The sequence below is a fragment of the Hirundo rustica genome, chromosome 7 (assembly GCF_015227805.2).
Source record: "Hirundo rustica isolate bHirRus1 chromosome 7, bHirRus1.pri.v3, whole genome shotgun sequence".
NCBI classification, from domain to species: domain Eukaryota; kingdom Metazoa; phylum Chordata; class Aves; order Passeriformes; family Hirundinidae; genus Hirundo; species Hirundo rustica.
The window spans coordinates 9,278,267-9,379,650 of NC_053456.1; the positions used below are offsets into that span (position 1 = coordinate 9,278,267).

General features: G+C 43.5%; 2 protein-coding genes across 7 annotated transcripts; both read left to right on the forward strand.

Annotated features, from left to right (window-relative positions):
* Positions 1-1,090: 1,090 nt before the first annotated feature.
* ZNF148 (zinc finger protein 148) lies at positions 1,091-38,798 on the forward strand. Of its 4 annotated transcripts, none has more exons than XM_040069782.2 (7): positions 1,091-1,138; positions 21,743-22,088; positions 23,291-23,416; positions 26,480-26,603; positions 27,276-27,359; positions 33,297-33,415; positions 33,756-38,798. In XM_040069782.2, the coding sequence occupies exons 2-7, from the start codon at positions 21,759-21,761 to the stop codon at positions 35,340-35,342; spliced, it is 2,370 nt and encodes a 789-aa protein (XP_039925716.1). In that variant the 5' UTR covers positions 1,091-1,138; positions 21,743-21,758; the 3' UTR covers positions 35,343-38,798. The 4 variants fall into 4 exon arrangements, with proteins under 4 accessions (XP_039925716.1, XP_039925715.1, XP_039925717.1 ...); XM_040069781.2 differs by lacking the exon at positions 1,091-1,138 and adding an exon at positions 1,761-1,844; XM_040069783.2 differs by lacking the exons at positions 1,091-1,138; positions 27,276-27,359 and adding an exon at positions 1,761-1,844.
* Positions 38,799-48,891: 10,093 nt separating this feature from the next.
* Positions 48,892-99,493, forward strand: SLC12A8 (solute carrier family 12 member 8). Of its 3 annotated transcripts, none has more exons than XM_040070187.2 (14): positions 48,892-48,952; positions 52,460-52,676; positions 53,439-53,585; positions 56,416-56,607; positions 58,996-59,227; positions 75,005-75,118; positions 82,083-82,170; positions 83,690-83,777; positions 86,852-86,998; positions 89,756-90,428; positions 91,291-91,388; positions 92,916-93,033; positions 95,283-95,343; positions 98,382-99,493. In XM_040070187.2, the coding sequence occupies exons 2-14, from the start codon at positions 52,608-52,610 to the stop codon at positions 98,545-98,547; spliced, it is 2,193 nt and encodes a 730-aa protein (XP_039926121.1). In that variant the 5' UTR covers positions 48,892-48,952; positions 52,460-52,607; the 3' UTR covers positions 98,548-99,493. The 3 variants fall into 3 exon arrangements, with proteins under 3 accessions (XP_039926121.1, XP_058277380.1, XP_039926123.1); XM_040070189.2 differs by lacking the exon at positions 48,892-48,952 and adding an exon at positions 49,405-49,425 and having other exon boundaries at positions 98,382-99,480; XM_058421397.1 differs by lacking the exon at positions 95,283-95,343 and having other exon boundaries at positions 98,382-98,557.
* Positions 99,494-101,384: the final 1,891 nt, after the last annotated feature.

Consider the following 101,384-nt stretch of genomic DNA (forward strand, 5'->3'; position numbering starts at 1 on the left):
CCTGAAAGAGGTGAAGTTGAGAGGTGCAAGCGACACCGTGTCACAGCCCTGCAGCGGTGCAGCCAGTTTGGGTGGAGAGCTAGTCCAAGGAAGGCGTTGGGTTTTAAGATTTGGCCTCTAGCGATTCTCCAAATAGTTTACTCTGCAGGGTCATGGCAAACATCGTGACCATGGAGCTTACAGCGCAGAAAAACTCACGCTGGGACTTTCAGATGGATTTGGAGGCCCTGAGAATCCCAGTGACACCAGCTCTGTAATGGGACTGGCAGTCTGCAGTGGGGCCTCACCCCAGAGATGCGTCGGGAGCGGGGAACCAGATCAGGCTTTACTTCTTTACATTGAGGGTGGCAGAGCCCATGGACAGGCTGCCCAGGGAGGTGATGGAATCTCCCTCTTTGGAGACATTCCAAACCCACCTGGACGCGTTCCTGTGTCACTTGCTCCAGCTGACCCTGCCTGGGCAGGAGGGTTGGACGGGATGATCTCCCGAGGTCCCTTCCAGCCACAACTGCGATAGCTACGCCTTCTCCCTGACACCGACCGCGGCCGCTCCGGCCTTCTCTCCTCCGGCAGGCCCTGCTGGGCATTAAGCCGCTGGCACGACACCGAGGGGCGCGGGGCCCCGGCCCCGGCCGAGGCCGATGCCCGAAGGGTCTCTCCCGCTCCGCCTCCGCTCGGGGCCGGCGCGGGCAGCGCTCCCACGGCCGCGGCGGCCTCCTGACCCGCGCGTAACCCGGCACCGCCCGCCCCGGCAGCAGCCGCAGCCCCGGCGGGGCTCCCGGCTCCCGTTCTCGCTTCCCCATCGCCGTCATCGCCATCCTCCTCCTCCTCCTCCCGTCCCGCCGGTCCTCCGGGCGCGTTTCCCGTGGTGCAGCGCGCGCGCGGCGCTCTGGCCGGGTGTCGCTGTCACCGCCCGCGGACGCTCGGCGGAGCAGCAGGAAGGAGCCGCCGCCGCCGCCGCCGCCGCTCCCCCCGGGCTCCCCCCGCCGCCGCCGCCGCCCCGCCGGCCCCTACTGCCCGCGCCCCGCCGCCCCCGCCATGCCCGGGGCCGCGGCACGGCCGCTCTGAGCCGCCGCCGCCGCCGCCGCGCCCCGGCCCGGCCCGGCCCGGCCGCCTTCTCCTCGCAGCTCTGCGGCCGGTAAGTGCCGGCGGGAGCGAGCCGGGGCCGGTCGGGGCCGTTCGGTGCGCGGAGGGAGGGAGGGAGGGAGGAGGAGGACGGGGAGGGGAAGGAAGGGAAGGGGGGGCCGCGGCGCGGCGCGTCCCGCATGGGCCGCGCTTGGCCCCGGCGCGGAGAGGCCGGCGCGGAGCGGGGGATGAAGAGGCGGCGGGCGCCCTCCGCCCGCTGCTCCCGCGCCTCTCGCTGCTCCCGCTGCTCCCGCTGCTCCCGCTCCCCCGGCCGGAGCCGCGGGGCCTCGCAGGCCGCGCCGGGGCGGCGGGGATGGGGCCAGCGGGGCCGCCTGACAGACGGACAAAGAGCTGACGGACGGACGGACGGACGGACAGCGCGTCCCCCCGGCCCCGTCCTCCCGGACCGTATCCTCCCGCTGCCCGCCTCTCCATTGTTCCCGGTGTAAGATAGGTGAAGCGTGCCGACCTGCGAACAGTCATTTCGTTTGGTTTTATTTCTGCATAACCTTCTCAGAGTCTCCTCTCAGCTGCTCGGAGGAAGCTTTTGCAAGGCACCTCTTTTCCCCAGCGTCGGGAGCTGCTAACAAGTGCCAGGCTGGAAGTGGCTTGGGAGAGCAGGGGGGACCAGTAGGAGTTGAAGAGAAATTAGTTGGGCTTCAAACACTTTCACTCATCAACATCATTCCTCCCCCGATTCCTGCCAAACCTCAGCTGGGGTGAGTGCAGCAACGTCTGCATTAAGCTGGCTCATGGAAAGGGAAGACATTTATGTTGCAAACATAAACCATCTCTCTGATCACTTTGTTTTTGTAAACTGTTCAGGGCAGCTGTGAGAAATTTTGCAGAATGATTTAAGAAAAAGTAGACAATGTGGAATCCAGTGATCACAACTTTAGTCTTGCTTTGAAAGTCTGCTTGGAGCAGACCTGTCTCTGTCTGCATGCACGTGACATTCTGGTCCAAGAAGTTGTAGATGGGAGGGATGGCTTAGTCTTGATAAGCAGCATCTTTGCCACTGGACAGGACAAATGACAGAGGACTGTGGTTGGTGGTTTTTTTTTTTTTTTTTTTTTTTTTTTTTTTGTTTGTTTTGTTTTGTTTTAAATAAGATGTCAGTTTCATTGTTTATTTCTGTACTTATTTGCAAATGTCAGTAGTACTTTACAAGCTTGCTAGGAACCTGGGCCCTACCCATCATGCTTCAACATTTTGGAGTGCCCATTTCCAATTTCGTTGTTGTAAGTGGTATAAATTTTGTAACCATTCTCCATGAGTTTGGTGAATTTGCCTTGTGAAGGGAAGAAGTAGAAAAACAGTACTACCCTGCATCAGTTTTTGCAGATGTTCTTATCCTGTTCTCAAAATCAGTCCAGATAAACCAGTGGTCCGATTGAGACTTAAAATCTGTCCTGCTGTGTGAAAAGTTTGCATACCTTCAGGCAATGTTAGTTTTCCAGTGTTCATTTCCAGTGTTTGGATTTGTGCATTGTCCAGTGACAGCTGTCATCTGCAGGAGTTTTGGCTGCACCGGAAGCTCTGGAGCATGTGAGGCCTGCTTTCCTGTGGATCTCGTGGGATTTGCAGGCTCTTGGTACAGGGTACAGACACATTCAGAGGAGAGACAAGCAAAGCCTGCTCCTGTTGCTGTGATTTAGGAAAACAGGATTCATTTTCAGTTGCAGTTTCCTGAAAACTGTTGTCATGGCCTTTCATCATGAATGCACAACAGAATGTATGTGTGTGTTCGGTTTCCAAAAGCGTTTTCTTTGTACTTTTTTCTGGATGTCTGCATGCCCCTCTTCCCCAAGAATACTTGTACTCAGTCAGTGAGATGATATAAACGAAGAAAGCTGAAAAATATGAGGATGATCTCTTGTATTTAGACTGCTGTGTGCACGTGTACTTCTGTCTTCGCTCCTCAGGCTGAGACCTGGGAGATCAGATGTGTATGTAATCTATGCTTCTGCTATTGTCTGTCTTGTCCATGTGTGTTTTATGTCTACTGCATTGCAAACATATTCTGTTTTTGGAAAAATCCCTAATATAATGGATCATGAAATCAAACTATTAAGTGGGTAAGTAGCTACTTGAAGAACCACAGAGATTAAAAAAAAAAAAAAAAAAAAAAAGGGAGAAGAATTATTCAGAAAAGTTATATTGCAGGCTGAATTGTTCACATGAAGGAACTTGGGGAGTATTGTTATGTAGATTTTCAAAAGGTGGTTTTCCTTCTGAGTTCAGTGTGTACAAGTTTATTTGTATGAGGATTTAGGGCACTGTGGAGAATGGGGTTGTTCTAAAGACAGTTGATGTAAAACCGTTGAGGTTGGAAGTTTGTACTTTCTGTGTACCAGTAATGTTAGAGTTGAACTGTGAGAATGCTAATAATAGATTACTCTAGTGAAATATGGTGATGGTTCATCTTAAGGAGTTTAGCTCACTCCTAGATGCGTTCTTTGCACTGCAGGTTCAGTAATACAGATTTGCAAATAGTGGAGCTCAGGCTGTCTGTTGTTAGCATATGGATTTAGGTTAAGCATTTAAAAATTACTAATGGGGAGGAAGTGTAATCTGGGGAGAAGCATGGTGGGTTTGGTTTTTGTGTCTGCTGCAAGACATTTGTGATTTTTTTGTGACTGGAATGTATGTAGTGTCTTCCTCTGGTGAGAATTGCTGTGTGGGCTCTTACAAATGGAGACCTGTCTGTATGGAGCAGCTTGATGGAGTGGGTCTTAATCTATCAAAACCCCTTTAAGTGTTTAGCATAATTTGGGATTAAGTTTGATTTAATTCTGGCTCTAATATAAAACACATTTTTCTCTGTGAAATAACAGAAGTTAAATAAGAAATAGTAACACTGGGGTAGTGTCTTTCGTAAATGAAGATACTGCTGTTACCCTAAATATGGAATGAAGCATCCAGCTTTTTTTGTCCAAACTTAGCATGTCTCATATATTAAATGAATGGCACAAGCACTGAAAAGTAAATACCGGTGGAAATACATTTTACTTTGAAACCTCTTAAATGGATCTAACAGAGAAACATAGGTTTTATTTAAAATAAGTACTCCTCTACTTTGCCTGACATTTTAATGATAGCTGCCTTTCAAACCAGCATCATTTATGATGAAATAGATTCAAGCCTTCAGCCTGCAGTTGGATCTGCATATCTGAGTGTTTAAAGACAAAAGTGGTCCCACAAAGGCTCCGTGGTTGTAACCAGACATGGGTGTCTGCCTCTATCAGGTTGCAGGGCTTACGTAAAGGATCAGTACTGTGATTAAGTTCCACTTTAATTTGTTTAGGGTTTTTTGAAAGAAATACTTCTGGGAAAAATCTATTTCTTGGATTACTGAGATTCGTGTTGTTTTTTTTCTTTTCTTTTTTCAGTTCTGTAAATTGGTATCTTGCAGGAACCCTTGTACTAGTATTGAGTTAAATGTACAAACTTACTGGTTTTTAACAGCTGAGACATAGCTATTGACAGGACATGTCAGCAAAGCACAGCCATTGGCTATAATATGTAGTTGTATGCCAAGCACAAATTTCTGTCTAAGGAAGGAAAATCTATTCAGATTTTTATGAGATTTATTTTCATTTACACAAATGCTGTTAGTTACCTTATTTCAGTACTTTCCAGTGAAGTTAAATGCTCAGCCCCATCTGTTTTACTCATTAGCTGGTACTCTGTATAAATTTTAAATATACATTTTTTAATCTACAAAGAACAGAATGTTTTATACATCAGCAGTAATTCCATAAACTACACAAGCGATAAAATTTTAAACTATTTAACTTACAAATTATTGTACAAATTAAAATACAATAACATATGTGAGTATTCAGATATTATGTGTGATTAAATTATCTTCCCCTGACTCCATATAGAGATATTTTTTGTATATCATTCAGCATGTTGGATAAAATACTTGGAAAAAATCTATAATATGTTCTCACAAAACTTGATTGTAAGTTTGTCCCAAGGGGAAAATTCACTGTCTTTTAGAAAGACTGTGGAATCCACAACATGCAGAAGGGTTAGAATCTCCTGATAACTTCTTTCACACTGTCAGAATGTTATTTTGGGAGATAATGTAGAAGCTGGTACTGCTTTTGCTCCAAAATAATTTTTAATATACTGTTAGGATATTATCAGTGTGTTAGTTTATTCCAGGCTATGATATCAAGAGGTAGCAGTGCAAGAACTGTAATGTAGTTAATGTATTACTAACTTATATGATTTTATTATTTCATTGCACTTTTGAAAACAGCAAACCACAGCTCAATAACAGCGTGTGTATTGGCCTAATCCTGGAGCTGATATACTCTACTGGCATATTAGTATCACAGTATCTGCATCTTGTCACGGTATGTGCAGAAAATCTTAAGACAGTGCTGTCTAATTCTTCCCTTATGACTAGGATGACATTTTTATAAGCGCAGAATTAAACAGTCTGATGATAAAATGAAATCTGTGTGGGAAGAAGTTCCAACCTGCAAACAGCAGTAGGGTATAATTTATGAATAGCCTATCAAATATAAACTGTCTAGATCTCTTGCACTGGAAAAAAAACAAGAAATCCAACATAAGAACCAAAACCAAAAATCAAGGTGCCTGTAAAATGTCCATAAAATAGTTTCTTGATATAACATGTGATATTACTCATGTGTAAAGCTGTTGTGTTATCTGTGTGAGCTCAGCTATGTGACTGCTAAAGCCTTCTGCTCTAAAATACTTTCAAATGGCAGCTACATCTGCAAGGTTAAAAAATGCCCATTCATAAAAACTTGTACAACTGTCTTAAATGTTTTTATAATAATTTCCCATAAAGTCTCTATTAACTATTGCTACTTATGCACCCCACCATGGATATAAAAGACTTCATTAGAGAGGTTTGCAATGCCAGCAACATCGTGACGGGGTCATGTTACCTTAGTGCAAGAGGTGAAGTGAGAAATACTGATGCTGTGCAGGTATGTCATAGTCATGTGATCACTAGTAGTACTCAAGAAAAGGGAAAAAACAACTTTTTACGTTCTCTGAATATTAACTGCTATGTGATTGCCCTGAAAATTTGCAAGATTTTTCTTTCTTTGTTGTTAGGATTGCATTTGAATCAAGGAAGTTGCGATAATGCCCCTAAAAAGTGTGTGTGCATGTAGATGTATATGTATACTTGTATTTATGATTCTGTCTGGCATAAAGCTCTAGTCCTGGAGAATGAGAAATGTTCATCATAAAGTGAAGTTTATCTTGCCAAACAATAAGCAGCATATTTTAGTGCCTGGGATGTCACTGAGAATGGCGAAGCAAGGAAGCAGTTTCTAAATGCACTGGGTTTCTGCAGGCTTCTGTGGGTACTGAAAGCTCTTCAGGCTTGCTTTCAACAAGTGATCTTTAGTATTGCACTGCAGACATTCTTCAGTTTTGTAAAGGCAGGGAGGAGGGAGCAAAGTGAATATGTAGGCCAAGAAATAAATACATTTCACAGGATCCATGGATGATATTTTTTAGTTTATAGCCATTATAATTGTCAGAATTTCCAGATTCAGTGGATGATTTCAGATTGTCTCTAATAGGAGTACTCTGAAGCAAATTACCATCTCCTGAGGCATGATTCTCCTCTGGTTTTGACCACATACACGCAGTGGTTTCTAACATAGGTCACTGTTACGTGTCAGTCTCTATCAAACAAAATACATGTGGGATGGATGACAATTGTCAGGCTTTTAAGTTGGGTCATTTATAGTGCTGAGCAGTTCTTGATACTACAGTAACTATATACAGAAATTGAAGATGTTCTCTTTTGTATCTATAAAGTTTCTTTTAATGAAAAAGTCCTTCGTGGTAGATGGTAAACTCAACCAACTCACTTTTTGCTAGAGTGATCTTGCACTGCTTACTTTGAAGAAAGTTTTTGTATTGACCACTGTAGATCAACTGCAGAGGGAGGTGGTCAATCCTCAGGGTACCAACATGTGATACAGTTACTTTACCAAGATCACTTGCAGATTTGCCAGACATGTCCATGAAATTTTGGTTTTCAACTTATGTTTTGACCTTATAACTGGTTTTCTTGAAAATAAAGTCTAATGTGAAGGTACCCTGAGTGAATATTGCTTTAACAATATCAAATAAAAATGAATCTTTCATATGGGAAAGACTGCTGTCATGCTTCAAGGAGGAAAGCTTTATTGGGCTGTGGTTCTCAGGAGCTTCCTCTGTCACTGGTGAACCTGACAGTTATGTTTTGTGATTAATTTTTGTCTGAGTCAGCAAAAAGATTTCAAAGTTACATGATTGTGTTCTGAAGAGCAGGAAAGATGGTATTATCGTGGTGTATAAAGAAGACAGGAAAAGCTGTTTGGCTTTAGTGTTGGGTTTTTTTCCTGGTAGAGATTATGAAGTTGGCTTTTTAAATCGCTCATAGAAAAGAATTTTTCTGTGTTTGAAATATGGTTTTTTATCATCACCAATGATGAAATTAAGTTACTGAGAGGGGGATTAAAATAGAGTTTATAGAAGAGGAGCACCCAGAGGATGATCATCCAGTTGTCACAGTGTTTTGCTGGAAGATGTGGAGTAGGTGGCAATTTGTAGACAAAACCAGTGGGCTTGTTGTCTGAATCTGACAGTTAAAAGTAGATCATGCAAACCAGGCGTGTTCAGCTGGTGCCTGTTAGGAATCTGTACTCAGTGTTACGTACACTATATTGGATCCAGTGTAGTGCAGCTTGAAGTGTGAGTTTACTGTCACTTTCCAAGGAACGGCGATGTAAAAGGACAAACTGACAGAAAACCTCATCTGTCAGTTCTTTGCGTGATCTTGCATTTTACTGTCTAGTGTGACTTGGTGTCACCCCTGGATTACATTCCTTGTAGGTCACAGGACAGGCAGGGGGCTTCCTGCTGGTGGGGCGGTGATGAATGTGGCTGCACATGCAGAAAGAGTGGAATCTGATGTAGTTACATCTTATGTGTCTAAAATTTGCTGTAACATTGGACAACTCTTCATTTCCCACGTTTGGTTGGACACAAATTCAGGAGAGAAGTCTTGGCTCTCGTGCTTCTATCTTGGGTACTTGGACAGGTAGTGATAGGGCAAGGCGTAATGAACTGAAACAGGGTAGATTTAGAGTAGATGTTAGGAAGAAATTCATGACTCTGCAGGTGGTGAGACACTGGAAGGGGTTGTCCACAGAAGCTGTGGGTGCCTCATCCCTGTCAGTATTCAAGGCCAGGCTGGATAGGGCCCTGAGCAGCCTGGTCTAGTGGAAGGTGCCCCTGCCCATGGCAGGGGATTGGAACTAGGAGATCTTTAAGGGCTCCAGCAATCCAAACCATTCTAGGATTCTGTTACAAATTTTTGCCCTATTACCTCTGGGACACATCTTTGCATTGAGGGAACCTGGGTGAGTGGAACTGCATCATTGTGTTCAGGGCTTCAGGAGCTGAGACTGTGAACATGGTTAGATAAGGAACCAGTATCTGAAAATCAATTCATAAAGGCAGAATATGCTGGATTTTTCTTTCATCCAAATCCTATCAGGATATTTTCTGACTTTGCAGATTGGTTTCCTGCTTGCTTAGTAATATGGATTATATTGAATGTATTTTACTAAGACTTGGCTTCATTGTGCAGTTTTTTGACTACGGGTTCTCAAAAATTTCAGACCTGTTTGGAATGGTAGCCCTTAATTATTGGTCTGTCAGTTAATGGCATCAAAAACCTTCAAGATTTTTATTCCTAATAATTACAGGAGCTGTTATAAACGCATATCATATCTTTTGATCATTCTGAATTCCTGTTTTAGTGTATTCTAGGACTTAATTAGTGAGAATTAGCTGCAGGGCACCAAAGTCATTGAGGTAGAATCCAATTTCCACAACCTTTTTAGTCAAGAGGGCACAATCCTGAGAAGTCTGTGTTTTAGTTTTTGGATTATTTTCAGTGTTAGTTAATGGGCCAGGATATGTGTGTTATTATTGCTCTTATAAAATACTTTCTAGACATCTCATGTTTTGGCTTGCCTCAATCTGAAAATGGGCTTAAGTGCCTGAAAATTGTTTGAGAAATTTAAAACAGTAATGAGGAAAAATCACCCTGGGGTATGTGGTAGAAGTCAGCGGGATTCCTTGTTCATACCATTTGTGAAGTATCAAGGGCAAGAGTTACCTGGAAGTTCTTGCTGAGGTTGTGGATAGTCTTTTGAAGAGGATACACTGCAGAAACACACTAGATTTAGTACTTGATTTGCCTTTTTCCTTTTGAAGTGAGGGTCATTCAGATTAAAACTGAATTTTTAAAAGGCTGATTTACAATTCTGGAATTTTATGTAAGTGGGATAGGAATAGTTCTTAGTTGATTTAATCTGACCACAAGTGTTGGCTAGCAATAGGGAGGTGGTGGATTTGTTGCAACAGTGTGGAAAAAAAAAATCCTAGCTGAAGACGAGTATGCTCTTAAAAAAAGCCCCTTCTTTGTTGTCTCGGCAAATGTACATGGGCTGTAACATGCTTGTGTTCCAAGAGGTGTTTTGAGAAAGTGACCTGGTTGCTCACTTCCATGATTTTAGTTTATATCTACTCCTTCCCGCTCTGGCTGATTTCATACTGTCTTTAAATACTAACACATGTCAGTTTATGTGCTGACTCTTCTGTTTATTCTTGATGAAGGTGCTTGATACTGTTCTGATGCTGTTTAGGCCACAGCTATTCCTGATTCCACTGATGAAAATTGCTCCTTGGTGCCCAGTTTGTATCTGCTTGAATATTTGAAGAAAAGTGATAGATTTTCTTATTCTGGTTCGCTGTTGGTTAGTGCTCTCCCTGATGTAGTGACACAACATCCTCTGCTCCTTGATTTTTATCATGCTTTAAAGGAAAGAAAGGGCCACCACCAGGGTATACAGGATAGATGCTGCTTCTAGTGACACCTAAATCATTGTCATTGCATTGGTTTTATATTCCTATAAAGCTGCCATCTCTGAAGGGTCCAAATGCTTTTTGGAAATGTCATGAGCATTTTGACAAGTAACTGCACCTGTGATTCTTTTTCTTACCTGATGAGATTATTATATGGGCTTTTTATTTTTTTTTTTTCTATTGACTATATTACATGTGTGTTGTCTTGTGTTTATGTTAGCAAATGTGAGGCAGATATTTAATTTTTAGTCGCCAACGGTATTAGTCTTATGGAATAGGTAGGTTGCTAAAAGGCCTTTTTTTAATATATGTAGGGTCGACCTATAGGGTTTGAAGAGTGGAGCAGTGAGTAGAGATCCATGTCTTTGAGCTTTAGGCTCTTTCAGGTTTCCTGGCCCAGATTTTTGGCCCCATCTTTTCAAGTGGGCCACTGAAGGTAACACTGTAGTATTTGAAAAACAGAGCAGAAAGCATAGGCTTTGCTTGGTCTGTCTGGGGCGAATCTTTTGCTAAAGAGGTATTCATTCCATCATGTTTTGGAATAACTGGATTATTTGAGTTTCTGTTCCATGTGTAGATAGATGAAGGGTGTGTTTGAAACACAGCTGAAATGAAATAAATACCCATTAAAAATGAAGTTACACTGAGGTGTGACAATGCTTCCTCTGCAGAAGAATGAGATGAGAAAATGTTCTTTGCCTGGTAGAAAGTTAATCTAGAGAGAGCCAAGCATATTTTGTAGAATTTGTTTGGAGATGTTATGCAGAATGTAATCTTACCCGGAATAGGTTTGCTAAAATGAAGTTAGGGAAAAAAAATGCCTACTCTGTGCATGATGATGTGCTAAAGTTGTAATTGGAACTTAGGAGAATGGTTCCTGTATTCTAAAATACTTGAGTTGCTTTCACAACCTGGGATCCCATGTTGAAATAACGTCTTCGATTGCTGAAGTAAGATCTAGAAATATCACCTATGCTCTGTAAGATCTATTGTTATTCGTGGCCTTCTCACCTTAGGTTTAGAACAGTGTTTTTTTCCTGTAAGTTTTCCTTGTGCTGTCATGTATGTAAATGAGGAGTGTCTTCCAGAATCTCTAAGATGGCTTTTGCAGCTGACTTCCAGGTTTTTCAATCAAAAAATATTTCATATTTATTTATTGGTTATACTTCCGTTAGTTTATTATCCGGTGTTATTTAATCTATGTGGATGTATTAAGTAATAGTCTTGAACTTTTCCGTAATTACTGTTTTTCTTTAGTACACGTAGATGGCCTTTTAGAAAACAATGAAGCTGAAGTAAAGATATTACAAGAAAAGCATGCTTTTAAAAGAGCAATTTTAGGTGTAAGCCAAGTATGCAAGCCTTAAAATTGCAGCATTGAGCTTTACCTGTGCCACTTAATTTTATCATCTTCCTTATATTACTAATATATTGCACCTTAATATTATACCATAATATTTCATGATACATGAACCCCAAAGCCCCCCTACCTTGTTGAATGACCATAAATTGAATAAGCAGCTGCTCTGTACTTCGCTTTTTTCTTGTTGCATAACATGTATTCTCTTACTGTGCTCTGCGTAATCCTGCTCTGAAGGCAAAATGAATATATTTCTTTGTGGAGTTTCTGTAATAGTTGTCAGTAGGTTTGTGAGGCCCTCCAGAGATAGTGTGTACTGCTTGTTTCACACCTAAATCCTAGGTGGATCATTGCGCCTGATTTAGAGACAAGAAGCGGAGAGATGGAAGGGGGAATGATTTGCCAAGATAACAGATATGCCCCAAAAGCAGTGGCAGAGTCATAAAAAGAAGCCAAATCTCCCATAATTCTGTTACATCACGGTGGTAAACAATGTTTTTCTTTCCAAAGTCTAACTGTCATGCTTACCTTTTCTTGTTGGCAGTCCCACATTGGTATGCTCCGTTCCTCTAGTGATTCTCCAGCAAAGTGGCTGCTCCGTGTACGCTGGAAACCTTCTGCTGGTTGGGATTTCTGCTCGGTGGTTAGGGAGAGGCCAGACCTCTCTTGCCCACCTTCTCACAGCATTTTTCTCAGTCACTGGTGCAGGCTTACCTTTCCATCTGAGGTGTGCTGCTTCTCCCCTCAGGGGCTGTACTGGCTGCAGGAACAAGAGCACCACAAACTGATTAGTTCACCCTTGTGACCTATATTGAACATTGCTTGTTATTACAAGTATTTTACTATGCCTCAGGGAGAGGAAATGGATATTTCTTATTTTATGGCTGGAGAATTGGTGCCTGTGAGCAAGACGAATATTTGTATTTGGTGTGGATGTCCATTGAGCTCTTTAAGAGCTTTTTTTAAAATTAAAATAGCAGCAGTGCGTTCATTTTTATATTTTTGAAGTATTGCTGTAAGTGACGTAATTGCAGCCCTGTGTACTCAGCATTTTGGGTAAATCTGACCCAAATGTGTCAGAATAAGCAGCCAGAAAATGTGCCAAATATAATTATTGATCACCTATTTTTAAAAGAACAGGTAGAAAGGGCTTGATCCTATTTTGCAAGGTAATGTTCAAATGGTCATGTTTTTTTCATGCACTCTGTGACTCATGCATGTTTTGGCAATTGTAACAAACAGAGCAAGGATATTATCATCTGTCTCACTAGTTTCACATGTTTTTATGCAGCATTCCATCCACTGTGCTGTAGAAAACCACATATGTATGTATATGTATATATATATACACACACACACACACACATGCACATATATTTATGATATTTGTATTTTTAAAAAGTACAGTACCACTATTTGTGCTTGGGATTGCCGTGTCTCACTTGCAGGATCTTACACTCAACCTTGTTGAAGTTCATGAAGTTCACACAGGCCCATCTCTCCAGCCTGTCGGCGTCCCTCTGGATGGCATCCCTTCCCTCCAGGGCATCCATCACTTGGTGTCTTTGGGAACTTGCTGAGGGTGCCCTCATTCCCACTGTCCACGTCCTCTCTCAGTGCAACCATCCAGCCAATCCTTTATTCACCCAGGAGAAGGAACATGTGCACATACATATACAGATCTTTGGTGTTTGGGCCAATTTGAGAGCAACAGCGGGTTGTCATCTTCTGTAAAGCAGCACTAGCACAGTGCTTGTGATGAGTAGAGATGCTTCACAGATACTTGCAGATGGTAACAAAGTTGTAAGACCCAAGGAGTTTAAGGGCTTGTAGAAAAAAATAATTAAAAAAAAAAATCACACTTTTAAAAATCTGAGCATTAGAATAGGCACCAATGATAAGGTGGACTCTCAGAGTTAGGAGGAGGGATTGTCCCTTTCAGTGATGGGCTCAGCTTTGTGATAGAACCGCACTGTTGTCAAAATCAAATGTAAAACCATTTGACACATTATCTGAATTATTTTTATAAAATTTCAGCTTGGGACGTGCATGAGATAGATGAAGTTTTACCAAATTTTCACCAGTTGGACTGAAGTTATAAAATGCTACTTAGAAGATGCTGGGTAGCTTTAGGAGTGTGCGCTGCTAGTTTTCCTCAATATAAATGTCATCAGAGGTCTCCAGAGTGAGCACTTTTGAGTGTCCAAGTTTCATGGTGCAAAGACAGAAATCCTGCATTGTTCTTCTGAGGATAACTACCCAGTGGGAGAAATTTCCAGATAAATTCCAAAAATAACTGTTTTCTAGTAGCTTATAACTTAGTGCCACAAAATCAGTAGCTTTTTTTTTTTTTTTTTTTCCCAAGATAAAAAGTAGCATTGCCTTTGAATTTTGGACTATTTAAAGTATGTTTGTGACACTGATGACCCCCCCCGTGGATTTTTAAATACAGCGTCACAAGCATTTCCATATGCACATTCGATATTAAATTATGGTTATGCTGGTGATGATGGAATACAGATTTCAGGATAAGAAAGGTGACAAAGATTTTCACACATGGATAATTTTATGCACGATAAGGAGATTTTCCGTGAGTAATCCTGTTGATTGTAATAGGACTATTCACAGCTCAGTATGAGTGTAAATCTTGGTGAGTTCAGGCCCTGCACTGGCATGTGTTCAGCAACATGGAGCACTCAGAAATAACTGTGCAACAAGTCATAAGAGTGTATCATATGTTACCTTTTAGAATGTGTTGATTTTATGATCTGTTAACCTTTTCATGATGATTTATGTTTGATTGCTTTCTTTTTGCAAGTCAGCACATTCTGATTGATTCTTAAAAGTACTTGCGTGTTAATTTAAAAATCGTTCTTTTAGCTCAGTCTTATTTTTCTGAGTAGGGAGAAGTGAGAATTTTATTTAATATTCTTTATTTAAAACCATCAAGTAGGGTATTATTCTTTACTGTCTAGGCTTCTGCGGTATTGTAAAACTCGAACTTTGATTGTGAAAGCTAGCTGTTTTTCCTTTTATATTGGACTATATCCATATTTTAATAATGCAACTAAATATTTTTTCTGATGTGATGAGAACAGTCAGCGTTTTTCATGGTTTGATAGGGATTTAAAGTGGATGTTAGGGTCCTGCTAAGTTCTAATTTTTCTCTTTCTTTTGGAAGGGCTTGCATTGGTGGTGGCTTCATTCATGGGAGTGCTTAAACATTAGTAGTTTTAAATATGCTATTAGGGCCTGTTGCTGTCTCTTTCGTCATTAGCATTAGGAATAGCAGAATTACTGGTGACTTTTATACTTCATTTTAGGAGGGAAGCATTTGAGAACGTGGATAGCCATGTTTCCCGTGGTCTGAATTTGGCATAGCCGTTGGGTATGTCTGGGCGGCAGCTCTGAGGTGTTCTTCTGTGTGTGCACATTGCCTTTGGGGAGCAGTTTCACAATGCACTTTAATCTGATCCAACCACTGACCACTCCTGGAAGGAGCAGTCCTGTTCCCTGCTCCTGCTTCCTCCCTGCCCAGCTCTCGTATCCTCCACCTGCTCTGTCCCACTGATCCAAACCAAACCTCATGGCTTTTCTGTGGGAATGTTCTTGTCCAACGCTTTTCTCAGTTGCAGAATGCTGTGTTCAACCCAGAGTAGGCAACAAGGAGGTCTGAGGGGAGAGAGGTGCAGGATGCTCCCCTTTGGGCAGGTACCCCCTGTACTGCATTGTTTCTTGCAGTATCATTGAGAGTTGAGTAAATAACAAAACACACCAAATATCCCACTGGAATGGCCTACTGGTTGTAGTTGATTTTGTAGAAGTTTGTCTATTTAGAAAGTTTTACTTATCATGCCAGTAAACTGCTCTGATTATTAAGTGGATGACTTTTTAATTCAGAATAAACCTTTCCAAAGTGAATTCCACCATTCCATTAAATAAGGAAGGAAAAAATTTTGTACTAGAATGAGAATGTTCATTTTGGCAGTTTTTTAGATTTATGTACACTATATTAATGTAAGCTTACAGTTTAGCATGAATAATTTTAACGTGACCATGGGGATGAACCCTAAGAAGCTGAAAGGTTCCCCCAGATTGCCTTTTGAAAAGTTTATTCTGTGTGCTTTTTGCACAAGTAACCTTTATATGTTTTGTGATTTGGGCTCTGCATGTACTCCTTCTTCCAAAAGCTCTTGAAGCAAGGATGTGGGAGTACTGCTCAGGTATGCGTTCTGTAGCTTCAGATATTTGCTCATTAGGAATTTTGCCTTGTCTTACTTTAATGAAAACACACTTCCCAAAATGTGGAGCCAAAATAATGTCATCAGGCTACTCCCAGTGTAAGGTTACCCTGAAACCATTTAATACCTTGGGCTGAGCACAGTGTCAGCTTTTGTGAGGGGAATCTTGGAGGTAGTTTTCATCAGAACACTATCAGGTTGCTACAGGCAAGTTAGAATTGCTGTTGTGCAACCTGGCTTTTGTGTTTGAGTTGTTGTATCTTAGAAAACATGGTCAAAGAGAGCTTATTGCTGTAGTGAAAGTCATATTTTTGTCTCAAGTCTTTGCTACAGTCCTTCAGAAGGAGCTAAGGTTTAAGCCAGAATAGTTGTATTTTAACAACTTTATTTTCCTATTTCCTATTGCCCTCTTTCATTCCTTTTTGCCTTGGAAAGGTAGGGAGAGCATAGCACAGGAGAGAGGGTGGAGTGGCTTATGGATATAGAAAGCAGCTAATCCTGTTTTTTAACACTTAAAAGGAGTAGCAGAAGTTCTAAAGCTACAAAAACTTTCACGGGACAGTGTTTACAAATACGAAAAGTCCATCTTAAGAAAAAAAAGCAAAAACATTAAACTAATTCTGTTCTACAAATAGATACTGAACTGCAGATGATTTTCGTCTTTTGTCTCTGCTGTTAATCCTTGAATGTGCTTTCTTTTCTCCTGTGTCATAAATAGTCTTTTAAATCCAACAGAATTCATGTCTGTGCACATACGGATTTTATTTTTAAAGTGAACCCAATTAGTATCCCTGAGTACTTGCTCATTAAATTAAATAATGCCTTACTGCATGCTTAAGAAAAGAAGGGAGAAGACAGAATAACCCTTACCATCAATTAAGATGGAAAACAAGACCTGGACCAGGTTTTGTACTCTGGTGGCTTACAAATTTTGCTGCTTTCCTTCAGGGTTCTGTTCAGATTACTTCATAGCAGCCACCATCCCAGCAGACTTTTTGAATCAATTAATGTTTTCTCTTGACAGTATTTTTATTTTTGATTCTGTATTGAAATGTTGTCATGGTTTTCATGCAGCTTGTTTTCATTTAAGTGGTTGTTTCTTTAATTAGGAATATTGTCTTTACCACTCAGCTCTCCAGCTCAGTGCATGAATTCTTTGGAAAAGCTGATGTCAGGGTTCCTGAAATGAATGGTTCTGAAGTGCAGCTGGAGGCTTTGGTGAAGCCGCGGTTTCTGAATGGAGCGATGGGGTTCACTGGATGGGGATGTGCTGCAGGCAACTATGGAGCACCCTGTGAAAAGAGAAGGTGCTGGGAGAGTCCTGTGAGGCCTTTTTGGGCCAGACCTTCCCCTTCCTCTCTCTTCCCCAGGGAGCTCTGCCTGATGTCTCTTGTGAGATGCTTTGCCTACAGTAAGGGCTTGGAGAACCTCTACCAAGCAAAACGTATTCTTGAAAGGTTTTGTTGACTGCTCTTTTTCTCTCAGTTTATAGAGGAACTATATACTCTTAGAAAAATCTTGAGGTGACTTGGTGAAGCTTAAAAGAAGTTCTGAAATTCCATTAAAAGCGTCTCTGCAATGGGGATAACAGTGTCTTATGCCAAGAAATTTGCTTGTGAATGTGTATGTGGTTTGCATTTTTGTAGCTTCCCTAGAGATAATCTCTAAGTAAGTTGATCTTTATTTTTACAAACGCATCTTGCACTTAAAAATGTATTTAATCGTTGCAGGCTTGGTAAAGTGATCTTGTTTGAATGCTTTTTGCTTACATTTCTTTATCACACTGTCATTCTTCCAAGAGCACTTCTCATCTTCAATTTAAATGATAGGATTTCTTTTATGTGAGCCGAAAGGTGTCACTTGACAAATTACAAGTGTTTTACTGAATTAATTGCGTTTGGGATGCTTCTTGCTTGGATAAATAGCTTGTTTTTGTTTGTGGTTCGTTGTTTTAAAACATCACCTACAAGTCATGTAACTTACATCCTGTTTCGTCACTTCTCGTGTGCAGCCTAAGACTGTGAGTTCTCACTATTTTCCTATGAAAAGCCAGGTGTTTGAAAGCCTTATTTAATAAGCAGTGCGCTCACTGCACCACTTCTGATACGACTCAAGATGATGACTGGAAGACAACTTGAGGGATTTCAGTTGCATGACTCTGCTAAACCTGCTAGTCAGGGTGAGAAAGAAACTTTCTGTATCCTTTGCAATTGAGGGAGCCGTGAATACCAGTCCACAGCTGGCCTGTCCTCTGGGAAGCTGCTGTTGTCTCACCAGGTGTCCCAAGGTTCGGCATGTCAGGAGTCTTCCTGCCTCTGTTGGTGAGAGTAGCAGGATCTTCTGCACAGTTAAACACTCAGCTTCTCAGCCTGCCTAACTTCCTGCCAGGAAGTAGCTTTAAATCCAGGATTTCCGCAATTCCTACCTAATTTCGGAGTGATGTGGCTGTATCATCCTCCATGTGGAAAAGCCTTGTGTGCTGTTCTTGCCAGTGGCCTGAGCAGACAGATTAGGACCACCATGTTCTCACACTTGATGCTGTTTGTTTTCCCTTGAGTGTGTTTCAGCATCTTGAGCTCTTGTATTCACATACCTGTCCATGTCTTTCCTTTGGAGAATCTGCAGTGACCTGATGGTGTAGTATTTCTGTAGTGTGGAACAAAAGCATAGTGAATGACAATCTGTGTGAGATGTATCCTGAGTATGGATTGACCTCAGATAAAGGCTGAAATGAGTAGATATATCTGTTTTATTTTCCTTGAAGTCTATCTTTTAGGCTAGATATTTAGAATGTTCAACCAAAAGAACCAGTCTCAGCCTTAGGTCTTTTGTTGTTTGCATCATCTTTTACTTGCTCTTAAGAATTTCAGTTCTGTCTCACCTTTCTCACTTGGCACAGGATATTCCAGACCAAAAAGATGATAAATTAATCCTCATTTTCTTCTTTTATGATGTTGTTGCAAGATCTCTGGGAGATCTGCATTGGTGGGAAGATACAGCCTTAGTGCCGTGCCAGGTTTTGTTTGTTTGTTTGTGTTATTGCTGAGAAACTATCAGTGTGGTTTCACAGTTACATCTGAAAAATACTTCATGGGTTATATAATGTCTGCAAGTGGCTATGTGACATAGCAGACCTGCATTTTGCCTTGAAGACATCTCATTCTCTTGTTCTAAATTGATTAATTCGAGAGTCAATTTGTTGCATAGCACTACCTGAGCTCACTCAAGGTATGAAGAAATTGTTGTCCATATTTGAAGACAGATACCGTGAAAGTCAAAAGCACAGTTTTGAACTTCCTTGTGTTAGAAGTGCAGGAGAACAAAAAAGGATAAATCACAAGCATAAATGTGCTGAACAGAATTTTTCCATGTTCTTCTCCTGTCATGGGTGGTTTTGGTCCCTAAAATGGGGTCTTTATATAGGAAGGAAGAATGTTAAAAAGATTGATGACACTCTTTATATATAAAGACATTTAGCTTGGTGACTCTGTCCTCCTGATTTCCAGCAGAGCAAGGCTTACTAAAAATAATAAAAAAAGTATTTGCCTGAAAAGCTTCTTCCTTTGGTGTGCTTCTTAAGTATCTGAAACTGAGAGAGGTCAGACCATCCTGGCTGTCGGCCTTTCTGTGATGTATTCAGAAGTTTAGAACCTCTCACGGTACAGAAGAGGGACAAATGTTCTTTCACTTTTGAGTTATAAGACATGAGTTGCAATCAGGATGTGTTAATCAGCTTTTTACTTTATTTGTTGAGGTGTGTGGTGAGGTGTTGGGGTTTTTTTTTTTTTTTGTGGTGGTTTTTTTTGGTGGTGTTTTTTTTTTTTTTTTTTTTTTTTTTTTTAAAGAAATGGGATTAATTTTACATTCAGAATCTGAAGAACCAATAGTAATATTTTAACCAAAGTACAGTGTAGGAGAACCCTGTGAAATTTTTCATCTCTTTCAGCTGGTGGCTTCCATTCCTACCAAGTAATCTAGGATCTCACCTAAAAAGAAACCACTATTCATTTTGTAAACTCAGTGTAGCTTGATATAAAGAAAATTTCACAAATGTTTAGATACACTGAGAATTTTTGATATATATTCCCGGAGAAGAAAATTGTTTTAGAAAGTGATCAAATGGATCCAACTAAATACGGAAATGTAGGTATTTGATGTACATTTGTTTGATGGAATTTTTTTACATGTTGGCAGGGGGCTGTTGTGGTGCAGTTCTGCAGAGTGGTGGGTGGCCCTGCTGGTTTTAGGCAGAGACCTGATTTCTGTAGATATAATCTGTAGAGAGACCTGATTTCTTTGGTTATGAATTGTCATTGTGAGCTGCTGGGAAGGCAGTGTAGCTTCTGAGTTTAGACTTGAATGGAGATGGATCTTTTCTCCATGCTGCACTCTCAAGGGGGATGGAATTTGAAGCTGATGTCTAGCAATGTACCCACATCACACCTGTATCCTAACTCTGAATACATCAAAATCAAAGGTGCTGCAGCTGTTGTGATGCTGCCCAAGGTCCCACCTGGTGCTTTGGCTGGGCCTCTGTGTGTTGTCCAACTCCACTGTGCCTCTGCTCCCGCCCCTGTGTCTGCCGTGGCCTGTGTGTGTATTGCCTCTGCTCTCTGGCTGTGGGGACATAGAGGGATGGAGGATGTCCTTCTGTCTGTCTTTCTGTCTGTCTGTCTGTCTGTTGGTGTGTTTGTCTCGAGGAGCACTGAGGAATGGGTAGTAGGGGTTATGGGCCTGGGGAATAGGGTGAAGGAAACTGCTCTGACTGGACATCCAGTGTGCCAAGGAGAAGAAGAGTCCTAGAACTGTCTTGCATATATAATAATTAATAGAATGAGAAGATGCTGCCACTTCCAGCTTCACAAAAGCCTCCTGCTCTCTGCTAAAGACCAATTAATAATGTCATGATGCTTGTTGGAATATTGTGAATTGTATTACTTTTCATGACTGGAATTTATATTTCCTCACTAATGCTCCTGCTTAGTGGGTGTGAAAGTGGATGTCTTTTATGAACAGTTTTGACCTCTCTATAGTCTTTATCTGATGTAGAGCTTTAGCTATAAAGTTGCATATTCATAGAATCACAGAATAGTTTGGGTGGGAAGGAAGCATTAAAGGCCATCCAGTCCAAGCCCGTACAATGAGCAGGGACATCCTCACTTAGATTGGGTTGCTCAGCCCCTCCCAAGCTGGTTTAGAATGTTTTCCTGCATGGGCTATCCGCCACCTCTCTGGGTGTCATTGTAACAATATTCTTCCTTGTATCTAGTCTAAATTGACCGTCTCTCAGTTCAAAACCATTACCTGTTGTCCTGGTGCAACAGGCTCTGCTGCAAAGTTCTTTGTCCACCTTAAAAAGCTCCCTTTTAAGTAATCAAAGGATGCAGTAAGGTCTCCCCAGAGCCTTCTTCCTCTCTCATCCTGTTGGCATAGCAGAGATGTTTTAGCCCTTTGATAATTTTCCTTGCCTCCCCTGGACTTGCTCCAGCATATCCACATCCTTCTTATGTTGTGGCCCCAGAGGTGGATGTAACACTGCAGGTGGGGTCGCAGGAGAGTGGAGTGGAGGGGCAGAATCACCTCCCTCCACTGCTGCTTTGGATGCAGCCCAGTTTTCTCTCACTTGTGGATATTAAGATGTTCCAGGAGCTACAGTGCCCTAGGGCAGCAGCAGTGGAAGGGCACTGAAAGGACAAGGACCAGTATGAAAGAAGTGTTTGTAAAAGACAGTCAAAATGGAAAAAGAGAATGGAGCGAAGAGGGCATACAGGAAAAAAATTAAATGTTTTCTAAGGAATGAGAAGGAGGAATTAGCCATCATTTAATTACCATCATTTTGCCAGTAGTCAGAAGCACTGATTTGAAACCTTTTATTTGAAAGTGATCAATTGTGTGCACACAGATGTGCAAAAGGAGAATCTTATCTGCCTCCAAGATATCCAAGTTTTGGTTCTTACCAGTATCAGTTTTAGAACTGCATGTGTGTTTGTTGAGTACTGACTTGAGTTCTTATAAAATGTTTTTTAAGTAAAAAATTTTAAGCAAGCGCACCAATTGTAGATGTTTACTATTAAAACTTTCTTTGTAGGTAATTGCACTTAAGAATGAACATTGAAGACAAGCTGGGAGGATTATTTCTTAAATGTGGTGGCATAGACCAGATGCAGTCATCCAGGGCTATGGTAGGGATGGGTGCAGTATCTGACCAGTCTGGAGTATCGAGAGAACGGCAAGAGGCAGTGCTTCAAGATCGGACTATGCCGCACCAAGAAATTCTTGCAACAGATGAAGTGTTACAGGAAAGTGAACTTCGACAGCAAGAGATGATTTCACATGATGAACTCATGGTCCATGAGGAGACGGTAAAAAATGATGATGAAATGGATGCGCAAGATAGACTTCCTCAAGGGCTGCAGTATGCTGTTAATGTCCCTGTAAGCAATTTCTTTGTGAAATATTGGAGAGATTACTAGGAAGCTTGATCTGGTAGTCTAATCCTACTCTGGCAAGAATCTATTAATTGCTTGTTTGGATTTTGATTATCAAAATATTTATGTCATTTGCCTCTGGCTGTGGATAAATTTTGCCAATTAAGTATAATCTTTAAGTACGTGTTTTATAAATATTTTATAAGCAGGCTGTTAGCATAGAACTAAAGTGTTAAAATGTGCTCCTTTAAGGATATTTAATGTTCAAGGGTAACTACAAACCGGAATAAATAGCATTATTAGAAGGTGCATACTGTTTATGCTGTTCATAGTACTGTTTAGTTGCTTTTGCTATAGGAAGCATTTTGTATGTTTTTAAGGTATGTGGACGCTTAGCAATTGCATTCACACTGCAGGTTGGACTGTGACACTTCATACATGACCATAAATATGCCCCTCCACAGTATCTCATAGAAGGCATACCTTGGCTTTCCCAGAGAGCATAGAGATGACTTCCTTTTGAAAACAGAGCATCTGTCTGTAATGCAGCACATCATCACTGTTACCCTTCAAACATAAAGGACAATCACCAGGACTATAAAAGGAGATAGCCTTACCCATGAAGAGTAATCTTTGGAGACACAGCACTGTTAAAACACTACTCTGTTAGTTGTAGATCAGGTGGCTCAGGTGTTAGAAAAATGTAAGAGTATCACTTCATTAAAGTTCACACTAGATTGAGATTTTTTTTAATTTTAACTTTTTTTTCCAAAACTTCATTAGAACTGGTCTTTTTTTTTTTTTTCTTAAAAGTACTTCTGTCTTAAATATACAATAAACTATTCCATTAAATCTTGCATTGACAACAGCACGGACTAAAGTAAAATAGGTATGAAAAACTGAATGGTTTTACAGATGGAAGTGATTTTAACATATGAACTGATCTCAAAATCGCCACAGGTCAGGAAAAAAGACCTTGGGAGATGAATGAAAGGATACATCAAAATGTTACTGAGGAAATTAACTGTGCCCTTTTTATTTAAGATACATATTAATTCTTTCACTTAAATTTCTGAAAGAGTGAAGCCAGAAGATAATTCCCTTAGGAAAAGGTTTTCTGTTTCAGCAGTTTGTCATCTTCTAAAATTGAAAAATTGCTTTTCTGTAGTGAGAACCTTACCTGAAACTGGCACTTGGTATCTTAACAGATCAGTGTAAAGCAAGAAATTACCTTTACTGATGCATCTGAACAACAGAAACGAGACAAAAAACAAATACGAGAGCCAGTAGATTTGCAGAAAAAGAAGAAAAGAAAACAGCGTTCACCAGCAAAAGTAAGACATTGATTTGGCAAAACCAAGATTAAAAGGACCTGAAGATTTGGTTGACTATGACTAATTTCATTAGCATTTGAACTAGTTAGGCTGGAAATTGTTTGTTTGCTCAGTAAAGATGCAGTTCTGAAGTTCACCAGAGACCCCAAACAAAACTGATATAACAGTGTTTTTCTTTGAACTCCTTTTAGCAACATGAACTCTTGACATATTTTAACATCTGTCTTTCCAGGCAGTTCTCTCTCCAAAATTTTTTTTTTTTAAATTATGAGTCAGTAGCTTTGTACACCATTTATAAATCATTACTCTGTATCTATCTAATACTAGTTGTGCTTTTCTGTGAGCCTGATAATTTTATATGCTTCATGCATAGTAGTGAAAAGTTTTTAAAAAGAAAACTAAAATTGTAGTTTTGAAAATTCTAAAAAGTTTACTAATATATAAAAAATAATTTACTGGTAGGGAGAATTCCTGTGGTCATAATCATCTTCATATATGTATTTATTTATATCAAAAGATTCTTACCCTAGCTCCTGGTTTGTTACTTAAAATTTTGTTTCATAGATCCATTCATGAGAAGTATGTATTCCTGTATGTCTGAAAACAATTTTCTTCTGTTGAGAAACACTTCAGATAAAACCAGAATCATTTCACCTCATGAGGTAGCAGTATTATATCTTCTAGTAGTTCCCCAAATCAATATTAATCATCAGACTTTAAATAGAACATATGCAGGCTGCTCTGATAGAAGTAAATCAGTTATGTTATCACACAGCAGCATTAAATAAAGCCTACTCAGAAATCAACCCAGACTGTTGTACATCAAAGGAAAACTGACCATAAGACAAAGAAAATCTCCCAAACCTCCTCTTTTTTTGTCCTGGGAGCAGGACCCTCCAGTCCTCCTCAAAGCACTGTCAAATAAGGTTGCACCTGCAGTATTCTTGGAAAGCTGAGAAATTGCTTCAGATTGGGTGTGGAAGCAAGTTCCAAATGCTGTGCATTTTTTTCTCGTTTCTCCCTTTGAGAGAAAAAGGAGATCTAGGTTGAGTACATCCAGAGATCACTTCCATGGAAACATGGCAAGGTAGAAGAGGCGTGTGCCCCTCTTTCTACAGACGTGTACTTGCATGCTTCCTTTTTATCTCCCAGTCTGCCAGAGTTAGTCTTTTTGAGATGACAAAAGAATGAAAAATGATCAGCAGAATTGTTAAACAGGTTCTTTTTCAGTCTCTCTTCCCCTTTTTCAGACCTGTCAGAGTAGAAAGGCAGAGTAGAAAAAAGCTGAAGGACTGACCTAGGTGAGAGCCTACTGCAGTTTCAGTATTTCCAGAGTAGTGGCGTTGATTTTCCATCCAAACAGCAGCTGGAACTCAGACAAATGGAAGCCAGTTAACATTCTGAAATGTTGCAAATTGTGTTTTATATCAATGCAGTAATCAGGTAACGAAGAAGTCATTAGGTGTCATGACTCCTGTCTCCTGTTCCCTCTTCCACACACACACACACACACACACACACGTGCACACACGGACAGACACGCATGCGCACACACACTCACGCACAAGCTTCTTTGTTGCTTTGGTTAGGGAAGCTGCTCTGACAAAGTTAACTCTCATCTTTTAAATGGTACAAGGAGTAGATTAAGAAGAAGAGCCCAGCTTTAGGATAACCATGAAATTAAGTGTATTTTCCTCACAATTATTTAAAAAATTCAGTATAATATATGAAAAGCATTTCATAACATGTATTTAAATTTGTTTTAAAGACGTAGTCAGCTTCATCAGCTGGATAATGTTACAGATCAGAGACTTTACAATTGTCTCTATCTGTGACTGGAGCTGTAACACACCAATCTTACCAACGTATGAATGTACTTGTCCTTCAGAGTGAATGCACTAGAATTTGTTAGTCTGAGACTTTCACTCTTGTTTTGGTGCAGGAGAATTAAAAATTAAGTAGATCCTACAGTATTTGCTGCTATTTCAGAGATACTGTCTCAGTTATTGACTCTTTCTTTCTCATCACTGTCATTATCATAAAACCTAAAATGCTGTAGCTAATCAAACTGCAGATGTGTTTTCTCAGCATACTTTTATTTTCTGTTAATAACAAGGGACTAAACTGTATTATTTAAGGTTCCTTAAGCTCTTCTTTATAGTTGTGTTTGCAGTTAAGCTAGACTTTTATAAATGTAATTTGTTTACTGGTTTTCTTATTCTCTTGCCAGAGACAGTAAAGATTTTGGGGTTTGGTTTAGTTTTCTATTCTTATTCTTTTTGACAAATTAGAGAAAACCTGTGATTAGCTTTATTAAATAAGGTAGATGTGGTGCATTTTTTTTTTAATTTAAGATTTCTTAACTTTATATGAAAATAGTGGCTTTGTTTGACAGCAAAGCAATTGAGTGTGCAAGTTGAAGTCATCAAGGAGATGCTTTAGTATGTATATTAAGTGAGCAATACTTTGAGTGAAAAACCTGAAAGGAGAGAAGAATAATGTTATTCTCTTGGTTGTTTGGCTTTGGAATTTTTATTTTTAAAATATAATTTTACCTTTGAGACTATTGTTATTATATAGATGTAGATAATATATATGACTATTCTGGTTAAGCTTTAATGACTTTCAGCAAACATTTAGAGTTGTGATTTGAAAAAAAGAATGTAACTTTTCACTTCTGCTTTAAAATACGCTTGTCCATGGTTTAGTGCCCAGGAGTGGTTTGATTACTTTGCATCCTTTCCAACAGACGGACAAAATAAACAGTAGCGTATAAAGTGACTCAGCCGTGCCTAGGGAAGCTCTAAGCTGATTTTCCATGAGCTGCTTTTGTCTCCGTCCTGTTGAAATATCTCTTAATGCACAACGAGACACAAGCTGGATTGGACTGCAATTGGAAATGTGTATTAGAAGCTTAACGCATAGTTTTGTAGAAATTAGCATTGTTTTGCCTGAAATATTTACATTTTCTGCATCGAAAAAATTAATGTGTTTTTTTTTTTGTAGTTAATAAGACATCTTTAGAGGGTAGTGTGAGAACAAATTTTACTCTTTTTAAAATAGATCCTTACAATAAATGAGGATGGATCACTTGGTCTGAAAACCCACAAATCTCATGTTTGTGAGCATTGCAATGCTGCCTTTAGAACCAACTACCATTTACAGAGACATGTCTTCATTCATACAGGTACTGCTTGACTTCAAATTTGTCTTTTCTACTATATAAAGAGTTGTTTACTTATGTTAAAAATGTTTTCAGCTCTATGCGAATTTCAGTTTTAAGAGTGTAGCTAACTTGGCATCTAAGCTTAGAGATTCCATGCACCAAAGTGTCAAAAGAATATCAGAAAAAAAAAAAAAAATCAACGTATATTTAATAAACTGAAGAGCTAACTGTTTACAAGGTTTCTTTTCTTTCTTTATCAGAAAGTAATGGGTTGACTTGTAGCCTAAGTGCCAAAAATTGACCCCTTTGTAAAATGTGCTGCAGCTGCTTATTTGCCTGATGAGGTATCTCTCTGTTCGGAGAAGTGAAAAAGGTACTTACTGCTGTAATAGCTTGCCAGTATCCTGAATGCAGTCTATGCCAGCATCCTGATTGATCTTGCTCGTGAGGAAATGACAGCCATTCCAGATCACTCTTCCGTGCTAGTCTTAATGTGACTCTTAGGATCATGGAGAGAACTCTGCAGTTCATATACGTAGTAAGGCAAATTTGGTTTTTTGGTAACAGGGTGTTTTTGGAATTTGCTCAGATGCTGGTGTTTTTTAATAGACGTTTTAATATTCCTCAAAAATAGTTATCAGAAACAACAGTGTGTAGTTATTAACTTTTGGATGTGGAATTATATTGTTCAAGGTGAAAAACCATTTCAGTGCAGTCAGTGCGACATGCGTTTCATACAGAAGTACCTGCTACAGAGGCATGAGAAGATTCATACTGGTGAGTATAGTGCCTTGAGTATCTTTACTGGCGTGCTTAAAAACTGTTTCCCCACTCAGGCAAGGTTTCTGGTAATAAATATGCAGCCTAAAACCCTGTCGTAGTTTGTTTTAATTTAACACGTGTTATAAAGTTATAAAGCTTTTAAAAAGAAATCAGTTTTGTGCTTTCAACTTGTTCCACTTTCCTTTGGCTGTAAAATGAGTATGAAGTCCAGTAAGCAGATCTGAAAGTAATTTTCTATAAATAACTCCAGAGCAGCAAATCCCGAAGTTTGTGCATTCATAAAAGTCAAAGTTCGTTAAGCAGTTCTGTCTTCTGTTGTATCGAGTTAATTCAGACAAGGGGGACTTTCAAATTACATTTCCATAGATTTATTTGTTTGTTTGTCTGTTTGTTTGTATTTGAATTTGATGGAAAAGTGCCAGGACTAAAATGGCCAAAATGCCTAACCCCAAAGGTATTAGTATCAGCTTTTCTTCTCACTTTTTTTCTTTGGGTTTAATTCAGAACTGTTCTAAAAAGAAGAGTCTTAGTTTAAAAATATGCAGTATAGGTCAAATAAGGCCCGAACCTTTAAGCCAAAGAGAGTAGTTTATCTGTGTTTATTTTTTAATCTTATTGCACCACACAGAACCACATTCTTTAACAGGTTTGGTTTCATTGGGTTTTTGGCATTTTGGTGCATGGCCTTTCAATCCCTCTTTAAATATTTTGTAATATGGTCCCTTTTGGACTAGATGCCAATTTCTCAGCCTCTTTTTCAGAAAAGCAGAGCTGGTGAATGTGCACAGTGTTTCTTGGCTGTAGCATTTAAATGGATATGAAAGCTACTAACACGCAGTGCAGTGTGTGCATGTGTAAGGGTTGAGAGGGAGAAAAACTCTGCAAAATGAATTTTCAGAGCAGTGTACAGGGAGTTACATGCACAAATGCCCTGTTGTTTATGGGATTTTTGTACCCTAGGTTGCCATGAGTCCAGACTAAGTAGGTTCCTTCAGCCAGTCAGCCACAGAGGAGTCTTCCATTCTTCTGTCCAGTGTCTTTGTTCCGCTCCTAGTCTTTCCTCTGGCTGTGAATTGGTGAACCATGCTGCCTTCACTTTGTGTAGATACTTATTCTTGAAAAGAATGCTCATTCAGTCTCTTCCATCTATCTGCCCTCCCAACCCCTCCTCCCCACAAAAGGCAAAAATTTAAGTGTAGTCTTCACATTTTTTAGAAGACTTTTCTCCTTTTTTTTTTTTTTTTTTTTTTTTTTTTAAATGAGGATTGTTCCCTGTACGTGGCTTTGAAAATGAGAGTCTGGGCAATATATTTAATTAACATTTGACTGCAAATATTTTATAAATTGATTTAATTATCTTTTAAAATTTAGCTTCTAGCTCTAATGAGAAATCTGTGTCGATTGTAAGCTTTGGAGGGAGGGGGTGGATGTGGTGGGACTGTAGGTTTTTATGCCAACTCCTGCATATGCTAGTCTTTGTTTAGCAGAGAAAAAAGTACCACTTAACTAATTAACCATATTGTTATCTGACTTTTTTTAGATAACTGTGTTTCCTCCTTTCCTCAGCATCCTGAGGTATAGTTTGGTTGTTTCTCAGAAAATAGAGGAAGGTGCTTATGTTTAAAATGTGGAATCATGGTTTTCCTAGGTGACAGCTAGTAATGATTAGGAGAAAACACATAAAACCCAGCTTCCAGGAGTGGCAAAATTTTTTCTGAAGGCTGTTTAGATAACAAGAATTTAACTAGTGTTTAATTTTGGCTTCACCCAGTGACAGTGTAGCTAACTGGCACTCTGCATACCTGTCTGTGCTTTTACCGCTATATGACAGAGTTCACTACTGGCCCTTAGCTATTTGTGTAGTCACTCTGTTGTTCAGGGCTGCATAACTAAACCCACCCAGAAAAGCTGAATTTTCAACTTGCTTCTCTAATGAGAAGGTGAGCAATGGGCCTGAGTTTTACTTTGATGAAAGTAAAGATCTGTTTGTATTATTCATACCCTTTTAAAAAATGTTTCTTAACGTTGTTGTATGCATTTCTATTTTGCATTTTTATCTCCATGAATGACCACTTTTAGCTCCAGCTTTTCTACAGTGTTCAAAATACTGATGTGGAACAGGAAATCTCTTTTTTAAAGATTTTTGTCAAATTTTCCAGTTTATTTTGAAGAAATCAAAGATAGTAGTAACAGGTAGAAGCCCCATTTTATGCCTGTTACAAGCCCCCAATTTACAGGTGCCCCAGCTATTTCCAGTCTGATTTGACTTTAGTTCTCTGAACTGCTCTTTCAAAGGAAATGTTGTGAGGGAGTTAAGAAGCAATCAATGAACAGCCTTATTCTGTGTAAATAATTAAACAGTTGCATCTAAAAGCAGACATTGCATTAATACAAAATTTGCTTATAATTGTGTGTAGAGGAGGGCAGCAGTGTTGGAACCCTGCTGCTAAACTTGTCCCTAATGATACAGAAAATTGCTATTTTAGTTGTAAGAGAGGGAAGAGTCACTGGTACACAAATGTTTTCAGTTTATGAGGTTGGAGAAGATGCTGAATGTGCTGCTTTTTTTTTTTTTTGCTTTTTTTTTTTTTTTCAAATATGTCTGCTTACTTTTTGCTCTAGAAATATTTCTATATACCTTACCCACTCAGGCATTCATGTGTCCTAATTGTGTAAGCCACCCTACTTTCCATTTTAAACTCAAAAACTAAGATTACATTAAAAAAAATAAAACACCATTGGGACTAACAATTCAAGTGCTTTCTTATTCAGTCATGCTGATTTTTTTATTGCCTTCTATAATTTGGTTTTTGTCTGTTTAGACTTTAAAATGCCTGGGTTTATAATTGTTACAGCCTTCATACGTATAATATTTGTCCTGCACTGGATGAGTAGTTCTATTGCTTGGTTTTAATAGATTGCAAACATGGACACAACACAGGGGCTGTTTTCATAAATAATGCATTAATTGTTGTATTATATTTTTAATTTTTGAGGGTTTTTTTATACATCTGATTCTTTCTCACTCACCAAGACATTTCAGAAAAATGTGTCCTAGACTCTCCCTGCATTATCAAAAGGCTGTTATTAATGATCTCCATTTGCAATAGATCCTGTTTGAAAAGTACAACAAAATTGCGAAAGGCATCTGAAATTTTGGGCTTCTGCTAGGATGAGATTATTATTGGAAGCCTATCTTCATATTAATTTTTAATCTTTTTCTAACATTATCTTCCATATGAAGATTAAAGCCAAAATTAAGTATGGTGTCAGCTTCTCAAAGGTTTTCTTAATCTTACTTTCAGAGTGTTCTGGAATTCTACTGAAAAATATTATTTTCTGGACTGTGCTGAGTTAACTCCAGGGCAGTGTCCCCAAATTCTTCTCCCTGTTAAGGCATGGCCAGCAGTGCATTAATATGTACCCTGAAAGTCTCTGAAATAGCTGGTGATTGTAATCCACCTCAAAACCACAGACCCCTGTTTGGCCCTGTTTAAGCCTTGAAATGGGAATAGGTAGCTGGGGAGTCCTCTGCCAGCAAATAGCCAGCTTGAGTAGGAAAATGGTAAGGAACTCTGTGTGCATTCACTTCCAGAAATGAGTGTAAGGCTGCAGGTAAGTGTATTAATGAAGTGTTCTGCATTTCCTGGGGTTGCAGGATGGCTCCTCAGAGGGCTGTTCAAGGCCAGAACAGGACTCAGCTATCTTGCTTTGAGGCTCAGGATAGTTTTCAACCCAAACAGCCACTCCATTCTCTAAAATAAATCTAAGGTAGCATGAAAGCAAACTTTGAAACTATGTAAGGAGAGTTGTTTGAAGTGGCAATTTAAAAAAAACCACAAAGCAGAATAGTGGAGCAAAGGGAAAGAAAACTGTAGGTAGCAAGGACTAAGTAGTAGTCTTCAGGAATGGAAGAGTTCCCATGCATCAAACAAGAACAAGGAGGTCTAAATGCCTTGCCTCGGCACCCTGAAAATGGAAGACAAGGGTTGGAATTTGATTCAGAAAGTCTGAACAGGCTTGTTGGGTGTAAGGCACCATCATTGTGACAAATAAAGGTGCCTGACAAATAAAGAGAACCTGAAGAGTGTACTTGAAGTTTGAAAGTTAAGAAATAGGCCCGAGAGAAGGATTTGCTTATAGACAGGATGAGAGGGAATGATACGAGAGGTGTTATAAGTTAACAAGGGATGTTGGAAAAAAGCGCAAAATTTTATGGTGCTTTTTAATAAGCAAGAAATGGTAGAGTTCTCTAAGTCAAGTGAAAGAAGAGATATAGAATGCTGGGGTTGTGAGCCTGTAGAAAAAGAACTGATAGAAGCTGAGAGATCTGAGGAGAGGAGATAATTTGATTTGGGAGAGAATAAATTGGAATAATTGCATCCAAGAAAGAGATTGGTTGAGAAGCCACATGGAGAGGTAAGAAATAATAATTGGAAATAGGACATAGGCTTACAAAGAGAGAGATTTAGAAATTGCTTGGAATTAAGGAAGTTGAAACTCTGGGCATTAATAATCTGACTAGGAGCACATGTGTGGGCGATACAGATATTTTCCATTCTAGTTTCTATAAATACTGGAACCTTATTTTAAGGTACTGTATTCCCGTTTGTAGAAGGATGTGGATAAATTTCTCTATTCTAAATGGAAAATACAAACTCTGTCAATATTTTGAATAACAAAATCTGTTAATTTAAAGTTTTAGACTTTAACAACTAATTATTAGAAATTCAGCAGTTCATAACATAATTAGTAAGAAGAAAACTACCTCAGAAAATAGCAACAGTCTGCATATTTCTGGAAACAAGACATAAATGGTTCATATCCCACAAATCAGTGCAGTGCAATATCCAGAACAAAGAGGGTCTTGACAGATGCTGCCAAGACAATCCCTGACCTCTATGTCAGTCCAAAGGATTTCATATTAAATACTAAGAGGAGAGATCACAGTTGTTCAGGGTGAGTTCTGGTAAATAACAGTAAACTTCTATAAAGGCAAAACTAACTTTTCAATGCATTTGAAATTTTTAGGTTTTGTCAGAGGAAGCTAGAAAAAAATGTCAGAGGGAAGATGCAAGACAAAAGTTAAAAGAAATAAAAATAGAGTTACTCCCTGCTCAGAAAGGATCATTACAGGGGTTTTTTTTTGTGAGAAAAATAAGGGGGAGAATTGAAGATAAATTCAGAGCAGTGCATATTGTCTGTACAAATATTTCCTAAAAGAAAAAAACAGAGACAAAATAAGCAAACAAAACAACCAAAAAGAGAAACCTGTAAGTTTGCAAATGCTGGTTCTGCTATGGAGGTTTCTTGTGTTTTTACTTAATTTAAAAAACATTTTTTAAATTAGTTCCTAAAAAATAAATAAATTTGGTTTTCGACCAAAGTAGTAGGACTTTTTCAAAGCAGTTCTCTCAATTCCACATGCACATAAGGGAAAAAATATGGAAAAATAGAAAGCACCCTCCAAAACGTTCTATTCAAGTTTGGAAATGCATTAATTCTCTCCTACAAGGGATGGATGGATTTGAGTTAATGAGTTGGTGAGAGGATTGAGGTATTTTTATACAGCTGTCTGCCCTAGAAAATGCATACTGTAGCAGCAATTCAGGAAGACCATCTTTGCAGTTCTTAGTTTGTTAAATGTAAGACATACCTGTACCTGCATTAGAAAGAGGAGTAAGGATTTAGTTCTAAAGGTGGGGGGGGGGGTTTTAGCATAAAAGCTTAAAGTAATTTGAGGCATCAGCAACTGAATATTGAAAAAATAGTGATGTAAGCAAGCCCTGTGTGGTTTACGTGGTTTTTCAGTAGCAAAAGATTAAATGCTCTTACTTTTTCTGAGAGAGAATGTAGTATTTGACCTGGTAATTTTATGGAAAAATGTTGATTTATTCTTTTAGATTCATATTGCTATGTGTTTTTTATCAGGTGAAAAGCCATTTCGTTGTGATGAATGTGGTATGAGGTTTATTCAGAAGTATCACATGGAAAGGCACAAAAGAACTCACAGTGGAGAGAAGCCTTACCAGTGTGAATATTGTTTGCAGGTAAGATGACTAAGTGAAATCTTCCTTGACTGAAAACCAAAACCCCAATCAATTCCCCGATTTCAGATGAGGCTTTTTCCATTTTATACAAATAAATATATAATGAATATATTTTCTGTCAAGATGGGCTATCTTGCTGCACAGGTGGATCAGAGTCACAGCTGTGACTGTGCTTGATTTTATTACTGTATACTCTCGTTTGACTCTTCATTAGAAATTGGTAAAGAGGGTGAATCACCAAGTAAATTCATTAGAATGAAAGGATTCTTTTCTTTCTGCTAACGTATTTATTTTGCATAATAACAATAATAATAATAATCAGCACCATCATCTTTTCCAGTATTTCTCCAGGACTGATCGTGTGCTGAAACACAAACGTATGTGCCATGAGAACCGCGAGAAGAAACCCAACAGAAGTGCCACCAAAGTTGGCTTCTTGCCATCGGAGGAAGATTCTGGTTTCTCCACGCCTCTGAAAGACAGCTCCTTGCCAAAGAAGAAAAGGCAGAAAACAGAGAAAACAAAATCTGGGGATAAGGATAGTACAGATAAATCGGAACACAAGAAGGACAAAAATGACTATTTGCCTTTGTACACTTCTAGTACTAAAGTAAAAGATGAATACATGGTAGCAGAATATGCTGTTGAGATGCCACATTCTTCGGTCGGCGGATCGCACTTAGAGGAAGCAAATTCTGGAGAAATACACCCACCGAAGCTCGTTCTCAAAAAGGTCAACAAGAGGAGCCTAAAGCAGCCACTTGAGCAAAGTCAAACCATTTCACCTTTATCTACATACGAAGACAGCAAGGTTTCAAAGTATGCCTTCGACCTTGTGGATAAGCAAAGTTTACTGGACTCTGAAGGTAATGCTGACATTGATCAAGTCGACACATTGCAGGAAGGGCCCAGTAAACCTGTACACAGCAGCACTAATTATGATGATGCAATGCAGTTTTTAAAGAAAAAGAGGTATCTACAAGCAGCTAGTAACAACAGTCGAGAATATGCCTTGAATGTAAGTACCATAGCATCTCAACCTTCAGTAACGCAGGCAGCTGTGGCCAGTGTCATCGATGAGACCGCTACAGCCTCAATACTAGACACACAGGCACTGAATGTTGAAATTAAAGGTAACCATGACAAAAATGTCATTCCAGACGAGGTACTGCAGACTCTGTTAGATCATTATTCACACAAGGCTAATGGACAGCATGAGATCTCTTTCAGTGTGGCTGACACGGAAGTGACCTCCAGTATATCCATCAATTCTGCTGAAGTGTCTGAGGTGACCCAGTCTGAGACGGTTGGAACAAGCTCTCAAGCTTCCTCATCGGATAAAGCTAGTATGTTACAAGAATATTCAAAGTTTTTACAACAAGCTTTGGACAGAACTAGCCAAAATGATGCCTATTTGAACAACCCGAGCCTTAATTTTGTGACTGATAACCAGACTCTTACAACCCAGCCAGCATTTCCTTCCATGGAGAAGGTCTACACATCTATACCCGTCAATAGCTTTCGGTCGGGAATGAACTCTCCATTAAGAACAACTCCAGACAAGTCTCACTTTGGACTAATGGTTGGTGATTCTCAGCACCCTTTTCCCTTTTCAGGTGATGAGGCAAATCATTCTTCTTCCTCCTCTACCCAGGACTTCTTGGATCAAGTAACTTCTCAGAAGAAAGCAGAGGCACAGTCTGTTCATCAAGCATATCAAATTAGCTCCTTTGAGCAGCCCTTTAGAGCTCAGTACCATGGGGCAAGAGCTGGAATATCCTCTCAGTTTAGCACTGCCAATGGACAGGTGAACCTTCGGGGACCAGGGACAAGTGCTGATTTCCCAGAATTTCCCTTGGTGAATGTAAATGATAGAGCTGGGATGACTTCTTCACCTGATGCCACAGCGGGCCAGACTTTTGGCTAAGAAATCTTTGTAAATAATACTGGCACTTTAGAACACATTTGTCAAAAGGGGGTTGCTCTGTATAAGATGGAGTTCTGTACAGCTTTTAAGAGCGCTATGTTAAAACAAAAGTAAGCTGATATTAGCAAGACCAATAACTGCTTCTTTTTCTCTTTTTTCTTTTTTAAAAAATTTTTTCAATAGCCATCAGTCATTGAACTGCCTGATGTTGGTGCCCCTATCAAAGGCAGTTTATTATTCACTTGTTTGAATCCAGAAAATATTTTACCTTCTTTGAAATTTTAAAATAAACAAAATCCCCAGGTAAGACTTTCCCCCATGATTGTTTCCTTGCTGGTTTCCTTGTATGCTTTGGGAGGACAATTTATTGTCTGATACTATTCACATTGTCATTTCTAAACTTGTCAGCATAGTCGCTGCTCTTCAGCAGGGAATCAACGTGTACTAGACACACAGAACAAACAAATAAGTTTCAGAAGTCAAACAAATGTGGCTTTAAAAGAAAGCATTTTCTAGAAGAATCTTCAGTCTCTCTCAAAAATCATTTTAGACCATGTGCCCTTTATTTCTGCTTTGCATTACCTTGAATTGTGTTTGGAGGGAAAGAAAGAGAATTCTGATAGACTAACTCTACTATTTAAAAGTCTAATTAATTTAAAATACTTTAAACACTTTTTTAAGCAAAATGCCTAACTGCTAAAGCCTTTACTTCATTCCCGAAGTAATGTGTATTTCTTTGTACAGCTGAATCTAGATGTAACTTTTTAATGACTTTTTCATATGCAGAAACCAAGATTTTGAAGTTTTAGTTAAAATACTCTGTAGATGACATTCCCAACTGCAAATTGCTTACACAAACAGTGTATTCCAAGATGTAAAAGCTTGATTGTACCTTACCCTACATACTCATAATGATTAACATAGAGCACTTAGCCAACTTTATAAGTTTTGATTTCTCAAAAAATAAAACCATTTTTAGATGTTTAGGTTTGATACGGTTGCATCATTTTCATCTCATACAGCAGCTCCAGTAATTCTTTTCCATTTACTTGAGATTGGGTATTTTTAGCTTCTGTAAAAACTGTTTTAATTCTCTATCTAGACTTTTGACAATTCCAATTGTTAAATTTATTGAAGTATCCCTGAAAGCTGAAGAAGTGGGCATTCAAATTCCCTGTTTTTTAGTGTTTGCTTTGTAAAAATCACTACAATTTTACCAACCCAAACTGGTGAATGACGGGATTTCTTTTTCCAGCCTAGGAGAGTGATCAGAAGTTTTCATTGCATTTCACAGTATAAATAAACTGCAAAGTTTATCCCTGTACCATGAATATATTTTTTTGAATAGTACTTTGTCTTGAAGTATACAGTATGGTACGATAAGTAGTTCTGTGTGCATTTTTAAGGTGGTAAGATTTGAGTAGCCTAACTATTGTGTAGTTTAAGTTAACAAGTTTCAGATTTTTGAACTGTATGTTCATTCTATTGCACCTTCCCTAAAGGGACACTGTCTGGTAGTTCAAGGCAGTTTAAGCCTCATGTGGGCTGATTAACCAGGGAAAAATACACACACACACACACACACACACACACACGCATATATAGTGTGTATGGTGGTTTTTAAAATAGGATTTCATCCAGGTTTTTACAGTACTGTTACTAGCTGGTGTCTCTCAGACAAAGCCATCAGGTAGGAGAAAAGGCTGCATCTCAAGGGGCTAAAATATATCCTGTCTTTTAAGAAAAGACTTGAGCAGGACCTGGAACAGTTCCCACCTCTTACCAAAGCAGTAGCAATATTTTTCTGAATTTTCATTACCAGGAAACTGATCCCACTTTGTCTTTTCCCTTATGGTAGCACTACCATAGCACTAACTTAACTTGGTACAGTTGAAGGAGAAAGGGCATTTATTATCCATAGCCTGCTTCTTCTGTTGGCAAGAATACAGTTTATATAAACTAATTTCTTAATGCTTTTGTATAAGAAAGCAGGCTTTTGATTTTTGACCCTGTGTGTAATACAGTAAGGCATTTCAGCGTGCTATGATTTAGCAGTAATTTTGTCTGAATATTTGGCCACGACTTGAAAAGAGTGGGCTTCGAGGGAGAAAAGTAAATTCCTTATGGATTATTAATGATATGTGTAAAGAAATTTCTTTGAAAGAATATTTTTAAACTGATCTCTCTGTTTTTCTTCCTTTATGGACAATTTGGTTTTTTGACTTTCCATTCTGTGTTGTACAGAAATAACATAAAGGATCCCTATATCCCAGGAAACCACCTCTTGTAAGGCATACTTTGTTTTCAGCGTTCATTTCCATGACATCCTAGCTTGTGGTGCCTGAATAATACTGTGTTGGCACTTTTGTTCCTGATGTTGCAAGGAGATGGCAATTGTACTGTTTGTTAAATATAGCAAGGAGCAAAAGTAAAAAAAAAAAAAAAAAGGCTGGGTTATTACTGTGTTACTGCACTGCTGTGGGCCCATAGGGAGGTAAGAGGAATGAAGCCTCCTTCTCCCTAAGGAGACTGACTCAGCTTTATTTAAAAAAGCTACTGCATTGACACTCTGGTGTGAGAATGCGATGGAGGACTCAGAGGGAGTGGCTCTCCCGTGCCGTCGCCGCACTTGGGAATCACTCCGAGTGTGTGCGAGGGAGCAGGCTGCTGTGCAGACTGAAGGAACTTGCTCTTCCCTGCAGCCAGACGGGGAGCACCAGAGGAACTGCTGTTCCTTACATCACAGCTCGTTCCCATTCCCTAGCCTGCTGCTGAGCCATTCCAGCTGCACTCTGTGCCTTAGGACAGGCTGTGAGGTCCCGTCTAAGCCGCAGGGACTGTCTTGTAGGGTTCTTCCACGTGTACAATTAAAGCAGTGGTGTGAGTAGTTATCTGCTGATGCTTGAAGCTTTCTGCACTGGAGGAGTTAGCCAAATACACTGCTGTGATTTCCTGAGTACATCCCCTTTTATCCTGGAATAAGTGCTTGTGTAGTTCTGGGAGGTTTAGCTCTGTAAAAATCACTTGCTGGTTTAATAATGGCATTATTTAATAATGTTTTTCACTGCTCACGTTTTGCTGCTTTTAATCTGCTGCAGATGCACACTCTTCATGTCGATCTGGTCATTTTTGTTAGTTTGCTGTGTATGTGTGGAACAAAGCAGCTTTGGTTGTCTATTCTGTTCTTGTGCTGTCGGTATAAGGCTGGGGTGAGCGTGGAGGTTCCCCTGAGCTAACAGCAGGCATTCCTACCCAAAGGTCACGCGAGCACCGGATCTGTGTGTGTGTGTAAGGTGGAATTTTTGGGGATATCTACTAGTGATAGCGCAATGATAATTTTGGAAATGAGGAAATTGATGACATTGATTACCAAGCTCTCGCTCTCTCTCTCCATATATATATATATATACACACAAAGTACATATATATATATATATATATATATATATACACACATGCACTTATTGATAGGCCATATTTTGGTCCTAAATTACTTGACAGTGTCCCTTTTAGCATGAATCTTTTGATATGTTTTACCATTAATATAACAGACAATGAAGGAATCAGCTTGTAATGGTATACTAATAGGCATTTACATTTTCTTAATTTTGATTTGGAATGAATTAATCATAAATGACAAGTTTTGGGGAGAAGAATTAACCATATGTATTACTGTATGTTGGTTTACGAATAACAACATAAACAATTTAAATTGGATTATAAAAGAACAATGTTTATGATCTTGTGTCTCCTAGTGTTGTCTTTAGGAAAATTGTGTTCAAGAAGAAAATAGGACAAGAAAGTATTCATGTGAAATAACACTTGTATTATTTTTATATTGTACTTGTCAGTTTTTTTGGATGATGGGAGCTTTTCGTTGTTAATTGAGAAGTACAGTAAAATCTTGCTAATTCGCTGACCTCTAAACAGAACATCTGACAGGTTTCTACATCCCTCGTGGTCCTTTCCCACCTCTCTGCAATGGTCTAAAAAGTACTGTAGCAAGGTCTCGCACAATAATACTGTACTACTTCACCCAAGTATACTACAGCATCCCTATTAGTATACTGGGAGGCAGAAGGAGTATTGAAAACTAAATTGCAGTTGTCAAAATAAATGAACAAAGTACATTTTGTGATGTGACATCCTTGCTTTTGTTGCCTGCTTCTTCACTATTTTCAAAATTGTAATTTGTAAAGGGTTTCTTAGGCATTGCTGCGAATTATTGGGGTTCTACTGTAACTTTTGGAGTTTATTCTGAAGTATTCCTGTTCTCCTATGAAAACTTTCCACCTGAACAGATACATTATATTCCATGCTTGATCAGAATATTTTTATAGTATTTGTATCGTATGTAGTAACTATTTGAAATGAACCAGAATATTTGGATTAATTCACTCTGAATTTTGCAGCATTGGATTACATTATGTATGTATATTTGCTAACTAAATTTTCTTGGCTTTGAGGGCTTTGATTTGTATTCTTTGTTCGCTTGTTTTAATACCATAACAAATTGCAGGGAAAATCCTAATACTCCTGGGAATCCGTTTGGAAATGTTAAACAGGCAGAAGTATGTTTATGCAGTCGGTACCAGTACACATGTGAACTTTCAAATTACATGGTTGGTACTGAAGCAAATGAATAATTTTACAGAGTTAAATGTTTTACTAAAATGAAGCCTTGTAACTTTGAAAGTTCATTGGACTTAGGGTAATGCATGTTTATGTTAGGCATGTAATGCATCTAGCTGAAACTCACTTTGCAAAGGACAAGCACTAAGAAAGTATTACTGCTAATGAAAAGACATGTCTTTAATTTGAAATTTAAACTTCTGTTCAAGTTCAATTTGCTTTGTGTCAGGGAAATAAATTTATAGTCGCTTTTGCTCTACTCAACATACAAAATCTTCTGTTTCCTTTTTAAAGTTACATCTTCGGGTAGGAAACACAAACTGAGGCAAGCAAACATTTCTAAGAGTTGTTTCTTGCTTTCCTTAATCCAATGGATGGAAAGGTAATATTGTGTAAACGACATTATTTTATTTTTTTATGCAATATCATGCTGTAAATATGATTTATCAAATAAGGATGTACCTATGATTGAATCTTTGATTCTGCACAGCTAGAGTTTATATATAAATATAAATGTGTCTTGACAATCAAGGACTTATGTCAGTCTTCCTTTATGACGTTTCTTATTGTTATGCATTCCATTTGTTTGACTTGAGTATTTGTATTGTCTGTAAAGTATGTAATGTTTTTATAGCTTGTTTAAAAACAAACAGAAAAGCCTGTAAATATGAACTGATCACAGTACTGCTCTGTTAGAAGGCATATGATGATGTACTGTTTGTAAGCAATAATACATGACAGTGCTAACTTGACAAGTAGCATAAGGATAAGTTCCAAAAATACCTTTGGGAGTTAATAGCCTTGTTTGAGTTAATGAATATTCTTAATAATTTTTTAATAAATAAATTCATATGTCCTCCTGCTGGAATATATAACATTGTTTACAGAGCACAATTTCAGTCTCAGAGAGGACAGTCTTTAGGTCTGTGGCTTCATCCACTTTGAGTGAGAAATGAATGGCTTGGCTGCACTTCTGCGAGACGAGGAAGACTGCTAAGGTTGAATAGCTGTGTCTCTAAAGGATCAGAGATACTATTCTGCTTCTGTGCTGATTCCTGCCAGTTCCTCTACATAAATTTGGAGTCTTTAAGTCCTGATACTGAACTGATGAGGCTTGAGCCACCCATAGAAAGGAATAGTTCTCCTCTTATTTCATATGCAGATAAACAGTGAACCTTTGAGTCACCTCTTCCTTTTGAGTTGCATATTTTTCAAATTATGAGCTATGAGATGATGAGATGAGTTTATTCTGATAAACTAGCTGTCAAACTTATAGTTTGAATTGAATAGGTATTAGACTGTACAGAGCAGCATATCTATTTGAACAGTCATCACTGCTTTAGAACCCACCCCCCAATTTATAAATGTATATGACCTACATTTTATAGAAAAAGAAATGTTTTTAAATGCTAGTCATTTATATAATATGTGCTTTGAAGGATTTGCTAGTCCACTTCTGTCACTTTTAGTACACTGGTATCTTTTATATGTAATGTATGCTTTTTATTATTATAATTATTATTATAATTATTATTATTGTAGACATTTCAGTAGAAGGAATTTTGCAACAGTATGAGGGGTTGGAATTTTCATTGTCAGAAATGAATTATACTGGACTTTGTCTGTGTAGTCTTGTCTTTCTTTAAATACTGTCTGGAAGGGAACTTGGTATTCAATAAAGCAAGTGACTTCCTTTTATTTTGAAGGCATATGATACAGCGCTGAATTGGATCTGAAAATGTAATAGATTTGAAGACAGAGAAATTATTACAAAATGTAGTATACAGAAGAAATTGTCTTATGAAAAGCCTGATAATATATATAGTGAAACACTGTTACAGTGAATTTCTGATCAGTGCTATTTTCCTGAAGTCAATATGCCTTCTTTGTATTTCAGTTAATTAAAAAAACCCCAATGATTTGTATAGATAAATTAAGGATAATAGGTTTATTTAGATCATTATACAGTATTTCTTTACCCTACAACATCTATTCCGTCCCTTTATTATCAGACAAAAGACCGTAACCTGAATTCCATCAGTTGGAGTATGTATATATAGGTGAGAGATGGTTTTATAGGAACCTGGAAAATACGAATTTGCATATTCCTTATCTTTTTGACAGAAATCAGTATGTGAGTCTTTCACTATTCCTGTGAAATGAGGAATTTCCTGATACCAAGAAGAGAGAAAGTGTGTGTGTGGGGGGTGTGTGTGTGTGTGTATGTAAGATGTTTGAGTCTCTAGGCCAAAATGATAAAAGTATAAAAGGATTTAACGTAGCTCAACACATGACTTACATTTAATATGTAAAAGAAACATTTAAATTTCATAACTCAAAAAAATAGTTTTGCAGGGAACAAAACTATTTGGATAGCAGGCTTGACCAAATGAATTTTTTTTTTTTTGTTAAACTTGATATATTTTAAATGATTCTATTTCTGCCTTTATTTCTGCCCTAAAAACAACTTAAAATATTTTGGGAGTTACTCTTCCTGTTCATTTGACTGTGAGTGTACTTTATATCATGGTTTACAAAATGTGGCATGAAGGATTGGATTGTTTTATCTGTATAATACAATGAAAGTTTGCTTTTTTTTAACATAATCATGGTGAATGGTATTGTATTCTTAGGACTGATTTATTCATTAAGTGACTTAATGAGTTTCATCACTTTTGACGTTATTGTTTTCTTATGGTTAACTTAGTCTTTTTGGGTTTATAATACCCTTCTATGTATTGTGATACTAAGGGAAGTTATGTTTTTGCTTTATTTTTAATTAAACTAATAGTTTGATAATTTATATTTGCAAATGATGCATTTTAAATGTGGTCACTTGCTGTTTGAAAAATAAAAATATAGAATACTGTTTTATGAATAGACTTAGCAGTATTTTTCACGTTAGATAATTTCCAACTAAATCTGCTTTCTTAATGAGACAGATGAAGGCATGTAAAGATACATAGTGTCGTGCAAGAACTGAGGTGGATACTTTTCAACAATTAAATGAAATATTTAAATATTTGATTTGAAACACACAGAACTTATTTGGGTTTTCTTCTCCCTTGGATCTCCTTGCCTGCTTTGATTATAGAAAACAGAATACCTGACCTTAACTTTAATCCTGATTGTCTGAGAAGATTGCACTGAAGCCACTTTAATAGAAACACCTAGTGTTAGACCAGCTTTCCTTTTGTGATTTTTGTTTGCACTGGAATGAATTTCTTCAGTGCCAGCATCTCCTCACGCACATGAGAATCAGGACTTTGTTTTAATGTCCATGGCGAGAAGGGTGAACTCAGTCACTCAAGATTTCAAGTCTGTTGGATAACAGTATGCCGTGTGCAGTGCAGTATTTTGTAGCATGTGTAGAATATGGAGTATTTGTTGCATAGATTTTTCCATTGTTAAAGCAAATATCTTTAAAAATATTGAGGATCACAGCGTTTATGCACCTGCATAGCCATAAATACGCCCTGTAGCATTAATTACTGGTAATTCGTTCGTGTGTATGAGGCCTTACGTTTCCCTGAATCTTTTTGTAGGATCCTTTCTGGTAAATACTTGATTTTTGTGGCATGCTTGGCTGCGTTGATTTTACTTCATGAAAGAACGAGTTCTGTGTCAGAAGGCATTAGAAGTGGCACAGTACCTTTTAAAGAGAAAGCTGCAGTGAAGCAGCGTGTGAAGACCGGAGCTGTGATGAGGTGAGCGCGGCAGAAGAGCTGGTGGGTCTGGGATGTCACCGGCCCCTCACCCGGTGGGTGCAGCAGGGCCGCTGCTGGGCATCCAGCAGCCACCTGGGGAACCTCCTCTGGGCAGCGGCGGCTGCAGGAGAGGAGCTTCTCATCTGGCCTGGGCCTGGGGGGGCTCAGCAGGCCGCGTTGGGCCCAGGCAGAGGAGGGAGCTCGGCTTCGCTCTCGTTACCCTGGGGACAGAGCGCAGGGCGGTCGCTGACTGCACCAGCACAGACCGAAAGCGGCCGTAGGAAATGCCCCCGCTGAGTGCCTCTGAGCCTGGGAAGCGCTGCTGCCGCGGAGTGCCTCTGTGTACCCCTGGAGCAGGGCGTGAACGCAGCTCCAGCACTGGAGAGGACTTGGTTTCCAACTTCCTCCAGTGTGCAAGTTACGGTATTGCCTTTTAAAATATACCTTATAAACTTGACGTGGTGTGTTAGCATCCAGCCAGCGTAATGACTGCTTTAAATGGTTTTATGTTTGCTGGTTTTGAATTTTGGCTGCACTCTGACTCTGCAACGTGCCTGATGATACAATGTCTATGTACTCACCCGCCCCGTTTGTCTTTATGTTCAGTTACATTAGTTATACTGATTTTCATTTGTTCTAATTATGTGGTGGAAAAAAGAAATCAAAACTCATCATGTCTGCTTACTGACTTTTATGATTACTGTCAAAGAGTAAACTGATTCTGAAAAGATACTTTTCAACATTTTGATATTGAAAAGGATTATCAGAACCTGTACTTCATGTTGAGTGAGAAATAGTCCATTTAAATTGCTTTTTTTTTTTTTTTTTTTTTTTTTTTTTTTTTTTTTTCTAGGATAAGGAAGCAGTGTTCAGTTAAAATAGTTGGTTATTGATTTATTTCGAGGCATTAAAAATATCTCTTTGCAATTAATATTTTTCTTGCAGTGCACAGGGTAAACTGTTTTGTTGTTTCAGGATAGACAGCAATTTATAAACGTTCGTGATTTGAATGTGTATTGCCTCAGGGAGGTTGTCTCAAAAAGAATCCTGTTTGTTGGTTATCGTCTGCATTGCGCTTGCCAAATCAACAGAAGATAGTCTTCCACAGAATATTGTTTGATTTTTTTGTCTGCTTTAGTTGTCAAGACATGAAGTTTAATGAAGAGAGCTGTTCACTGGAGCAGGGGTTTAAAAAGGAGCCCATCTGTGCTGTCTTTTCGAAGCCAACAGCCCTGCCCCGGTTGCTCAGGTAAGTTACCTCCTCTGCAGTGCTCTTCCCCTTTCACACACCAGGGCTGGTCTTCAGGTTCCTGACATCCTTGCTGCACCATCTGCTTCGAATGCATCCGTGTACAAGTCACTGGCAGAGATTAAATAGGATGATTTGGTGAGGTTCCATTTTAAAATGTGCGTGCGGGTCTTCAGCAGAAGAACTCCATCACTTCTGCCTGTGTAAGCAGCCGTGCACTTCATGCAGAAATTACAGAATCCGGTTCCTACCTCTGTTATTTAAACTCACTTCTGGATGTTTGCTGGGTGTACAAGTCACTGTTGTTTTTTCCACTCGCAGTCCGTCTCCGTGGGCAGCTCTGCCGTTCTTCCGCAGGACAGCCGAGACACGTTGCTGCGTGATCGCTGTTGGTGTGACTGCGCTGGGCCAGTGGCTAGAAATTACTGCCTAGTCCCAGATTTGGTGCTGACATCTTTTTAGATAGATCAGTGCCTTGGCAGTAGCTTGTACGTAGCTGCCCTCGTTTAGAGGAGGTGATACCTTCTCAGCAGCTATGGAAATGCAAGTACTACCACTGAACATGTTAATTTTCACTTTTACTCACATAAAATCTTTGTTTTCGTCATCAGATGTGATCATTAGTGCCATTTCACAGAGGCAGAAGTAACAGCTTTTGTTAGATCAAAAGCACTAGCCTGGCCCAAATGAAACCAAAAGGATCCATTTTAGCTGTGTAAATGATAAAAAAAATACTTTTCTGCTGTAATATGAATAATGACTGTAAGTATTATACTCTGAAAATATAAAATGTGTAAATATTATACTCTGAAAGCTCTTCAGGAGCAGCACATCCTTAATCAGTCTTGTCACAGGATAAACTTGAGTCTTGAGAGACAATAAAGCATCGACTGCGAGTGCTGGGAACGTTCAGGGTAATTGTGAGGTAATCTTGACCATGCAGTGGTGTGCAAGAACAAAACAGAGGATGACATCAGAACCTGCGTTTTCTTCCATTTCTCTTGCCAGTTCCTGAAATATCTTTGTTAAAAAGCTAATACAGACAGAACAGCCTGAGAAAGATACAGCTCAGAAAGACATAAGCAAGTGCAAGGGTACCAGTGGGACAAAGTGATCTTTTCCTGCAAACCAGGACTCTGAAAGGGGGATTTTCTTTAGGACTACATCTGTTACCTTAGAGGAAGTGAACAGGATGATTGATAAGTCTCCTAGTCAAACACGTAGCTAGAATGATGGATCTTGTAGCTACTTCAAAATGAATCGTAAGGACAGTATGAGTCCCCACTGGGGGTGTGGAAATGTACTCTGGCAGTATTGGCTCTCACAGACCTGCTGCCTGACAATCCATTTTAAGGAATTGAAACCAGAATGCTTGTAATGATGCTCAGGCATTATGTTGATAACTGCTATTGCACACACTGAACAACACCAGGTAAAAATCCATTTTAAAGGCAAAGTTATTTTACAGTTTGCAGCTGCGAGTGAACTTGAAAAAGATGGTCTCTTCATTTAGTCTGAGAACATACTCTATATCACAGCCCACAATTTTATGGTCAAGCTAAGGTTTGTAGGTGATTGTGATTAGCTAAACTGGGTAGTTTATTCACAGTTTGTGCTGTGTGTGTACATGGAAATTGCACACTGCTGTATTGAAAGATGTGTATTTCTGGCAGCTGAAGATGATGAGGTAGGTGACAATATCCACCCTATTAAGAATCAATCCATTCCACATTTCACAGGATGGCTCAGACTTGTGGATGTTTCAAATTTTCCTCTTACTGACCCACCCCTGCACTGCTTCTTTCTTTCCCTGTTTCTGGAGGCCATCTTTGTATCTTTGACACCTCTATTGTTCCCATACCGTTCTGTCCCATGTAGCCTTTTGTCACCCTCTTAAATCCATTTCCAGGCTCCATTCCCTGGAGCAATTTCCAGCTAGTGACACCACATGGACCATCAAAAGTCTTCTCAAATCAAGGTTCAGGATGTCCAGTGTGGGGGTCTGCCAGGCTTCAGGTGTTTCCATCTGCCAGTCCCCAGGACCTCTGTAACTTGAGGGAGAGGATTCCAGCTGGTCTGTGGAATTCACAGTGTCCTTTGCTAGCCCTGAAAGCACCCGAGATTTGAAAGACTTTGAGAAATAATTTTAACTCTTTAGTTTCATTTTTCTCCCCTTTTATTCCCTGTAGAGCTAAGGTACTCAGCATAATGAGAGAGAATTTTAATTAGGGCTTTTAGAAAACTTTCTCAATTTGTTTGTGATAGTTTTCCTGGAAGGCCCTAAAGTGGTGTGCAGTAAGACTGACATGAAGACACTGGTTCCGAAATGCACACAGCCCTGCTGAAGGAGGGCTCCTGCTCTTGGAAGGATTCTCTTCACAAGCAGGAGAATGTTGAAAATTGCCATGACTAAAATAGGAACAGAGATCAACACTGAACATTCCTGAAAGTGCTTCTCAGCAGTGCTTGGTGATTTTAATGTGTCCTTGAAAAAAAAGCCCCACCTTTTTCTGGTTTGCTGCTGTGGTTTTTTCCAGTGCAAAGGCAGGGTTTCCCAAAGGAGTGTTCACCAGTGGCAAGTGGCAGTAACAGCTGGCCCAAGAAACTTCTTTAGCACTTCCAGGTGTGCACATGTGTGTGGGGAGGGCTCCTGTAAGTTCCTGCAGGCAGGCTACAGGGCTTGGTCCTCAGGGAATTAGTGACTTCATCAGTGCTGCAACAAATTCAAGATACTTATTTCAGCTTTTTCACTGGCCCTCATGACGGTAGAATCTGGCTGAACCTGTTCCCTGGTAGTTGTAGAGTGTAAAAAGGAGGGAGCAGAGGAGAGCTGCTGAAATATTCCAGGAATGGGATATCCTGGGGGGCTATCCATAGGATTGGGATTGTTCAGTTTAGGGGTGACCTAATTGCAGCCTTCCAGCACCTGAAGGGAGCTTAAAAGAAACACTACAAGAGCATGTAGGGGCAAGACAAAGGGGAATAGCTTCAAACAGAGAGCAGATTTAGATTAGATACTGGGAAGAAATTCTTTTCTGTGAGCGTGGTGAGACACTGGAACAGTTTGCCTGGAGAAACTGTGTGGATGCCCCATCCCTGGAAGTGTTCGAGGCCAGGTTGGACAGGGCTTTGAGCAACCTAGTGAAAGGTGTCTGCCCAAAGCAGGGCAGTTGGAGTCAGGTGGAGTCAGTTGGATCTTTAGGGTCCCTTTGAACCCCAGACATTCTGTGATTTCCTCAGGCTTCATCCTCTGTTGAGAAATCATCTGTCTTCCCTGAACTCTTTGCTTGCCTTTTCTGCCACTTGCAGAAATTTGGTGGTTTTATTCCAGAATAAAGGCTTGTTCACACTTTGGTTCTGCAGGAAAATCAAAACAGGTTCACTGGATTGCATGCATGTCTTGTAGGAAACCTTTTTGAGAGTTAAAATGACTCTAACTCATTTTGGAAGTAAATTAAATCGAAGTGTGCATCAGGAGCTTTCATGAAAGGTGGCTGGCTCTAGATTTTGATCCTCTTTATACTGAGACTATCCAAAATTCCTGCCTTTGATTCAGGTGGAGCTTTGCCTGTGCAGGGTCACAGGATTTCTTGGCGGCCCAGGGCTGGGAAGTAAGACTGCATCGAGTTCCTATTGAAACATCGCTGCAGCCACTTCCGTGCGGAATCAGAGCCCTCTTTCCCCGCGGCCAGCGTTTTCTCGAGCAGCCGTGAATTTGCTCATTTATTCACTAATTTTGTCAGACTCCTGAGAACAGCAGATTTAAGCGGCGACCTGCTCCCTAACCCTAACGATTTCTGTTTCCCACGCTCGGCGCTGCGGGGCTCTCGGCGCTCCAGGACCCGGCGTGTCCCGGGCACGGGTGGGACCGGCCCGAGCCGGGCAGATACCGGTGCCGCCGCGGGGGCGGGCGCGGTGCCCGGGCAGACGTGGCAGCGCCCGGGGCCGCCCCGGCGGGAGGCGGCGCCCCGGGAACCGGCGGGAAGGAAGGAGGGAGGAAGGGAGGGTCCGGGAGCCGCCAGGTGAGTGGGGTCGGCACGGCGGGGACACCCCCGAGCCGGGACAGGGAACCGGCCCGAGCCGCGGGGGCCGCCCGGAGACCGCGCAGGTGGCGCCGGGCTCTGCCCGCTGCTCCCTCCGGCGTTGCGGAGGCTCGGTCGGGGAGGAGGGAAGGGAGGGAGGTAAACGGGAGAGAGGAAAGCTGAACAATTAAAAGGATGGTGGGGGCAATAAAATAAAAAAAAAAATAAGGAGGGGGTGTGGAAAAGAGAGCCTCCCCCCGCAAAAAAAGGGTAAAAGAAAAAAAGGCTAATAAGAAAGGGCGTGGGGAGGAAGTTAAAAAAAAAGAGTAAAAGAAAACTAGAAAAATGGAAATAAAAGAGAAAAAAGAACCAAAACCAGGGAAACAAAAAGAAAAAAAAAAAAAAAGGCGGGGAAAAATTGAGACAAAGTGAATTTTTAAAAGGAAAAAACAAACAGAGGGAAGAGGGAACGGGTAAGTCGGAGCGCTGCCCGGGCAGGGGTGGGCAGCCCGGTGCGGCGGCGGCCGCAGCCCGCGGCACGAAGGTGTTGGCAACGCCGTGGCCGATGCCAAACCCAAGCTCTCCGGCCACTCCGGAAAACTGAAATTGCTGCGGGGAGTCCGGACTCGTTTCCCACCTCTGGTGTTCCGCAGCCTTCGTTGCTCTGCGGAGATACGTGAAAACAAAACGAGCTCGGCAATCGTCCTTGGCTGATGCGGTAAATGAGTAACTGCGAACAGCCGAGCGCTGCTCTGTGTGGCGTTACCTTCGCTGCACCGATGGCTGCTTCATTTCCCTTTAATTCCGCTTTCCTAAAAGAATCCTAAACTAGGTGTTTTTAAGAACGTGACCCGAAGAGGAGTTGAAGGGATTTGTTAAAACTTTAAAATGCCGTTGGCTGCTGGGTCCCTTGGGAGGAGAGGCTTTGGGAGCACCTCCTCGGGCGGGGACGGAGGCTTCGGAGGTCGTGGGACCACACGCAGCCGTGCTCGGGAAGGAGTTAACCTTTCCTCTGCAAAATCAGCCAGCTGCTGAGCAGCTCACAGCAGCTTCGATGTGATGATTAATAAAATAGTGCTTTGAAAGGAATGCAGGGCACAGAAATGTAATCTATAGGAATCTGGTTTTGCAATTAAACATAGAAAGAAGCGTTGCAGGAGAAGGAGATGAGCCTTTGTAATGTTTCTGCGAGGTTTGCTAATGCTCTTCTGCTCTCTTGAGTGCTAAATGGTATGGAAAGATTAAACCAGACGCTCTTCTTTAATTTATAGCCTGGTTATTGTGTTTGGCAGAAACTTCAGGAATAATAACAGCAATTTGCTTTCAAGTTAGAGGTTTGCTTATATTCGAGGAAAGTTGTGTCTGTTTAGTTTATTTATCCCACTGGTGTGTATAGCAGAAAAAGCTTCTTCAGGGTTGGTGACCTAGATTCAAAATAGCACCTAAAAATATTCTTGTGCTGATAGAGTGCTGTGTGGGGCAAGAGGAGGGCACCTGCCCCAAGGACTTTCCACTCACAGACCCTAAATTGCTGAAATACTTGCATGTTCATGGATTGGGATGTGGCTGTGTTTGTGTTTGTTCAGCTCCCACTTCTGTGTTTTACACCCCCACCCGTGTTTTCTTTGGCTACCTTGTAGGGGCCAATGGATCCATGAGTTGTGGTGGGATGTAAATAATGGCAGAATTGGGTAATAAGATTTTTAGGCAGTTGGAAATGCCACGGAGGAGCAGTAGTGCAGAGGCAATTTCCTGGCATTGTGGAGGAGGAAGATCTCACACCAAGGTGAGCAGAAACTGAGCAGAAAGAGCTCTGGAGCACAGGGCAGGAGCAGGGTTTTAAAGCAGAGAAAAAGGAAGGAACTGGTGAGATAAGAGGATTTAAATGTCTAGGCAGGTAACATTTCTTGCTAGGCGTGCTTTGGGCCTAAAATCCATGTGTGCAGCCCTTCTTTCTGCATTTTTGCTAGTTTCAGATGGGTAATATGGGTGCATCACACCTATCCATGTAATGCTACACACCGGACACACTGAGCAAGTCACTTCAGCCCTGAGCTACCGTAAGGGGTTGGAGCCAGCTCCTTCTGATTCCCCTGGTGGAGTGGTTTAGGAGGACAAGGCGCTGCAGCCTGCCTCTTTCTACACACCTAGATGGGACTGCTGTGGCAGACTGGAGTTTGGATGACCCCAGTGAATGCTTTACTGAGTGAAGTCTCTGTTGAGGAAGGACTGCACTGGTGATTCTTAGGAGAATATGGCTATTCAGTTGTAATCTTGTTTCACAATGGATATTTTCTTCCATTTTTTATTACCATAGCTATTTGAAAAAAACCCCCATGAGCTTTGTTTCTTTGGAGTTCATCTGCTCCTGCTGCTTTTGCCCTACTTGAAGCCCCAGTCTCCCCGTAACAGCAACCATTTGTGATATTGTGAAAGGCTTATTTGCTTCAAGAAATGTGGAGGCAGCAGCAGGGCATCAGTGACCTCTTATGGCTTTGGTGCTGCTTAACTGGCCATGTGGGCAGGGCAAAGAAAAACCTCCCGTGCTGGCCATTGTACCCCAGCTGCAGGAGACCTTCTGCAACTGAAACACTCTGGTGGAGCAGCATCTGCTTTGGGTATTTAATACTGGGTATTTCGAAGTAGAGTAATAAGGGCAGGATGGTGAAAGGCATTCAGACCCTGGTGCAGAAATCCTGAGTGACACAAAGTAGTTTCTGTATGTCTCTGTGCAAGAGGCAAAGCACATTTCTGTTGGGTTCCTGCCCTGTGCCTGTGATTAATTTGGTCACTGGTCTCAGGTAAGTTGTCCATCCATTGGTACAAGCCTTGTGTGATCACAATTTGTTCTTGTAAGTGTGTAGGCTCAGCTGGCCAGCAAACTACCAGCCCCAGGAGAGCCAATGATCCAGACAAAGTGCCCTCTCCACATTTGTGGAACAAGTCTTGCTCCCCTCTGGCTGCAGCCCTCTGTCTTACCTAGGCATGGTGTACTATATTGAGGAATAGCCAAAAGGTCTCTCCTGACACCTGGTGTGGAGACTGTGGGTAACTGAATACACTGGCAGGACCTTGGTCTGCAAAAAGTACAGATAAAGGAGATGTGATCAAGGCTATGAAGTGATGAGTGGTGCTGGGAAGTGAATAATCCAGGTGTCCTATGCCACTGGAGCACAGGAGCATGCAATGACATTACCAGATTTAAAACCAACATGAGGAAATGCATTTTGCAGACAGCACTGTGGAGCTGTTGAGCCAGTGCTACAGGATGCCGGGGTTAGATTTGGAAAAGGCTACCAAGGGCTGTGAAATGTGTAGCTGATGGTGGAGCCTGTGCTGGGAGCAGGGCTTGGGAGGGTGCTGGGGGAGCATTGCTCTCTGCTTGCTGTGGTGTTGCCCTGGTTCAGCATCTGCTGCAAGCTGCTATTGACTCTGTGGACAATGGCCTTGTGCTTTGGCAGAGTAAGAAAGCAGCAGTTGTGCCTTTCATCTTTCCTGCTTTCACAGTAAAGCTGGAATAAAACCATGAATCTTCTACAAAAGAGGACCCAGCACTGCAGGAATTTGAGGGAGCTGACCTTCCACTCAGAGCAGCTTCTCCTGTGGTTGTGTTAGAGCTGTGCTTTGGGCAGGCGGAGGCGACGCGGGGGAAACGATGTTCAGCCGGGATGATGCCCGAAGTGAGGGATACGTCCAAGAGCTCTTCCATGAGGAAGCACAGCAGGTATGTCATACTCCCTTTCCCAAATTTCTATCTCCATGGCCTCTGCACTCCTGGTCATCTCTGTGGCAAGGGAACAGGACCGAAGTAACAAAACTGCCCTTTGTTTTGCTATGCAAATCTGAGGTGTGTGACTTAGAAGAGAAGCGTTGATTTCCAGAGGGCAAGAGGAAGCAGTTGCCATCGGAAAACTGCAGTTTCCCTGGAGTTTCAGATCTTGGTTCCAGCAACTCTGGAAAATCATTATGCCCCAAGTCCCAGAGTCCCATGTCTCCTCAAGAAGCAAAGGGTCCTGACCAGATATCACTGTGATGGGAAGACCATCTTAATCTACTCTGTTGGTCCGAGCTGGTCCAGCCTGGTTTATCATATCCTCTGAGGAACTTCTCCAATGCTCTGAGGACCCTGCTTGCCTTGGTGGAGTGTTTGGTAGGGACAGGAGGAGAAGCACAGTGTATAGCTGCAGGCCCTGTGAAGGACCCTTGAATGGTATTTTTGGTTCATGCATTGGGGTAAATTCACTGAGGCGCAGTAGAGTTCTTTGCTGCTCATCCTACAAGAATATAAACAGGGCATTGTTGTGGGGAGCCCTCTGTTTCAGGGCCCAGGCATCCCAACAGCCCTTCATCTAGGGACAACTCACAGCAAAGGAGTGTCTTAGCAGCTGTTGGTGGCCATCCCCTTGTTGCTGGCTGGCCGTGGCACCACTTGTGCAGCCTGCCCGTAAAACACGAGAGGTAAACCCCAGGCTTTGCTTTTCTCTAGGTATCTCAAACACAGACCAAGCCCTGGTGGAAGATCCAGCTGTTTGTATGGGAGCCGGTGCTTTTTGGAACGTGGGATGGGGTCTTCACCTCCTGCATGATCAACATTTTTGGCGTGGTTCTTTTCCTGAGGACGGGATGGCTTGTGGTGAGTGAGTGCTGGCTTGGTTGAATGTTTGAATAGACATCTTCCTCTGCCTCTCCTTACCTGGTATCTCCATCACCACCCAAGTGTTTTGGGTTCTATGCTCTTCGTTATAGAGCATGCCCTATGTTGTTTTGCTCATGCCCTATGGTGTTTTGTAGCTTTTCAAAAAACTAAAATGTCCAGCTGAAGTGGTTTTTGTGAGTGGTTTCCTATCTTAGCTTTCAGAAAGAGAGAGGCAAACACAAGAACCAGCCTTGACAACGAACAGGGACACCCTTGTGTTGTTGAGGAGAAATTAGCACTTTTCAGGTAAAGTAGTTACAGCCACTTCTCCATCTTCCCAACGCCACCGAAGGAGGTCTCTTCTAAACATGTCAGTGTTGGGAGTCCCTGATTTTTGGAATGGGCAGTCCTCAGTCAGGTGAAACTGTCATTGCTGTCAAAAGATCTTCCACTGCTGGGTCCTTAATAGTATCTCACTGAGGGCCAGAGCCTGGAGTACTGTCCACTCCTGACGCAAAACATTGTATTATGCCTCAAAATTTCCCCTCAGAAGACGGCAAGCTTCCCCAGAGATGGATGGGATTTCAGCTTCAGGCAGAGTTCTTGTCACAGGCATGGAAGGAGCAGGAAGACACTTGCATTCTGTACTGGAACTAGCTTTGCTGGAGGTGTTGAGGGGAGCTGCAGTTGTCATGGTGGAGATGATTTTTCCTTTTCCTTCTGATTTCATTTCCTCCACCTCTCCTTTGAAAGTAAGTTGCTTCTGGAGCAAACAAAAATATAAATAAAGCCAGTAAATAAAAGCAAAACGGAACCAGCTGGAAGCTAGCATGAAAGGGAAGGGAGGAGAAGTCAGGGTTGGCAGAGAGCTCCCCTGGCAGAGGACAGTCACACATCGAGCTATTCCCAGAGACGGGCTCTTGCTATAAATTTTCAGAGCTGGAGCTGGGGCTGGTGAAGCTTTGCAGTTCCAGGGGACCTAATCTTGCTGAAATGTTCAACAGGGGCTGCTGCTGCACTAACCCCTTCCAGCATGCATGCATAAATAAGCATCAGTGCTTAATGGGGGCTTTTTCTTCCCACTTTCTCCGCTTGCTATTGTTGCTGTGAGTCCAGCATTTCCTCTCCATCTTAGTGTTAACCCTTTCTTCTGTAGGAAATATCGGATTGCCCATTAACTTTCTGGAAAAGCCCAAGGCTAAGTGAATGTTTGCATATGTTTGCTTGCTTTTGCTTTTTTTTTTTTTTTTTTTTTTGTTAACTGAAGCATATAATGTTTATCAACTATTTAACCTGTGGTAAGCAGCTGAAGGAAAAGAACAATTGCCCTTTTAAAAAGAAGTATGGGGTTGGGGTGGGCTGTGGTGCTGACCCAACTACAGCTGTGTTTATAGCAAGCCTTGGCTCTGTTCCCCTCTGACCAGATAACACCCTTGTCAAAGGCAGCAGGATGCTGAACCAAAATAGGATTTTATGATGATAGCAACATCCTGGATATGTTTCTGTTTTTTCACAAAAAAAGAGAAAAGGAAAAAAACCACAAAAAACTGGGATTTCAACCAACCCCAGAGCAGGGAAGCAGCATTTTAGTGCTGGTGATTAAAACCCCATCACGGCTAGCGTGACCTCAGAGAGGAGCATTGCTGGAGCTAGGTTGGACAAAGAGGATATAGACATGGCCTGGAATATGAGCAAAAGGAAGGGAAGCCAGATGTTAACAAAGCACTGGGCACTGGAGGAGACTTCTGATTGCCGTGCACTGGCCTGAGCGATTTGTCAGCGGGGGAAGGTGGGCTGGAGCACAGGGGGAAAACTCCTGACCCTGGAAAATAAATTACAGCCATGCGCGAGAGAGTGGGAAGGCCCCGAGCTCAGAAGAGTTCTTAAATTCTTTCGGAGGTACTAAACACCCTCTCTTTCTGAAAATCAGACCCTGAACGGCAAACTGAACCCCAAAAAAGAGTTTGTGCTGGTCCTTAAAGCTGCCAGCGGGGACCTGCAGCTGTGTTTGTTCAGAGGCTTTTTCTCTTTGCCCCGCAGTGAGATCGTGGCGGGTGCAGCGGCTCCTCCTGGGGCTCTCCCTTCGCCCCAAGCAGGAAGGGTTGTGTTTTTACCCTGGGGTTGAATCCTGTGCAGAAAAGTCCCCCGAGTCCAGGCAGGGCGAGAGCCACCTGCCGCTCTGCGCACGCCCGCAGATAAGGGCGGGCGCACGCTGCTTTATGAGAGTGTTATTTATCTTCCACGCTGCCTTGCCTTTGGGGTTTTGTTCTTTGGGATCTCATTGTTCGGAAGGATCAGAGCTTTCAAAGGTAAACGTTCTGAAAAATTAAAATGCAAGCTTGATGCCGTTAATAAATCAGTCGTTGCAAATCCCAGGGGTTCAATTTTGAAACTACTTTTTGTTATGAAAGTGTTTTGGGTTTTGTTTTTTGTTTTTTTTTAAGCATGTCGTTCTGAACCGTGCAGACAGGCAGTGATCCTATGGTGGCTGAATCATTGTTTGACCTCATTCCTTTTAAACCAGAGGACAAAATCAGTGATTCATGGAAGAGCCCACTGACAGAGCAGAACTTGCTCATGCAAAGGTCTGCCCAGCCCCAGGCTCAAGGGCAGGACGGGTTCCCATCAAAAGGGTGCTAATAAAGGCTGTAAATTTGGCAATCAATTACATTAATTAGACAAGTAGGGGTGTCTGTGTGTGTTTCTTTTAATCTGTAATGACTCCAGATTCATAGATCACTAGTGACCAAAAGTGTGTAGGTTCTTACTCTGTCCCAGCAGATTGGTGTGAATTAATCTTTGATTTTTTTTTTTTTTTCCATTCCAGGGAAACACTGGCATTGTAATGGGCATGTTTCTGGTGTCCTTTGTCATTCTGGTTGCCCTGGTGACAGTCTTGTCTGGAATTGGGGTGTGTGAGAAGTGCAGCATTGGAAGTGGAGGAGTCTACTCCATGATTTCTACTGTCCTTGGAGGTCAAGTAGGGGGCACCATTGGCCTCCTTTACATTTTTGGCCAGGTAATTAAAAAAAAGTTACTTGAAGAAAATTTGAAAACTTTGCAATGCAGATACTAACCTTGTGCTGCCCTGCTGCAGAAAGTCACGTTTCAGGTAAAATCTGGGCAACGCTGCACGGTGCTGGACGGCATGGGAGAGCACCACAGGGAGCACTCATCCCCACACTGCTCCCCAGGAGCAAGCCTGAGCACGGCAATGTGCTGCCTGGCGGAGGAGCTGAGTGTCTGGACAAGCCGTGCAGGTCGTGTCCTCCCATCCCAAATTACCCCCACTGCCAGGACATGCCCTTGCTGGCGGGAGACTGAAATTAAACGAAGCAGGAGAGGGCAGGGTGGTCAAGCAAAGCTCAGTGGATGGCTGTGGACTGGCAGGTTGGCCTTGGCGTGCTCCACGTACCCTTAGGGATCAGGCAAGGCTTGGCTGCTTCTCTGTGGGAGCCAGCAGAAGTGGAGCTGGTGTGGGAGGAGAGCTGGGCGGGGGTAAGGGCCACAACTAATTGACTTCTTGCGAGCCACAAGTCACAGTTCTGGATTTTCTGAAAGATCCCAAGGAGCTGTTGTGGTGGTGAAGCACGAAAATACAGAAGTAGTATACAAAAAGAATGGAAAATAATCACTTAAACCTGCAGTAACTTAACCCTCTCCCCCCATAAAGATGTTATGAACAGTATAAAATGTGGTGAGCAGAGAAGCATTTTTATGGAGGCTTGTTTTTAACTGACTGGCTTACAGCAATCTGCAAAACCCCTTAACAGCCCCCAAACCAAAAATAATCCCCTCTTCTCCTTTCACTCCAGATTAAAAGCAAGCGTCCATAAAATAGGAACTGATCCCAGTTACAAGCCAAGATATGGAAAGGGGCCACACATGAGAATCCTTCCTGTCATATTTTCCACTCTTGCTCTCCGAGAGGACCCCATCTGGGAAAGCAATCAGGCTGCAGCCTGTCCTGAGGGTCGTAAAAGCCGGGCTGCAGCAGCCCTGGCCGCTGGCTTGGCATCCTGTGTGCACAGGGGCTGCGGGCTGGGAGCTGGCAGCTCACCTAACATCGCTTTGCCTGCTCCCGAAAGCTGCTGCTGCCTTTCCTTTCTCAGCTGTGCTTTCTGCCCAGCGTGCCCTGCACCAGCTGAGGGCTGATTCGCTGCTCCAGGATGCTCAGGGAGTGCTGTAACTTCTGTCATAAGGCAACTGCTGCCAGAAATGAATGCAGGGAGCACTCCCCATTCCCTGGCTGGGGCAAGTGGGGAATGACTGGCCACATGCTGCAGAGAAAGACTCTCAGGGTGTAATTCCTCTGATTGAGGTGTCTGCCTGTGATGGAAGTGAATCCTCCAGGATCTCTGAGTTGTAGGTGTCAGAGTCTGAACATGTGAATGCCATCAACCTTGCTGAAAACCGCACAGGCCCTGCAGCTCCCAGGTATGAGCCAGGTTGTCCTGAACATCCTCAGTGAGGCAGAGCTGAGTCTGTCCCAGGTGGGGGATCTGCAGTGAATGAGGGTTCTGCTCTTGCTCTCTTGGGTGGGGGTTTTCTCCCTTCCAGTCGTGTGGGAGCTGCACATCTCTCATCTGTGGACAGGGATGGCGGGGCAGCAGGACCCAACCAGCCATACCAAATATCAGCTCTCTGCCCTGACGTGGTTTTCCAGGGATGCCATGCACAGGAAAGGGCTGTTGCTGAAATGTCAGCTAAGCGGGAATTTCGGGAGGGAAACTTCCTGGAGTGTTTTTGGAGAGTTGTCCTGCAGTGGTGTTTGAGGCCTGAGCCTGTGCTGCAGATGTCCTGTGCTGCAGGCTCTCGGCCACCCGGGGCAGAGTGTGCCCTGTCCTGCTGTGAGGCAAACAGGCAGCTTTCCTGGGAGCTCAGGGGGCACGGCTCACACAACGCGCTCTCCTCCAAAGCGCAGGCTCCATCCCAGCAGCAAGATGGAGTTTGCATCCAAACTAAACACCGAGTTAAAAATATCCCCTGGGAGGAGCAAACCGCTGTTCTTCAGGCAGGTGTTGAGCTGGGACCCTTTCCTCCAGAGAAACAGAAGAAGGGAAGAACTGTAGAAGTTGACTCATCCTTTTCTCTCTCAGAGGAGCCAGCGTGGTTTCTCCTGGAGGGTTTACAGAGGGCAGATGTCCCAGTGGAACCTCTGGGCTGCTGGCCCTAGCAGCCAGCCATCCCTGTTTGCCCGAGCAGCAGCTCCGCTGCCTTGGCAGGGTGCTGCCTTACAGCAATAAGGTTCAGTCCCTGCAGGCCAGAGTAACTTTAAAGGTTGTGACAGCGAATGTCTGGCTGGCTGGCTGGCTGGCTGAACAGAGGCTCCCACAGCCCGGCATGGCGGCTGTGGATGGGGATCCCTTTTTCTCCCGTGGGGCACTCACAGAGCCGTGTCCCTCAGTGTGTTGCAGGTGCCATGTACATCACTGGCTTTGCAGAGTCCATTGCAGGTGTCCTGAGCCTCAGCAACATCTGGGCAGTGCGTGGCATCTCCCTGGCTGTCCTGCTCGGCCTGCTGGGAATCAATCTGGCTGGGGTGAAGTGGATCATCCGGCTCCAGCTCCTGCTGCTCCTCCTGCTGGCTGTCTCAACACTGGACTTTGTCATTGGGTCCTTTACACATCTCGATCCAGGTAAAGCTGGGGGTCCATTGCATTGGGGTCAGCAGGCTTTAGTTCCCTGGGGTTTTCTCCTCAGCTGTGTTTGTGAAGTGACACTCACTTGGACAGTGGTAGAGTTCAGAGCTTCCAGATGTGTCCCCTGTCCTTTGGTACTGATCTTTTAGAGACAGCCCATAATTTTGCAAGGAGTGTTTCCAGAGCATGATGGAAGATGCCTTATTAATTTAGGTGTTTAACCCCAGGGACTGAGCTCTCATTTCATGCTCTTGTTACATTTCACTTGGAGGTTTTCTAACAACAGAGACCATCTGTGTTTGCAGTGTTCCTTGTGGCCTTCTGCTGCCTAACTCGACACTGAGCATTGTGCCCATGAAAATGGAGGACTGTGAATTTGAGCTATGGAGATCTTGTCCGGAGATCTCTGAGGTCACTGGGACCCCGGCTGTGCTGTGCTGTCCACTCTGCCGGGTCTGCTGGATCACAGGAGGGAGCGGGCTGAGGGCGGGTGACCGCTGGGCTCTCAGGACCCACGAGTGGGAGTTCTCCCGCTAACTTTTCCCTTATTGAGCTCAGCCTGCAGTGACAGCTCCAGCTCAGGCAAGGGGGAGGCTCAGGGCTCCCTGATCACACCCAGTCCTGCTCCCCTCTCTGCTTGCGGGGAAACACGCCTCGGGACGCCGCAGCCACTCCGGCCATAACGAAGTGTAATTAGCCGAGTAAACAGAAGGTGTCACCTTTTTCTTGGCTCCCTCCGTGTCCGGCAGCACCTTGGGGGGGGGGCTGCAAGTGACCCGCTAAAGCGAGTTTAAGGGAAGCTCTTCAGTTTTCGTTGACGGCTGCGATGCGGGCGCTGGGCTGCGCGGCGGGAGGTGTCGTGCGGGCACTCGCGGTGGCACGAGTGTCATTCATTGTGTGCCGCTGCTGCGGTGTGCCAGGGGGACAGAAGCGGCCGCTCCCCTGTCAGACCGAGCCTTACGGAAAGGAATTTGCACTTTATATTTAGCATGTGGGAAATGCCTCAAATGAGAGCCTGTGAAAGTTTCGGCCGTAGTTAGCTGTAAATGAGAATGAGGCGAGGACAGTTGCGTTGCTGGGGCCGTGTTTTGCAGACAAAGCAGGTGTCCTGCTCCTAACAGCTGCGTTTCGTGGGAAGTTGTTGTCGAGAGGAAACGGGGCTGGGGGGGGGCAGTGTATTATATTTTTGTTGTGTTTGTGTAGTGGAACTTTCTAATAGTAGAGAAAAATGGATACTCGAGGTGAGACCTCACTCATAGTGAGAAAGTGAGCACAGGACCAGGAGGCAAGAATTAAAGGAATACGCGGATCAGCAGGAAACATGCCCAAGTGGAGGCCAACATAGCTGTCTTTGATTTCCTCCACTGCCATTTTCTCCTGACAGAAAATAGAGAAAGGAAGGGAAATGAGGCGGCAGAGCGTTGCAGATGCCGCAGTTCAGCCGTGGCTGGCCAAAGAGAGGAGGGCTCCCGGCGCATGGAAGGACATCGGGCTGGCGGTGGCCGGATCCCAGCGCCGAACGCCGGAACCCCAGAGCAGCGCTGCCCTCGGGTGGGACCTGCGGCCCTCAGCCGGCAGGGGAGGGGGACTGCCTGGGCGGGGGGATCCTCCCAGGCCCTGCATTTCCCCAGAAAGCCTCTGAGTGGTGTGTCAGCACCGAGGGTGAGCGCTGGCCTCCGAGGAGCCTCCTCACGCTGTGTCGCCCGCTTTCTGCGCGGCATGGATGGATGGATGGACGGATGGATGGACGGATGGATGCCTGTCTCTGGGGATTGCACCCACCAGCGAAGCATGCCTGCCGCAAGGAGCCTGCAGGTGGGACGTGCCGGTGGTGCTGCCGCTCCAGCCTCCAGAGCCAGCTGAGGGCGATGGCAGGGTACAGTGCATCAAAGCCCAGCACCGGGGAAAGCGTTTGAGACCCCTTTGGGGTGGGCATCCCGCTGATGGGCTCTCCACAGCGCTCAGGAATGCGCAGTTGTTTTCAGTTTGGTTCTGTGGCTGCAGCAGGAACTGAGGTGCAGAGGCAGCGGACGGGGAGAGGTGGCTGTTGAGGCTGGAGCCGTGAGCTGGGTTGTAGCTGACAGCTTGTCTGGGCTGTGTCCTTGTTTTATGGCAGGTTTATGGGGTTTCGGTCCACAGCCTTGGGTCTGGGTCTCTGACCCTGTAAAATGGGCCTTGTGCAGCCGTCCTGCCTTTTCTGCCACGGCAGCCTTTTCCCTCACTTAACATTTCCAAGCGCTGCGCACATACCAAAGGACTGCACATCTGCCAAGCAGCAGTTACTTGAATTTAAATAATCTCCAGGAATGCCTGTCCATCTTGAAGGTCTTAACTGGCTGCCTTTGTGTGGTTGCGCTGGGTGGAGTCCCCTGCTCTTCTCCCCATTCCCGCAGCTCACACCCAGGCACACACCAAATCGGATATTGTCCAAGCACTCACTCCCTTCCTGTGGTTTGCCTTTATTTTTAGTCTGAGGACGGAGCATGTTTACACAAAAGGGGGCTTCTCAGCAGGGCTTCCTGCTGCTCTTTCTCCTTTTCTTTCCTCTCTCTCGCTGTGGCTCGCTCCTGCTCCAAGAGCCAGCCGGGCTCCTGCAGCCAGGAGCTGGGACTGGAGGAGCTGAGTGGCTCCAGGAGACAGGGAGTGCTCTGGGTCACTTGTCCAGAGGCTGCTGACCCCTCTGGGCCCGCCAGCCTGCTTGCTACCAGGCTACCCTGTCCCTCTGCCTGGCCCCCAGGGCCTTTGCTCCTTTCCACGGGCCGCCTGCAGGGTGGGGTGGGACTCGCTGATTTTTTGGAGTTAATCCTAAATCCTCCCTTGGCTTCAGCTGGCACTTCCCCTGGGGCTTGGTCATAGTTCCAGGCTGGGATCTCTGCCAAGGGTGGGTAGCGAGGAGAGGGGCTCCCTGTTCTGTCTGAAAACCATCCTCATTGAGCTGTCTCTGGCCACTCACCCCAAAATTCAGTCCCTCCTCCAGAAAGAGAGACCCCCGAGCTCCTTCCTTCAGACAGGAGACACCCCTGTCCCCTTTCTCCCTAGGCACAGGTTAGTGTTTTTAGCAAACCTAACACAGGTGAATTGAAATCAGTCAGCACTCGACTTTTCAACCCATCACTGAGACCCAGCACTTGCTACAAATTCTCATAGTATTTATGCGGGGTTGTTTTGGCTTGTGTATCTCTGCATTTTAATCACGGAGGTCCTTACCTCAAAATCAGCCTAAGTTATTTTGGGAGGAGCAGTGAGAGTAGATGAGAGGATGCTCCTCTCCCTGACCAGCTCCTCAGAACAGTATGTGAAACTTTTTGCCCTTTTCACGTCCTGAACATTAGAGTCACGGAAAAAAAGAAGATAAGCCGTCCATTAATGCCCACTATTTTATTTTCCTAGCATATCTCTGCTAATTTTTGTGTAGGGTGACTCCCAAATACTCCCTTTCAATTAGGCGCCTGCTTTCCTGTTTTGGCAGCGGCTCCCAGGTGCCCTGTGAAAGCAGAGAGGCTGTGGGAGCTCACGGGGGAGGAGGGCTGGTGTTAATTCGATTGTGCTTTGATGGGGAGATGAAAGGAATCACAACCTGAGCAAAAGGGGCCCAACAACAGCCTCTTAAATGCCCGGTGGGCAGGAAAAATAAATTATCTTGTTAGCAGTTCGGTAATTGTGTCCCCTTGGGCCGGGGTTCCCCTGTCCTGCAGTGGATGGTACCACGTGGCTGGGGTGAGCGTGGAGCTTGGCTGCGTGGGGCTAAACCCCTCTCCTCAGGCTGGGAAATCCGAGTAGTCCATTTCTCAGGGATGCAGAGAGGTTTGAAAGCATACTGCTGTCAGGGTGCTTCTGCTTGGGATTATTTTCCGTGCAAACCACATCCTTCATGTCACGCGCTTGGGTTTCAGCTTCCCAAAGCTGCTCACACAGAGCCCAGGAAACTCATTTATCATCTTCATTTATTCCTCTTTGGGCAAGTGCTTTGGAGGATTCATCCCCCTCTGATGCTGTCCTGTGGGTACCACCAGTGAGGATCTGTGGGAGATGAGTTTTGCCTGGAGCTGCTCCAGCAGACAGGGAACCTGCAATTGTTGAAATGATTTATGTATAGACACTCTGGTGTTGTAAAGATCCCTCAAATGCCACCTCTGGGGCTTCGATGGACTGAATTAATTAAAAATATTCCCACAGATTGAATATGAAAGTGATCAAAGCATCCTAATCAGGGGCTTCTGCTTGGCTCTGGGTTGTTTTATTTTTGGGCACAAGGGGTGTGCCCCAATATCATAAGAGAGGGTGCAGGAAGGATGTGTGTGTCAGAAGATGATCTGCAGCAAATCCCAGAGGCTTTATCCAGGCTGATTGCTGACTTCCTGGCCTGAGACACATCTGGAAACTGGCATCAAATCCCAAGTAGAAATCACCGTGCAAGCGGCAGCAGAAAAAAAAAAAAAAAAAAAAAATCCTACTTTGCTACTGAACAAGGTACACACCGTGGTGAAAAAAATGCAGGAGGCTGCTAATACACTCTTTATTTATTAAAAAACATGGGGTTGCTTTTCCCAGGTTTTTCCAATTATAGTGCATTGAATGGCCCTGACATCACTCTTGAGTCGGGGCCAGCCTATTCAACGGTCTGGCGAAGACATTTATTAACTGGTTACCTGCCAATTGTCTGGGCTAGGAGCTGCGGGACAGATGTGTTTTGGAAAGTGATAACATTGTTAGAGGCCTTATTTAGATAGTGAGAGGAAAGCTGCACCACTCTGTCCAGGTTGTCTGAAGTAGGTATTTAAAGCAGTTTATTTAGAACTAAAACCCAAAGCAGTTAGGTTGAGATGTAACTCTGCCGCCCTGTTTGTAGGTAGGTTTTCACGTTGTTTCCTTGCTGGAGGACATCCAGCGGCAGGACTGCGCTGAGGAGCAGCAGTCTCGATTGCCGGCAGGTGCTCAGGTGTCAGCACAGCTGCTGCACCCCGGGGCTGGGACTGGCATCCCTGTCCCCGCTCTGCCGGGACCAGGCGGGATTCCCGAGCCTACCGCCCCGAGGCATCTCCCAGGAGGTGGGTAAAGAGGGGAGGAGGGCTCAGGGTCTGCGGCTCCCGCCCTCCTGCACCTACTGGGCTGCACTGGGGATGGATGCTATGTGCATCCAATCTGCTCCTAAAACTTTCCAGTCATGGATCTTTTGCTGCGTCCTTGGGGAACCCTGCTCTAGTCACAGCTATGCCAGGCTAAGCCCCTCTTCCCGCAGCCTAAACCCAGTGGTTTGGGTCTCTGGAGGACTTGGCACGATCTGGAGTCCTTCCTTTTTGCATTAAACCGCCTCACTTGGAAGACCTCTGGTGCTCTTCCTCAGTCTTCTCTTCTCTGGGCTGCTCCTTGTGAGCGGCCGTGGGAGCGAGCAGCTCTCTGCTGAGGATGAGGAGGGTCCTGGCCTCCCCTGAACCCCAAAAATGTGCCACTGAGTGGTGCTGTCAGGGACTGGCTGGCCCAGGTCCGTTCCTGGAGCCAGGAGAGGGTTTGCTGAGGTTGTCACAGGTTTAAACTTGCTCAGTAGGTAATAGAGTTCCTGATGTACACGGGACTTGTAAATAAATCCTGAAATACCTTGGCTGGCTTTGCTCCCTGCTAGACTTTGCCTTCATGAGGGCTTTCCCCATCCATTCCTCCCATCAAACCTCCTGTGCAGGCTCCCCTTCAGCAGCAACTTGTTTAATACTAGAGAACTAGGAAAACTGACTGGTTTGAGGAAGACATATATATATCATCCCACGGTCCCTCCCTCTCTTCCCTTTTTTGCTGTGTTTAGATGGGACAACTTTATTTAATTGCATTGATTTTTTTTTTTTTTAAATTTATTTTGTGTGTGTGTGTGTGTGTGTGCCACAATATAATAGTTTTCAAATGATGGAGATATTTTACCTTCTCTTTTTTTCATTCCCCCTGTGTTTAAATCCAGTCACGGTTCAGCTGTGCCCTGAATCAGCTTTCCTTATTTAGGGTTTTAATTTATTAAGATAATTTCTAGATATTAGATTCTTCTTTCAGCCACTTCACTTCTAGTTTGCATTCCTCTCCTAGGCTAAAGAGAAAACTGTGTGTGGGAAATAGGTCCTTATCTACCGTTCATCTTCTCTCCTGGCTTGTGTTAACGATTTTTGGCCTTTTTTGTCTGTAAGTAAGGGCTTTTATCCTGGTTGTACCTCCACTAACCTGGATGGTGGCTCAGTGATTATTTCTGGTGGGTTTTTTTTTTGTTTGGTTTGGGTTTTTGGTTTTTTGTTTGTTTGTTTCTTTGTTTGCTTTTTTACTTGAATTGCATCCATTGAAAAATTGATTTTTGTAGGGAAAATGTATTCTATGACTTACACAGAATTCAATTAATAGTTTCAAACAAGCAAACAACAAAAAAAATCCTTTTAGGTGACAAGATCTTGCTCAGCTTTTCCAAAATCAAATGTTGTTTGGTTTGGTTTGCATTCTGAAGGTGGATTTAAATCTGTAGCTGTGTATGTGTTGTGTACTGAGGATAATGAAAACCTCCCCAAAAATAAAAACAAGCTGTCATTTTAGACACAAAATCAAAAAGTGAACAAAAGGAATAGTTTTCTTTTGAAGTACCACTGTCCTATGGATAATATATCCACATTTTATTATGGGAAGCTGGGAATATGGGATGCTGTAGTCATGAAGATGGCAGGAGACTCATGGCAGGATCTGGTGGATTAAGTTGTATCATCTTTCCTTTGAAAGATGGGGATTTGATCAGCATGGATTGGGCTTTGTCCCAAACAATACATGGACTAGCTCTGAGATGGAGGGGAGGTCACGCCAACGAGTCCAAAGAATTTCTGTCATCATCACTGAACTGCCACTCATTTTCCTCCAATTGTTGTGCCTTGACTCAGCCTAAATTCTGATCTCTCAAGCCTAGGGCTTTTCACTGGAGAAGTTCTTCAGAGCCTCCCACAGCTGGACATCTAGGCTTGAATTCCAAGAAATACCATTCTCTAATGGACAATGATTCCCCATTGATGAAAACTATTTTCCTAGAAGAAGGATGGAGCAAGGGACACTGTACTTCTTGTCCCCTTTGCAATGAATAAAATAATTTTCACCAGCTGGTATGAATACCACTGAACAAGCCAGGCTGAAAATACCACATCAAAAAAATCAAATAGTGATGGGAAGATTTATATATTACAGCAAGTGTAGTGCTCTAGCATTAAATAATGCAAAACATAAGAAGAATTTAAAAAGTTGAAACACCTGTGTTAAAATAGCTTACTTTTTTTCTCCTAACCACAATTTCAGAGTTTCTAACTGCAGAAAATATTAATTTTTTTGGCTTTTTTTTTTGAAAAAATTATTAAACCCCACCAACCTGTAGAAACAGAGTAAGTGCCAAACGGCTCTACTAGCTACTTCCAAACTTTTCCTTTATTTAAGCGGTGCTTTTGTGATGAGGAGCTGCCCGTGCAGGCTCTGAGCGTGCTCCTGTGTGCGTTAGTGGTTTTCCACTTTCCCGAGAAGCTGAGGCAGAGATAAAGCAGGCGCATGGGGGGTTGGGCAGCAATTAGCATTTCCTCCCACCCCGTCCAGTCCCGCAGGAGATGTGTGTGGCTGGAGGGAGTCTGGGGGGAGCGCAGGCTGCCTCCTGATCTGAGAGGGGTGACAGCGTCCTGCCAATGAAAATTGCTCCATTAGCTAAAGACAAACATCGCAGGCAGATTTAAGCAGCTCCCTTTGTTTATTCTGCCTTTTTTGCTATTTTTAGCTGTTGGCCAGCACCCAGTACTGCAGGTCCTTTGGCTTTAGGGAGAGGAGGTGCTCCTGGTCTGGTGGCTCTCATGGCTGGGATGCTCCACGAGGAGATGGGGGTGCAGTTACCAAAGAGGATAAATATGCAAAGGGATGATGACCCCGAGCAGGGTTGGTTTTTTTTTTGTTTTTCGGGTTTCCTCAAACAGATGGGCGCTGGAGTCTTTCTTGCTCGCCTTGAGGGTATTCATTGCAGAGATGCCGTGTCCCCCCACGCCTCCTCTAGCACCGCAGACCATTGATTGCACCGCCCGATGTCAAACCTCTTTCCAAGAAGCGTCCTGCAGCAGGCTGAAGCCCCGAGCCGCTTCGGACGAGGTCTCCCGGGATGCTTTCCCTCGACAGCGCTGTCAGTCTCCCCGCTGGCTCCTTCGCTCGGCGGAGCGCTGTTGGTGCAGGGGCTGATTCGCCGCCCTGCAGCCGCATCGCTGGCAGGGACGCCCGTCCCCGCGCTGCCCCTGCCCTAAGTGACATCTGAATACCCCGGCTCGTCTCTGCCGGTGTTGGTGGGGACGCACAGGTGCGCTGCAGGGTGGTTTTTGGGAGAGGCTTGACGCCGGGATCCCCGGGAGCCCGCAGCAGCAGGAAGCCGTATTGTGTGTTGACTTTAAACAGGAGGTTTGGGAGATCGGCTCTGGAGCAGAAAACAGGGACTGCGGAGGAACAAACACTCGCTGCTTCAGAAGGGCGGCGATTTCCTTTTGGGTAAACACGTCATTAATCTCAGGGAGCACATTCTTTTCCATCAAAAGATAAGGGATTCGAGTTGCCTTTCTCAGGGCTTGGCCTTTTTAGATTGTTTTAACTGTGGCTCTTGCTCCTTTAATTACAGACTGTACATACTCTCTCTTTTTAGGTTTGCTGGCTTTATTGTGGGCGCCGAGAAAGTATTGGGCAAGGAAACTCCTTCCCTGCTTTCTTTAAATTTGCTGTAATCCTTCCTCCCTACCACCCTCTTGCCAAACTTTTTTTCCCACTAAAACCTGCCTTTTTTTTTTTTGCTACTTGCAGCTCTGACGAACGTGGAACGTAAGCGTGGTGTTTGTCCTGATTCATGAAACAGTGCTGCTGATAAAATAGGAGCTTTTTTGTTCACGAGTGGAAAAATAGCAATGACCTTCTCTCCCCACCCTGAGCTGCTCAGCTGTGGCTTGGCCCTTTTGAGGGTGTCACTTGCTGAGAGGCATGGGGTGATGCCGGCTGTGGCAATTTTCAGCTGGTCCTGACTTACGGGGTCACTGCAGTGGCAGAGGTGCTGCTTTTGCTTCTGCTCCCCGTGGCTTGGGCTCTGTGGTTGCTCTGAGCTCTTTTGATAGCAAATGTGTTTAGCTGGCATTTAGGGATGAAATTACAGAGGGAATTGAGTCCCTTTGCATCCTTACCTCCTCTTCTTCCCAGCCCTTTCTGCTAAGGGCTGCCAACAGCAACATGGGCTGGGGTGGGGTAGAGCAGGAACTGAGGAGCTCCCACATCCTGCATCTCTCAGTGCCCTGGCAGCTCAGGCAGATGCTCTGGAGCCTTTGTGCGCTGATCTGTCAGTGTGGCCACATGCTGCTGTGTTAATTGAGTAATAGCTTCGTTTTATCACTGCATAATCATTGACGTGGACATATTCAACACAAAAATTCCTCTCTGTTTTTTTCTCTTGCCTAGTTTAAGATGATTCTTAAAGCAGAAATACTGAGACTGTGGGAGCTGCCAGGAGGCAGGATGTGGCCCTGAGGACTGAGATGAAGCAAAGTCATGACATCATTTGTGACATATAGAGAGGGAATGATCCTGTGTTTGCCGTTCTCCATCCGGGCTGGGCTGCACATGCCCCATCTCAGCTATGGAGCTGTGCTGCTGCCCACAAGTCCAGCGTGGAGCTGATGTGCTCCTGGCTTGCAGGAAGTGTGCACTGCTCCATGCTGACTCACACAGCACAGGTGTTTGCAGAAAAGGGCAACCTGGGCTTGGTGCCTGTGGTCCCCTGGGTAGGCGAGTCCAGCGGCAGCTGACAGAAGACAGGGGCATCAGTCTCATCAGTTTGTCCCATCTCCTCAAGCTCTGCTCCCCTCCAGCTGTTTTCCTTTCCTTCTGCTTCTTCCCAGTCTTCCAGCCAAAACCTGTCTATCCAAAGGTGAAGCAGGAGGTGTCCTGGAAAATGTTAAAACATTTTTGTATTCCTTTAGAGGTTCAGCAAAGGTCGTGTTTATTCTCTGTTCTTGTCAGCGTGGCTCTGCTGCTCAACGCCTTCTGCTTCCATGACTCATCAGTTCCCTCACCATTCTCTTGGAGAACTGGGACTTTCTGGTGAAAATCTGTTCGTGCATCCTGTAGATCAAGCATCAGCCCACAGCAAGTTGAGCAGTGGACTGGTGGCATGGGAAAGCCACCACACTGTCCTCTCTCCATCTCCAGCATTACTGCCCTCCGCCTGTTTTCCTTCCCAACCTTTCCACATTTTTCTCATACATTTCTGCCTGCACCTGACCTGTACCAGGCTGGCAGCAGTAGGGCAGTGCCTGGGATCAGCAGTGGTGGTGTTGGACTTGTCTGGGAAATAATATTGTGAGGACCTCGGGAGCTGGAGCTGGGCAGTTGTGAAGGCATAGCTACAGAACCAGCCCAGCCTTGGAAGACCTTGGGAATGTGACTGTTAATGTTGGTGTTAAAGGAGCCCAAACACAGGAAGCCAGGTGTGTGCATGGAGGGACGTGGAGGCTTGTGACTGCGCTGCTTTGATTGATTTAATTTTCACTCTGTTGGGATAGGTGGTTCAAGTGTTACTTCTGACCGTGGTGTCCTCTTCATGCCTCTTTGGTTTTGTCAATCCACTGGAGAGGTGCCCCATTTTCAGTGCTCATTGCTGGGTGTGCTGTACGGCACTGCAGGGCTGTGGTTGTGGTCAGCTGGGCCCATGTCATTTTCTGGCAAATCCAGCACTTCACTGAGGAAATCCAGAGCCACCCAGAACGTGGCTGTGTTGGTGCACAGCATCTTTCAGAGCTGTTGCATCAAATGATCCTGTGCTGTTTGTTGCTTGAAGTTAAATTTCAGCGTTTGCATGGAGTGAAGGGGGAACACAAAGATAAAGTCCTTGGGGTTTGGGCAACATTCATGGCTTTGTACCCATCTCTGCACATTCACAGTTCCTATGTGGATGGTTAATCCTGTGAAATCTGCAATTACACACCGAGATGCTGAAAAGCCTATTGCTGTGGTGCTTTGGCATCCAAATTTTATTTCATTTAAGCCAGGCGTGCCTAACTTTCCTTGGCAAGTGAAGATGCTGCTCTCATGTGGTAAGCCATGGGTAGCATGTGTGTTTGGGGGAGTTTGGTCATCACCAGTCTGATGGGCAATGCTTATTCTGTAGGCAAGAGAAGAATTTCTATTCCAGGGGCTTTTTCAGGGGAGAATTTCACTCCTTCCCTTCTGTAGAGCACTCCAGCCTGTGTAGGAATTAGTTTGGTTTAGGACCCCCAACAGTCATTTAATAGACCACAACTTCTGAGAGTCACCAGCCTTGACTTTCCTGTGGAGGAGTCAACAGCTCAGAAGTTCTGGGCTTGTACCTTACCCTCAGCTAAGAGTTTGGAGGAGGAAAATGTAAGCGTGTGCTTGGTGAGGAGTGAAAATTTATCTTACTGCAGAGGTGTGTGTTCAGATGAGGATGGCAGCTGTGGGACCAGGCTGTGAGGACCATTCCTGTCTTTTCCACAGTGGTGTGCCTGGATATCTCCAGCAGCCACACCAGGACCTCGTTCTGGGTGTGCGCTTGGACTGGCATCCAAGGCGAACAACTGGATTTCAGAACTTATGCCAGAAGGGTTTAGTGGTGGAAGAAGAAATGGGAAAAAGATAGAGAGCAGAGATAATTATGCCAAGGATATACAATTATTCTTTGGCACTCCATGCCTTACACATCACACAGGATCCTGAAAATGCTGAGGTCAGACCTGGGAAATGTGCTGCAAGACAAACACTTCCAGCTGTTCCTCTGAAAGCAAATCTCAGCAAGTACCTTCCAGGAGGGAATGTGTGGGCTCACTTATTTTGGAAAAGAAAAAAATCTCACCATTTCAAGCCTTCAGCATTCACCTTTGTAATTAAAATCTCTAATCACAAGCAGAGTGCAATATGGGACTGTCTTCAGGGAGCTGTTTCTTAAGGTGGTTTTCCATTTTTGCACTATTTAGCCTCTGCCTCGGTGCCAGGCTTTACTTAACCTTAAGCTTGTGAACAGGCTTATTGAATTTGGCCAAGGCTTAACTAATCTGTAATGAGCTCCAGGTTGCCTGGAACTTGGCAGTGCTGCTGTGCTCTGTGCTGTTGCATAATGACCTGACCCTGTATAACCACAGCTTCGCCTTGAGCCCCTTCTCCAGCATCTTTGAGTTCCCATTCTGGAACCCTGGGCTCCATGGAGGGGCTGCCCTCATAAGGAGAGTCCTGAGTGCCAAAAACCTCACACTTCCATGCTGCTCCACAGGGTGAGAGGTGGGAGAAAGTACAAGAAAAGCCCAAACCCACTGGGGAAGAGAAAGGATGCAGCAGTGGCAACCAGATGAAAGCTGTTGCCTCCTCCCAGGTGTCTGTGATGGCTGGAAAGACATCAGAGTTTTGACCATCTTCCTGCTCCTCCTCTGGCTACATCAGGCTGGTGTACAGCCTCCTGTGGTCCCCCTGCACATGTGAACAGAGGATGCTCATCCTGAAATCTCTTCCATTTCAAACTTGCTCGGTGGCTTTTACTGTCTATGACATCATTTTAGTAAGAGCAACTGGAAGGACTTGATTTGTGAAGAATCACAGGAATAATTCAGATGTTGCTCTAAGTAATTTTTTCCCTGTTGTTCATTTAGACCAGCTCAACCACTAGAGAAATGCATTATTTTCTTTCTACTGATGGAGTATCAAATGATGAAAATAAATTGTTACTGCTCTTTATTGTGCATTTCCCATAAGGCTGACACGGCACAGAGAAGGAACCGGATTCTTTTCTTGTAGCATGACAGAGGGAAGATTGTTTATAGCACTTCAGCTCCAGCCCTGTGCAAGCCAGCTGAGAGCAGGATCATTAAAGGCAGGATTTAGAGGCCGCGGGGTTGCATAAATTGATTGAGAGCAAAATTTTTCAGACAAATATTTTGTAATGAGCAAGGAGGGAGGAATCTGGCTTGGATCTTGTACCCAGCAGTAAGCCGGAGAAAAAGATCTCCTTACAGAAAAAAAAAAATATAAAATGATCTTGCCTCGTTTGAAGATCAGAGTGCCAAATATAGACCCTATCGCGTTTCCTTCCCTCCTCCTTCCGAAGCTCGTCCTTTTGAAGAGCACTTTCAATGGGATGTGGATAATTGACTCTGCAAACAAATGACCCAGGGCTCTGTTGGTTTAGCCAATCGGTCTCGGTGTCTGATTCCTGTTTTGTTTTGGATGATTTTCAGCCCAATTGCCCCATCAGCTACAATTAGTCGCATTAGTATGACAGCTGAAAGGTCACAGATGACTTGCACCGGTCGCGGGCAGGAGATGCTCCCAGCATGCTGTCCCCAGCCCCATGCTCTTGTGCCCCTGAATTGATGGTGACTGCAGATCCTAGTCTGATCAAAAAGGATGTGAGGTTTGCTTCACAGGAAGGTGATGGAGTGAGAAATGAGGGTGCAACAACAACTAACATTTGGATGAACTTCTCTTTAATTAGTCAAGAAGGTTCCTGGTTCTGTATACAAGGGAAATGTGGAATGGCCTCTCACCTGCCAGAGCTGTGAGGAAAGGAAGCAGAAGTGGGATAGATTTGTAGGCACATCCTGTGGCTCTTTCAACAAATCCATGGCTGTTGTTTTCTGTGGTTCCAGTGACATCTGACATGGCTTCAGGCTTTTGTCTCTTCCACTGAGGATCTCCACTTAGGGGAATAAAATAAGAAAGGGAACAACACACAAGCGAATGGAGCACTAGGGGATAATTTAATTTCTTAAGATTGATAGAGGTCAGATGCACACAGGTGCAGGTCAGACATTGGACTCATGGTCAGTGTGTGGCCACACAATGGCCAAAATGGTACCACAGATAATGTAGTCTGGTTGTTCACTGGTCTGTACACTTGGCTTTTGTACGAGGGAGGAAACAGAAAGCACCCAAAGTGCCTAATTTGAATTATATAGCCCCAAAACATCATTGAAGACCCCAGCTGGAGATGATTTACTTACAAAGTGGGACTCTGTGCCTGGTGAGGTTCTACAACAGTCTGGTTTTGGTTTGATGTTATTCGGCATTTTTCTTGACTTCCTGGATGATGGAAAAGGGAATGTGCACATTCAATCTGAAGATGACCTCCAGCTGGGAAGAGCTCGCAGCAGCCTGGCAGAGAGGGTCAGGATTTCAGAAGACCTCCACAAACTGGGCAAGTGGTGTGAAAAGGACAATTTGTGATTAGGGAAAACCTAATGATAGGAATATGTGAGAGTGAACTGTCAAGAGAGGCTAGAGTTTGCTTCACAGGAGATTTTTATGAATCAGTGGAGCAAACTTCTGTCGAGTGGCGTAGATGTATTTGATGCTTCTGCTGGTTGGAGGAGGTCTGCAGATCTTTGTGGGGTGAGATGAGTATTTTGTTCACTTTTTAAATGAAAAATTAACATTTCTATGAGGAGCACATACTTGGTGAAAAGTCCCTTGGCCAAGGACCAACACTTGCCCTGAGCAGTTTGGTGGGAGCTCCGCAGGCAGACCATGTGCAGTGCTGTCATGAGCATCAGTTCTGGGTGAAGCCACACAGGTCTGGACTTATAAGAACATACAGCCTACACAAATTCCCCCTCTGTTTCTCCAGAAACTGCACTTTCTGCAGACATCTGTGAGGTCCAGAGGTCAGTGTGTTGCGCTGAGCTTGTTCCCTGTAAATCTCATCTGGGACTTGTTCCTAGTGAAGAGAGCTAGTGCTTTTACAAAGCCTAGCAGCAGGAGACCTCTTCTACCAGCGTGTTTCCATCCATGTTTGGGCAACACAATGGATGCAGATGTAGTAGGAAACGTTTGATTATCTATAGGGTTTTTCTGTGAAAACTTCAAAGCTCTGTGGTTAGTTATATTCTGAGACTTTAAGTGCATATGTCGTGTGCTCAGAGCTCTGATTTAATGTTCTGGTTTAATCTACTGCCCAAACATCATTAATGTTGTCTTTGAGGCATGGGACAGCTTTGATGGAGCCTTTTTTTTTAATTTCTGGCCGTCACCCTGTGCAGCCATAAACCAACATCCTGCCTGCTAATGAGAAAATTCAAGTTATTGGAGTCATATGTCTTGTGGAAATAGACTGTAGTGGCAGGAGAAAAAAAAAAAGGAACTGACTTTGCTCACCTTCCACCCCCAGCTGGCATGAGGATTTGGATTACTGACAGGGAGGAGATGTTTCCATAGATGAGGATACCCCATTAAAAAGCAGTGTTGCCTGTTAAAAATTAAATTCTTATTTAATAGTCACACCCATTAATTCCTCAACCTGCTTTTGTGAGTTATCTGTTCTGTCTATAAGCATCTGAAACCTTTCCTAATTAATGCCTTGCACACCAGCTGTCAGGCTTAACCCTTCCTAACAAATTGAGGTTTGTGGAAGGATTTGAGCCACTGCACTGAAGTGTGCAGTGAGGGAGTAGGATCCTCCATTACATACCCAGTAAACCAGGTACATGACATTGCACCCATTGCTTTCCCCTCTCCCTGTCTTCTGTACAGCTTGTTTGGAAAGTAAAACTTGAGTGTGTGTGACCTTAGAAGGATGGGGTACGAGTGGCAACCCTGGTTTCTGCCTTCTCCTCCACCATAGAAGCTGACATCCATCCTTTCAGATGGACCTTGGGAGCAGCCCCTGCAGGTGCATGAGTTTGGAGAGGGGAGGTCGCTGAGGGCACTGGAGGGGCTCCTGCAGCCCTGGAGGTTCCTGAGGTTCTCCTCTTGCCCTTCATGTCTCCACAGAGCATGGCTTCGTCGGCTACTCCCAAGAGCTGATGTTCAACAACACACTGCCAGACTACAGCCAGGGGGAGTCCTTCTTCACTGTTTTTGGAGTGTTTTTCCCAGCTGCCACAGGTACGGTTAAGTTTCATCCTCACCCTTTTTTCCTCCACAGGAACATCTGGAGATGAGCAGAAGCAAGGGGAGCTCCTCTGGGCTGCGAGGCAAAGCGAGCAGGACTGCACTCGGCCATAGCAGACCCAAGTGGTCAATCCAAATGGTCAGGCTTCCCTCCAGCATCTCAAATTAAATGTTGTACTCCTGTCTCGTTCTCTTGAATGTGCACTTCTGTCTCTGTGGTTAGAAACTGTTGGTGAACTCTGCGGGTTGATGTGGTCCCGTAAATCCTTCCCTGCCAAGGACAAGGCTCAGACACTGATCTTGGCCAGTGCTGTCAGGGCAGAAGGTATCAAGCCTACTTAAAAGAGCTGATCATGATTTTTCCAATCAGATGAGCCTTATGACTTTGTTGCGCTGGGATAGTGTGAAGAGCACAGGAGGACTTTCCATCCTTACCTTAGCAGGTGACTGAGCTGGGCTGGTGCCATTGCCCATGATGGATCCGCCACTCGCTGTGTGGCATCACGGGTTCATCCTGGTATGTCAGCAGAGCTCATATTTATGAGCTTAACTGGATTCCTTCATGGTATTCATTCCCTTAAATTACCAGCAAGATTCATGTCCACTTTCCAGAACTGACAATCTCCAGTGGGAATGCAGTAACTATCAGCTGAAGTTACAATACCTTTTGTGGATGCTGGGTGATTTAAGCTACAAAAAGTACTGGTTATAAGCAGTTTCCATAGTGATGAATCCTTGGATTACAGAGTGAATTTTCAGAAGATTAGCTCTAAGCAACTCACTGGAAGTTGCAGAGTTGCTGCAGTACAAGGAGACAAAGGGTTTTGTGAAACAGATGGGACTGGAGGAATGGTCTGGTAGCAGAAGTCACTTTGTCAGGTGCACGTAGTGCAGGACTTCAAATTTTTCTTTGAGATCCTCTCTCGCACCTTATCAGGCTGTCTATTGCCTCTGTAGACTTCCTCCTGGAAAATTCACCTTCCTGAACTATTGGCACCACTGAGAAGACGTCTTCTGCCCTCTTTTTTGTTGTCATTTTTGATAGGCCCAAGTGAGTCCCCAAGAGAAAAATACCTTCCTTGTGAGCTGGTGTAGGAAAGCAGGTTTTTTGCTTTATAGAAGAAGGAACAGTTGTGAAAAAACTGTGCAGAAAATTGCCATGATTAACCATATTAAATTTTGTCACTGCTAATGCTTGGCTGCTAAGAAGAATGCCAAAGCTAATAGATACAATTTGTTTAAAGCCCTGGCAGCCTGTTGCTCTGTTTAGTTAGCAGTAGTAATACCAGCAGTAATGTCAAACATTCTCTGAAAATGCAGTTTGGGACGATGTATAATTTCTTCAGTTGCTAACACAGCTTTTTCATGTGTTCTTTTTAATTGCTTGGTTATTTACAGGATTTAAATGATTCCTTCAGAGCAGCTGTGCCAGTGGTACCAGATAGCATCACTATCACTCCTGCCACTGCTGTTCAGAGCACTGTGGAGTTCAGGAGCCTCATAAAATGCAGGGCTGTGTTTGCTGCTCTGCATGGAAGAGCTTGTGGTCTGATTAAGAAATTTGTAGGATGAGAGTCAAGACTTCTCTGCTGCCAGTGCTGCTGCCTCAGGGCAGGCAGCATGATGCAGAGGGTGAGCAAGTGGCACTGAGGGATGACAGGGACAGGTTGGCACTGCTCCCAGGCTGTCCCTGCAGCCTGTGGTCCTCCCCACCACCATCCCCCAGTGGCACCCACCTCTGCTGGAACTCCCACAGGGACCCGGCTGAAGCACTGGAAGCAAAATCCTTTGCCTTAAGATACAACAAGAAATTTAGGGAGAATTTCAGCAAAACAATATGATGTTTAGCTTTGAGGGGTTACATTGAGCCAGTTTGCAACAGTTCTTTGACCCACAGCAATGTTCTGTTTATCTTTAATTATTAGATGTTGTGTTTACTATTTTTAATTTTTAGCATATGCTAGCGGACAGTTTAAGATGCTATTTTGATAACAAAGTTTTTAAAAAGAATATTTCGGAAATTGTGAAACAAATTGTTTGGGCCTTTTGAGATGAAATGTTCCTCTTTGAAGTGAAACTATTTTGATCTCTTCAGGATAGGCTTCTTCCTCTCTCTCTGAGATGGCTTTCTGAATTCAGCCAGTTTACGTTTGGTCTCTGGGATATACTGAAAAGTGGGAGTAAGTTGCCCATTTCTGCCAGACACAGCAGTGAAACAGAAAAGCAGGCTGGTAGCAGTAACAGCAAAGAGGGGCAGCCACTTCAGGAAGGGAGAGCAGAACCTGTGGGGAGATCCTTGCCAGGACCAAACAGGCAGGAGGAGCAGCTGGGGACATGCTTCAGCTGATGGGCATAGGATGGTCATCCCAGACTTTTGCACTCCAGTAGCATCATGCTGCCTCCTACAAGCATCCTCCTTGGATTGTTTTGCTCCAGATCAGGTTGTTCTCTCTGTTCCTCTGTTGTTTGTTGGTACAACTTCAGCAATGAGAGTGAAGTTACCCCAGTTTTATGGTTAAGCACTGGTAATCAGAGGCTGGTCTGTTTGCTACCTGTGCAATAGGTAAAACCATAGTTTTAAACCATTTAAACCATTAAACAGGTAAAACCTCTTTAAACCATTTCAGCTGGATGTGCAGTGCAGCTGGCTTTATTCCCCTAAGTTTATAATTTAATCATAGGGAAGTAGCCAAGAGATCCAAAACATCCATCTAGAGCTGGCCTAAATGGGAGATCATGGGCATTGAAGGCTCCGATTTGCTGGCTTCAGTCAAAAGACTGAAATACACATTGTAGAAAATGTGAATGTGCCCCTATAGAGATGCTACGTGTTAACCAGCTGCTCTGCATGTTTGTAAGTACCTCCTCCATGCACACATTTTGCTGCTGTGCTGTGATGGGTGAACACTTGGATACCCACCCAGGCAGGGCTTTTCAACTGGGAGTCTCGGGAGGCACCTCCCCACAGCCAGCTCTCAGCAGCAGCCACACAGCCATCAGTGCATTTTTAAAATTAAGATAAATGCAGTTTCTGTTGTGCACAAAAATTTTTTCTACTAAATCCCCAAGGTTTTCTGTTTAATGAAAGAAATGTGTTGTCTTGTGATACGAGAAAGTAAGATGTCGTTTGAAGCAGCGTTAGTGGAAAATGTCACTGCCCAGAAACCAGTTCTGAAATAAACCATATCTGGCGCTTGCAAAATGACAGCAAATAGATTTAGAAGTTTTGGTTAAAGTTATCAGATGATGTAAACTGGCACAACTCCATTGAAGTCTCTGGCGAGGTGCCAGCTTACATCAGTGGGGAAGTTGGCCCTTAAAAAAAATTAGCTACAAGCCTTATCTAAGATTTTCCATTCTTCACCTCCTGGGTGAAGGAAAAAACCCACCTTTTATATTTTATAGTACGTTCACAGAAAAATGCACTGGGCGTTTGCAGGAGCGATGGTATCTGCAGTTACAAACCGTGGCTGGTGGGGCTGATGGTTGTGTCTGACACACAGTGTAGGTGGTCCCCTCATGCACGTATCCACCTCCTGGATGATGCCCAGGACCAGATTAACTGGGAATAGCAGCAACGTACAGACTGTCTCAGCCATAATTTCCTGGCTGGGTTGACTGTGTTTTCATGCTTCTTTGTCCAGAAGCTTTGTCACTATCTGCTGTTCTCTAAGATAATAGCCAGTGTGGAAAATCCAGCCTGCTATCTCATTGAAACAGAGAGGTGGATAATTTTCTCCATGGACAATCTGCAGATATGACTGCTTGAGTTCAGAAGGGATTGGCCATTTCCCTAGGGAAATGTGTCTGAAGGAAGGAACATCCCGATTTCTCTGTGTTGCTGAGTTTTAGATGCAAGTGTGGGGTTTTTCCTCTGTCGAGCAGCCAGAATGTCTGACAAGACCTTTTGTGGCTTCTTGCCACTCAGACTCCTCTGGCAGGGGGTAACTGAGGCTATGAATGGTGGAGGTTGCTTGGGATGTTATTTTTTTTAATTAGTCGGGTTGTCCTTTCATTGAAAAGTGGGTTGCTTAGGCAGCTGCTTGCAAAAGACCCTCTCAGGGCTGCTCTTTGGCTGCTGTCATCCTGTATGGAAAATTACTTTTTGGGTGGTGGTGGAGGGGTGGCCCTGGCATTGTCCATACATCTGTGCTATCAGATTGCCCATACCTTTGCACTGATCATGTCAAGAGTCATAATTGCAGCGCAGAGGAGGTGGGTTCGGCACGAGTGGCTGATAATATCTGAGCTGGTTCCCTCTGTGGTGGCCTTGACCTTTGGTTGTGGAACCCATGAAACCCTGGTCCTGGGAGCCCTGACAGAAGCTAGTGGTGTGCAGTGGCCTGGGTGTGACCCCTGGTCACTGCAGGGCAGGAGGTCAATCATCAGCCTCAAGATCCTCTTTAGTGGGCTCTGGGAAGTCATCCTCTGGCTGCTCCGGGGCGTGCGTGGGTCTGTGGGAGGGAGGCACCGAGGCAGCCCAGGCTGTGCAGTCATCGCCGTGCCGATGACTCACGTCTTCAGCTTTTTTATGTTCAGTCCAGAAAATGCCATTTTGGTGTTTCCCCAGTGCTTTGCTGAGGCAGGACTTTGGATGAGGAAGAGGTGACTCAAGCTGGAAGATTTAAAGGTGGTGCCAGATGTTTGAGAAGCTTGGCCAAGAAGCACATGAGATTAACAGCTGTCTTCCTGACAATAGTTTGTTCCCTTTGGAAGAAAAATTCAGAGAATTCTGAGTTTTCTGCTTTGTCTCTAAATTGCAAAGTAGCATGTCATCAAAGAGTGCTTCATAGAGACTTTATTTAGCATATTTGTGACCACTTCCATGGACTTCTGCCTTCCTAACTTTTCTCACTTCTACCTAAGCCTGTTGTGTAGCTGTTTGAAAGGAGCAGGGCTTGAACACTGCATGGAAGTGTTATCTAGAGAAAACCAGAGCAGCTGACAGGCTTTTAGCTGTGCTGTTCAGAAGTACATCCACAAAATAGTCTTCCAGGAGAAAATTAAGGACTTGATTTGTAATGTTTTCAGTATGGTGTCAAGGATTCAAATCTGGTCTGAATTTGGAGGAAAAGCTCTTCCAGGAGCTGAGGAATGCCAGGATTCTATGGGGACCAGTGAACAATTGTTGGGGCTCTGGCTTCATGGTGGAGATGACAGGAAAAGGTGGCTGGTGAGTGGACTTGATCAAGGGGGAAAAAACAGAGGTGATCAAGGAAAAAGCATTAATAATAAATAAATAAAGCCCTGGATGTGTTTGGCAGCATGGGAGTGCCTTTTGCTCATTTATGTGCTGTCCTCATGGCAGGGCAGTGCGGAGAGGAGGATTGCAATTCCCTTTGAGCAGATGTGGAGGTGGCGCTATGAAGATGCACAGCAAAGCCTGGGACAGAGCAGAGCAGAGTTTGTGTTCCATGATTAGCAACCCAGCCATTGCTGACAGCCCATCAAAGGCCAAGGTCTGTAGGGAATAGGGATGAGGGAGAGAATCCATCTGGCTGATTTGGGTTTTTCCCCTTTACCCTGAAATTGGTCCCATGGCTCTTGTCTCTCCTTCATCTTGGGAAAAAAACCCTTCCAAGCAGCAATCCGTGTTTGGGCTTTAAAATGCAATGGGCTGTTGGTGGTTTAGAGCTGTAGTCACTCAGACTTGCAGCTGCAGAGACTGACTCTGTCATTCTTATGCCCTCTGAACACCAGGAATGGCTGCTGGGCTTGGCAGCCACGGTGGGCTGGCGTGAGGTCGGTGCCCTGCTGCCGGGGCTGCCAGATGCTGTGAGTGCCGTGGTGCTGGCATCCTCCTTCCCATTGTTCTGTGGTGATCTCACCCTGGCCCCAGGGACCGTGCCATCAGCACTGCTGGCTGGCTCCTGGCCCACGGGTCCTTATGAAGACATTAGTCTGACATCCCAGGGAGGGACAGGGATGGGCAGAACTCACCATCCTAAAGCCTTTGGTCCTCCTGCCTTCAAATTGTCCAGATTCTCATCAGGATTCTAAATAACAGATTGCTCTTTATTTATTTTTATTTATAGCATGTATCTGAAGTCTTCTAAGAAAACTTTTGGCATAATGTGACAAGGGAATCTATTGTTTTCTTGGCAAGTCTGGTATGACTCCTTCAACTATGGACAAAGCCCCTTAACCAATCCGTACCTTGGCTTTCTAGTCTTAATGTAGAGAGTCTAATCCTCTGCTTCATCCTGTTTCCCTCTCTTGCGTCGTTAGACGGTAATTTTTTAGGCTAAGGACTGTCCCTGATTGTATAATACCCTGTACTCTGGCCTAAAATAACAGTTCAGTGTTTTATTCTTAGTCCTACCATGTGTTTTCTACGTGACACTGGGACAATCACTTGCCCTCTCAGTGTTTCTGTTTCTCTATCTGCAAGGCAGAGATAATGCCGACTTCCAAAGCAGATCCCTTGGCTGGAAGGTGCCACCTACGTGCCGAGAGCACTGTTATTGCCTCTGCTAGTGTGATCATCATTTCATGTGGGCAGGACAGCCTGTTTTGTAGCAGTGGCTGTCTCCTGTGAATGCAGGGGCCTGTAATGGATCTGGTCTGGGGGTTGTACCACCTGCTGCATGTGCTGCCCTGATGAACAGTGGCATTTCTCTTTTCAACAACTGGGCAGCATTGTCTCTTGTTAGGTTTGTATGAAGATAAGATGGGTTTTGTTCACGTACTGTTTTCCCCCCAGCATTGTTCAAACTGGACAGAGGCTTCTTTGACGTGTTAGTGATGCCTTGCTTCTGTTAAAGACACGAACGGTGTTTTACAGAGCAATTGATGGGAGCCAGTATCTGTCTGTGTGGCAGTGCAGCGAAGTGAGATAGTTACTGTTCTGAAACAATCAATGAACCGATTGATTAAATTATATTACATATTGCAATGTGTATTATATATACGATAACTTAGATTGACTTTAAATTGCACTTGTGTCTGCAAAATACAGGTGTGATGGCTGGGTTCAATATGAGTGGAGATCTCCAGAAGCCTTCTTCCAACGTCCCTCTGGGGTCTCTGGCTGCTATTGGCACCTCGTAAGTCATTGATTGGGAAAATTTGCTCTGGAAACTGCACTGAGTGTGACCAATCCATTTCATATTCCCATCAGCCCTTTATTACTCAGCCATGTGGAAAATTAAAGTGTGGCTCTCATTCAAATTGTCATCCATCACCACCACATTCTCTGGGTGGGTTGGAGACGTTTGTTAGTGTGGATGTGCTCAGTCCTGCTGCTGCTGGGTGGGATCTGTGCTGCTGCTGGGGTGCTTGTGCTGCTGCAGCCTGGCTGTCCCAAAGTGGGATGCAGAGTTCTCCAGGGCTTGGGAGTGGGATGATCTTGTCATTCACTGCTGTTGATTTCAAAGGCGGGGGTTTATTGCTTTTTCTATTTTCCTCTTGCATTCTTTTTCTATATAAATAGAAAAGAAGTATCAAATCTTTGTGTTTTTTATTACTGGGAAAATGAGGCCAGGAGAGGTGAGATGACCCACCCACCTGCAAGACAGGGGAAACAGAAGCCCTGCATAATCTAGTCATGCTCTTCCCAAGGAAATACTACTTTCCAGGAGAACCTTCCACTGCTGCATATTAAAAAAAAAAAAAAAAAAAAAAAAAAAGCTCTCAGTAGGTTTTCCTGCCTGCTTTTATTGCCATCTAGATTGCCTTTGAAATGATTTCTTTTAATTGTGTACCAATGTTCAATCAGGAAGGAAGATTCTTCACAACTTGGACGGGTTCCCGCTGGAATTGGTGCTTGTTTTAAGAGGGGGGATTCCACAGGACATAGAAGTATCACATGAACCCATCTTTCCAAGGCTGTGGTCATTCCCTTCTCTGCTGTCTGGGCTTTAAAGACAAAATTATCCCCCAGCCTGAGTATGGAAAGGCCAGAACACCAGAGCAGGATCCTGGCTGAGGCTGCAGAGCTGTGCTGTTAATGTTACTGCCAGATGGGGGGACCTGTGTACCTGCAGAGCCACAGAATCACAGATTGGTTTGGGCTGGAAGGGATCTTTCAAAGGCCATCCAGACCAACCCCCTGCAATGAGCAGGGGCTTCTTCAACCAGATCAGATTGCTCAGAGCTCCGTCCATCCTGACCTTGACTGTTTCCAGAGATGGGGCGTCCACCACCTATTTGGGCAGCCTATTCCCATGTTTTACCACCCTTATTGTAGAAAATTTGTTCCTTACACCGAGTCTGAATTGACCCTCTTTTAGTTTATACCATTACCCCCTGGTGTTTTGCTACAGCCCTACTAAAAAGTCTGTCCCCAGGACTGTGATATTTCCCCCCTGCACGCCTAAGGGGTGCAGGTACCTTCCCCTCAGGGGTACCTGCAGTCATCCTGCAGCAGTCCCTGGCACAGCATAGTGGGTAAGTAGAATGGATTAGTGTCAAATCTATCCCTGAAGCTACATCATTCAGGAGCCATGCAGAGTGATTGAAGACCCAACTTGTGGACATTTTACTGTCTCCTGCCTCTCCTAGCAGCAGAACTCTCAATGGCCTCATCTTGCTGTGAAGAAATTGGTTTGTTTCTGTTGTTTGCAGGTGGTTTCTGTACATGGTCTTCGTTTTTCTGCTGGGAGCCATTTGTACCCGCCAGTCACTCCGCTACGACTTCATGATAGCAGAGAAGGTAACTTGTGGTTTTATATAATGGTGCTTTCAGGTTGCCATCTGCCTTACTCAATGCTTGAGTTTTCCAAAAGCCTGAGGAATCTGGGTACGCATCCCTCATTAAAATTCAGGGGGATTTCCGCGTTGCAAATCCCAGTGTACAATTGATTTGAATAGCCTTGCATTCACCAGCATATCCCGTGATGCCAAATCTTGGCATAATCACCCAGCAATAGCTTTAAGAGCTAAAGTATGGTAATGTGGTCTAATGATAAATGCTGTATTTTATTCAATGTATCCTTTCTCATTGGTGAAAGCTTAGACCAAATTGAAATCTCTAAAGAACTGCCCAGCTTACCTTTACTAATTCAAGCGAAGCTCACATTTCCATATCTAGCAGGCTGTAATTGCAGGGTGAGCAACAGGATTATTAAACTCGAGACATTCCACACACAGTATTTACAACGAGGAGGGGGTTGTAGTGTAACACACAATGGCCTCTAAAAAGAGAGCAAGAGGTTTGGGTGTGTGCCATTGTCTTTCTTGGGATGGGATGCAGAAGGCCTAATTTTCTGTTATTCAGTATTGTCCAAAATCATGGGTTCGCTGTATTTGACACTGTTTTTTTGTGATTAATTTGAAGTTGAGAAGTTTACATAGTTTGATGTGTGACATGGTTTTAGTCTAAAATATCAGTTTGAAACTCTGGCTTTGTTTCTTAAGAAATTGCAGGTCTAAACTTCTTCCACCCCAAATAAACTCACAATTATTGGTGGTGCTTTGCCAGTTCCTACTGAGGGGTAAAAAAAATCCACCTGTTTCAGAGAAAAAAAAAATGAACCTGCCTTCTCTAAGGCAATTTCTTCGTATGTCAATGACTTAATGAGCAAAAAGTGCAGTAACAAAAGAATCAGCTTTAAATGAATCTGCTGAAGAGAAACAGATTGTTAGAGCTGTGTTTTAACTTCAGAACCCTCAGGGGGAAAATGAACAGTCTCCTAGTAGTGAATGAGAAGATACTTAATAATGTCAAATACAAAAAATAAACAAGCTAACACTCCCCTCCAAAAAAAGCAAATTCAATTTTCTTTCCCTTAATATGGAGCAAACAAATGGTGCAATATTCATGTTTCTTCTTTGAGTTATTACAAGATGCTTTAGATTTTAATGACTTTGGAGAGAGGAAGGGGGGAGAGATCATTACTCCCCCAACTCTCCCTTTCTATCACAGGTGAGCGAGTGCTCGGCTGCTTTTCTCTGTTACAGTATTTGTTTGGCTTTTTAAACATAAAAATGAGATTCAGTAATTTCACTTCTAATGAGCTCCAACTGCCAATTCCTTGCGATGTATTCACACTCTCTGTGTTCAAAACGCAGAGCAAAACCTTTCATCAGCCTCCGTGAAAGGGACTCTTCCCCTCTAACCCTGATTTGAATGTCAAGTAGCACATTTAAATGCAAGCATTTTTGGCAGCTAAAATAATATATGGTGTCTGGCACAACTGTTTGTTTCTCAGAGCAGGGTAGGATTAGAGGAGAGGGAAGGGAGGATTCCCCACCGAGTGTCTGTCTGTTGGTCTAATGAGAGCTGGGATCTGCTCATCTTTGCCTCAGGTTCCTTCTGTCCCACAAGATACAATTCACAAGGCCAAGAGGATTTTCATGGGGAAATGTGGTGGTAGGAAGTTTCAACAGTTCTGGATCATGACATTAATTTCACATGCCTTCCCCAACAGCAAGTTTTTTATGGCTGTTTACCCAATCTCCTTTCTGCTGCCTGCAGATTTCGTAGACAAAAAAATGGTCAGATGTAGCTTGAATCACCTTTAGCCGTGTAAATTTTTGTAATTCCTCTTAATAAAGCATGTGCCACCTGACCTCAGTGGGGGCAGAACCTGAGAGGACCTGTTCATTTTGACCCTCTTTTCCACGGAAGGAGGGGTGGGAGCAAAGGACGTGTGGGATGCAGGGGACCTGCATTTGGTGCCATCCTCTGCCACAGATACTTGTCTGCACCTCCAGCACTCGCTTCAGAGGAGCACGAGCATGTTGGATTTGGACCAAAATGCTGGATTTTCCCCTCTGCCTGGCCTTTGTGCTGGAGTTACCCCCACGCTTTGCTGTTCTCTGTGCCTGGCTGCTGGCTGTCAGACCTCTGTGGTCTTGCAGGATTGGGGGTGTCTCAGGTGACCCTAGACCTTGTTTTGCTTATTTTTTCTGTCCATGTCCTTACACTGCAGAGTCGGGAGCACTCCCATTTGAAAGCTTTCTTGCACAATGTTTGTATTGTAGGGTTTTGTGTACATGGGTGCAGTTTTTAGGTACGCTGTCTGTGCTTGCAGCTCTCGACAGTGAGGACCTGCTCGGAGGACCCCAGTCCTCACTTCTGTGTGACAGACCAGGAGCTGTCCCTCCTTTCCCTCCACATCTGCAGGAGGTGCTCCCAGCCTGAAAGGGTGCTTCAGAAACTGGTTCTAAAACCAGCCTTGTTAGCACTATGTCTTTAAATTTTTTTTTTTTTTTTAAATGTTTCATGTTGGCCAAAGGAAATTCTTTTCTCATTGAAGACAGGAAAATAAGGTCATTGTATTATATCCTTTGGAGCGTGTTTTTTGAGATGCCATTTACTTAAGTGGCAATTTTGATTTGGTTTTGCTGTGGGTTTTCTTTCAGGATTGGTTTTCCCCTCTGAGACACAGGGGTTTGTCTTCCTGTTTTGGACGGTTGTAAGCCTGGGCAGCTTTTCCTGTATGATGTGCTCTGTATATAAGTGATCTCGCCTGAAATAAACTCACTTCCAGTTACTTAAGGGGAATCTAATAGCTGCTGCTTTGCTGCAATTGCTCCGAGTGACAAAGAATTTCTTGGATATGAGCTTGTAAAATGGTTCTGTCGGTACAGGATGTTCAGTATTAAATTACTTTTATGGGATAATTTTCCTGTATTAATTGCTTGTGCTTTATACTACAGACCAGTTAAATTGCTTCTTTCCCAGAGCTTATATGTGATCTGTTAAAATACATGTATTTAAGACCGCTTGGGTGTCTTTGGGGCATAACATAATGAACTTTGCATTCTCTCCGCTCCCTCCAGGTATCCCTGGTGGGTTTTTTGTTTTTGCTAGGGCTGTACATCTCATCCCTGGCCTCCTGCATGGGAGGGCTGTATGGAGCACCCAGGATCCTGCAGTGCATCGCCCAGGAGAATGTGATCCCCACGCTCGCCTTCCTTGGATGTGGGGTTAGTCATCCTTTCTCCAGGATTGCTGTCAAACTTCACCTGAACTTAAGAAGCCAAGCTTTTCTATGTGTCTGTAGAGTGAGATGGGTGATGCATGAAATGTGAGGAGGGGAAGGCTCAGGACCTGGTATCCCATGCCTCGGCAGGAAAGCCAGGAAATGGGTGGTTTTATGAGAAAAAGCAAGCATCCATCTGTCTGTGGTCCTTTCCCTGCCTGTCCCCTGTGTCCTGCCCTGTGCACACACGGCCCTTCCTGGGCTGTCATCAATCCCCTCCCTCCCGCTGGCCCACCCCTTCAAGATGTCCCCAGCAGGACAGGCTCTTATGATATAACTTTGCCTGTGGGGATTTTTTGCAAGCACCTTTTCCGTGCTGGTGCTGCCCCTGGCCATGACTGAAGGAGGTACCTCCCTCTCCTCTGCCCTCCTGTCCAGGGCAGAAACCTGAAGCTTTTGTCCCAGCACTTGGTGAAATAGATGGTAACTGTTTCTTTACCTTTTATCTGTTTTCCTTCTTATTCTTCTTTCCTGTGCATTTTCTTTGATCTGTTCCTATCTTCTGTGATAACCTCAGAGCTGAGTTTGTGACCAGTTGTGATGCTGTGGATTCAGTCTGTGTGCAGAGGAGAAGAGGACACTTCTTTGTAAGATAAGGTGTCTTTGGGACACTATTAAATAAAATGAAAGAATAGATTTGAAAAGTTAAGTTAGGGGTATTCTAAGCTTTAGATAAGCATTGAAACAAAGTCTTGCTTGGAATATGACAAGAAGCGTTTTCCTTGCTTTGTGAATAGTCTTTATGCACGAGTCATTCTACTGATATCAGTCACCATGGACTCTGTAGTCTTGGGCTATACATCCACACATGAATTTCCCTTTTTCTGAATAGGGAGAAAATAATTCCGTCACTCTCAATAATCTGCAATACCTAACTGTACAGAGTGTCTGGAAAAATGTTATGATGCTTGGCACCTTCAGAGTGGCTTAAAAATACAGGAAAATATTTTTCAGTATTGATATATATGAATGTTTAAAAATATTTATTTTTTTTATAAGTATAATAATTTTCTTTCTGTTGTGTTATGTTTCTCAAAGCAGTTTTCTAAACCAGAAGTTATAATAATAGCAAAAATAATAGTAATAATCATAGGGAAATCAGGAACAATAATGACTGCAAAAATTTCCAGCTCCTGAAGGCAGTTTTCAGGTGATCCCAGAATAAGCTATTCTCTATTTGGCAACCCTTGTGAAATTTTCAGTGGTTTAGCAAAGTTGATTCCCTCTCTTCTCTGATAGTTTCCTGTCTTTCTGTCAAGTTTTCTGCTCTGAACTCCAGGCAGAGTGCCATGATGGGAAGGGCTCAAAAAGAGGTGAGAAACCAAAGGCAGATCCCCCTTTCCCCCCTTCCTTCTCTCTGCCACATTGGGAATTGTTTAGATTTGGTTTATGGAGAATAAATACATTTAATTTGTCCTTACCAATCTACTCCACATCAGTTTTTGTTTTTCATGGCTGGAGGAGGTGGTATGGTCACCAGAACCCCAGCTGATGGGAAGGACACAAATATTTTCTGTGGAGATTAATCCGAGCCAGATCCATCCTGAGATCGTCCCATCTGCTCCCCATCTCAGTACATCTTTCTGATACTGAAGATGCTTTCTGAGATCTGCGTTCCTTTGTCCCTGAGATGTACTCTTGTTCATTCTGAAAAGATGTAGTAGTCCAGAACTTGTCCCCTTTTCTATTAATAAATAAGAGTGGAGGAAACAGAAATAGTTTCCATTTGAGCTGTGTGTTTATTAAAGAAGTAAATGCAGTTAAGTGAAAACTTAAGATATTTTGTAAGATACCTTGTAAGATGTTTTTAAGCAAAGTCTTTGCACGGCTTGCACAGCTTTGTCAGGTGGCAAAATGGCAAGATGATGCCTGGTCCAAGGAAGGATATGTTAGACCTGGGATTAAAGTTCATGAGCCGAAGGCTCGGGTATTTCCACTCCCAATGCTGTTTGTTTTGTGCCTCTTTTCCTTCTCCTTTTCCTGCCTTCCCCCTGTCCCAAAGGACAGGAGCAGGCAGTGTTTCCCCTTGCTGCCTGCCCTCCTGACACATGCCTGGCATTGCTGGGGCTGCCACCCCCAGCCCCATTGCTGCTTTCCCCTGCTGCTGGGCTGGCTTGAAGGAGGGGAACCCCACGTGCAGGGGCTCAGCAGACCATGGGCTCAGCTCGGCTGCCTGTCAGGGCAGGGCCAGAAGCTGCTGATGTGCAGCTGGCACTGCTTCATGCAGGGCTCTTCCAAGGGCAGCACGAGGGAGCCTTTTGGGTAGGCGGTGATGCACGGTCCTGTAGAATAATTAGAGACGAACAGTTAACTCTAATTAACACGTTTTATTCCCCTAAGACTTCCCATAAACCCCACAAATCTCTCTGAAGGTTTATTGCTGCTTTAATGACATTATTTTACCATGGAGATATGAGTGAGAGTGGATGAATTTACCAAAGAAAAAGCTTGAATGAAGTTTTTTGAATGAAGAAAAGGCTTAGGAATGAAATGGGAGCTCAACAGCTTTTGGCTTCCAGTCTGTTCTTTAATTTATTGGGCCTGTGAGCCTCTGTTTGCACATGCATGCATGTATTTCATGACTGGGGGATACTGCAGACAGTCCAGGTAACCGCATACGGCAGCTGAGCAAGTGGGGAATCCTCACGGTGAGGTTCATGGTTAGTAATGTGAATGTAATCTTGTTTTATTCCTGAACTAGAAAGGCCCCAACAAGACTCCCGTGGCTGCGATTTGCTTAACAAGTCTCATCACCATGGCTTTTGTCTTCATTGGGCAAGTGAATGTTCTTGCTCCCATAGTCACCATCAACTTCATGCTGACGTATATTGCTGTGGACTATTCCTATTTCTCGCTGTCCTTGAGCTACAACATTCAGCAGAAACCTGAAGAGACCCAGATGGGAACTGCTAGACCTGCTCTGTCTTCCCAGCCTTTAATTTTCAGCAAGCCCCCCAGCCGTGCAGCTGATGGGGTAATTCAAAGCAGGTCAAATGGCACCTTGCTGGAATTCAAAAAAGACATGGACCAGCTTTTCAAACCATTTTTTAGTGAGCCAAGTACTTGCAAAAGAGAAGGAGATGAGAATTTAACCCAAAAGGTCAAACGAAAGAAGGCGAAGAGGCCAGCCAAGCAGACCTTACAGGACAGCTTTCTCCTGGATCTCCACCACGATGCTCCCCCAGCTCAGCACGGCTGCAATGACACCACGGAGCCCCATGAGAGGCAGCAGGACGTGGATGAGCAGGGCTGTCAGTGGGATGCAGATCTGTTCTCATCACCCCCTGCAGTTGGCCAGTACATACCCAGGACGCTGGAGCAGAGGGAAGAGCTCTGCAGTGAGGTGATGATGCTCCCTGGCCCGAGGGGAGAAGGTGAGTGCTGTAGGAGATGGACATCTCCATGTTCAGAGGAAATTGTTTATAACCTTGGTCCTCCCAGTGCTTTGCTGAAGGCAGGCATGAAACGAGCTTTATATGGGGCTGTCACTCAATGATTCATGGCAATAATATCATTTATTCCAGGTGAGGGTAGAGTTCATTGCAATGCATCACAGGAGAAGTTCCAATGCAATTTCCTAGAAAAGATTAATCACAGGAAAGCAGGCAGGACTAAATTTAGTGTTGGGTTGTTTACGATATACTCATAATTCTTCACTGGCATGCTGAATGCTGTACATTAGAAAGGCTTTAGGTGTATCCTGGGATTTACTTCTTCGTGGTGTGGGGTAGGATGGTTGGAGCTGTGTGACTCTAGAAGTCAGGCTGTCAAAATGCAGAGGTCCCCACAACACAGGTGGAGTCTGTAACCCAACATCCTTAGGTGAAGCTCTGAATTTGTTCTGTTGGTGATGTGGGTATTTGATACAGCACTTGTGCATGGAGTTTGTCATTCCCAATGGTGTGGTGTTTCATCACCATCAGTCAGTTAAGCTTCCAAAACCCCTCTGAGGGAGGAAAGTATTATTTTTCTTATTTCACAAATCGTGAAACTGAGGGGGAAATAGACAGATGCAGCCTTCAAATGGACTTAGTACCTGGCAACTTCTTGGGTTTTTTCTTGCATTTCTTTTCAATTTTCATTTTAGAGGTTTTGGTTTAAGTCTGTCCTACCCAGCTGTCAGCTAGGAGTTTTGCTTTGGTCCCTGGAATCTGGTAATGTAAAGTAGAGGAAAAAAACCCCACATTATAGCACCTCACATTATAGCTACTTTTTTTTTTTTCTTTCTTTCTTTAGAATCATCTATAAAGCGACAAAATCCAGAACTGGGAATTCAACAAATACCAGAATTCTTTTACTCCAGATTTTTCAGTCACTGGATTTCCTTTGTTGGTGTAAGTAATTTTCTTTTATTTGGAGCAGTGGTTTGTGATTGTAGAACACAGAAGGAAATTCATCACATACTGCAGTGTAAATACTCCAGAACCTTAAATAATGGCTTTTGATTCTCATATTCCAGGTCACCTGAACTAAATACTCAAGGTACCATGCATCCAGCAGTTCAAATTCAGGGAAAGCCCAATGGCATGTTAAAATAAATAACTACAGGAAAAAACCCAAACAAACAAGCTTCAACACAACTCAAAAGTACAAATTCAAAGTCTGGATTATTAGGACTTTTAAGATGCATGACTGCATGGGGAAAAAAGTCAGTGTCCCTCTTTTCACTATGTGCCAGTCTGCTTTTTCTTGCTGTGTAATGGACTGAGACAACATCTTCAAAGCTGTGTTGCTTTTATTAATGGTCCAGTTTCAGCAAGCTTGGGGTGGGGTTTCATTAGTGCTGACTTCCTGACACCAGCAGCCCGGCTATGAAATTCCATCTTTCGAGGGAGGAGAGAAGAGCATTGCTACGGCGTGCTACTTTAAATAACTTTTAAATAGCTTCTGCCTCAAGCTGCTGAGAAGTTTAAGACACTTAAATTCATCTTGGGAAGATGGATTATTGGGCAGATGACAGGGAAAGGGTCAGATATACATAATGAATGAGCCATATGGCTTCACTGCATGGATGAGGATTTCATAGCTGTGCATAAAAAGTAACAAACCCACTCAAACGAGCCACAAACCCCGTTAGTTTAATACTCAGATGGAGTCTGACACCTGCTTTTCAAATTCATCGCTGCTGCTGCCAGCAGCCAGCTCTTGGTGAGGGGTCCCCCTGGGCTGGGGTGGGCTGGGAGTGGTGCCCATCTTTAGGATGACATCTTTGGAAGGTTGTGACTGATGCCATCTCTGGGCTCATATTGAACGTGGCTCCCAAGTGCAAGTCATGATGGCAGAGCCATCAGCTCTCTGACTTTGCAGGGGAATTTGCTTATGGAGGTGATGGTTGTGCTCATTAAAACAAACCCTGTTTCCTGTCAATAATCAGGCTTGAGAGGAGGTTGCAACAGAGCTGGGATGGGGTTGACAATGCAAAATAAAATCACAGGAGCAAAAATCGGATGTGCCTATTCATCCTGACTCCTCTCCCCTCTGCCCTCTCTCTTCGAGTTGTGTAATTTGGGACAATTTTAACTCTTTCTTTTGTGCTGACCCTTGCTGTTTCCAAACATCTCCCATGGAGGTGCCACCTCTGTCCCTGTTTATATGCAATTTGAGCCAAATCTCCTCCTGAGCTGGTGAGCCTCAGGATGCTTCTCTTGGAGAAGCCCAGGCAGAGACCCATGCTGCCCCTGGGACTCAGGGAAGCTCACTGGAGCTACCTCTGTGCTGCTGAAGGTGACACTGTAAACCTGTGCTGTCCCTCCTTTTAAGAGTGAGACCAAACGAGGCTCCCTGTGACATGGAAACCTGGGCTTTGGCATGGTCTTACCTCCCAGACTCTGGGGTGACCCCAAACCGTGTCTTTCCAACAGGCGATTGTGTCCCTCATCATAATGTTTGTCATTCAGTGGATCTACACCCTTGTCAGCCTGGGAGCAGCAGTTATTCTGTATTTCTACATCGGCCAAGTGAGCCCAGGACTCCCTCTTGGTGAGGTTTTTTTTTTCCCTTTATTATTACACCAGCTTAAAAATTCATTAAATTTAAATTTAACTTACTTAGGAATTGAGACGCTTGTGTTTAATATGCAGGTGACACAGTGAACAATGACAATTTGTTTCATTGCTGGTTTTAATACATTTTCTCTCCGAGTCTTTAATTTTCTGTTAGATTCTAATTCTTACTAGCGTTGGTTTGATAGTTTGAACATGGTGTTTGCTGCTTTATTATATTGTGCTTCAAATTGCAAAACCAGATACTGAGATTTGATAGGGATGGCAGTTTGTAAGTGTATCCCAGCAATGAGAAAACCTGCCATAAATAAGTTTTATTTAACCAAATCAATCTAAACCCACCTGAGAGAAGTTTATGGAAAATGGGAATTATGATGAGTGTCTCATCAAATCTCAGCATTCATAGCTGTGGAACAAGAGAGCCTTTTGATTCCAGAACTAAACATGTTGAATATGTTTGGAACATAATCTGGGAAAATACTTTTAGACAGAGGGCATTAGAAAGATCTGTGCACATGATCGGCTTAAACAAGTTCAAAATTAAACACTGAAGCACATTCAGCAAGCAGCCCATGAGAGCCCACAGCTCCTTGGCAAGGCCACTGCGGGGGTTTGCAGTGCTCTGTGTCTCTGAAGGGACATGGTGTGGGCATCCTCACCTGCTGATGAGTATATCCATCCATCCATCCATCCATCCATCCATCCATCCATCCATCCATCCATCCATCCATCCATCCATCAGCAGCAGGTGTGTGAGGTGCACAGCTGAGTGCACGCCTGGATTTACAGTTTTTTGTTCAGGATGAGAAAAATCAAGAGCCTGAGTTCACATGCAATATGTATAGAAATAGCTACCTGCATGTATTTAGGTGAAAGATTATTAGACTGTAGGTATGTACATATTAGATTTCAGAAATGCAGATGATGAGAAACCAAAAACTAATCACCACCTTCCAAACATTCCTCGATTGTTCTTTTTCTACTCTTGAGTGACTTCCTTCCTATGCATCTGTAAGGGGGAGTTGAAAAGAGATTGTGGATAGTAGTTGCTAACTTGTATCTTTTAAAATACGGATAAGTTTTAAGAAGTTGTTTACGGCCTCCATACATTAAACAAAACGCAAATAATGTTTTCAGGTGTTGTACTCTTTCTTGCCTTTGTACACTCACTGTATGATATCTCTGTAATCTGCTTTTGAAATATTCACCAAAAATTGCTTAAAAAAATTTTTCTGTCAGTGTGTAGAGGGTTTTGGAAGCTGATCTGAGAAATAGCAGCATGATTAGACTTTTTTTTTTTTTTTTTTGGTTTCTTTTGCACGTGCATTCTCATGCATACCGTAAAACAATGCATGCCATTGAAAATATTAGAAGTGAATGCCCAAAATTCAGCCTGATTTTTACTTGGCTATGAGGGAATGTTATTTTGCAGTCACAAGGCTCTGATGATCTGTGAGTTGCTCTTCAAAGGATCAATTGGCCCTTTTGTCTGGAAAGGCTGGGAGACACTGGCCTGAGAGATACTCTGGATTAGGGGCTAGATGAAGACCTGACCTTGGGAGGAGAAATGCCCTGTGGTTGGCACATCCCTTCTCTCTCTTCCTTTTCATCACCCTAAGCTAAATCCAGCAGGCACTGGCAGGACTCAGTTCTCCCTGACCCTCGCCATAAACTTCTCCTGCTGCTTTTGCTCCCAGCTCTGGCACTTCCTTGCCCCTGCAAGGACCCAGTGCAGGAAACTAACTCTACTGAGACATCAGAAAAGAAATCGATGTAATAAGATAAGCCAGCTCTCCATGGGGTCAGACAAGAGGGAGTGAATGGTGAGACCACAGCCACCCTGGCTGAGGTTGACTCCTCCTGTCTCCCCATCCCTAAAGTGGGAATGGTTTTTGCAGCCCAGGCAGTGAAAGGTACTGTGGTGGGTGTCTGTGCTTTGCTCTGGTGGGTGTCTGTGCTTTGCTCATGCTTTACTGGGGTTTAACAAGTTGTCGGGCTGGGAATGCACAGCTTCTCCATAGGAAATCTGAGTTCATATCTGGACAGTTGTTTAAAAGCCACAGCATGTAGGAAGACTGCAGGAATGTTCTCACTATCACGAAATCTTTGGGTACTGCAGGCTATTAACGTGAGTGCTGGTTAGAGATTTTGTGCAAAAATTCAGCGGTGTAATGCTATTATGAGAGAATTAGCAGCGTACTGACTTCTTGTGCCTTTTCTCTGTAGGAGCAGCAGCAAATTTCAGTTTCTTTGGCTGGATTAAGTCGGTTTTGATCACTTCATGCAGGTTGGTACCAGTCACTTGGCAGTGACCAACACACTGCTCGTTGTTCCAATGACCCACTAATGAGCATAGAGAGGGTGGAAGAATTGACTTAGTTATTACCTTAAGCAGTCTTTCTGCCCCTTCTTGCATACTCAGGTTATCCTTGCTTTATGGTAAAAAGAGCTGTTTGCTCCTGTTAGCCTGGCATTTGGTTGGCTGTGTACGTGAGGAAGCAGGAGCCTCCTCTGCTCTGTGTGTGGGAATGTCAGCTGATAACCCCATCTTGGTGCCTGAAGCTTTATCTCACCCCAAAGGTCTGTGCTCAAAATTTATGGCTCAGGCTGAACTGGAAAATCTGAAAGGAAATGAGAAATTGGAGACTCCTTCTCTTCCACCCATCATTCACGGAAAGTGAACTCCTCTGGTAGTGATGGAACAGGCACACATGGCAGCTGTGTTCAAGTTTCAGAGAGGAAATCTGGGGCAGGGCAGCTGGAATAACTTGGGGCAAATATGTTAAACAGGATCTTTGGTGAAGGAACCATTCAGAATTGAGTTTGCATGAGACTGCAGTAGCATTGTCTTGGGGTTTTGATTCCCAGAAGACCTTGAGGTGGTTTTTGTTGTTGTTTTTGTTTGTGGTTTGTTTGTTTGTTTGTTGTTTGTTTGGGTATGGTTTTTTTTTTTTTTTTTGTTGGTTGGTTGGTTATTAACTAGTTTTGTTAAACTTTTTTGATGCTATTAATTATTAATTCCATCACATTGGATTTCCTATAGCAGCTTATGAGCACCTCTGCCTCTGAGCAGTGGGCTTTGAGTTTCTCAGTCTGTTGGGTTTCTTTTTTTGTTGGAGTGAGTGAACACTGTAGCAAGGACTGTGCAACATGAGCTGCCATGCATTATATGTGATTGCTGTCTCCTTCAAAACAAATGAAAGCCCAGGCAATTAAGCACATTGGTCTGTCTTGCCAGGTCCTGTGTCTGCCTACAGTTCCTATAACATGAACATGCTTTTGGTAGCAGAGGTGGTTGGGGAGGGAAGCCAGGGGTGAGGAAATCTCTCTGAGGTCCCCATGGTAGGTCTTAGACATAACAGCACTTAATTTATACCTTAATTTAAACCATTTAACAAAAGATTCTTATGGAGTTATGATGTCTTTGCATCTTCTCAACAGGTAAAGGGTTGAACCTTGAGGAGTGGGGGAATCAGCCCAGGCTCTATCATCAGCGTTTGGTGATGGTCCTCCAAGTATAGCAAACTTGAGAGTTGACTGCTCTGAGAGGCCCCACTCAGAGGGAGGTGCTGCTCCCAGGCCGCTGTGGGCAGGAGAACTCAGAGGGTCTCACTCTGGACTGCTGCTTACAGCGTAGCAAAGGAGTTGGCTTTGGTCATAGTAATTTTCCATCCTGGCCACAATTTTTGTCCGTAACGTTCTTTGAATGTTCTATAACAAAAATGTTGTTCCACTTGGGTTGTTACTCATGCAAGAAGAATAAGCTTCCAAGGATATTCACTAAAAACCAGGAGCTGTTAGCATTAGTTCCCTGGAGCAGACAGTGTTTCTGATAAGCTCAAGAGGAGCTGAGCCCAGGTGCTGTTTGTCAAAGCTGAAGCCTAACAAGCATTTCTCAGACCACAGTGGAGCGCGAGGGGCAGTGGGATGCACCACCACGTGTGTTCTCTGCATATCTCATTCAGAGTAAGGGATTGTTCCCTGACCCCTTGCACAACATCTGCTGGACTGGTGACACGAGCCCAAGCCAAGGGTGAGGAGGAGTTGAGCCTGGGAACAGGGTGAGCAGGGCCATGCTGAAATGCTGCCAGAATTACTCATGGCACAGTGCACCAGAGCCTGCTGCCTCTATCCCGGGCAGCTCTGCCTGCTTCCACCCCAGGCAGATTTGTGGCTGGTCATTTCAGCTCTGTGCCTCTGTGATGATAGAACAGCATTTTCCTCCTGGTTGTCCTTTGGTGCATCTCAGTTGCGTCTCCTGCCCATTGTCAGGAATCCCAAAGGGAGCCTGGCTGAGGTGTGAGGTTTCCTGGAGAATGACCACGAGTGGAAAGGAGAAACTATCCCTGCCTCTCGTGTAGAGAGGTGCTATTGTCACAGGGGGATTTTACCTTTGGGTTACCAGACCAACAAAGTCCTTGGTTCTTTGGTCAGTGCAATCGATGAGCAAAGACCCTGCCAAGGAAGGCTGAGGGGAGATCTGGTGAGTGCCCAAGGTAGAAATTGATCCCGTTTTTCTCCCCTTGAAGAGTGCAATTTCTGGGTCAGCCAGCTGGCTTGGTCACCTTATCGTAGTGCCAGGGCTCCTGCTCTTACAGGCACAAAGACACCTTGGGCTCTGCTTGGGAGTTGCGTGGGTCATTTTGAAGCCCATCTACCTTGTGCTGCAAGAAGTTGCATAGAAGTTATTTAGAGGGTTTTTTTCTGAGCCCTGTTTTCCTGAAATCCAGTCAAGATATTTTAATGAATTGGAGAAAAAGAACAAATCCTATTAGACTGCAAGGGAGTTGGAGGCAGCCAAGGGTTCTTGACACCTCTAAAGCTCTTAGGTGCTTGATGAAGTCTTAGTAAGTGCTGTATTTGTCTTACACTTTTGATTTAAAAATGCCAACAAGGTTTCCTTAAAATCACCTTCTGGGATGAAGAGATTGCAGGAAAATCTCCTGTTTTACTTAAAAGTTACAAAAATTATCACAGTTTTTTTATTGCTTAAGAAACCATAAAAAGGATATTTTTCATTAGAAATGGTTTGTGCTCCTTCTTTTCTTGCTCAGTGGAAGGTGTTGACATAGTCAATATTCAAAGAGGAAATTAATTTATTATGAAAATGTATATTTTGCAGTGTTTATTTGTGGAAAGGGAGTACATTTTTTTATGTGCTTTCCAAGAAAAATGCTTTCTGGATAACTCTGTACCTCCGAAGGGCACCGAGAAGGATTTGGTCTCTTCTGGAATCACCGTGCCTTGTTTGCACAGCCGAGAGCATGGCTGGTGATGGATCGCAAACAAGGGGTGATGCAGGCACCTCTGCCTCTCTGTTTGCAGGAGAAGGCCAACTCCCAAGGAACAGATCGTGGTGACACCGTCCTTTGCAACAGTAGGCATGGAGACCAGGCAGCTCACTGAGGAGAACGCCGACTTCGCCTCCCGGGACCGCTACCACCAGTCCTCACTCATCAGCAGAGAGGAATTTGGGAGCCAGTTCCAGTGAAGGACACACACACACACACACACAAAATTCAATCCATTACTTCAAAAAGCATTTAGAAGTGCTAATGGCTGCCAGGGGTGCCTTTTGAAATACTTGAATACGTGCACAAAGAATGTGAATAGCTGTTTATGTATTTGAGGCTTGTTTGTTTATGCAAACTACAACATCGCTGGGCTTCAAACCTTACCCAAACTGAGGAGAAAAAATGGAAATGAAAGGGCCAGTCCAAGGAAGTGATGGGTTACTGAAGACAGTATAGCCCTTTTAAAGAATTCAATTATAAGCCCTATTGAGTTCTAAAAACGTTGCTGCTCTAAAAGCTTACAACACCCCATTTCAGATGTCCTCTGGGTGACCGGGACGCTCTGCCTGAGAGCAGCGACGCTGACAGCAGGAGCTGGTGCCCCACTCCCAGCTGTGCCACGGATGGATGCGACCTTCCAGGTCAATTCACTTCTCCTCTAGGCATGAATTTCCCTGCTTGTAATACAGTAATTTTCTACCTCAGCATTTCAATTACCAAGGTCTTAGAAAGTATTTTAAGACATTAGACAATAGGCCAGAATCAGTGGCAAGTACGAGAAGATTATGAAGTATATTCACAAATGAAATCGCACATTTAAATGCAGTAATGCAGGGTAATGACCTCTTCTGTAAAACTGTGAAATTATGTCTTAGAAGCTGTTCATAGTTATTTCCCACATCCTTTCTGATGTGAGAGCTGAGACCTGACAAAATAGCTGGGCCCACTTAGAGTGTCTCTTGGCTGAAGGGACAGATGGTTCAGAATTGCTTTAGCAAAATATGTTTAACCCCAGCGCCACACATCAGTTCTGACATTATGAGGAGGGGGAAATCACTGCCTTTCACTTTGTTTAATCTCTGATAATTCCAGCCTTTAGATTATTTATTTTTCCTCCTGTGCAATAAAAGCCTGAGACACCAGGAACTCCTCTCCATCATTTCTGTGGGCACTCTCAATGCCTTTGAGCACCATTCCAGTTGCCAGTGCTAAGTGTCCTGGTGTTACTGGGTGGGGTGGGTCCCATCCCATGGTCTGCCCAGCTGCAGCTTTGGCTCTTCCAATTTTCTTACAGGGGGAGGCACAGGAGGCTTTCTGCTGACATGGAGAAAAGAGCCACCTTGGTGCACTGCAGAAAGTGTATTCATTTTTCAAGGTTGCAGGTCTTTGACTAAGTGCTTTTAACTTTAATTATCTCAATAGAGGCAAGAGGGAAGCAGTGTTTGTGTGAACAGCTCCGAGCCACCTCAAATCAGTCATCCAGTGTTGGAAGCACCTTTCCAGGATTCTTTTCTGACTGCTTCTTGCTGTTGATTTCCAAAGAATCTGAATCTGCTGTGTGGATTTTGGTCCATGTTGAAGCTTCCCCTGGGTTTCCTGTGGCCAGTGGCTCCAGAGAGCCTTTCCTGTGCTTGTAATATCCTTAACCTTGGCAGATATCACTGCTGCGCAAACTTCAAACACTTCTTGGTGCTGCCCCACTGCTGGCAAGCTGCTTGGTCCTGTGTTACAGTTTCATACCCAACCATAATGCCATTCCTGTCAAATCTTTTGTTCCACAAAGTCCGGTCACATGTGTGGTTTCCTCCCAAGTCAAGGATTGCTCAGCTCTGCATTTCTCTGTAGCTTGAACAAAAGAAAACCCCAGAGCATGGCATGAATAGATTAATAGGCAGAAATTCCTAGGTAGTTTCTTTGTTGGCTACTAAACTATTTAATTCCCTTCTTAAAATAAGACATGAGTTTGGAGATCCAGAGAGGGAGGGTGGGGAAGGTCCTTGCCCGTGTATCTTGCTGTCTGAGGAGTTGCACCGGTTGAAACCAGATGATTTGGTGGAGAGCGTTTTCCTCTTCAACCCTACTTGTCCCCAAAACTGGGATGTGATGGGCCCCTGGTCTAGAAGTACTGGGGGGAGGTCCCACAGCTTTGCTTTCAGCTAAATGTGCAGCAGCTGTCCCCTTCTCCTGCCACCACCGTCCAGCAGCCCTTTGCACCTGAGCATCCTCTGGAAATATTCTAGTTGTGTTTGTGTGCTGCTCAAGCCTTTGCTGGCTGCCAGGGAAAGGCACCATGCTGTGCCAGGCGGGGGCCTGGGGAGTGGCCATCTGGAGGGCTCTGGGGTGCGGGGATGGGCTGTGTCTTGGTATATCTGGAAAAGACGAGTGACGGTTCTGGGATCAGCGCCGGACGGCTATTGCTGCTCTTGAGACCTGGCAGTGGAGGAAACGCTCTGCAGAGCACACTGCTCCAGGGGCTCCTGGTCTTTGGGCTCCACGTGCTGCTGCTGGAGAAACTCTGCCACCTCCTTCACTGACACCTCCACCACCACAGCAGAAAGCAGCTCCGTCCATCACCTGGTAAGCACAGGAACCTGCTCCTTCCCTTGTAGCCACAGGGAGAAATACATGGCACAAGGCTGATTTCCTTGCTCCATTGCAGGTTAAGAGAAGAACAATCTTCCTGGGTAATGCTTGGAAAGGGACATGCTGATCTTCCCTGGAGGATTAGCTCTGGTGTAGTTAATGGGAAGAGTGGCAGGATGCCTTGTTTTAGCACCAGTAGTCCTAAAGTCTGGGTAGCATTGGAGACCCCGTGGGTCCACACACTACAGGAACACAGGGCTTTGCACATCAAAGAAACTTTTCCAGCAGGAAAGAAAGAAAAGAAAAGAAAAGAAAAGAAAAGAAAAGAAAAGAAAAGAAAAGAAAAGAAAAGAAAAGAAAAGAAAAGAAAAGAAAAGAAAAGAAAAGAAAAGAAAAGAAAAGAAAAGAAAAAAAAGAAAAGAAGAAAAGAAGAAAGAAAGAAAGAAAGAAA

Excerpts from the sequence above, each read along its gene's own strand:
- ZNF148 (XM_040069782.2), top strand. The coding sequence starts at position 21,759 with ATGAACATTGAAGACAAGCTGGGAGGATTATTTCTTAAATGTGGTGGC. Across the intron at positions 22,089-23,290 it reads AGTATGCTGTTAATGTCCCT|ATCAGTGTAAAGCAAGAAAT; the intron begins GTAAGCAATTTC and ends GTATCTTAACAG. Across the intron at positions 23,417-26,479 it reads AACAGCGTTCACCAGCAAAA|ATCCTTACAATAAATGAGGA; the intron begins GTAAGACATTGA and ends TTTTTAAAATAG.
- SLC12A8 (XM_040070187.2), top strand. The coding sequence starts at position 52,608 with ATGTTCAGCCGGGATGATGCCCGAAGTGAGGGATACGTCCAAGAGCTC. Across the intron at positions 91,389-92,915 it reads ACTGGATTTCCTTTGTTGGT|GCGATTGTGTCCCTCATCAT; the intron begins GTAAGTAATTTT and ends TCTTTCCAACAG. Across the intron at positions 93,034-95,282 it reads GAGCCCAGGACTCCCTCTTG|GAGCAGCAGCAAATTTCAGT; the intron begins GTGAGGTTTTTT and ends TTTTCTCTGTAG.